At 41.8% G+C, this 144,179-nt stretch overlaps 3 protein-coding genes and 1 long non-coding RNA gene across 4 annotated transcripts in view; 2 read left to right on the forward strand and 2 right to left on the reverse strand.

Moving 5' to 3' along the window:
- Nucleotides 1–523: 523 nt before the first annotated feature.
- On the forward strand, nt 524–82,041 carry LOC117458565 (zinc finger and BTB domain-containing protein 16-A-like). Its single transcript, XM_034099140.2, is given in 7 exon segments — nt 524–554; nt 1,154–1,240; nt 55,237–55,407; nt 68,686–68,771; nt 68,773–68,796; nt 68,798–68,858; nt 76,243–82,041. Coding segments are annotated over 7 exon segments (690 nt in total). The 3' UTR covers nt 76,473–82,041.
- A 27,549-nt stretch (nt 82,042–109,590) lies between these two features.
- LOC117458146 (5-hydroxytryptamine receptor 3A-like) lies at nt 109,591–124,591 on the reverse strand. The gene is made up of 9 exons (XM_034098421.1): nt 124,522–124,591; nt 123,625–123,788; nt 122,092–122,136; nt 121,651–121,760; nt 121,388–121,557; nt 113,107–113,267; nt 111,072–111,282; nt 110,244–110,480; nt 109,591–109,919 (listed from the first exon to the last, which is right to left on the reverse strand). The coding sequence occupies exons 1-9, from the start codon at nt 124,589–124,591 to the stop codon at nt 109,591–109,593; spliced, it is 1,497 nt and encodes a 498-aa protein (XP_033954312.1).
- Nucleotides 124,592–126,058: 1,467 nt separating this feature from the next.
- The window catches only part of LOC117458145 (5-hydroxytryptamine receptor 3B-like), a 19,404-nt gene continuing 1,283 nt past the window's right edge, over nt 126,059–144,179 (reverse strand). Inside the window, exons 2-9 of the mRNA XM_034098420.1 lie at nt 143,974–144,137; nt 139,547–139,591; nt 139,263–139,372; nt 138,712–138,881; nt 137,002–137,159; nt 135,385–135,595; nt 130,493–130,702; nt 126,059–127,505 (exon numbers count right to left, since the gene is read on the reverse strand). Of these exons, the coding sequence (XP_033954311.1) occupies nt 127,240–127,505; nt 130,493–130,702; nt 135,385–135,595; nt 137,002–137,159; nt 138,712–138,881; nt 139,263–139,372; nt 139,547–139,591; nt 143,974–144,137 (1,334 nt within the window). The 3' untranslated portion in view covers nt 126,059–127,239. The remainder of the gene's footprint in view (nt 127,506–130,492; nt 130,703–135,384; nt 135,596–137,001; nt 137,160–138,711; nt 138,882–139,262; nt 139,373–139,546; nt 139,592–143,973; nt 144,138–144,179) is intronic.
- On the forward strand, nt 132,317–133,779 carry LOC117458148 (uncharacterized). The gene is made up of 3 exons (XR_004553407.2): nt 132,317–132,360; nt 132,731–132,838; nt 133,169–133,779. It is a non-coding gene; the product is annotated as an uncharacterized lncRNA (long non-coding RNA).

Consider the following 144,179-nt stretch of genomic DNA (forward strand, 5'->3'; position numbering starts at 1 on the left):
TATAGGTTAGCATGGCATAGCTCAAGGGAGGGACATACAAGTAGCAAAGGACCTTTTACTGAACCATTACTTGGCTATGAATCAGGAGATGCAATGTATACGCCTTGCACATTATCGGGATTCTTATGAAGTCATATGAGGTATTTATCTACGTGCATGCCAGGTTTTTATTGTTCTAAAGTGTAACAGTAAAGTTAACATAGCAATCCAGGTCATAGCTCAAAGGCTACAAGCAAGAAGCTAAACGTGGTGCAAGAGAAGTGTTTAGAAAGTTCAGATGAGAAGCAGAAAAGTGTTTCACGATGAAGGGATTGTTTGAAGGGGAGTTATATGAGGTCAAAAGCCGATTTAACCCGTTAAACCACTTCGATTACACATTCATGCTAAATAACCGATTGCGTTAGGAATGGACGACCGACATCAGTGAGAAACGTCCAATTAGTGTTTTTGTCAATGGAGTCCGGTGGCTTTCATAATGGCTTCAGTTTCACGATTAAAAAACGGTACGGTAACCTAAGTCATAATGGTTTTAGTAGGAGGGCCATTTTTAAGAGGTGTGAAATGTTTTTGCTGCAGAAATATATCTTCCTTTCATATTAAAGGGCTGGTTCAGTGTTTTTAAGGCGGGTGGTCCGTACTTTGGAGAAGCTGATCCGACCCTTCAAAACACTGACATTAGACCATACTGCAATGTTATTGTTGTCAATGGAGTCTGGTGGCTTTAACACGTTTAGATAAAGGCAGCAGCAGCACTATAAACCAATAAAACATTCTCACTATAACACAGACTGAAACTCGTACTGTTTTTACTACTAACTACATACTGTGAGTCCCTAATCTTGATTTCTTGCCTGTACTAAAATAATAAAAAAGATCAAAGCTTAAGCCTTCAGATTACACAGTATCAGACTGCCAATCAAAATCATTTCCAACACCACAGTCCATCTATTTCCTAAACAAAAGTACTCTTTACGCACTTGAGACATGGTACTGTACACATGGGACATTTAGATACGAAGTTGTATTTAAATAATATGTATTTTGTCTCCTCTTTAACTTTAATATGCAATATTTGTCTCTCTTTCGTTTGTCCCAACATGTGTGTGAATATGTACTAAACGTCCATGTTTTTGTCTTCTTTTTCGCTGCACAGCTGGTGAGAAGGCCATCGTCTGTGACCAGTGTGGAGCCCAGTTCCAGACGGAGGAATCTCTGGAGTCTCATCGGAAGATACACACCGGTAGGAACACACACACACACACACACACACACACACACACACACACACACACACACACACACACACACACACACACACGTCCGAACGCTTCCAACTTGTGGGAAAAGGTCGGAAGAATCAGATCACATTCCAAACAGAGGCATATCACGCATCACCAGGTCCCGTTCACACTCCCAATCTGTTTGTGTTCTTCCACAAATCAGTGTGTGTGTGTGTCTGTGTGTGTGTTGTTGGTGGATAGACAGACAGATAGCTCGATCACATCATCTCAGATTAGTCCCCCTTCGCCCTGAATCAAAACAGCCCCCGCCGTAATCAGCAGACTGGGGGATGTTGGCAGGCCGGATTGTTTACCAGTGCTCACGATGAAGATGTTGGAAGATGAGTGCGATGTCGGTGCCAAGATGTAAATAGGAAGAACGTAAATCCCCCCGAAGCAGATGTGCGATGACCCAGAACAGCTTCAAGACGGGTGATGCACTCTTTAATTTGGGGGAAGGATTGACTCAATTCTCTCATCGTTGGGAACTCGATTTGTTTGGGATGGAGGTTTGTGCCGGAGTGTTTGGGAGTCCCTTTGTTTCTCTCGTTGCTTTGACTACGGCGAAACAGAAAAGTAGATTTTAATGTGTTTTGTTTGGCTTTTTAGATGAGGTTAGGTTAACCGCAGTGCTAAGAGATCATCCTAAAATAGCACTTAAGTAAAAGTACTAATGCCACACCGTAAAATGACTCTGGTTTAAGTAGTCCTGCTTTGAAAATGTTCTTTAAGTGAAATTAAGCAGGTATAAAAAAGCTATATTAAAGTATTAAAAGTACGCAATGCAAATACAAGTTTGAAATACATTTGGACAATTATTGACATTTTTACACTACAAAATAATAGTGTCTAATTGATTATTGTATAAACAGTTGGCTGATATCATCAGATGTTATATTTATAAATTACTATTGTGTTCGCAAAAATATACATTTATAAAGTAAAGCTTGAACTAAAGCTAAATAAATGTAATGAACATACAAGTTGAATCTCTTTGAATTGCTTTGCAGTAGAAGTATAAAGTTGCATATAAAGTGTATATCCAAGTAAAGTACAATAACCACATATACTTGGGTTAAAACATGTCAAACCAAATTAGAAATAAAGTGTTAATTGAATGCCAATTAAAGCCAGATCCCCAAATCGCCCCCCATCATCATTATCATCATCGTCTTATTGTTTTGTCCTTGATCTGAAGCCGTGACCCTCACACTCCCATTGCGAGGATCCGCTGTTTCTTTGCATCCATTCTCACCCCCCTCCCTCCCATTCCTCCTTAACATCTAAGAGGGGAAGGTGCAGGATATGGGGGGTTACTCCTGCAGGGCATGCCCTCAACCAATCAGATCCCTGGAGGTAAAGGAGGGTTAAACGAGGCTAATGATCCAAGAGCCATAACAGCGGAAAGCAGCGCTCTAAATATAGAAATTCCAGCCTGGAACGAATGGGGGGGGGGGGGGGGTCTCGGCGTAGAAGCAGCAGCCGGAGCCAGACGAGTTTTCCTGCCAGACATAAGCAGTCATGGTATAGTAATCATGTGTTGAGCCCCTCTCAGGGATCAGGGTCTGCGGAAAAAAATTGGCTCGAGGTGTAAAATATGACAAGACAGATCTATAGAACTAGGGTTATTATAATGACCTTGGTTGACCTTCACCATATGGTTCACAGTTGAACTTTCTCTGTGCACTTGAGCTCTACTATTTTACATTCCCCAGGTCAACAACATATTACTATGTGGTCTTGAAGAAAGTGGCTCGAGGTCAAATATGACAAGGCAGATCTATAGCCCTAGGGTTACTATAATTACCTTCCCGCGCCATATGCTTTTAACTTCCTCTGTGCGCTTTACACTACTTTAAGTGGTTAATGTTTCATCTTTACCACTTCACTTTCCCCAGGTTAACAACATATTACTATTTGGTCTGAACAAATTGGCTTTGGTAAAATATGACGAGGCAGATCTATAGGTCTAGGGTTACTATAATAACCTTAGATCCAGTTTAACTTCCTCTGTGCGCTTTACACTACTTAAAGTGGTTAATTTTTAAGCTTTACCACTTCACTTTCCCCAGGTTAACGGCATACAGTATTACTATTCAGGTTAAGAAATTGGCTCTAGTAAAGAGAGGTGTGTGGCGCAGTGGATTGGGTGTTGGTGTTGGGATCAGGTTCAAACCCCACTGCAGTCAGCATGTCGTTGTGTCCCTGAGACTCTTCACCCCAAAGTGCTCCTGTGGGGATTGCCCACAGTATTGAGTACGTAAGTCGCTGTGGGTAAAAGCGTCTAACAAGTGTATAACAACGTATAATGTAATGTAATAACAAGGCAGATCTATAGAACTAGGGTTACAATCAGTAACCTCCGTTTCTCATCCTAACCATTAACTTTCCTTTGCGAGGCCCTCTTGGACTTTCTTCTATGTAGTCGCATTACACACTGCTTAACTACTAGCCAAACAACTATTACATATACTTTGAATATTCATGTTCTTTGAGGATAAGTCAAATAATGTAACTTACTGAACACATTCATGCTCCCCAGAGGATGAACACTTTTGGTTTGCTACTCATCTGGCGCCACCATAATGCCATTTTCTACCCTAGGAATCCCACATTTCTTTAGTCATACATGTTTATTTCTACAATACACATATCTTTCATCTATCATAAGGTTTAAATAGGCATATATCAACAACAACAACAACAACAACAACAACAACAACACCAGCTCCTCTGGACAGTTCAGTGTTAAATCAGTTTGAGCTGGAAAAGCTTAACAAACATGGATTTATTGATACAGACATGTCTGTGTGTACAGTACCGAGACGCACAGCATCAGGGGGGGGGGGGGGGGTGCGCATACTGTTGGCCATAAAGACAGATTTGATCTCCGCCTCTTGGCAGCGCTTCAGCCGTTGGCCAATGTCCTCTGTTGACAATATTTGGCCTCCGAAACTGAGGCTGTTTCTTGTCGCTCTGAATGGGAACTATTGTGGTGTGTCCTCTGTCAGCTGCAGTGTGATTCAAACCCTCTCTCTCACTTTGTACCACTTTTCTTCTTCTTGAGTTGCCTTTTGGATATGTCACATGCAATGGTGGGAGAATCCACATGTGTTGATACAGCATTCAGTTTCTATTCTACTGGACAGCATTTCATTTGCTTGTTTCTTTGTATAGGTTTTTTTTTTGTCCTTCAACTTGCGAGCATTTTTTCTTTTGCAATATTTTTCATTGGACATTTTTATTTCTTTGCCGTTTAAGTATAAAGAACATTGCATTGTGGGAAGACACTTCAGATTGTCCTTGCCATAATTGCGCTGTAGATATTGTGCATAAATAAAGCATTGGTAGGATGCCAACGGTAACCAACATCATGTGGCTGTTTTCACCTACTGAACACAAACACACTGAAAACCTTCCCCTTCTTTGGCAGCACACACACACACACACACACACACACACACACACACACACACACACACCACACACACACACACACTCTCTCTCTCTCTCTCTCTCTCTCTCTCTCTCTCTCTCTCTCTCTCTCTCTCCGTCTCTCTCTCTCTCTCTCTCTCTCTAGCTCTCTATCTCTCTCTCTCTCTCTCTTCTCTCATCTCTCTCTCTCTCTCTCTCTCTCTCTCTCTCACACACCAATAGATCCAGGAATGCCCGTGGTCAGGAGCCAGAGCCACTTGTGAGTCGCATTACGTCTACAGACGGCTAATTCTTTGTCACACATTTCCCCGAACGGGATGGCATCGCTTCCGTCTTTCCATTCCTGCAGCCTGGGACTCGCAGCGTGTTTGTCTTTCATTCAGCTTTTATCCTTGAATTAAAAACACTGCTGTCCTTTAGATGTGCAGCTCATGTACGTTGTGTCTTTTTTTAATGGTCATGCAGTGTCTGCTTCCAGTCTTAAAGTAGCTTTGCTTATAAAAGGAGGATTTCTTCGTGGACACTTCAGTTTCATCATGTGGTGATTGGCAGGAAGCAGAGCGTGGTGTGGTGTGCATACTGGGATGAGATGCTCCAAACTGCACTTTAGAATAAAGTTGAAATAGCAGCATCCTTTCAAATGGAGAAGAACACACCCTCATAGTTGTGTTTCTGATAAGGGAGATACTTTGATGTATCACTGTTATGTATGTGTCATGGCCCCGGATGGTTATCTTAGCTTATCCAGAATCTAATTGGTTACAGGACGAACGTTTAAAATATATTTCTGAGGTGTGCAGCCTCTTACTTTTGCAAGTGTGCTCAGACCCTTTTTTCTCCGAGTCGCATTATTTCAGAGTCTTTTTATGGAGGTTTTCCAACGTCGATGAGTGCATCACATGAAGCAGTTTTAATTGTAATATTGAGTTTGACTTTGTGTTGTCCAGAAAAATAAGATTGATCTGGAAATCGGGAGGCTGCAAAAGCGAGTTGTAAACCGGGCGATGAGTCGGCATTTAAGCACTTCCTGTTCCCTCTTCTCAGTCAACGAGATCCCGTTGGATTGTGTGAAGGCGATAATAGAGATGCACTCGGTTGAGTTTGCGTTAGTTGCTCAAACAGAAGTCGATGTTCCTGTTAGAAAACACGCTAATACACATTACCGCTCTGCACATTTCCTCCTCGTGACATCTCGTTGTCCCACGCTGTGATCGGGAAAATGCTTTTGTTGAATCAGTCTCTTCCAGCGAGTCCTTTCCACTTCCTGCCGCCTCTCACCGTCTGAGCTGCGGATCTCCTCATCTCCGTAAAGCTATCTTCGTCTCTCTTCTTCATTAGATTGTTTCGCTCCCCCGCCATAATTAATGTACAGCTCTTGTATGGTATTGGTAAAACACACCACGCTCACATTCCTCTTGATTCCACGGCGCAGAAAAGCAAAAGGTCAGCATGTGTTCACAGAAGGGAAAGTGGCTTGCAAACAAACACGAAGGAATGAACTGGAGATAAAGGACTTTCTCTTGGTTTGTTTTCAGTCTGGGAAATGCAGATTTGAAACTTGTGATTTATGCGTTTTAAAGGTCCTGCCAATCTGTTCCGTACATCCAAGTGCGTACTTGTTTTAATTGCTCTCAAATCTGCAGATCCAGATTCTCTCATGTGACCCGAGCAGAGACGAGAGCTCTGAAGAATTTGTTGTCCGACTGTTGGTGTTCCTGTTTATGCATGAATCATCTCAACACACACACACACACACACACACACACACACACACACACACACACACACCACACACACACACACACACACACACACACACACACACGCACACGCACACGCACACACATATATACAAGGCAGTGCCAAAGAAAATCCACATATAATAGAAGGGGGGAAGCTGCTCAGTCTTTCTTTCTCGCTTTATCTCCCTGCGTTCCTTTTTTTAAAGTGTTGTAGTACAGGGGAGATGCACACCATGGAGTGGCGCTGGTGGGTTGAGCCAGTGGGAACACAGCGTGACTCCAGCAGGCCTCTGCCGCAGAGTCAACACTTTCTCTTCTCAAGCCAGAAATAGTTTGGCTGGAGGGAGGGAGGGAGGGAGGGAGGGAGGGGGGAGGAGAGACAGAGCAAGAGGAGAGCATGCAGGCAGATGTGGAAGAAGTGCTCGCATCTATTGCTTAAAGAGGCCAGATTGGGTTTTGTTTGAGTGTTCCTTTGTCCTGTAGTGTGTTAGGTGTTAGTGCATGTCAACGGTCTGCTAAGGCTAAGTATGAGCATTACAGCTGGAGCCACGTCACAGTAGAAGCATAACGTAACATGCAATGGAAATACTCAAGTAAAACATCATATTTTATAAACTCTCAAAAGATAATTTTAAAATAATAATCGGAAATGATAAGTAACTAAAGTTGTACGATAAATGCAGTGCAGGAAAAACTGCAATATTTCCATTTTAATGAAGTGGAGTATAAGTATAAGTATAATCGAGTAAAGTACGTCCCAATAGTAGTGCCGAGTGAGCGGGGAGTGCAGCAAGTTAAAACCTGTTATTTTTTAGTGGCATTATTTATTTTCTTCCTTGCAATTTGTTCGCCGGTGGCCTGGCAATCAGTTAGCTTACATACAAAGACACACACACACACACACACACACACACACACACACACACACACACACACACACACACACACACACACACACACACACACACACACACACACACACACACACACACACACTCACGCTCCAGTCATGTCACTCAAGTAAATTAGGCCAATGGCGGCGCTGCACAGGGGTCACGTCAAAAGTGCCGATTGTCTCAATCACATTAGTCCAGCGCCGGCATCTGTTTAGCATTCAGTTAATTGAGATGTTATTAAGTTGTCAGTGAGCATTAGGGCGGCGATACGCAAAGCACATATTCCTGCAGCCTGGGCCACACACACACACACACACACACACACACACACACACACACACACACACACACACACACACACACACACACACACACACACACACACACACACACACACACACACACACACACACACACACACACACACACACACACAGGAACATACAATACTCTGCATGTGTGGTTCCACTGACCTGCTGCTCACTAAATGGGAATATCCATGTGTACGAGGCACACGGCGCTAAAGAGCAGACGTGCATTGAGACTTTTGATCCCAACATGTCCCCGCGTTGAGCTTCCTGTCCGTCTTAAATCTTTATTAGCACCAGGCTAAGACTCGTGAATTCAGCATCACACTCAAAAGCTGATCAAGCTGTTTGAGATGACTCGAGTGCTGCAGTTAAGAACAGAGATAGGGTACTCAAGTTGAGTATTTCTATTTTAACTACTCTTTGGGGCTTTCCCTGCGGTTTGTGTGCACGCAAAGTGTCACAGTCGAGGCACAGAATACAAATATGACCCTGAGAATTTGCAGAATGCGTCTTCTTTAAGTTAAGGATCAGAGTGCGACGTCACGAGGGCATTATTTTGTCTATTTCTGTAAAAAAAGACACATTTGCAGAAAGAAAAACCCCTGGAACAAGCAGTCTTTTGGGGCTGCTACTAAATTGACCGACTCAATTAACTTATTAAGAAAAGGATAGAATGGAATCAACAGATGTGCTTTCCGTCTAGATGTGCAGAGAAAGTGTTTGTTAAACTCTATAATATCTACTTACTGTTAAATGTTTGAGCAACGATCTGTTAAAACCCACTGCTCCTTCCCCTGTCCCTCTGCAAACAAATAGCTCTTTCTCTCCGCCTCCCTCCATCTCCCCTCCTTAGCACTCACTCTCACTCACCTCCCAAAATAAAAAGTGGTCGGAGACACTATCGGGAGCTAAATTAAATCAAGTGGCACTAGCTAGACTACGGTCACTTCTCCTGCCTCGCTCTCGCAGCAAACAGATTTTCCCCCAGATAAGATCTAAATGAGTTTTTCCAGGCGGAGGCAGATCCTCTGCTCGGCTGATGGATCCCGAGCAGGGCTTCAGGGACCCTGTGGTCATGCAGGGAGAAGAGGGCGGTGCAGGCATGAGTCCTCAGACGCGGGGCTGAGGTAGCATTTAAGCACGTTCTGCTCTCTGGTGAGTTTCTAAATGGATATTTGGTTAGATGTCTTATACAAGGACATAACATATGTCAAGGTGCCGGTGCTCAGCGGCCGGGGGCACGTCACAACAAATATGCGGCCGGCGTATATACCCGGCCGGCGGCATCTCATGACGCATCTCATGACGCATCTCATGACGCATCTCATGACGCGCCGCAGCAACAGACTACAGGAAAGACATCACATAACGTTAGCATTTAGAAAATGTTAGCGTGGCTTAATAATAGTGCGAAAAGACAGCGGTTGTCGCCGGACAAGGATTCCCTCTCTCCTTCCCTGCTGAAAGATGGTGAGTGGGGGGGCGAGGAGTCATGGAACCAGCCGCCAGTAGGAGTCAGGCTTTACTTTCTTTTATATCCATGAAGAAAAAGTCAATCTGCTTAAAGTTCTGTTTCATATGGATGTGGAGAGGTATCCATATCTCTCTTCATGTTGCTCTCAAAGTGCACCAGGATGATGCATCTAACTTCAATATTTAAAACATCGTGCATGCCCCCGGACCATACTCGCCAACGCTCCCGATTTTCGCGGGAGACTCCCGATGTCATTGCCCTCTCCCGGTTTCCTCCCGGGGTCATATTTCTCCCGATTTCTGACCAAATCAGATGTACTCAGGACTGTTTCCACTCGGACTTTAATACAGCTACACCATTGTTTGGTTTCCATGGTAGCACTTCTCTTTAGTAGCGCGCGCAACTGAAAGTCTGAGAGGGTGAGGAAGAGAGTCACAGAAAACTGAACAAGACTCGACAACTCGACCTCTGATCATCAGATCAAGGGGGTGCTGGGGAACTCCAGTTCGAAACCCGCTCCTGCCGCCACTGCGTCAGGCCGTTGTGTCCTTGGGCAAGACACTTCACCCGGATTTGCTCCTGTGGGTATTGTCCACAGTACATGTATGATACCAATGTGTACTTTGAGGCGTGAAGATGGACGGTGTGGCGCAGTGCGCTGTGCAATGATCATCAGATCAAGGGGTGAAACCCGCCGCTGCAGCGTCTGTAAAGCCGGTGTGTCCTTGGGCAAGACGCTTCACCTGAACTTGCTCCTGTGGGTATTGTCCACAGGGACCATTGCATGTATGATATGTGTAATGTGTGTCTGTAAAGCGCTTTGAGCATCTGGAAAAGCGCTTTAATAAATGTAAGGAATTATTATTATTATTATTACTCCTGTCCTCCAGCCCACACTCTGCTCCATCAAGCATGGTGCTACAGGCAGCAAGACAGTGCACTTACACTGCGGTGGTTTTGAAAATGCCCCTCTAATCTCAGATGCACCCTGAGTCATTTTGTTTCCGTACAGTGAGCCTTTCTAAACTATACAGTAAGGAGACAAACCCACCAGCAGGATAGGATATACTATGACTTTGAGCCAAATACTTGTTTTTGGGCTGTATAAATACATTGACTTGAAACAGTTGCTGATTTAGAGTACTGGCACCTTTTGTATTCAAGCACTGGGTGTGATGACATAGTGGTGCAGGAATGAGTGCCTGAACCCGGAAATGAGTCAGCATTTTACTACTTTCTTCTAGAAGTCAATGGTTTCCTGGAATTGTTTTTGGTTGTTAGCCTCAAATAAGGTCTGTGGTTAACACAAGCTGAATAAATTGTATTCTACGACATAAAACAAGTCAGTAAATACCCCACTGGTGAATTTTAAAAAAAATGGCCGTTGCTAACAAGTGTCTAAATGAGACGACTAAATGTCATCAGGCTCAACATTAGCCACCTTTAGCTTAGCGGTGGTGACGTGAAGTCATGTGACCGTGCTGTAGTTCCTTTATAGCCCAACATTAGCCACCTTTAGCTTAGCGGTGGTGACGTGAAGTCATGTGACCGTGCTGTAGTTCCTTTATAGCCCAAAATTAGCCACCTTTAGCTTAGCGGTGTCGACGTGAAGTCATGTGACCGTGATGCAGTTCCTTTATAGCCCAACATTAGCCACCTTTAGCTTAGCGGTGGTGACGTGAAGTCATGTGACCGTGCTGTAGTTCCTTTATAGCCCAACATTAGCCTCCTTTAGCTTAGCGGTGGTGACGTGAAGTCATGTGACCGTGATGCAGTTCCTTTATAGCCCAACATTAGCCACCTTTAGCTTAGCGGTGGTGACGTGAAGTCATGTGACCGTGCTGTAGTTCCTTTATAGCCCAACATTAGCCACCTTTAGCTTAGCGGTGGTGACGTGAAGTCATGTGACCGTGCTGTAGTTCCTTTATAGCCCAACATTAGCCGCCTTTAGCTTAGCGGTGGTGACGTGAAGTCCTGTGACCGTGCTGTAGTTCCTTTATAGCCCAACATTAGCCACCTTTAGCTTAGCGGTGGTGACGTGAAGTCATGTGACCGTGCTGTAGTTCCTTTATAGCCCAACATTAGCCACCTTTAGCTTAGCGGTGGTGACGTGAAGTCCTGTGACCGTGCTGTAGTTCCTTTATAGCCCAACGTTAGCCGCCTTTAGCTTAGCGGTGGTGACGTGAAGTCCTGTGACCGTGCTGTAGTTCCTTTATAGCCCAACATTAGCCGCCTTTAGCTTAGCGGTGGTGACGTGAAGTCCTGTGACCGTGCTGTAGTTCCTTTATAGCCCAACATTAGCCACCTTTAGCTTAGCGGTGGTGACGTGAAGTCATGTGACCGTGCTGTAGTTCCTTTATAGCCCAACATTAGCCACCTTTAGCTTAGCGGTGGTGACGTGAAGTCATGTGACCGTGCTGTAGTTCCTTTATAGCCCAACATTAGCCGCCTTTAGCTTAGCGGTGGTGACGTGAAGTCCTGTGACCGTGCTGTAGTTCCTTTATAGCCCAACATTAGCTGCCTTTAGCTTAGCGGTGGTGACGTGAAGTCATGTGACCGTGCTGTAGTTCCTTTATAGCCCAACATTAGCCGCCTTTAGCTTAGCGGTGGTGACGTGAAGTCCTGTGACCGTGCTGTAGTTCCTTTATAGCCCAACATTAGCCACCTTTAGCTTAGCGGTGGTGACGTGAAGTCATGTGACCGTGCTGTAGTTCCTTTATAGCCCAACATTAGCCACCTTTAGCTTAGCGGTGGTGACGTGAAGTCATGTGACCGTGCTGTAGTTCCTTTATAGCCCAACATTAGCCGCCTTTAGCTTAGCGGTGGTGACGTGAAGTCCTGTGACCGTGCTGTAGTTCCTTTATAGCCCAACATTAGCCTCCTTTAGCTTAGCGGTGGTGACGTGAAGTCATGTGACCGTGCTGTAGTTCCTTTATAGCCCAACATTAGCCACCTTTAGCTTAGCGGTGGTGACGTGAAGTCATGTGACCGTGCTGTAGTTCCTTTTATAGTCCAACGTTCGTTTTTGTATCCTTCTCAACAAAATGTATAAGTATCCCATTGGCTTTTCGTAGAGGAAACCAGGGGAGATGCTAACTTCCAGATCGGCACACAGCAATGCGTCATCCCGCACCGCTCTATAGACGATGTGTGTAAATGAGATAAAATGTGTGAATGAGAGTTGGCACTGCACCCAGCTTCATTCATTGAGAAAAGAAATACCCAACTGGGTCTTTGCACTGCGAGGCTTAGTGTCATTGATGCATCTCAGCAGGAAACTGTGGGACAACAGCATGTCGGGGAGGGAGCTGGTATTACTATTATTAAGGGGGGGGGGGGGGGGGGGGGGAATAGGTGGGTGGGATCCAGTATAGAAACAAATTGGGATGTCCGTACGGTGGAGAATCCCCACATGGCCCTTGGATCTTTTGAAAGAACATCCATAACATCTGTTTGCAACTCTAATATATCATAGTCCAATTACTTGTATATAGACTCTTGATGCACTATTTATATTCTATTCTATTTGAATTTACTTGCACTATTTTATCAGTTTTATTGTGTTGCACTGTTTCAAGATTCAAGGCTTTTATTGTCATGTGTACATATCTACACTGTAGCTATGTACACATGACGATAAAAGCGTCATGTGTACATAGCTACAGTGTAGATATGTACACATGACAATAAAAGCCTTGAATCTTGAAACAAAAATAGAAGTGGATGGATCTTTGTAAAGCAGGGACAGCAGCCTCACATCCAGAGACCAATAAAATGATGTGGAATGGGCAGTGGGAGGTAGGGGTGAAGGAGGGGAGGGAGGGAGGGATGGATTATAGACTCCCACAGGGCTCTGCGATTCACAGGCCATAAAATGGAAGTCAGCAGGACACACTGCAAATCTAGCCAGCCAATAACCACCCTTTTTTTATTTTTTTGACCCTGAGGATGTGTCTCCAGCGAACGTCACAATGCAACCCCGGCGATGCTTTATCGGACAAATCCACGGGTCAATCAGAATCCCTTTTTTCTGCGGGGGACATTTCCATTATTACAGCAAAGAAAGAAAGATACTTTAATCATCCCAAGTTGGGGACACATTGTGTCACAGCAGCAGTGTTGTCAAGCGTTACACGAGTTAAACATATTTAAAAGATACAATAAGATAGAAATATAATACATTCTCAAAAGAAAGGACATATATCTATCATAAATAATAAAAAAAAATGAAGAATAAATTGAATATACAATCTCCCTAGCTAAATAAATATATAGAAATACTTAACAGACATATATTGGCATAGAAAGTATAGATAAAGGCATGCGAATATACAAATGATAGAAGTACACATTCAGGTAGATAAGTAGGCAGCATTATTAATAAAATAAAACAAGTGTAACATTGTAGAATGAAGTGTGGTATATAACAGCAGTACATGTATTATTGCACATAGTGACATAATAATAATACATTTATTTTGGGGGGCGCCTTTCATACCTTACAGGGTATAGGGGAAATATAGGGAACAATTAAAACAGTGGATTTAGTGAAGTATCAGCCGGGGTAAGACAAACAACAGAGAATGGACTACAGAAGGCCACAGAAGGACACAGAAGGACACAGAAGGACACAGAAGGACACAGGGTACAGATTATAAAGAAAATGCCAGTTTGAACAGGTGGCTTTTGAGTTGGGTTTTGAATGTCGTTATGGAATCAGACTGTCAGACGCGTCGTGGCAGGGAGTTCCAGAGTCTGGGAGCCGAGCAGCTGAAAGCTCGAGCACCCGTGGTTTTGAGGCGAGAGCTTGGGACGGTGAGAAGTCCTACGGAGGAAGAGCGGAGGGTGCGGGAGGGGGTGTAGTCCTGAAGGAGGTCAGAGATGTAGATGGGGGCTAGGTTGTGGACAGCTTTGTATATGAGTAGAAGGTTTTTGTAGTCAATACGGTAGCGTCCAGGAAGCCAGCGTGGCTGAGTGAGAATGGGGGAGATGTGGTCGGATGAGTTGGTGCGGGTGAGGATCCGGGCAGCAGAGGGTTATTATTCCATAAAGCATTGTGTTACAGTGATGGATGGACTAACGACGAGCAGCCAGTAGGAATAATAATATTAGCTATAGGAACATATTCCAGTGCTGATGTCACTTTTCCCCATTTGCAAGCCTTTGTTCAGGATCGGCTTGTTTAAAATGAAAAAGAGAGTAAAAAGGTTTTGTCAGGGTTCCCTCACTTTCCGATATCGCCGTTTGACCTTGGCGAGGCGACTTTGAGAATAAAAGGGATTCACCCCGGAGGGAGGGAGAGAGAAAGGGGTGAGGAACACTGGCCTCAACGTCAACAATAGCCCGGGATCTTTTGTGCATTTTGAAGTAAATCTCCCTCTGCAATTAGATTGGATCTGTTTGTGTACATCTCAGAGAGCGCGTCCGTGTTTCATTTACAGTGCAAATACCTTTCGATTAGCGTGGAGGCAGGGCGGGAGGAGGGGGTCTATGGGGGAGTGAAGAGAGAAGGGGGACAATGGGGGAGCTTTTCAATCCCATTTCTTTTTTTGTTGTTGTTGTTTGAGAGCGGGAAGAGGTTCGAGCAGCTCTCCTGTGTTCCTTAATTGTGAAGCAAGGAGATTAGTACGAGTGCTTCCAACCTTTCACCCCCGACAACGGAGCCATCAGATCCCGTTGCCTGGAGACACCGAGTCTCACACCGGCACATTTAGCCACTGCCGATTCCTCGAGGTGCATCTTAGAGGCGTGTTAGTAACGGGATAACGTCATTTAAAAAGGTGTAGCTCAGTATTCATAAAAGAGTCCTCTCCTGCTGATGTTCAGGTGTATATCAGTATGTAGTGTCTCTACTTTAAAGAGTCCTCTCCTGCTGATGTTCAGGTGTATATCAGTATGTAGTGTCTCTACTTTAAAGAGTCCTCTCCTGCTGATGTTCAGGTGTATATCAGTATGTAGTGTCTCTACTTTAAAGAGTCCTCTCCTGCTGGTGTTCAGGTGTATATCAGTATGTAGTGTCTCTACTTTAAAGAGTCCTCTCCTGCTGATGTTCAGGTGTATATCAGTATGTAGTGTCTCTACTTTAAAGAGTCCTCTCCTGCTGATGTTCAGGTGTATATCAGTATGTAGTGTCTCTACTTTAAAGAGTCCTCTCCTGCTGATGTTCAGGTGTATATCAGTATGTAGTGTCTCTACTTTAAAGAGTCCTCTCCTGCTGATGTTCAGGTGTATATCAGTATGTAGTGTCTCTACTTTAAAGAGTCCTCTCCTGCTGATGTTCAGGTGTATATCAGTATGTAGTGTCTCTACTTTAAAGAGTCCTCTCCTGCTGATGTTCAGGTGTATATCAGTATGTAGTGTCTCTACTTTAAAGAGTCTTCTCCTGCTGATGGTCAGGTGTATATCAGTATGTAGTGTCTCTACTTTAAAGAGTCCTCTCCTGCTGATGTTCAGGTGTATATCAGTATGTAGTGTCTCTACTTTAAAGAGTCCTCTCCCCTGCTGATGTTCAGGTGTATATCAGTATGTAGTGTCTCTACTTTAAAGAGTCCTCTCCTGCTGATGTTCAGGTGTATATCAGTATGTAGTGTCTCTACTTTAAAGAGTCCTCTCCTGCTGATGTTCAGGTGTATATCAGTATGTCGTGTCTCTACTTTAAAGAGTCCTCTCCTGCTGATGTTCAGGTGTATATCAGTATGTAGTGGCTCTACTTTAAAGAGTCCTCTCCTGCTGATGTCCAGGTGTATATCAGTATGTAGTGTCTCTACTTTAAAGAGTCCTCTCCTGCTGATGTTCAGGTGTATATCAGTATAGTGTCTCTACTTTAAAGAGTCCTCTCCTGCTGATGTTCAGGTGTATATCAGTATGTAGTGTCTCTACTTTAAAGAGTCCTCTCCTGCTGATGTCCATGTGTATATCAGTATGTAGTGTCTCTACTTTAAAGAGTCCTCTCCTGCTGATGTTCAGGTGTATATCAGCATGTAGTGTCTCTACTTTAAAGAGTCCTCTCCTGCTGATGTTCAGGTGTATATCAGTATGCAGTATCTCTACTTTAAAGAGTCCTCTCCTGCTGATGTTCAGGTGTATATCAGTATGCAGTATCTCTACTTTAAAGAGTCCTCTCCTGCTGATGTTCAGGTGTATATCAGTATGTAGTGTCTCTACTTTAAAGAGTCCTCTCCTGCTGATGTTCAGGTGTATATCAGTATGTAGTGTCTCTACTTTAAAGAGTCCTCTCCTGCTGATGTTCAGGTGTATATCAGTATGTAGTGTCTCTACTTTAAAGAGTCCTCTCCTGCTGATGTTCAGGTGTATATCAGTATGTAGTGTCTCTACTTTAAAGAGTCCTCTCCTGCTGATGTTCAGGTGTATATCAGTATGTAGTATCTCTACTTTAAAGAGTCCTCTCCTGCTGATGTTCAGGTGTATATCAGTATGTAGTATCTCTACTTTAAAGAGTCCTCTCCTGCTGATGTCAGGTGTATATCAGTATGTAGTATCTCTACTTTAAAGAGTCCTCTCCTGCTGATGTTCAGGTGTATATCAGTATGTAGTATCTCTACTTTAAAGAGTCCTCTCCTGCTGATGTTCAGGTGTATATCAGTATGTAGTATCTCTACTTTAAAGAGTCCTCTCCTGCTGATGTTCAGGTGTATATCAGTATGTAGTATCTCTACTTTAAAGAGTCCTCTCCTGCTGATGTTCAGGTGTATATTAGTATGTAGTGTCTCTACTTTAAAGAGTCCTCTCCTGCTGATGTTCAGGTGTATATCAGTATGTAGTGTCTCTACTTTAAAGAGTCCTCTCCTGCTGATGTTCAGGTGTATATCTTATTGACCTACATAAATGTAACGCGGGGCAGGATCAAAAGAGCAGGACTGAAACCTCTCCGCGGCTCCTGTCCGTGTGCCGGCAGCCTTAATGGACGCTAATGAAAACGAAAATGGCCGCTCGTCCTCACTCCGTCTCTCAGACTCGTATAAAAGTTAATGTACCCGTGACAATGACATTCAGAAGACCATTTAGCGCTCGGGCAAATGCTGGTTTCTTGGTGGGGGGGGGCGGCGGGCGCACGGAAAGCCTCTCCTCTGCGAGCAGCTCCATCAAAGGGCACTTAGCGCCGTCATATTGATTATGGGAGCTTAACCCTCGTCAATCTTTGATGGGTGCTTTTTGGCAGCCTTCCCGAAAACATCGCCTCAAAGAAGGGCTTCCCTCGTCTTTTCAATCTACGCGTATGCACATTGTTTGATTTTACGACTGTCTCTCCTTCTGTTAGGATTACATTACATTAGATGTACGTTATTGTACATTTAAAAAGTGTATAGCAAAGGTAGAGCTGTATTTTATGAGGGTAACCTTTAGGCATCGTGTCAAAATCAGAAGGTCAACAGATCTGCGTTTCTGCAACAAATATTATCTCTTTGTTTTTGATTATTTATTTACTTACTTTATATACATTTTTTAAAAACAAAATTGAACAATTACTATTCAAAAACAATGTTCATTTTGTGCACCACTTATACATGCTGTACGTATATATGTAGGCCCTTTGGTCCTTCTCCCTCTGTGTGCTACTCGCTTTCAAGATGCAAGGCTTTCATGTGTCGATAGATACATCTTTAATGTTGTCATGGTACAGGTACAACGACATTACAGTAAACTCAAGGTGCCAACACGCAACAACAAGACACTATACAAACAATAAATGGGACTTCAAATAGACATGATAGGGAATATGTACATAAATAAATAATCAATTAAATTGCATGATTCCCCTCGTATTGCACGGAAGGCTTATATAATTTAAATATTAGCTACATAGCTACATAGCTACATAGCTACAGCTACAGTGTAGTCAATGGAAATCTGAGGTCCCAGGCTCCTCCAATAGCGCAACACAATAAAACAGATAATAGTACAATTAAATACAGAATATAAGTAGTTCCATAAGAGTCTATACACACGTGATAAATAATGCGTAAGTTGAAAATCTATCAATGTAACTCCATAGCCGTGTTTATCATAATGATGCTGTCGTGTAAACCACTTTAGTCCCAGTATTGGTCCTGGCCGTTCCTGATCAGAGCCCAGTGTTGCCCGGACAGCAGATTGTTGGTTAATCACCGTGATGAAGATGAAGATGAAGTGTGTCTCTTGTGTAGTGGTTGTATTCGTTGAGTGGGTTTGTCTCGGAGGTGAGGCGCCGCGAGGACAATACTCCCAAAAAGAAACTCAAGTGGGACCCATTGCAGCAGCGAGGGACTCTTATCAGTCGATGGCAGGTTTCCCGAGAGCAGATTGTTTTATAGATGGCAGCCACGGAAACAACAACCACTGGACGCGAGATAAGCTCTGCCGGGGAGAAAGGAAATAAAGAGTTAATCTGCACCTGAAGGACGGAGGAAATGTATGTCTGGTGTCCAAGGTGTTAGCGGTGACTCGGCGTTTCACCTGATCACACACACATTTGATTTCTCTGTTTAACCTCGATCTTTGCTGCTAACGTTGGATTTGTATCCTCCTATGTAGAACAGAGGCCTAAGAGATGCAATAAGTGTTGGAAGAAGTACTCGGTAACTTGAGTAAAAGTACTTAACCTCTTAAGCCCTGAGCCTGTTGTTCAGGTTTCAGGCTCGAAAATGCCACGAACACAACAAAGACTATATCTTCACTTCTAAAAGGGGTAAATTAATAATCCTTTCTCTCAAAGCAAGGTTACATCTGTGAGTTGGATGTAGAAGTGTCAGGATCAATATAGATGTTTTTATTTTAAAGTAAATTCAGATGGAACACAGTAAAAACATGTACATTCTAATGTCCGCCTAAAACAAACCCATTACTTATAGTGAAAAGCACCCTTGAATGATGGGATGGTAGACTAAAGGCTTTAGGAATCCAAACTATAACATATAATAAGTACCCGGTATCAAGATTGATGCACAACAAGTGACATTTGACCTTTTTAGAGAGGTTTAGAAAAATAAAGTCCAGGCGGACTCACCTCTGGGTAATAATGACTTAAGGAGAAGTGCATATTTAATCAAATGGACTTGAAGAATTCAAAGTTACAGTACGAATTCTGGAGAAAAATGTCCTCCATATGTGATTTATTATTATATGATATTATTAGATGTATAGACTGATTATGTATCTTAACATCTTTGTAATATTTGGGATCTTTGACCTCTCATTGGCTACTGGTTTAATCGTAATTAAAAGTGACTGAAGCCGCCAAAAACATCTACCGGAGCAGATGCTTAAAATACCTTTACATGGAAATACTCAAGTACAGGAAAAGTACCTTAAGTGCTCACAGGTCATATTATGGTCTGTTTGAGCTGGTTCAACATGTTGTTGTTGTTGTTGTTGTTGTTGTTGTTGTTGTTGTTGTTGTGAAATCAGTACACAGTGTGCTCAGATTTGATATCAGTACTTCTTATCTGGATTTAGAGAAACTTGGCAGAAGCACAAGAGGGTTTTTTATTATGGTGCTTTACTAAATGATAAATAATATTAATAGCGTTGTATTTATTAATTGTACACACTGAGAGAGACACAATAACAACATGACAACAATACAAACAAAGACATCGACTGATATGACAAGCTTTTAATGAAAGTAAAGTCATAGTTAGAAAATGAATAAAGAATAATTTAAATAAATCATAAAATAACAAATACAAATAATTCCAAATAAATAAATAGTAAAAACATAATAATTATAATTAAAGAAATACAGTTAATAACATATAATAATCAAAATAATGCACACTGATCAGGGATTGGCTGCTTTTCCCATGTTTTTGATTAGATTGTATTATTAATATTAAAATGCAACAGTAGTGCAAATGATTTGAATATACCTTCCCTCCTGCCCCCCCGCCCGTGACCTGTAAATATTAGTAAGTATGTTTTTATTCACCAGCTTAAATACGGTGAACGTGTCAGCTGACCTTCCTCTCCAACAGAAACAGGATTATTATCTCATGACAAGTCTCGGCGACGTCACGACTCAGCGATATTTGTATTATTGTGTCCAATGAACTCAGCTGCCTTCATTTGTATCAGAAGGTGTCCATTTGAAACTCGCTGCACTTAATTCAACAATGTTTTTGCGTCCAGAAATCCTTAAAAAATACACAAAGTTTGACGGATTTTACTAAAAAAGTTGGTCTTTACAAAGTAAGTAAGCACATACTGCTCCTCGCTCAAAGGTAGGACTTGTTTACAGACCATTTGGAGGTTTCTAATCATTAGATAATCGATAGGAAAACATCCAATAATGTCATCTGGTGTTAATATACTGTAATGTGCGTACATGTCCAAAAACATCTTTACTTTCAGGACGATAAAATCCGATGCTCTGACACTTCAACTTGTCTTGTTTTAATGTATTGTATTCTATGTCAGTAGATCACACTTCACGTATGAGCCTACAGAACGGTAAAGCTTGCAAAGGATCATCCAAACACTAAACGCTCCCTTTACGTTTTAATACCACGTCATCCTGCTGCTAATCCCCAGTTTCAGAAATGCCACTGTAATCTGATAACGTCTTAAATGATGTAATTTTAAGGGAAGTACAGATCTCACTACAACCCTGACATAATAATAATAATACTAATAATACTTTGAGCGCTTTTACAAGTGCTCAAAGCGCTTTACATGACACGCATTAGACGTGGACAAAACCCACAGCAGCAGATTAGCATAAGGAAAATAAGGAGTTTTATTTCTCACTTTTCTCACCAAATCTGCTCATGTCTCCTCCTCCCTTACTAAAGTGTCCTCCCAGGAATGTTAGGGGGAGGGTCGAGGGTCGCCGGGTGTCCCCTTACAGTCCGGGGGGGGTCGGGTGGTGATTGATTGGGTGAGGCGGGGGCCAGAGACGAGCCTTTCTGCAGCTTTAGGGGTTCAAAGGTCGTCTCCTCTGCAAATCTGCTTCCTTTTGTACAGTCGCAACACCAGCAGAAACATGTCACCTCGACCCCCCCCCCTCTCATCTCCCTGGGAACAGAGAGGGGGGGGGGGGGGGGGTCGATTAAACTCTCGCTTCAGTTATTCTCCATCTATCTTCTGAAGTTGCCCCTCTTTAACCAGCTTTCAAGTCCAATTATAACTCTTCCAACTTCATTTGGACCGAATAGAAATCTGTTTTTTATTTCAAAGTTGTTGTTAATGAGGTTTTTTAAAGCTTCTACCTAAATAAAGTTAAACATCACAATGTTATATAAAACAAAAGATCAATAAACAAACAACCGCTTGAACACTTTTCACTGATACAGTTGTCGTGAGGTGCAGTTCTGTGTAATGACTGGACGTTTCTCTCCCTTTTGAACCAGCACTTAAGTTCAATATTAACCCTTAAAACTTAATATTAACCAAATAAGAAGGAGGTTAGACGACTCAGTTATTCCACTCTAATATGAACTCATAAAACCTTATTTTCACTCAATTGAAATCAGTTTTATACAGAATTAGCTGATTTCATACTTATTTAAATCAGAAGCTTGACTTTAAGTCGTTAATGCCAACTACACAAACATCCTATACGGACAAAATAAGGAGAACTCCAACAGTTATGTTTCTCCTGGGAAGAAGGGGGAGGCGGCCTCCTCTCGCTCCACTTCTTCTTCTCTCTCTCTGTATATCTTGTGAAGCGGCTCCTCTTTAAAATGCTTCTTTAGGTTGAAGGCAAAGAGGCGCTCAGGGCCGTTAGAAAGGTTTGTTAAGTTCCCGCAGAATGAAACTAATGATAATGGAGCATGCAAGCTGTTGTAGAAACACTCCTTAATGGATTACTTAAGCGAGCAATTAGCGGTACACTAGCAGCCAGATATCAGCCTCTGAATGGAGTCAAATATGTGTCGCTGTAATGCGTGATAATTACTCTTGTTAATAGATTTATGTAAACCGCTTTGGACCGAGGCGTTCTTGAGAGAAGTCGGCTCGCTGTGACGCCGCGGAAGGTTTAATCCCGTCCTGAAACACGCGGGGAGATTCGTGTTTTATCTTTTCTGCACCTGAAATGTATTGTCCTGCGAAACTGACAAGAACAACACCATGACAATTATATTAAAATAGTTAAATACAAAATATATCAATTTCCCTTAAATAAAAGTAAATGCAGTTAATACAAATTAAAGGATAAAATGGTAAGGGAAATAATGAAAGTTAAAAGTAGGAAGTAATAACAGTACAAATAATTATAGCAAATGAAACCAATAATGGAAATATTGTTGAAAAAAAATAACTATAATACACACATAACTCACTTTTATGTGTGTATTATATTAAAACAAATGCACGGTTGATTATCAATGATAAATGCAGTAAACACACTTAGTATTTAATGATGCATGAATTCAGACGCAAACCCTCCTAAAGGTCTCTAAAGGGATCCAAGGATTAAAGGAAGCGTCCTGCAGATGTGAAGCTTTCCGTTAAGGCCCGCTTGCTGAGGGAGACCTTTGCAATTCAGAAAATGCGGCCGGTGCGTGGCCCTCGAGGGCCAAAAGCCTTTGTGGTCACAGGACCAGGATTACACTTTAGCCCCCCCCCTCCCCCCCCCAGATCCAGGGCCTGGGGTCAGGTGAGAGGCCAGGGATCTCAAACAGGGAGGAAGAGGAGGGGGAGAGTGCATCTAGAAATCACCCAGAAATGCAGGTTCCCCCTCTGAGGATGCTTTGTCCCTCAGACATCAGAGCACGCAGGGTCTCTATGCACACACATCCTTTCAAGTAAGTGTAAAGATCTGGGTTTTCCACCGTTAAGCAGTCTCCAGAGGATATGAAGACGGGCAGAAATGGATTGAAATGCAGACCTTTCATGTGACGTGCGCCCGTTAATCAGTATGAAAGGTGTTCTGAAGCCGCTTTGATAAGCTTTTGATTTGCTTGTAAAACTGTCAAAGGGAATACAGTGAAAGTGAATCCACCGTGTGTCCCTCTGTTGTGCAGGAAGCGCCGACGCCATTAGATTTCAGTCTGACAGGAAGTGGAATAGGTTTTTATCCAATGAACGACTCATCAACAGTCAATGAGTTTATCTTAAGGACTAATATCTTGTCTCTTTCTCTTGATTTTATTCCTCTACAAACAAGCTCTGTGTGTGTGTGTGTGTGTGTGTGTGTGTGTGTGTGTGTGTGTGTGTGTGTGTGTGTGTGTGTGTGTGTGTGTGTGTGTGTGTGTGTGTGTGTGTGTGTGTGTGTGTGTGTGTGTGTGTGTGTGTGTGTGTGTGTGTCACATGCACTCAGTGCTTTTACCTAAGTGAATGGCTCAATCAGAAGTAATATAAGCTCAACCTGCGTAAATATTAACTCTACAAATCGTATTTTAACCAAATAAGGAGTTTTAACTGTTATTACTATTATTGAAATAAATGTTTCATTTCATTGATAATGTAGAAAAACCTAAAAGAACATAACTGAAAGGGTTTGTATCCAGAATGTACCACCTTGAAGTCGTGTCATGCGGTCCTCTGTACGCGAGGCGAGGTTATTTATTCCGCACATTTCAATACCCGGCCATTCAAGGTGCTTTACAGGTAAACAGTGCAACACCGCAGAAAGGACTTCTAACAGCAGCCACTAAAAAGATAAATAAATACAAAAAGCAAGCTAAATAATAGTTGTATAAAAATCCAGCATGAACGAGTGAGGTTTGATGTGCGATGTTCCTGCCGGCTGGCGCGAGGCTCTGCGGAGTCCATCTGAAGGTTCGGGTCTTTCTCTGAGTTCAGCTGCAGAACCCGCTCACCCCGTGACCTGAAACTCTCACCCCGTGACCTGAAACTCTCACCCCGTGACCTGAAACTCTCACCCCGTGGCCTAAAACTCTCACCCCGTGACCTGAAACGCTCACCTGACCCTCCGCAGCTCGTCTAATCTGCGGTTTCAGACGTTAAGTGTCTCGGCGTGGTGGACGTTAAAGCTCACGTTATAAGAGGCTTTCTTTCCTCCTGTGAACTGGGAGGTCATGTGAGGACTTCTTCTCCTCTCCAGTGGGAACCAGTGAGTGTGTGTGGAGACCGAGCAGCGCCCCCTGCTGGCTGACACACACACACACACACACACACACACACACACACACACACACACACACACACACACACACACACACACACACACACACACACACACACACACACACACACACACACACACACAGTCTCTATTATTCCCACTCAGCAGCCTGTTCTTTATTCAGAGGTGACTTTATGGGGTCGTTGTGCGGCGCTCGTGCCATTATATGATTATCTTCCACTGATCTGGGCGATGTAATATTCCTGCAGGACCCATTTCTGCCGCCGGTCGTTTCTTATCTGCATTGTTAGGCGATCCAGGGCCGCGTGCGTCTCACTTCTCCTTTAGTGATGATTTCATTTCTGCCCCAGAATCCCAATGTGATCACAGCGAGGAGAAGATTTCAACATTCAGAGACGTTTGTGACGACTGGAGGAAATACTTGACAGGAGTTAAATTACATCTAACTTTGTTTATATTGCACTTAAGGTAACACTTAAGGTAACACTTAAGGGCTTCATCAAACCGAGATTAAACAGTCTAAACTGAAAAGAGTGATATTAAGTCATTAGTGCCATTGAGTAACACGTTGTGAAGAAAACACCAACACAGGGCTGTAAATAAACAACAATAGAATATAATAAGAATAATCTAAATATATTAAAAAGAAAAGAAAAGTACAAATAAATAAATATAAAATAATAATAAAATAAGATTGAAATTGTAATAAAATAAAAAATACAACTAATATAAAATAGGAATAAATGTGAATAAAACTAATGTAAAAAAAAAATCACAGAATAAAAAATATATAAAAAGGGAATTCAATAATAATATTGAATATATAAGATGAAAATATAAATTAAGAAGGAAATAAGAATGACATAAATAGGAATGAAATGAGAAGTGAACAGATTGAACAAACAGGAAGTGCTCCTCACATAAAGACAGCATTTCCTCTCTGTCCGACGGATAACACAATCTGAACTCAGGCTTTGATTTGATTCACATCTCCATCTTCTACCCCCTCTTGTCTCAGAGTCGCCGGGCAGCAGCACACTTGGTCATTTCTCTTTTTGCTCAGAAACAAGACGGCTGAGGAGCTTCATGGTTTTACATGAGAAAATCAAACGCCGCTGAGAAACGAAAAAAATCCTCTCAGACAGAAAAACGAAACGTGTTCAGAGGTCAGGAGACAAACAGCTGACACCTGCGCGTCTCAAATGACGCGCAGGTGTTAAAAGGAATTAAAACCATCCTGAAATAATCTGTAGGAAATGTAGTTTAAAGCACAATAAGGGAAATATGTATAAATAGGATAAGTGAGATGTAAACTGGAATAAGTCACTTTAATCCGAGTACATGATGATACCCTCTTCTCCTGCACCATCAAAGGGGAGTGGTCAATATGCATTGTATGATAATTGGGGTTTTGTGACTTGCAGAAATAAAGGGATTTAAAAAAGTGAGACATTTGATTTAAAAATAATAATAAATGATGTTTTGCAAATAAAACTAATTCAATATTCCCCTAAATTTAAAACATTAAAAGGAAACACGTTTGATAACATAACGGTGAAAACGTAAAAGAGAATAACATGGACATATTGTGTGATTAAAGCAATATGGTATGTCCAGCAGGAAAGAACAAAGAAAAGAGATTACAAATATATTAAACTGTTACTTTTATATATATCTTTCTGTTTTTTATAAAATAAAATAAGAGATCAATTACAATTAAAACCATTTTTAAACACTCATCAAAAAGCCAATAGGATATACATCAAAACAAGGTTAGGTAGAATTAAATACAAGTTTAAAATACACAAAATAAAATGTTTTAAAAAAGCGTTATTTTAGCCAAAAAGGAAAATGAACACAGAAAGTAGATTAAAAAGATATTAAATATGTTATTTATATATAATTGTTGTTCTTGTTGGGGATGTCCTGGAACAATAGTATTTCTTAAATGGAACAACACATAAAAGTATGTCAAAATGCAAATTGAAACCGTATAATCACAATTCCATAAAATATGCAGTTCACTTTCTTTAATCCAGTATTTAAAACATAATCAAGTCAAGATGGAAAATAGCCTTTATTGTGCTTAAAGATTAAGCATGTAAAGGTTGCTATAGCGACAGCAGGAAACAAAGTCGCTGAGAGGCCGGGCCTGTTCGATGTTGTGTGACACGCTAAAACGGTACTCGCTGATCAGACGTAGACATTGTTATAATAATCAAAGCAATTGTAAATCTTGCGGTCAACAAAAACGCACACACACCTCACGCAGGGGAACAGGATTATAATGAGTATATTATATATTTCATTTTATTTTTATTTGTCCCGCTCACGGTACGCAAAACCTAATGTACAACAAAACATGTCTCTACAAACACGCCTTTGAGCGAAAAGGAGCAGGGGGAAGAATACAATCTTATAATACATAAATACAAATAGATGGTCTGCATAATAAAACATGTTCACAGCCAAACATAACGGTATATTAGGATACTAAGAGAAACACAACAAATAGTTATTTCCCACTTGACGGTTAACGGAAAGAAACAACAACACAAAACAACAACATGACATGGAAAAGGAAAAGGAAAAGGAGAAGGAAAAGGAGAAGGAAAAGTGCAACACCCTCATCTGAGTCCTACTGGAGAAGAAGGTGGAAAGCGACGCATTATAATAATAATAATAATAACAACAATACCAATGGGACCTGCAAATAAAGAACAGACATCACATCAAAGACATCAAACACATGTAGCAATGCAGGACCAGAGTACGTATCCATGTGACCCAAGCCAGCCAATCAATGGTGACCAAACCAATATCTTCTATTAAAACAAAACGGATTACTATTCACGTTGCATGGCTCCTACAATTGTACAACATTCATTTTTCTAACCGTTTAAATCAAAAACAATAAACGGAGATCAGTAGATCAGGTTCATGCAAAGTGCAACATTAGTCGCCCTTAAAAAACAATAGTGATGGCATAAAATAAAAACTCAAATGTACAAGATAGCAAATCCATATCAAACCTGCCACATATTGGATGAAGTGCGTTCTGCAGTCCTTCCTCTCCTGTATGCAGTGTTCATTTGAGCAGGGGCATATATTATATATATATTATATATTAACGCTGATCCTTATTTATATTCTGCTTCAATATGCTCCATATTTATCGCGCGACTTGTTGCTGCAGAGCCCCTTTCCCCCCCTGCAGGGATCATTAAAGCGTCCCCGCTTTTCTTTTTGAATAACTGTATACAGAGGCTTGGGGAGTAACGGGATTACTCAATCAGGATCCAAGAGGGAAGTAACTGTATTCCCTTTCAGCCAAACATGTGGGGTAACAGCAGGATTACCTTTGATTGGTTTTGATGAAAGAACACATATTTATTGCCAGGAATACACAAATGAATGTAATGGAGTTTTGGCGATTAGGCCCCGTTGTGCGGGAGTATCATTCGGGAGGGGAGAACCGATCCGATGAAACCCCCCGGGGTCTTGACCAGAGTTGGGTGTAACGCGTTACTTTGTAACGCGTTACTGTAATAATATTACTTTGTCGGTAACGGAGTAGTGTAACGCGCTACTTTTATAATCCAGTAATCACACTACAGTTACTAACATTGCCCCGACACGCGTTACTTCGTTACTTTCTAAAATCAGTCCTAATCAAACCTCAACAAACACCTGCAAAGAACACATGCTAAGGTGAAGCTAACGCACATAGCTGTTGTTTATTTATATCTCACACACACACACACACACACACACACACACACACACACACACACACACACACACACACACACACACACACACACACACACACACACACACACACACACACACACACACACACACACACACACGTAGTTCTTCTTCTCTGTTTTCCGGTTGTTGCTTGTTTTGAATGACGAATACACACTACCGCTGCCTGCTGGTAAGGAGAGTTATTGCCACTCACGCATGCGCAGTTCGTACGTGCTCGGCTGAAGTCTGGCTCCAGTGCAACACATGGCCAACACGCAGGAGGACACGCTGACGCAACAGCGTGAGCAGAGATAGACTGCGCAAAATATACAGATAGCAGGAGACAGAGGACAGCCACGGTCAGATAGCAGGAGACAGAGGACAGCCACGGTCAGATAGCAGGAGACAGAGGACAGCCACGGTCAGATAGCAGGAGACAGAGGACAGCCACGGTCAAATAGCAGGAGACAGAGGACAGCCACGGTCAGATAGCAGGAGACAGAGGACAGCCACGGTCAAATAGCAGGAGACAGAGGACAGCCACGGTCAGATAGCAGGAGACAGAGGACAGCCATGGTCAGATAGGAAAACATTCAGGATCTGGATCAGTCTTATGCGACAATGGAAACTGAACTAAAGAGAACATTTGAAACTTTAGCAGTCTGCGTGATCTGCCTGCAGGGAGGGGCGGGCCGGCCCTGCGAGTAAAGTAACGAGTAAAGTAACGAATTACTTTATGTAGATAGTAACGAAGTAGTGTAATATATTACTTTTTTTTAAAGTAATATGTAATATATTACTTTTTTTTAGTAACGACCCCATCTCTGGTCTTGACCCTGGTGGTGGGGAATGGATAGTTGGGTCGGTCTGAAGGGGAGGGGCTTAGCTTGACCCTGGTGGTGGGGAATGGATAGTTGGGTCGGTCTGAAGGGGAGGGGCTTAGCTTGACCCTGGTGGTGGTGAATGGATAGTTGGGGTCGGCCTGAAGGGGAGGGGCTTAGCTTGACCCTGGTGGTGGTGGTGGTGAATGGATAGTGGGGTCGGTCTGAAGGGGAGGGGCTTAGCTTGACCCTGGTGGTGGTGAATGGATAGTTGGGGTCGGTCTGAAGGGGAGGGGCTTAGCTTGACCCTGGTGGTGGTGGTGGTGAATGGATAGTGGGGTCGGTCTGAAGGGGAGGGGCTTAGCTTGACCCTGGTGGTGGTGGTGAATGGATGGTTGGGGTCGGTCTGAAGGGGAGGGGCTTAGCTTGACCCTGGTGGTGGTGAATGGGTAGTTGGGGTCGGTCTGAAGGGGAGGGGCTTAGCTTGACCCTGGTGGTGGTGAATGGGTAGTTGGGGTCGGTCTGAAGAGGAGGGGCTTAGCTTGACCCTGGTGGCCGATTATCGGGGCCGATATTCCGCATTTGACCGATTATCGGTATCGGCCTTTTTTTTATCAAATTGCCGATAAAACTTTGGCTCTGATGCGGCCGTTTCTCTGGCTGCAGTCACCACTCTCTGTACACGAGCAATGTCCCGCCCACAGCGCTATCTGATAGGCTATTACTGAAGTGTCAATCAACACTGAAGATTTTCCGGGCGGGAGCCAGCCAGAGAGGCGGGACCTTCTCAGATTACAGGCAGGTGCGAAGAACGCAGACACAGACTGAAGCAAGCAGCAGCGCTGAGCGGCAGAGCCACACATGTGTTTCGAAGGTAAATCAGTTGAAAGCCGAAGTTGCAAAAACACGATCTTATGGTCCAATTCCATCAGTTTCCCAGTTACACAGGGACGCGGGAAGTCAGTCAGAGTTGGGGGTGCGTGCAGCGTCTCGCAGCGGAGGGCAGTTTTTCAGGTCGATATGTGAAGCTCATTAGCTAGCCAACATGTATCCAGCTAATGGTTAGCAACATATTAGAAGTGAGGCTACTAGACTAACGTTAGGTCTACTGTGATAGCCTCACTTTTAATAGTTTGCCAAACATTAGCTAGTGTTTTGCAGTTGCTAGCAGCTTATTGGGATTTCATGCTAGACAGACAGATATAATAAATTAAGCATTATTGTTAGTTAAGCATGTCAGCCTGCAGCCCCACTTCCTGTCTCTCTCTAACTCATAGCAGATGGCTGCACTAAAGAAAAGGGCACAGAGAGGAAACCAGTTGTAAGATGTTTAAAAGTTCATTAAACATAATATAGGCTTAAATGCATTTCAAAGAAGTTGTGTTGGAGTTTGTGTTATTCTACATTTTGACACCAAGATTTTCGGATTTACTGCAAATGTATATCGGTTCCAAATATCGGTTATCGGTCTCCTTGATTACTAATAATCGGTATCGGCCTTGAAAAAGCCATATCGGTCGATCCCTAGAATGGATGGTTGGGTTCGGTCTGAGTGATTGGTTAAGCCGGGGAGTGACGCCCCCGATCACTCATGGAGAGGAGAGAGAGGAGTAACACGGACATAGGAAATGAATGAGGAAAGACGGTCTTCCTGGTTGAACTTGCGCTGAGCTTCATCTGTAACCCTTGGATACCTTCCTCGTTGCTAAGGCTGTGCTGCTGTCTTTCACAAGAAGTAAAAACATCATATTGATATTTATTTTCTCTTGTAGTTATATGCACATTTGAAATTGAGTAATCCGTTTTTTTTTTTATATGTTTCAGATATAGATTAGGTTACTGATTACATTTGTATTTCTGCACATGTAAATAGCAATGGGAATGGTCCCAACATTGCTGCATGAAGCCCCATGGAAGCACAGGAGAAAAGAGAGGCAGAGAGCGCTCCTTCCAGCCTCCAAATCTATTTCTCTTAAACGGAATTAAGTGAGATTGAAGCCCAGCACTGTATTAGATCTTCAAACACACACACACACACACACACACACACACACACACACACACACACACACACACACACACACACACACACACACACAGACGATCTATAAATAACAACCTTTTTCTTCCCGAGCCACAGTGTCACGTCACAGTTTGGCTCCAAGGTCACCTCTCTGCCTCCCCTCACCACAAAAAGCACTTTGAGCAAATGTAAATGTGTGTTCGCTCAGAAACGGACACTAAAAGTGAACAAATGGCTTCATCTGTCCACGTGTCGAGTCACCTGTCATCACCGGACCTGCACACGCATCACGCTGAACGTCCTCTGCCAGATGGTCCTCACTGACATGGCTTTCAAAATGATCTGAATCGGTTTTGTTTTGCTTTCCGACTAAAACACGCCGCGGTGTCGCTTGTAATGAACTCGTCTTAAACCCTATTTATTTAATATAATTAAATCTGCTCGTTTGAATCGCCATCGAGCGACTCAAACGTCCACTTTTCAATTTGACGCCTCGTCCCAAAATGGCTTTTTTCTTGAAATAAAGCAGATGATGAAACACCGTTCGTTCGTTTCAACACTCGCTGCCGCTTCAGTCGATTTAAAACTGACTGCGTTTCAGCCGAGACGCACTAATGGATACTTTTACTGCTTTTATTGGCCGGTAATTTCAGGTTATTGATACAATACGCTGCTGAGAGCGTGATGGGAAACGGACACATACGCGTCCCTCTATTACAGCCTTAGACATGTGTTCCTACCAGCAGCATGGGGTTAAGAAATACATTTTAAAAACAGACATATTTATATTAAAATAGGATATTAAAGATAATAAGTATTGGGTTTCAGGACAGTTAGAATGAAATAGAGAAAGGAGATAGAAAATTACAGAGGTCATTTGTAAACATCCATCAAAAAGCCAATAGAAAAACATAAAATACACAAAATGAAATCAGTTCTTTACATGGCAAACATGTGTGGATGTTAAATCGACATCCCATCCGTCGCCTGTTGGGATCTGTGGGACGAGGCTTATGTCTGAGTGAGTCATTATCTCTTCAGTGTCATCAAACACGAATGCCTGATGTGGTGATGCACCTTTAATCATTGCCCAAGCACCGCACTTGAGTACATCTTCTTTATGTTCACATTTGTTGTTGAAACTGAAACTCCTGCACATGTGGAAGAAGTGTCTGGCGTCGATGTGAAGTCAAGGCCGCTTCCACGCGCTGCTGATCTCGTGTTGCTTTCACAATAAGAGCCTCCTGTATGTGTGTTTTAAAAGCAGCGCTCCGAACAATGGATGCATGGAGTTCAGCGTGACTTCCTGTCAGACCTCCACCTCCACACTCATCCCGCGCTCCGCTACAAAGGCCCTCCGGTAACTACATTAAGCCCATTGTGCCGTTCATCATTCAGGCTTTCGTTACGCTCCTCACGTATGATTCCTCTTTCCTGTACTTACACACACCTCAGCCCCCCCTCTCGTGTACGGTGCGTATCCCCCCCTCTTAGCCGCCTGAGAAAGCAAACACCCCTATCCTGTGTGTGTGTGTGTGTGTGTGTGTGTGTGTGTGTGTGTGTGTGTGTGTGTGTGTGTGTGTGTGTGTGTGTGTGTGTGTGTGTGTGTGTGTGTGTGTGTGTGTGTGTGTGTGTGTGTGTGTGTGTGTGTGTGTGTGTGTGTGTGTGTGTGTGTGTGTGTGTGTGTGTGTGTGTGTGTGTGTGTGTGTGTGTGTGTGTGTGTGTGTGTGTGTGTGTGTGTGTGTGTGTGTGTGTGTGTGTGTGTGTGTGTGTGTGTGTGTGTGTGTGTGTGTGTGTGTGTGTGTGTGTGTGTGTGTGTGTGTGCGCGCGCGCGCGCTATAGTGAAGTGCTAAAAGCCTTTTGTCCAGTAGCAGGAAAGACGATGTCAGCAGCGGCGGTGAGGGGGTCAGTTGGCCTTAGTGTGTGTGTGTGTGTGTGTGTGTGTGGGCCGTAGGACCTAAGAGCCTGTGACTAATGTGGGTGTGTAACCCCGTAACCCCCCTCTCTGTTCCCTTTACATTGTTGCCCCACTGTCCAGATGGTCAGAGAGGAGAATGGATCCTAGGAAGGCGAGGAGAGATTTAAAATTCCTCTGCAGGAAAGGGGGAGAGAGAGAGAGAGGGGGGAGAGAGAGAGGGAGAGAGAGAGAGAGAGGGGGGAGAGAGAGAGGGAGAGAGAGAGAGAATTATTTGATTACATTTTGATTATGTTTAGATGTTAAGGATATTTCAGGCTATACAAATAATACTTTTTAGATATCTGCTAGTTACACGTATTAATAATTATCAGAAGGGAAGCACGAAAAAAGTCTCAAAGCGATGGATTTTTGTAAAGTAAGAAATGAGCTCCAAATGGCCTCGTTAAAACGCTCGTACGTCTGCGCGTATGAGTTGATACTTTAAGTAGAATTGTAGTAATGTATTATTTTTTCCTTTCCATCTCACCGTAAAGAAATCGCATGTCGCTATTCAGGCCGTCTTTGCAGTGGTTCGTCCTTTCCTCCGTTTGACGGTTGCATAAAACCCTCTTTTATGAATGGATGCTTTGCAGAGAGTCGTCGTCTCACAATAAGATCAGAGGAGACGCGTTGTTTCCTTGTTCGACGTCATTACTCTCAGTGACGGGGATTTGCGTCTCCGATATATATTTAGAGAGCAAACGTCTCCATTTCCCGTGAAGGAGAAAAATAGGACTGCACTTAAACGCGGTGCTTCGTCTGTAAACACACAGTCGAGCATGTTGTGTGGAGAAACCGGGGATACAAATGAGCAAGCTGCGCACATCTCTCCGTGGGATTCTCCCGCACGACGCCGTCATTTATTTCCATTGGCTTCCTGCCGTAATGGACTTCGCTTGAACAACATCTTTGTATTTAACCTTGAGAAGCATCTGAGTGCATACGAGCGTGTATGGAGCGCATGCACGGACACACACTTCACTTCCATAATGAGCGTGCACTTACCAGCTTTTCTGACTCAAAGCGCCGGGTTTGTCATTTCTGAAAGGCCACGATGAAGACAAGTAGTTTGAGTTTAGCTGGAAGTCGTCGAGGATCAAATATCCACCATTCTTTAATGCACAGGTGTTACAGACTGTCAGGTGGCGTAATGCCGACACGAGGCACCGTTTGCTTTTTATCGTTTTTGTATTTTTTTTATGATTTACTTATTTATTTATTATTAATATTTAATTTCTATTGTTTTACTTATTTTACTTACCATCAACCTTGTTTATTTTTCTAGCATTTTATATAATTTTTTTATTGTGAGCTGTTTTCTTTGCAGGCATCGTTTTACACGCGAACACTATTATATAATTAGGTTTAAAAAATAGCACAAAAACAGATGATTCTTACTTTTTTCAGTAAACCATAAAAACAGAAAAACTCTCAAAATGCTTTCAAAACTTCATTTAAGTTCAAGTACAAAAGAAAAAGCATCAAAATATAGATGGATAGACTTTATTTATATGGAGGGAAAGTACTCATTATGCAGAATAATATACAGTTGTATCTGTAATTACATATATTATTATTCATCTGGATCTGTGTCTTCACTCAGTTTTCAAATCTAGTGGAGTAGAAGTATAAAAGTACCAGGAGGTGGAAATACCGGCAGTAGAGTACCTTTAAAAATTGGCTGAAATATCCTGACTCTAAAGCTCCAAATTTCTCCTACAATTCCCACAATGCACCTGTGTATCTTTGGTTCTGGTACAAACAGTTATCAGAGTTCAAATCTTTGTTAAATGCAGATTACAAGTGGGATCCTCCTCTCTGCTGCCTCTCATCTCCACTTCCTGTATGCACTGTTCTGTGTTGAGGATGCTTCCTTGGTAGGACAAGTCCTTCAGTCAGGTCCTTCAGAAGCGAGGCAAGAACCCTTCCTAGCCTCGCAGGTGTGCGTCAGATGCGAGGCCCCGCCTTAAATGGAGCGCGATTTCCGCCAAAGATTTGGAAAGTGGTCCGTGCGCAAAGCATTGTGGGGATTCTAAAGACCGCGGAGGATACACATGTGCAGCCTCGAAATGTCCCGCAACGAAGGACGCCGGCCTCGGTAGAATTCTAAGCATCCTGGACATTGGAACATCCTTGAAATAGTGGCTCTGGAGCAGCCTTCCTCGACATTGAGAAACACCCTTCCTCTCTCTTCCTCTTCCTCCTCTCTCCCCCTTCCTCCCCCTCACTGGACCCTCTCTCTCACTGCGCCCACTCAGCTGTGGCAGATCAAGTGTCCTCTCTTTGTTTTTCTTCCTCACACGTCCTCAGAGTGCACATGTCTTGTTTCTTTCCCCTGTAATGATGATACGATGTTAAGGACGCTCAAAGCCAAACATGTTTGGCTTTCTTTCTTAATAAAGAACCACTTTTCTATATATTACTTTGATATGAGTTCAAAGACATCAGATGTGCAGGGCTGCAGTGTTTCGATAATATATCTTATACGTCGTCTTAGATTTAAGTGTCTTCTCATTTTAAAAGCTACATACCTTTCCTCTCATTTGTCTCAACCCACTAAGACTTTAAATCCACATCATCACCGATGGTCCACCCGTGACGTAAGGTATCGGGATAAGACTAGATCTCGTGTTTGGTTATCGAACGTTTTCTCTATTCCTTGAAAGGCTATTCTATTACAAAGCCCATGTTCAGGCTCACGTAATAGTTCCTGTTTTTAAAATGTAAATAAGAAGATATGTACTTTTCTCAATTAATTATAGCGTCCTTTTACCCCTTCAGTCATTAAATCTGCATCCTGATGAGTATTTATCAAAATGGAGTAATATTGTTGAGAAACCATCAGCGGTGAAACATACTAAACATATTTATATAAAATTATATTTCCATATCGCCCGGCCCCGATCAGCTGTATGCTAGACTCATGCTAACTGGAGCTAACGTAAGATAAGAGAAGATAAGATAAGAAGTACTTTATTGATCCCAATTTGGGAAATGTTTGTGTTGCAGCTGCATACAAGACATGAACAGTACAATGAACAATAACAACAACGAAATATGAGGCAAGTTATTATATATATATATAAGTATGTGAGGGATAGAATATTAAATATGAAACTGAGTACATAAGATACAGTAAGAAGGACCTTTGTTAATCCCCGTGGGGAAGTTCAGAAGTTTAACAGCGAGTAAGAATGAAAAACAGGAGATTAATCAAATTAAGGATAAAATCAAAGATAACAATTTAAAATGGTAAATAACTATAAAATCAGAAATTAAAATACACATATATGTATTTGGTCATGTGTATATTATTTACATGTGTAAACAGTGAGTATTTAATCGCGTCACATTGTTGACACCCTATGTCAAAGTCAATCAGTTGGCTCGACAGAGAGATCGAAAAACCGTTTCCCACAATCCAGAATATACAAATATATGTGTGCAAATATGTATATATATATATAATATACATTGTCCATAGAGTGTGCGTGAGTGTCCGTACTGTAGCTATGGTGCTTGGTTATAGAAAACGATGCAGGAAATAAACAAAAGGGAAGCGAATCACTTCCAGGTTTACAGCCCGGTCCAGACAGAGGGCTCTCTCTCCGGTTCCTCCCTCCTCCCTCCTCCCTCCTCCCTCCTCTCCTCGGTATGAATCTGCCGTATCTCATTCCCCAGCACTAATTCCAATTTAATTGCCAGTAGCCCGAAGCCTCCTCAATAGGAGTAACAAATGGTTTGATTCTGTAGACTTCATCAGACTGCATTTTAAATGCGACACAGTAACCCGGCGAATGCCAATGAAGCCTGGCGAGCAGCTCCTCTGTTTACTAATTATCCCTTTTCTTACTCCCAGCCACACTGCACAAGTTGTCTGATTAAATCGGATTTGTGGGGATTGGAGGGGGGGGGGGAGGCATGGTCCGACTTTTGTAAATGATCCGCAAGACCAGCAGATGAAGAGGCCGACTGTAAATCACGGCAAAGGAGCGTCCTGTGATTCTCACGGAGACATTCATTCCCAGGGAGCGTCGTGTTTGAGCTTTACAGTCAGCATGGCGGGGGGGGGGGGGGGGGGAGAAACAAACACATGCTGGTAAATAAATTCCTTACTGACATTTCAGGATTTATATGCACTGCAGCCGGGCGGGGTGTTACATCAAAACTCTAAAACCCTTTCAGGAGACGTGCTGCAGGAATACTGATTCTCCTTTAGTTAGTCTGCAGGCTGTATTATCTTGAAGGTATATTCTACAACACTTTCCCGACTTGCAGACATGTTCAACAGCTGGGGGTCTTGATAGATTTGTTGGGAAAAAATAAGGCTCCCAATTCCTACATTTCCCACAATGCTCTGCAGTTGCATTGGATGGGAGCTGAGGAAGGGTACTCATGTAGTTAAGTAGCATTGGTGTTTGGTATATTCCCATGATTGTAACCTTGCGTTATGCAGGCAGAGATTGTTATCCTTAGCCAACGTCCCAATTCCTCCTACATTACCCACAATGCACCTGAGCAGCACTGATTGTCACTTTAAGAACAATTAGCAGAATTTAAATCTTTGGTAAATGCAAATGTGCTCAGAAATATCAACTGAAAGTATTTTTTAACCTCATTTGAAGACGACACTAAAGTCCTTCCTTCAATACTTTCTGACCTGTTTTTTCATTATCCTACATTTCCCATGATGCACCTCATTAGCATAGATTTATTATGAACACATTCCCATGATGACCTTGCATCATCATGACTTAAATGCCTCGTTAATGCGGATTTGAAGTAAGAAAAAGCACGTTGTTGTTTTTAATGCAACAGATCAGTGTGTTGCTCTTCGTTCTCTTCCTCCCGTCTTTTCGGGCGGTGATAATTCACGTCGGCTCGCAGCGGCGCTGGCGCTGGAAGATGAACGGCTCGCAGCGAGATTAATGCCACCAGATGCCAGGCGAGATGCCATATTAATTACCCAGAGATAATGTCAGCGACTCCATATGGCGGCTCAACCGGCCATTTAGTGACAGGGAGAGGTCTTTATACTGTACTGATATTCTATTCACAGCAATACTTCCATCAGATCTCCACATTTAAAAATATAATAAAATGAAAAAAATGACATTGTTATAGAAATAATTATTTAATTAGATTTCATAAAAATACTGAAATACAAAAAATATGTGAAAATACACTTTACGTGTTTAAATAATTATGTATTTGTTATATTGTCATGTTTTTCGATTTGTATAGACATTTATAAAAAAATATATTATATTCTAAAATATTTTCTGTGTAAGAATAATAATAAAAAAGTAACATTTATATCAATATTTAATAAAAAAAAATACAATATGTAAAATATAATTATTATATATTATATATACCGCCTCAAAACCTCCTTTCCCCCTGAGATGAATATGGTGATTCTGATTTCAATACCTGTGATACCGTACATAAAATACAGCTTCCTAAATATCTACTGTATGAAACGCTGCCCTTCAACACCAGGCTATTTCCATTCAGGAATATTCTCTCCTTTATTAATGATCAAATCAAATCATGACTGAGTCTTTAGCGTCATGTTTGATAACCTCACATGTGGAAAACACAAAGCAGCAGCACGTCTGAAGGTAAACATTCTGCTGCAGAGTGCTTTCTCTGTTTCTGACAGTCATTCCTCCCTCCTACTGTCGGATCAATAAATAGTTCTGTGGAGGTGTTTTTAATCAATTAGAAGTGGCACAAACATCTCATTCCTTTGGCGCAGACATACGGCTGATGATAAATGCGAGAGGACGCTGTGCACAGCTGGAGAACAGGATACTCTGAATGAGACGCTGAACATTAGCACAGAGGTGATGCTGTTCTTCCTCTGGAGGAGAAGGATGTGAACTGAGCATGGTTTGTGTATGAGCTCCAACACGGAGACATAAGGCGCTTTCACACCGCAGTACTTTTCCCAGGATTAGTTCCGATAGTTCCTGGGATTTTGCGTTCACACCAAAAAGATCTGGAACTAGAACTTTTTTTTGCAAACCACGCCCCATAAAACTCTGACAAGTTTTTGTGAAGCCGCCATTTTATTAGCTCGCATTAGCATTATTAGCATTAGCATTAGCCCAGTGCACCAACGCAGAGGGACTAACTTATGGCAACACAAAATAAAACATGGGAGCGGTGGAGATGAGGAGGTGTCGGCGTTCTGGCGATTTACTCTGAAGGCTTCAATAGAAGCTGCTGGGAGTCCCAGCAGCTTCTCCTGAAGCCTTCCCCAACTCCGGGGACTTCCGGCCGGGGACTTTGGGCGGCAGTATACGCCGTGAAGTGGTTTGCGGCCTACCAGTAAACCCAAAGCAGAAGAAGAAGAAGTGACGTCAGCGGCTTCATTTGCCTAATCCTCCCCCAGGGGACTTTTTCCAGTGTGAACGCGATTTACAAGATAGTTCCAGGAAATAAAAGTTCCGGGGGAAATATCCGGGAACTTTTCCTGGGAAAGGTATCTGGTGTGAAAGCGCCTACAGGTAAACAAGAATAAATCGTCAGTAGCAGCAGGTTAACGCTGACAAAAAGACAACTCTTTGTATGGAAATGTCAGCATGCCAGTTCAGATTGTTTACTTGCTTAGATTAAACCATTTCATTTCATTTCAAACCTTTATTTATCCAGGTGTATCCCATTGAGATCATTGATCTCTTCTTCAAGGGAGACCTGCTCAAGTACTGTAGGTTCCACATGAAACATAAAAACATAAACAGAACAATAGAAAACAACATTAGCTTCAGTTTGAGGCGAACCGGAGGTTGTTTGCTCAGGTTGAGGAGTGATGCAATTTGGATGCAATGCATGTTATGTAAACTAGTTTAACTGTGTGTGTGTGTGTGTGTGTGTGTGTGTGTGTGTGTGTGTGTGTGTGTGTGTGTGTGTGTGTGTGTGTGTGTGTGTGTGTGTGTGTGTGTGTGTGTGTGTGTTGTGTGTGTGTGTGTGTGTGTGTGTGTGTGTGTGTGTGTGTGTGTGTGTGTGTGTGTGTGTGTGTGTGTGTGTGTGTGTGTGTGTGTGTGTGTGTGTGTGTGTGTGAAGTAATCAGATGTTATACTTAAGCAGAAGTAGCAATACTAGCAAGTTAAAGCCCTGCATTCAAAGTCATACTATCTTATAAAATATACTTCTTATTTGTATATAAAGTACTGGCTTTGAGCAGGGACCCGTCACAGCTGCTAAAGGTGGAGCTCATTTTAATTAGTGTATTACTTTAATTACTTTCTCAACACTAATCCCACCATTTAATCTCCTGAACTTTGATTATCCTCTTTAGTTTCCACTAATCTTGCCCTACAGTTGAAAAAAACACTGTAGGCAACGTCCCTGAGTCCACGTTTGATTTGTGGGAGCGGCTCACAAGATGTGCGTTAAGCCAAACCAAGACATTTAGGATAAAAAATGATTGTATTGATGGGAAAAGCTGCCTTTCATTAAGCAGATGCTAACACTGATAGGCTAACACTGAAACACATGAGCACATACTACAGTTTAAAAAAGCAAATACAAATCTGAAAGAAAAAAAATCGTGCGGGGCCCGTTTTTGGTTGCGTTTCCACTTGGCCTAGTTTTGGCCCGGGGCGACTTTTTCACCTTTTTTCTGGCCCGACTAAATCGTGGTTCTAGGGCCAGGAACAACCGGGCTGAGTCGGGCTGAGCATGCTAAACTAGAGAGAGAATCGCTGGCAAGGCGGCTACAACTACAACAAGATGACCATATGACCGTGATTTAATTGTAACACACGTTTCTAAATGATGCCGAAGTAACAACATACTGATACCGGTTAGTAAGAACCATGAATTAATGCTTTGACGAGTCTGCAGACAGACGGCAGAGAAACACCCTTTAAAATGCGTGTTTTCTGAATGGAGATCGGCTAAGCTAACGTTATATATGCTCCGACCGTCCACACTCACAACAACGGCCTACAGACATAAATAAACCAGCGACTGTATTCTCCATGACACAGACAGTCTGTGGTTTGTACTTGTTTAACTTCTGTCTAGTTTCTGAACAGATATGAGGAGCTGTGAGCTCTGAGTGCTAACAGCTAACGGCTGTGTTGTTTTTTGGGGCTCTAATTGAAGATGACGTCACGGCTCCGCCTACACTGCGTTACTATAGTAACTGCCCCAGTTCCTAAACTGTAATGGAAACGCGCCATTAAAGTATTATCCAGAACAGCTTACGGAGAAGAGATAACATCTGATCCATTTACAACAGGGGTCTCCAACACGTCGATCCTACCGAGCTACCGGTAGCTCGCGGGCAGCTTTTCAGTAGCTCGCCGCTCGATTATAGCGTAGTAAGGTTGCTTCTTGATTTTTCGGCCGCGGCTGGACAATAACGTTTTTTTATTTTAGAATTTTTTCTGTCACACGAATATAAAATTGGTCCGTGACGCACTGACCAATGAACAGACGTGACAGCGGCACAGCGACACCACACACAGACCAGTCTGCTTTCTCCAGCAGCACCAGTCAGAACCAACGGCAGAATGACCCGCTCTGAATCAGGCCGCGTCGCTGCGGCACACACACAGGGAGGGATTTGTGTTTTTTGAAAAACACTCGTTATCGTCATGTCAGGTTTTTGGTGGATTTAATCAAGTCTCGGATTGCAGAGTATGAATGTCCTCTTGCTATTTTCAGTTGATAAATACTTGTGTAAAGTTTGTGAAGGCAGGAGGAAAGCTTCCGCGATCACCGTCTCCTCCCCGTTCCTCCAAACCCCGCCCCCTCCCTGGAAATAATGAGTGACAGGCTGACAGTGACCCGATAGAAACTTTATTATTCACTTAATCACTGATTGAGATGATGAAGCTAACTTAGTCTCATGCATTCATGGGATTTATGTAACAGTAAGACAGAGAATACGTGTGCACCCACATGCAGTATTTTTGCTTTGATATGCTGTTGTAAATACTCCTGTTGTCTGCTGTGTTCAGACTCAAGTCCTGTGTGTGATGCCACATTCAGGACATTCAGTGTCCTTTCTTAACAGAAGACTGTAGCTAGACTGCAGAAGTATTAGCTTTTTGTTTTTGAGGATGGAACAACTTCACACACAGATATAGGGAGGCTAGACCTATACAGATTTATTATGGTTTATAATTTAATGTCAAGACAAGGAAGAAGAAGAAGATGAAAAAGAAGGCTGAACTGGTCAGTGTCAATCCTGTGGAGATGGAGGTGGAGGTTATAAATCTCCAAAATCATGTTCAGCTGAAGTCTCAGCAAAACTCACAACATTTCTGGAGCCTTGTAGACCCAGAAAACTATAAGAACATTCACCAAGCAGCACTGAACACGTCTGCTTTATTTGGTTCTGTTCTGCAGACCTTTGTGAAGCAGCTTTTTCTGACATGAATGAAATCTAAATACAGAACAAGACCGACTGATGGACATGTACATGACTCTATTAGAGGGAACCTAAGTGGGTCCAGCAGACACCTCTATGGTGGACTCCATGCAGCGCCATTCATCTCACCAACTGTAACAAAGAGTGAATGCACTTATTTGACCATAAGTGCATAAGATGCTTGTAAGGTGGTGATTAAGGACATGTATGTGAATCTTCAGTGAAGTACTCACTATGTGGGCCATAATAATATGTGAGAAATGTTCGTGTTCTTGGACCTTGATGTGAAGTTAAGATGTTTGATAAGCTTTAGGTATTGCAATTTCACACGTGTACAAAAGTATAGCTTAATTCAACTGATGAGTGCTATGTGAATAAATGTAAGCGATGCGATGCAAGTAGCTCTTGGCCACTTTCATTTTTTCAAAGTAGCTCTCAGATGAAGAAAGGTTGGAGACCCCTGATTTACAACAAACACTGTATGGTCTTTTTAGGTTTTACTGGCATTGTAACCCTGCTCGTAATCCCACATTTTGTTCAATTCCACCCCCCGAGTGTCGGAGGAGTTAAAATGATCTTGTTAATTAGGCCGGTGTGAGGAAGAACTTGTTTATTTTCTGATGGAGTTTGAGTTTCGACTGGACTCAACAGCTGCACAGCGGGGGTCCTGCTAACAGCCACTGCGGTGTGAAGTCCTTCCTGTCCTAACGTTTCAGCGGGGACCTTTTCTCCTCGCACCGGAGAAAATTACAGACGGCATGTATTTGTTCTTTCAAGACAACACCCTTTCCTCCGCTGACATCGGGCGACCTTTACGGAGACGCCGTGCCCTGATGTGTGATGAAGGAACAACAGACACTCTGAGAGGAGACGAGCTAAAGAGCAGCAGACAGAGAGGATGTTGTGACGGGAGAAACATTCAGTCTGTAGAGGAAACATAGCAGTCTCTGTTCAGCTGTATATCAGTACATAGTGTCTCTACTTTAAAGAGTCCTCTCCTGCTGATGTTCAGGTGTACATCAGTACATAGTGTCTCTACTTTAAAGAGTCCTCTCCTGCTGATGTTCAGGTGTATATCAGTATGTAGTGTCTCTACTTTAAAGAGTCCTCTCCTGCTGATGTTCAGGTGTATATCAGTATGTAGTGTCTCTACTTTAAAGAGTCCTCTCCTGCTGATGTTCAGGTGTATATCAGTATGTAGTGCCTCTACTTTAAAGAGTCATCTCCTGCTAAGGTTCAGGTGTATATCAGTTTGTAGTGCCTCTACTTTAAAGAGTCATCTCCTGCTAAGGTTCAGGTGTATATCAGTTTGTAGTGTCTCTACTTTAAAGAGTCCTCTCCTGCTGATGTTCAGGTGTATATCAGTATGTAGTGTCTCTACTTTAAAGAGTCCTCTCCTGCTGATGTTCAGGTGTATATCAGTATGTAGTGTCTCTACTTTAAAGAGTCCTCCCCTGCTGATGTTCAGGTGTATATCAGTATGTAGTGTCTCTACTTTAAAGAGTCCTCTCCTGCTGATGTTCAGGTGTATATCAGTATGTAGTGTCTCTACTTTAAAGAGTCCTCTCCTGCTGATGTTCAGGTGTATATCAGTATGTAGTGTCTCTACTTTAAAGAGTCCTCTCCTGCTGATGTTCAGGTGTATATCAGTATGTAGTGTATCTACTTTAAAGAGTCCTCTCCTGCTGATGTTCAGGTGTATATCAGTATGTAGTGTCTCTGCTTTAAAGAGTCCTCTCCTGCTGATGTTCAGGTGTATATCAGTGTGTAGTGTATCTACTTTAAAGAGTCCTCTCCTGCTGATGTTCAGGTGTATATCAGTATGTAGTGTCTCTACTTTAAAGAGTCCTCTCCTGCTGATGTTCAGGTGTATATCAGTATGTAGTGTCTCTACTTTAAAGAGTCCTCTCCTGCTGATGTTCAGGTGTATATCAGTATGTAGTGTCTCTACTTTAAAGAGTCCTCTCCTGCTGATGTTTAGGTGTATATCAGTATGTAGTGTATCTACTTTAAAGAGTCCTCTCCTGCTGATGTTCAAGTGTATATCAGTATGTAGTGTCTCTGCGTTAAAGAGTCCTCTCCTGCTGATGTTCAGGTGTATATCAGTATGTAGTGTCTCTACTTTAAAGAGTCCTCTCCTGCTGATGTTCAGGTGTATATCAGTATGTAGTGTCTCTACTTTAAAGAGTCCTCTCCTGCTGATGTTCAGGTGTATATCAGTATGTAGTGTCTCTACTTTAAAGAGTCCTCTCCTGCTGATGTTCAGGTGTATATCAGTATGTAGTGTCTCTACTTTAAAGAGTCCTCTCCTGCTGATGTTCAGGTGTATATCAGTATGTAGTGTCTCTACTTTAAAGAGTCCTCTCCTGCTGATGTTCAGGTGTATATCAGTATGTAGTGTATCTACTTTAAAGAGTCCTCTCCTGCTGATGTTCAGGTGTATATCAGTATGTAGTGTCTCTGCTTTAAAGAGTCCTCTCCTGCTGATGTTCAGGTGTATAGCAGTATGTAGTGTCTCTACTTTAAAGAGTCCTCTCCTGCTGATGTTCAGGTGTATATCAGTATGTAGTGTCTCTACTTTAAAGAGTCCTGTCCAGGTGTGTACCATCTACATGCACTAAACCCTGTATAACAGACTACGGGAAGAGACCCTGAAAAAGCGTACAGCCTCTCGAGTGGAAAACGAACACAGGTGTTGTACCCGGGTATTTCTACACTTCTCTAACGGAAGAGAAACCCCTGCCCATCTTCCCCTTGGTAACGATGAGTGTGTCCCTCTCTGTAGATAAACGATATCTCACTATGGACTGATATGGACAGTAGTGACAGTCGCAGCAGTGATGGGGCTGGGGGGGGGGGGGGGGTGATGGCTACTGTCTCAAAGAACACATGCATAAAAACAATTAATTCTATAAAACAGTCATCATTGAAAATACATGTTCATTTAAACGTAAATAGATGTAATTATACAATGGCTGCATTAGTGTAATAATAACAGTGTAGTGTGTAATCTTGAACTCCCTCCAGGTGTGTGTTTACCTGCTGCTCGTCCCCACCAGTACAACTCTCCCTCTCTCCCCATCCGACCACTGTCACCTCCCATTGGGAGAGTATTCCTCTCCATTACCGGCCCCGTGCCCCTCCACTTAAATAACAGCAGCCCTGCCACTCCTGGCCCATTAACACACACACACACACACACACACACACACACACACACACACACACACACACACACACACACACACACACACACACACACACACACACACACACACACACACACACACACACACACACACACACACACACACACACACACACACACACACACACACACCGTTATAAATAGCAGGTGGGCAAAGAAGTAGAGGCTGGTTAGAGGAGGTGAATTATTCCAAAACAGGCCTGAGACTAAAGCCACACACACACACACACACACACACACACACACACACACACACACACACACACACACACACACACACACACACACACACACACACAACACACACACACACACACCTCTCTCCGGCCCCAGGTGTCACTTTGGGCCGACTCAATTTTGCCCTGTAATGGACCTCCCGGGTCAACTCCTTTTTCTCCACCTGTTTTATCTGCACACCGCTCTCTTCATCCATCAGCCGCCGACAACACATTTACTTTTTCCTGCGACACACACACACACACACACACACACACACACACACACACACGTGCACACACACACACACACACACATTATCCCCGCACTGACTGTATACTTTGCACCACTTCATTTTGTCCGAGACTCATCAGCACTACTGGAACTGTGGACAACTGTTGCAAGAGGAGGAGGAGGAGGAGGAGGAGGAGGAGGAGGAGGAGGAGGAGGAGGAGGAGGAGGAGGAGGAGGAGGAGGAGGAGGAGGAGGAGGAGGAGGAGGAGGAGGAGGAGGAGGAGGAGTTTTCCACTCAGAGATCAGGAGAACTACTACGAGGCGAAGTCAGCTTTAATACTGTAATGTGAATCTATTTCAAATATATACCCAGGTGTGTGTGTGAAGAAAATAAACGTAATGTGTGTGACGGTGTATTTATACACAGCACCTTTGAACACGAGCGCTTTTCAATCATGAGAAACATTACGAGCATTAAGCGGAAACACATTATGAAATGGCATTTGATAAAAGTCATTAAAAAGCAAAGGCCACAGCAGGTCTCTGAACTTAAGTGTGTGTGTGTGTGTGTGTGTGTGTGTGTGTGTGTGTGTGTGTGTGTGTGTGTGTGTGTGTGTGTGTGTGTGTGTGTGTGTGTGTGTGTGTGTGTGTGTGTGTGTGTGTGTGTGTGTGTGTGTGGTGTGTGTGTGTGTGTGTGTGTGTGTGTGTGTGTGTGTGTGTGTGTGTGTGTGTGTGTGTGTGTGTGTGTGTGTGTGTGTGTGTGTGTGTGTGTGTGTGTGTCATGAGAAAATAGCTTTTTAACATCCCAAGTCCAGGTCGCTCCAATGTTTGTGTTTATTGGCGCTGCCGCAGGAAGTAGGAGTCGCATCACTTAGTCTGCAGCCTTGGTAGGACGCTAACCGTCTTAAAGGCAACTATATGAGTAGACGTACATATGGTGTGGAGACGAGCCTTTAATTAACCAGCATCACCTTTTATGTTCACCTTGGTTCTCAGAAATCTAAAATGTCTCCCCCAACACGAGTCCATATCCACGATGCGGTCGCTGGTCTCGTCTCAAAGTCTGGATCCCGTAGGCATGTTTGCAACAAGCACGCTCAGCTTCATGTCTAGTTATTGTACTCGTCATCATTTGAAGTATTGAGAGTTCAAACGAGCGGCAAGTCATAACGTCGACTCTTGTTCTTCTCCCGTTCTGTCGGACGTCTTTTTAAATACTTTCTCACACAATTACGCATGGCTTTCATCTACACTTCAAAGTGACATTGTCTTTGTCCAGCACCTCTTTGTTTGCGTGTGTAGGTTTCATATTCCCTCCGTGTCCACGCCTCAGCCACGACCTCAGGTCAGAGGTCAGGTGACCTTTTACATTCCCACCGTTGTTCCTCCTCTAATTCTTCATCTTGGACCAAAGTCTCTCACCCTCTGAAGATTACCTCTCCAACAGCGACGTGTGTCGACGTGAAGCCTTTGGTCCGAAGTCGTCTGCAGACAAATCCCATACGATACAAGTCATTCAAATGTGTTTGCTTTAAAGCGTAGTCTCTTTTAAACCTTCTTCATACGCGTTGAGTGATTGCATGTAATCGCTTTCACACATGAATGCTGATTACACGGGATTTGAAAGATTACATTTGAAATGATCACTTTTTAAAGCAAAGACTGATAAAAAAGACGATTTCTTGAGTGTGTAGTCGTCCACTGACGGAGCCTAGTGTGTTACTTTAATGTGATTTAATGTATGGATATAGAAGAAGCATTTCCCCGCCTGGTCGCTGATGTTTTCCACGAACATGCAGACAGAAACGCGAGACACAAAAAACACGGTAATCCTTCAAATTGAAAACAGAAGATTTTCCTTTTTTCACAATCGAGAACAAGTGTCCTCGCAGCGTTGACGTTACCGGAAGCCCACTGAAATACAAGCGATAACAAACCGACTCTCAGCGGCCGGCAGACGGAAGCTTTAAGAAGCACTGAGAGAGAGGCCGGGAGAGAGTGGAAGTGAGCGGGAGGCATGTCTGTCAATCAAAGCTCGTTAAGGACCAGCAGACCTGGAGGGGGTCCAGCAGACCTGGAGGGTTCTGCAGACCTGGAGGGGTCCAGCAGACCTGGAGGGGGTCCAGCAGACCTGGAGGGGGTCCGGCAGACCTGGAGGGGGTCCAGCAGACCTGGAGGGGTCCAGCAGACCTGGAGGGTTCTGCAGACCTGGAGGGGGTCCGGCAGACCTGGAGGGGGTCCAGCAGACCTGGAGGGTTCTGCAGACCTGGAGGGGGTCCGACCCGATCGATAGCCTCTTCATTGAGAGAATGAAAGAGCAGGAGCAGACGGGCCGAGGAAGACGCGGCACAGGAGGAGAGCAGCTTCATGCATGCATGGGTTTGGATCTGAGGTGTTACCGGCATGGCGAAGGTCGCAAGCTTTGGATAAGGCTTTACTAAAGTGTGCCTCAAGCAGGGTGCCGCTAAGGACTCATGGGGTTTGAATCTGCTGCTAACAGGTTTCATTCCTAGGTTGGCATGTTCACATTTAGTGTCGTGGGGTTAGGGTGAGTCTGTATGTCAACGGGTAAGCAGCATGCGCACGGGAGGAAGCTAGCTTAGCATCCGGAGCACGCTTTGGTTTGCACTCCAGATGTTACCTGCAGGGTCCAGTGGTTTAGAACAAGGGTTAGGGATAAAGCAAAGGATGAAGTACAGACATTACTTCGTGTTACGTTCCCTATTGGGCTAGGGGAACCACAGGGAAGCGACACGACCAGAGTGGTATTGGTATAATTATAAGTGGTTTTATTATAAAGCAAGGTAAACAAAATGGCAGGCAGGCTGAAACAAACAAGAGGGCCAAAAGGGCACAGGTTGACAGATAACCAAACTAAGGGAGGACTCAAAAGGAGTCTCAAGGCATACAGGGAGAATACATACGAATATACTAAATAGAGAACAAAACCTCACTTCAAGAGTGGTACAACTAACAAAGGGAGTCTACACAAAACACACAGCTAACCTAAAGGCAACAGTCACACATCCTAACGATACTCTAAACCCTAACTAAGCTACTCTACACTCGACTAACACCCCATATCACACGCAGATAAACCCACCAGGTTAACCACAGAATGAAGAGCAAGTAGCGAGAGGCGTCTGTCCCTCAGCAGAGCCTCCAGAGTGGTGATAGTCCGCAGCCTTTGTACTCCTCCCCAGCAGGTGTGCGCCGGCTGTGCGCTGCGATTGGACAACGTCCATCCAATCACCATCTTCCGAGGCGGACCAGGAGATGGGCAGCCAATGATGTTGGAGCAACCACACAGCTCATTTGCATAAACACACACACAGCTGAAAACACTCACAGGCAGATTAAGGAGCAGACAAACAGCATCCGTAACACTTCCCAACAATCATCCAAAGTAAATCTAAAAGAAGTGTGGGGGAAACTTCTGAAGCAACTGGAGTCAGGACTCAGATGCGGCTTTCACACCAGCGCTTTTCAGTTTCTCGCTCCGAGCGGGAGCTTTTCTGGTTCGGCTCCGGTTTCTCTTTTCAGCTCCCGCTCTGTGCACACCGCCCACTGGCGCCCCAGAGCTGCCCCTGCTGCGTCATGACGTCACCGTTTACATCGCTGATCGCTCACAACAACAACAACAACAACAGCGTCGGGTCGATGATCGTGTTGCTTTTAATCACACGAAGCCAGAATAAATTGAATAACGACTTCTCCAACCTTATGCTTTTCTCCAGAGTGCCGTGGTTCATTGTTTATGAATGTGTTTCTGCAGCATTTACCGACCGCTGCAGTGCTTCTCTTCCACGGGGTGTATTCTCCCGTTAGCTCCCGGTTAGCTCCCGTTAGCTCCCGGTTAGCTCACACTGCAGCGGCCGCTCTAAAGTATTCACTGTCCGACTCACACAAGCAGCTGATGCATATCCCCAGTTCCCCTTAGCCTAAGTGAATGTGTGTCAGTCTGAATTGACACTGTTTGGTATCACAACGCTGTTATGAAAGTTTCTCTGGTATCAAACGGGTGATGTTGGCATAGCAACCGAAGCTAAACTGACTACTTGCATCCGATAGCGGCAATAATACAAAACAACACGTCTGCCTCTCTCCACAATGATCGATAACAGCGAACGGATGGTCAAAGTAAGGCACAAATAAACAGAATCACACGAAGCCTGGTTAGTGTTGCCTGACTTTATAAAGTGTGTGTATAGGCACTACTGCTTGTAGGCAGGCATAACAGTCGACCCATGGGAGGTGGGTTTAGTTTCCTGCACGCCTCGACGTGAGAGAGACGTAAGCGACGTCGCCTCTTAGCTCCAAAGCTCTTGCCTCTGGACCGACAATTTTTTGGAGCTGGAAATGAAGCGGATTCCGGAGCTAAGAGCCGGCGCCGCTGCGGTGTGAACTGGAAAACCCGGCGCTTTTCAGGCTCTAGCTCCGAGCCGGAGCTGAAAAGGCGCTGGTGTGAAAGGGGCAACAGAGACACGAGGAGAGCTGGAGCTCTGATGGAAACAGGTGGTGCGTCACGAGTTGACACGGCGGTTGCCAAACCAATTCTGAAGAAGTCGTTCTGCAGCTCGAGGTTTTAACTAGTTGGGAGTGTAATAATCAACATTCTTCATCAGCGAGACTAAAGCGACATGGACCCTGAATCTAACAGCTCTCGTCCAGAGGAAAGAACGTGTCAGGGAACCTTCGTCCCTGAACCGTAAACTACCTCATGGCGGCTTGTGCTCTGCGCCCAAGCTGCTCCTCCTTCAGAGAGATAGCAGCAACACCCAGGTCCGTAGACCTAGGCCACGAGAAAGGAGACGGTGAGAGGAGAACATGATGAACTGGGTCGACGGTTGAATACCTGAGCAAATGATTCCCAACACAAAGGGTGACGTGAAAGACTCACGGCGGTTAAACCTGTTGTTTAAACCTGTCGGCATGTTCACATTTAGTGTCTTCATACCAGCGCGTCAGGAATATACAGCACCGCAGGAAGCTAGCTTAGCATTAGCCACGAGCATGGACTAGTTAGCATTACTAATTCATCTTAAACACTGCATTGCTTCATATACTTCTACTCCACAACACCAAAGTGACGGGATGGGAAAGCACGACACGCAGATGATGCAGAACTGTTCTTTTATCTACCGACTATTTTAAAAAACACAATGAAACCTCACGTGGACTATAAAGACACAATATTCATACTTCTTAACAGCCATGCTGCATACCGTTGATACTTGTTCCGGAGTACTTTAAGACCACGGTATTACTTTACTTCAGGACCTGATCCCTCTCACGGACGACACACATTGAAACACACAGACGGATCTCGAGTTGCGAAGCTTTGTCAATATGTATTCCTCTCCCCTCTTGGTCTTGGAGCTCGTCTCCTCCATCCTTCCTCCAGCGCTGCAGCTCGTCTCCTCCCTCCTTCCTCCAGCGCTGCAGCTCGTCTCCTCCCTCCTTTCTCCAGCAGAGGAGAGAGAGAGACAGTGATTGATCTGGTGTCGAGGCTGTCGCGAGCCTCCTGCTCCTGCCGTGGTTATGAACACGAGGCGGGCTGCTCTTCATAGATTTTTAAATTAGTGTCAGCTTTGCCCCAAAGATGTGTTATTGACTGACGAAACAGAAACTGAGCCGCACACACTCAGTCCGTCCCCAGAGCTTCCCCTCGGCCTGGTAATTGAAAAAGTGTGAAGTGTGTGTGTGTGTGTGTGTGTGTGTGTGTGTGTGTGTGTGTGTGTGTGTGTGTGTGTGTGTGTGTGTGTGTGTGTGTGTGTGTGTGTGTGTGTGTGTGTGTGTGTGTGTGTGTGTGTGTGTGTGTGTGTGTGTGTGTGTGTGTGTGTGTGTGTGTGTGTGTGTGTGTGTGTGTGTGTGTGTGTGTGTGTGTGTGTGTGTGTGTGTGTGTGTGTGTGTGTGTGTGTGTGTGTGTGTGTTTTCCCGTAGAGTTACATTCAAAATAAATCTAAATTATTAGCAGGGTTACAATACATTTCAAATACAGATCGATATATTCTAAGTAGAGTAACTGCCTGACATGTCTTTGGCTTTCATGAATGCATGTACTTTTACTTTTGGTACCTGATACTCTGATAATAATTAATAAAAAGTTCGTACTTTCACTTAAGTGGCTTTTACTCACTTTTACTCCAAGTACTACCCAGGTCACAAAAATACTGCAATACATGTTCAGAATGTGCAATACGTCCGTCTCCTGTCACTCATACTTGACTGCACTTAACTCTATTTTAAATAAGACCTTGCAGTGAACTTGCGTCACGCTTTCATTCTCCAAAGAGTGCACTAGGAGGGATACCAAACTACAATAGAGCAGACCGGATTCATATTGACGTGTTGAAAACAGAAAGAAAATGCGTGTTAAGTCAAAGGGATCATTTTAAATATTTTCTTCCATGTTTTAATCTGAGGAAAGACTTTGGCCTCGCAGTGAACTTGCATTTCTGCTTGTGTCTCAGTGTGACTTTGAATGCAGGACTTAGTGTCTCAACTTTAAAGAGTCCCCTCCTGCTGATGTTCAGGTGTATATCAGTATGTAGTGTCTCTACTTTAAAGAGTCCTCTCCTGCTGATGTTCAGGTGTATATCAGTATGTAGTGTCTCTACTTTAAAGAGTCCTCTCCTGTTGATGTTCAGGTGTATATCAGTGTGTAGTGTCTCTACTTTAAAGAGTCCTCTCCTGTTGATGTTCAGGTGTATATCAGTGTGTAGTGTCTCTACTTTAAAGAGTCCTCTCCAGCTGATGTTCAGGTGTATATCAGTATGTAGTGTCTCTACTTTAAAGAGTCCTCTCCTGCTGATGTTCAGGTGTATATCAGTATGTAGTGTCTCTACTTTAAAGAGTCCTCTCCTGTTGATGTTCAGGTGTATATCAGTGTGTAGTGTCTCTACTTTAAAGAGTCCTCTCCTGTTGATGTTCAGGTGTATATCAGTGTGTAGTGTCTCTACTTTAAAGAGTCCTCTCCAGCTGATGTTCAGGTGTATATCAGTATGTAGTGTCTCTACTTTAAAGAGTCCTCTCCTGCTGATGTTCAGGTGTATATCAGTATGTAGTGTCTCTACTTTAAAGAGTCCTCTCCTGTTGATGTTCAGGTGTATATCAGTGTGTAGTGTCTCTACTTTAAAGAGTCCTCTCCAGCTGATGTTCAGGTGTATATCAGTATGTAGTGTCTCTACTTTAAAGAGTCCTCTCCTGCTGATGTTCAGGTGTATATCAGTATGTAGTGTCTCTACTTTAAAGAGTTCTCTCCTGCTGATGTTCAGGTGTATATCAGTGTGTAGTGTCTCTACTTTAAAGAGTCCTCTCCTGCTGATGTTCAGGTGTATATCAGTATGTAGTGTCTCTACTTTAAAGAGTCCTCTCCTGCTGATGTTCAGGTGTATATCAGTATGTAGTGTCTCTACTTTAAAGAGTTCTCTCCTGCTGATGTTCAGGTGTATATCAGTATGTAGTGTCTCTACTTTAAAGAGTCCTCTCCTGCTGATGTTCAGGTGTATATCAGTATGTAGTGTCTCTACTTTAAAGAGTCCCCTCCTGCTGATGTTCAGGTGTATATCAGTATGTAGTGTCTCTACTTTAAAGAGTCCTCTCCTGCTGATGTTCAGGTGTATATCAGTATGTAGTGCCTCTACTTTAAAGAGTCCTCTCCTGCTGATGTTCAGGTGTATATCAGTATGTAGTGTCTCTACTTTAAAGAGTCCTCTCCTGCTGATGTTCAGGTGTATATCAGTATGTAGTGTCTCTACTTTAAAGAGTTCTCTCCTGCTGATGTTCAGGTGTATATCAGTATGTAGTGTCTCTACTTTAAAGAGTCCTCTCCTGCTGATGTTCAGGTGTATATCAGTATGTAGTGTCTCTACTTTAAAGAGTCCCCTCCTGCTGATGTTCAGGTGTATATCAGTATGTAGTGTCTCTACTTTAAAGAGTCCTCTCCTGCTGATGTTCAGGTGTATATCAGTATGTAGTGCCTCTACTTTAAAGAGTCCTCTCCTGCTGATGTTCAGGTGTATATCAGTATGTAGTGTCTCTACTTTAAAGAGTCCTCTCCTGCTGATGTTCAGGTGTATATCAGTATGTAGTGCCTCTACTTTAAAGAGTCCTCTCCTGCTGATGTTCAGGTGTATATCAGTATGTAGTGTCTCTACTTTAAAGAGTCCTCTCCTGTTGATGTTCAGGTGTATATCAGTGTGTAGTGTCTCTACTTTAAAGAGTCCTCTCCAGCTGATGTTCAGGTGTATATCAGTATGTAGTGTCTCTACTTTAAAGAGTCCTCTCCTGCTGATGTTCAGGTGTATATCAGTATGTAGTGTCTCTACTTTAAAGAGTTCTCTCCTGCTGATGTTCAGGTGTATATCAGTATGTAGTGTCTCTACTTTAAAGAGTCCTCTCCTGCTGATGTTCAGGTGTATATCAGTATGTAGTGTCTCTACTTTAAAGAGTCCTCTCCTGCTGATGTTCAGGTGTATATCAGTATGTAGTGTCTCTACTTTAAAGAGTTCTCTCCTGCTGATGTTCAGGTGTATATCAGTATGTAGTGTCTCTACTTTAAAGAGTCCTCTCCTGCTGATGTTCAGGTGTATATCAGTATGTAGTGTCTCTACTTTAAAGAGTCCCCTCCTGCTGATGTTCAGGTGTATATCAGTATGTAGTGTCTCTACTTTAAAGAGTCCTCTCCTGCTGATGTTCAGGTGTATATCAGTATGTAGTGCCTCTACTTTAAAGAGTCCTCTCCTGCTGATGTTCAGGTGTATATCAGTATGTAGTGTCTCTACTTTAAAGAGTCCTCTCCTGCTGATGTTCAGGTGTATATCAGTATGTAGTGTCTCTACTTTAAAGAGTTCTCTCCTGCTGATGTTCAGGTGTATATCAGTATGTAGTGTCTCTACTTTAAAGAGTCCTCTCCTGCTGATGTTCAGGTGTATATCAGTATGTAGTGTCTCTACTTTAAAGAGTCCCCTCCTGCTGATGTTCAGGTGTATATCAGTATGTAGTGTCTCTACTTTAAAGAGTCCTCTCCTGCTGATGTTCAGGTGTATATCAGTATGTAGTGCCTCTACTTTAAAGAGTCCTCTCCTGCTGATGTTCAGGTGTATATCAGTATGTAGTGTCTCTACTTTAAAGAGTCCTCTCCTGCTGATGTTCAGGTGTATATCAGTATGTAGTGTCTCTACTTTAAAGAGTCCTCTCCTGCTGATGTTCAGGTGTATATCAGTATGTAGTGTCTCTACTTTAAAGAGTCCTCTCCTGCTGATGTTCAGCTGTATATCAGCATGTAGTGTATCTACTTTAAAGAGTCCTCTCCTGCTGATGTCCATCTCCTTTATTGTTAATAAAGCATATAGAGTACTCATGGCTGAAACCCATGATTATATCAAACAGATTCTACACCATCATCCCCGGCGCCATCTCTCACTAACCTCCTGATTTCTCCTCAGGCTCGGACATGGCCCTCTTCTGCCTGCTGTGTGGGAAACGCTTCCAGGCGCAGCCGGCGCTCCAGCAGCACATGGAGGTCCACGCGGGGGTCCGCAGCTACATCTGCAGCGAGTGCAACCGCACCTTCCCCAGCCACACGGCACTCAAACGCCACATACGCTCTCACACAGGTCAGTGAACGCACCTCAGGCCCAATCATACCTGTCGAAAGTCAAACTGCTGCCGAGGCAACAGGTATCTGATGTTACAGTAAAGTAACTAAAATGTTCTTAACTTTGACAAACCATCACATTAATCATATTTTAAGTATACGTTTTATTTCGGTATTGAATCGTAGGTCAGTGAACGCACCCTTGAGCAAGGCACCGGACATCATGCATAATAAATGCTGATGATATAAAAGATAAATAATTTTGAAATTTATTTAAATATGATGCTTCAACAATGCAAAATACAAAATAAGACATGAAAGGAATTAAATAAATGAAAAATAGTTAAAGGTTAGGTAAACTCTGGCCCTCATCCAGGATTGTCTTTGACGAATATTCCTCACAAATGAATGTTGTTATTTAAGGACATGCGAGGCAATGCTGCTCCTCTCCTCTGCTGCTGGAGCGCAGAATACACCGCAGTAAATCAGGTCAATGCAACGCAGTTTATTTACAGAGGACTTTTATTTATTCATACGCCCCCCCCCCCCAGTCCACTCGTAACTCTCTCGGTGATGCTACTCAGAAATCAGAGTCAGTGCAGTCAAAAGCATATCTTTGAGATGTAGTGTACTCCACTCCACTTCAGAGGTACATGGTGTACTTTCCCTCCACTACACGTATTAATATCTTTAGTTACTTCACAGATGTGGATAAATGATGTGAAATATAATCAAGTGTTAAATCAGACTTTAGTTCCACCTGGAGTAAGTCCACCAGCTACCCTGCAGTCTACAAAGTACTTCAGACTAGCTGCACCTTCACCAGCTACCCTGCAGTCTTCATTTCATTTCATTTCAAACCTTTATTTAACCAGATTGGTCCCATTGAGATCATAGATCTCTTTTTCAAGGGAGACCTGCAAAAGTCTACAAAGTACTTCAGACTAGCTGCACCTTCACCAGCTACCCTGCAGTCTACAAAGTACTTCAGACTAGCTGCACCTTCACCAGCTACCCTGCAGTCTACAAAGTACTTCAGACTAGCTGCACCTTCACCAGCTTTGAGAACACTTTCATGATCAATCATTATAAAACATATATATATATTATTCTGAAATGGACCAATCTGCACAACGACTACTTTCACCGTCTTTCACTATATTTAGATGAGAATACTTTTCTACTGTCACTTGAGGAACATTTTGAATGAGGACTTTTATTGAAACAGAGTATTCCTACACTCTGATACTTCTACTTTTACTCAAGTACAAGATCTGAGTACTTCTACTTTTACTCAAGTACAGGATCTGAGTCCTTGTTCCACCTCTGCTGACACAGCACTTGAGTAAGTAGCGTGGCTTCTTCCCCCGCGCGTCTCCAGGTGAACTTATCATGGAGTTTGGAACTATGGTTACCAGCAGAGTTTACTGTCAATGCGATTAGGAACATCAAAGTGTCTGAGGAGCATCATGCCTCCTCCTCCTCTATATGTGTTATATGGAGGATGGAGGGGGGTACATTAGGACCTATTTCTGGCTCCGTGCTGGCAGGGCGAGTGTCTGACTTTATAATCCCCCGACAAAAGACCACACATCATTTTTAAACGATTTGCCTCTGCGCCGCTGCCTCTTTGTGGTTCAACACGAGGCTCAGAGACTCAGACCAGGTGACATGTACACCGGGGGGGGGGGGGGGGCTTTAAATCCCTTCAAATGACTAGTTACCTGTGAACAAGGTAATCTGAGAATCACAATATAGAAGTAACCTGATGTCCTCAATATCAAATGCAATGAAAGAAAACAACAATTAGATGTGTTTTACCAAAGTGAAGTCGGGTTTCATGACAGTTGCTACATTTTTAGAAGTAAAAAAATATATAAATATCTATATAAAAAGTCTACTTAAATAGTTATGTAAAAATGTGAAAAAATAAATAAATAAAATGTGTATAATTAAAATAATTAAATAATATTATAAATATTTTTTTTAGACATTTGTAATCATTAAAAATAATTAATTAATAATTAATTAATAAAATACTAAAATACAATTGCACAATTAAATAAATAAATGAATATAGATATTTAAATACGAAATGATGATATGACCTTCACATATTTATATTATTGTAAACGTTGTATTTGTATATATGTTGTATTACGTACAGAGATATCCAAAACATAACATCATGTGATATGATAAAGAGCTTAACATGGCCTGCTTTATGACCTGGTACTGAGACACTAGAGTAACGTCAAATAAAGATATTAAAATAAGACGTGATGATACTGTCTGACCTTCACATACGTTTTTTAAGAAATATTAAAATATTAATCTTTTTATATTTAAATGTATTGGAGAATAAGTATGAAGTAGAGAAAATAAAAATGGTGGCTAATACTTGAGTAAATGTACTTTTCACTGTGCACCAGCCGCTCTGCCCTCCCCTCACACGCACGCACACACACGCATGCACGCGCGCACACACACACACACACACACACACACAGAGTGAGAGTAATGGTGTTTCCTCCTGACGTGTAAATCGGCCGCCTGCTCTCATCTCTCTGCTTTCGTTTCAAATATTTATCCGTGAGCCGGTGAGCTAAATCTGCTCTGACAGAGAGAGAGGCTGTTATTTAAGGTCGCAGACGGGGGGAGGGGGGGAGAGAGAGCATCATCCCTCCCTCGCTGCTGAAATGGGATTCATTTCCATGTGTTCATATTCTGACAGGGTTTTTTTCTTCTCGCTGTGAACACAAATACAAATACAGGCGGTGAAAATGCTGCAGTACTACAGTATTTCTCGAGTACTGATACGTGTACTTTACTAGTAGAGTACTTCAATTAACTGCTACTGTTCTTCATGTCTGCATTTCAAAGACACGTATTGCACCTTTTACCCTGCTGCATTTAAGATAAGATAAGATGAACCTTTATTAATCCCCGAGGGGAAATTCAGTTGTACAAAGCAGCAACAAGGTAAGCGTGAAAAAACAGGACATCAAAACAATTTTTTAAATGATAATAATAATAAAAGACTATAACATTTATCAAATAAAAAGTACAAGACATTTTTTTTTTGATGATCACTATGAGAATCGAGATTCTGAAAAACCATATGATGTATAACTGACAAAAAAAAGGTTGAAATAAAACTGAATTCGTCGTTAAAAAAAATTAGAAATATATAATAATAAGATAAATTAAAAAATGACCCTCTGGGATTAGATACGGTTTTTTGATAGATTGATGGACATTAACAAGCTACAGCAGGGGGGTCAAACTCAATTTCATCGCGGGCCACATCAGCATTATGGTTGCACTCAAAGGGCCGGTTGTAACTTTAAGACTATATAAAAATACATGTTTAAATATTTAATATATATAACATAATGTATTATATTTAGGGCTGTCAAACGATTAAACATTTTAATCAGATTAATCACAGCTTAAAAATTAATTAATCATGATTAATCACCATTCGAACTATGTCCAAAATATGTCATTTATTTATGTATATTGTTGGGAATGGAAAGATAAATGAAAGCAGGCGGATATATCCATTTCACATACAGTATCTATGTTTATTATAACATTTTTCTACGTGTCAAAATGAAAGACAACCCACACACCTGTCAATCATCAATCCGTGGGGTCTTAATTCATTACGTGTTGATTTCTATCAACGGGGGAGTACTTCAGGAAAGTCGACAGAGGGGGGCTAGTGGAGTACTTCGTGACCACGGAGTGTGAACGTTGTGATCAGCTGTTTTAGCGCAGTTCTCCAGTGAAGGGGGAGTCTCCCTCCGCAGCCGGTTGGCGTAGTTTTGGCACAGTTCCGTTGTACAGACCGACGTTAACAGCAGCCCTGTCTGTGCACACGGAGACCGACTCTGTCGTCCGGTGATCTAACCGCCTTCTGGAAAAGCTTCACAAGTACGTCGGTACGCAAATGCGCTTTGTGACACAAGTGACGGTGCGCATTTCAGATTACGCACATAACCTGCGTACCAGTTATGTGCACCCCTGTACCAGAGCCATATTATTACTATTATATGGCTCTGCCCTGTACTACAGCAAGAGTATTCTCCGTCGGGACTTCCTGCAACAACACCACGCCGTTATCAAAGATGTTCTATTGAGAAGACGATCACTACGTGACAAAAGTTTTCAAAACCGTGGCTCCTGAAATCAATCTTACTAACTGCTGTCTGTGCAATTTACTCCGCGAGTTGGCAGACTTTATTTTGCTTACTTTAACATCATTTTTCATGGTGGGGCTAAGCCATTTCTTGGTATGGGTGTAGCCTACCCCAGCCATACCCTGGCGCTGCCACTAATGGCATGTATGGGGCGGGCCATTCTGCACATGCGTTAAATATTTTAACGCAATTAATTCAATTAATTAATTACCGCCGTTAACGCGATAATTTTGACAGCACTAATTATATTACATGATTGCCTCCGCATTGGATTATTTTCAGATATGGTAATAACGTCATTATTAACTACGTCTGAAAGCAGAAGTCTAGGGCAAATAATTGCAAGTCTCTTCGGTGAGAATGTCACAAAATGATTTAAAAATAAAAGCCAAATTCTGGGAAAACAAAAAAAAGTAACATTTTGAGAAAAAGGCAAATTTGAAGAAAAAAAGGCAAATTTGAGATGCATTGTGGGACATGTAGTTTATGGGAAACGTGCTTCTGTAAAGTAGCATGTAACCATAAAATAAACATATTATATTCTTTGCAAGCTCTTGTGGGGCTGCATAAAATGAAGTTGCGGGCCGGATTTGGCCCCCGGGCCTTGAGTTTGACACCCTTGAGCTACAGGAAAAGCAGTTCCTTTAGCAGCTGCAATGTTAGGATAGGATAAGATGTACTTTGCAGCATAATACTTAAGTAGAAATTAAAAGAGTAGAAATGAACAATTCTAAAACGTAAACATCTCAAAATAGAAATAAAACAGAAATTATTCCAGTCAACCAAAGAGAAGCTTTGGAGCAGCCGTAGGGGCTTGTTTTAAAGAGACATTGCACATTATTGCATCTACATATTTCTCTCCGAAATGGACCGTGCACATTTGATACTTTTGTCGTTAATACTTTTCTTAGGTTAGATTTTGAATCCAACGTATTTCCTCCACATATGCTCGCCGCACTGTTTATCACACAAACACATGTTGATCTTCCTGCAGGTGAGTCAATGTAAGTGAGAGAATAACAACATCTCCGTCTTCACCCCTGACTTAATGCACAGGCGGCGTTTTATTTATACACATCTCAGTTATTGGATGGATCCCCAGTCTCTTGTATCAACTGACAAACACATCGCAGCAAAAAGCACTTTTATGGGCGTTCATTACGTGCGCCTCATTTTACCTGTCGGCTGCCTTATCTCCTGGAAGCAGCCTCGCCGACACTGCATCAACATTTAGGAGGGAAAAAACACATTTAATGGTGTTTATTTCCGCGTTTAATCACACCATCGCTGCTTCACTGCACCGCTGTTAGCCCTCCACCGGCAGATCACTCTCTTTATGTCCTCGTTGCGTGATATGTGCAAGAGCTGGGTGATGTCAAAGCTTGAAATAGAGGTGGGTGGAGGGCTCAGACATGAAGGTATTTCATTTAAAAACATCCCTAAGCTTAAAAAAAAGTCAATATTTGCATTTAAAGTAGATATTTCGTCAAGTCTAACAAGCAGAAATAAGTGTTTGCAATTCAGGCAACATCTCTCTTGTAGCTTCCGACCAAGACTTCGATTTTTGAAAGGATTGTCAGAAAATAAATACGGTGTATTCAGACCAGGCTCCGGGAGTAACAGATTACATGTAACTGGATTATTATTATTATATGTAGAAACCTGAATATGCTTTATTTCTATTGTGATACTCAGACTAGATTACATTTGTTGACAGGAAACTAGTAATTGTAACGGGAAACACACAATGTGGGTTTAACAGCTGTCACCACAAAAAAACAAACAAACAACACACACACACACACAAACACACACAACACACAACAAAACACAAAACACACAACAACACTCTCGACAGACAGATTCATTAATATTGTTGTTTTTGTGGTGGTGTGTGGTGTGTGTGTGTGTGTGGTGTGTGTGTGTGTGTGTGTGTGGTGTGTGTGTGTGGTGTGTGTGTGTGGTGTGTGTGTGGTGTGTGTGTGTTGTGTGTGTGTGTGGTGTGTGTGGGTGTGTGTGTGTGTGTGTGTGTGGTGTGTGTGTGTGTGTGAAACCCGGAGCCAATTTGCTGTCTGCGGCCGTGTTTTGTGTTCGCAGCTGTATTTGATGGCGCTGCAGCCAGAGAGAGAGAGAGAGTGATGGAGCTGGTGATTTACAGCCTCTTACCGTATATAATGCACACACACACATGAACACACACTCCACAGGCCTAAGGGGAGTCAGGCGAGGTGTTGGGGGGGGGGGGGTCAGGAGACGCAGGTGGTGATGCTCGGGGGCACCCAGGGGTCCGATCACCAGGCTGTGGTCCTCATCTGCCATGTGGGCACAAGAGGGAAAAGTCAATTTACTCGTACTTGAATTTACTTGAGTATTCCTGTATATTTATCTGAGAGAGGAAGAGGAAGATGTTGCATTACAAACATGTGATAAACCTTTAAAGAGTGCTCTCCTGCTGATGTTCAGGTGTATATCAGTATGTAGTGCCTCTACTTTAAAGAGTGCTCTCCTGCTGATGTTCAGGTGTATATCAGTATGTAGTGTCTCGACTTTAAAGAGTCCTCTCCTGCTGATGTTGAGGTGTATATCAGTATGTAGTGTCTCTACGTTAAAGAGTCCTCTCCTGCTTGATGTTCAGGTGTATATCAGTATGTAGTGCCTCTACTTTAAAGAGTGCTCTCCTGCTGATGTTCAGGTGTATATCAGTATGTAGTGTTCCTCTACTTTAAAGAGTCCTCTCCTGCTGATGTTTAGGTGTATATCAGTATGTAGTGTCTCTACTTTAAAGAGTCCTCTCCTGCTGATGTTCAGGTGTATCAGTATGTAATATCTCTACTTTAAAGAGTCCTCTCCTGCTGATGTTCAGGTGTATATCAGTATGTAGTGTCTCTACTTTAAAGAGTCCTCTCCTGCTGGTTTAGGTGTATATCAGTATGTAGTGTCTCTACTTTAAAGAGTCCTCTCCTGCTGATGTTCAGGTGTATATCAGTATGTAGTGTCTCTACTTTAAAGAGTCCTCTCCTGCTGATGTTCAAGTGTATATCAGTATATAGTGTCTCTACTTTAAAGAGTCCTCTCCTGCTGATGTTCAGGTGTATATCAGTATGTAGTGTCTCTACTTTAAAGAGTCCTCTCCTGCTGATGTTTAGGTGTATATCAGTATGTAGTGTCTCTGCTTTAAAGAGTCCTCTCCTGCTGATGTTCAGGTGTATATCAGTATGTAGTGTCTCTACTTTAAAGAGTCCTCTCCTGCTGATGTTTAGGTGTATATCAGTATGTAGTGTCTCTACTTTAAAGAGTCCTCTCCTGCTGATGTTCAGGTGTATATCAGTATGTAGTGGCTCTACTTTAAAGAGTCCCTCCTGCTGATGTTCAGGTGTATATCAGTATGTAGTGTCTCTACTTTAAAGAGTCCTCTCCTGCTGATGTTCAGGTGTATATCAGTATATAGTGTCTCTACTTTAAAGAGTCCTCTCCTGCTGATGTCCAGGTGTATATCAAGTATGTAGTGTCTCTACTTTAAAGAGTCCTCTCCTGCTGATGTTCAGGTGTATATCAGTATGTAGTGTGTCTACTTTAAAGAGTCCTCTCCTGCTGATGTTCAGGTGTATATCAGTATGTAGTGTCTCTACTTTAAAGAGTCCTCTCCTGCTGATGTTCAGGGGTATATCAGTATGTAGTGTCTCTACTTTAAAGAGTCCTCTCCTGCTGATGTTCAGGTGTATATCAGTATGTAGTGTCTCTACTTTAAAGAGTCCTCTCCTGCTGATGTCCAGGTGTATATCAGTATGTAATGTGTCGACTGTGACATGTCTCTAGAGATGTCCCGATCGGATCACGTGATTTAAAAAAAATCGGGGATCGGGAATTTTGTTTTTTTAATTTTTAAAAAAAATATATTTTTATTATTTTATTTAATGTTACAAAACAAAAATGACCATGTTCACGTCTTAAAGTCATCCTGAGGACTTAGTTTTGGTTTAAAATGACACAACATCATGTATGTGTTGCTTCTCTTGGGCTTGTTTTCAGACCTGGTTTATTTCTCTGAAATCTGGCAACAGAGTGGGCGCAGTGTCTGATAGTAGCAGTAAGCTAACGAGAGGCTACGTTCAGCTGGTGACTCGGGAGTCGGGACAGAGAAAATGTCAGGAGTTTGGAAGTATTATAAAATTGAAAGCGAAGGCAGTGTAACAGCCAGATGCAATGTTTGCAAGAAGGAGGTTCCGCGTGGTGCAAAGAACAGAGCTACGTTCATCACGACCAATCTAATACGCCACCTGAGAAACAAACACCAACAACAACACGACGAGTACACAGCGGCCACTCGGGTGACAGCACTGAAACAACCGACACTTTCAGAGACTTTCAAAAGGAAAGAGAAACTGCCCCAGAACAGAGAAAAGGCCAAAAGAATAACAGCCAGATAGCTGACTTCATCGCGTTCGATGACCAGCCGTTATCTGTTACCTTTTTTTCCTCTTAATGCATTGCATAAAGATCGGATCGGGAAGATCGGTATCGGCAGATTGTCAAAATCAAATAATCGGAATCGGATCGTGAGCAAGAAAAGATGATCGGGACATCCCTCTTTTCACCCTCCGTCTGAAACCTGAGCCCAGTCTGCTCTGATTGGTTAGCTAGCCGGCTCTGTTAGAGATGTCCCGCCCCTTAGCCTATCACGTACAATGTGTTGGAGCGCTAGCCAACACAAGCGTGAGGGTTACATAGTGATGTCACTAGGTTCGGGAGGTAAACAAAGGAAGTCCAATGGAGAATATTGTATCCGCTGCAGACCATTTACATATCACACATATACCACATAAAGCACAACAAGGGCCTCCTTTGTATTAGAATAACAAAGAAAGGAGCTCCTGCAGAGCGTGCTGCAGCAGCAGGACATTAGGCGTAAATAACTGAGAGTATTAGCGTCCCTGCCTGCCTCTGATCGGCTCTCTAATTAAAGTCAGGTGAGTCTGATTATTATTCTGAGAGCGTGTGCAGCCACTCGGTGATGGATTGTGATCTCTCTGCGGCTGAAACGCTAGAAAGAGCACAATGTCTTACAGCGGGAGCCACTGATAACTTCACGCAGACAAATAAAGACTGTCACTTTTATTGATTTTCACCCCCACACCCCCCCTCCAGCATATACACCCACACCCGCTGCTCCATCCCTGTCTGTGTTTTAACCCCCCTCCCTCCTGCACACCTCCATCCCATCAAAGCCCCCCTTTAATGGGGAGGCGTCCAACAGCAGGCACGGAAAACGTTCCTACTCTCAAAGTGCAGCGCATAGGAAGATGTTTAGGGTGGCCGAGGGGCAAACAATGGGGATGTCTTTGCTTTAACGACAGGTTTGATTTTAACCAGGCAATTCAAACATTAAAAAATAGAGACAAGGATATTAAGAAAATACAAAAATAATAGGTTGACTCCTTGTCTGTCTCTCTTGCTAAATAAACCTGCATACTGTATATACAGGCATAACATGTCATGGATGGAAAATCACTTTCAAGATACTTATCATATTCATCCGTAGTTAATCCCCCAAGTCTGATTCATAAATGTGCGTTCTGTACATACAGATATAAAATGATAAATAATGAAAAGCAATCAGGGTTTTTTTGTAGCTAGGCAAGTCAAACGCTTTTAAATAACACACGAGGCATTGAGAAAAGATAATATGAAATGAAAGGTGTCGGTCGGAAATGTCATCAACTTTTAGGAAGTGGAATACAAATTGTGATTTATTGGCAAGTTTAATTTTAACCAGACAATTCAAACATGTTTAAATAAAGGCGAAACAAAAAGGCATTAAAAAAGATAAAGGAAAGAAATAGTCCAACATGTGAGTGTCCTTTTATCCCTCTGTCTGTTTCTCCCTCCAGATAAACGTGTGTACTGTACTATCAAATGTTAAATAAAGTCAGCAGGATGGAGGTGAAATTGTCTCCTAACAGCGTGGCGGCGGCACATAACGAGAAATGCAATTTATTCGTGCGCACGTTGCTGCTCGGACAGCCACATAATGAAAGGCATAGGTCATCGACGGAGACTTAAACCTGCAGCGGCGGAGAGAAATACATTAATAAATATCCACAACATTACTCCTAACCCACGGAGGGAGAGGGGGGGGGGCTCCTTATCAAACACCAGAACACAATTAGTGTTGGAGCCTCCTGCAAATCATAATATCCCCGATCATTGACATGTGAATATCCATTACAGCCGCCCTGTGGGAGGAAGGTGAAGCGTGCCGTCACTTTCACTCTGCGGGCCACATGGGAGACTTTATCGTCTGTTGCATACATGTGAGAGCCGGAGAACACTTCTTGTAAATTAAATGATGTGTGGTTTGCAGAGATCCACGGGTATGGAAGGAAATTCATAACAAATCTATACAAATATCTGTGTCTGCTTTTAAAGAGGCTCTCTTTGGCTTGTTGGGGTTTTCTCTTCCCTGTAGTGTTGCATGTAAATCAGGGGGGGTCAAACTCAATTTCATCGCGGGGGCCACATCAGCGTTATGGTTACACTCAAAGAGCCGGTTGTAACTTTAAGACTATATAAAAATACATGTTTAAATATTTAATACATATAACATAATGTCTTATATTACATGATTGCCTCCGCATTGGATTATTATCAGATATGGTAATAACTTCATAATTAACTACGTCTGAAAGCAGAAGTCTAGCGCAAATAATTGCAAGTCTCTTCAGTGAGAATGTCACAAAATGATTTAAAAAGAAAAGCCAAATTCTGGAAAACAAAAAAAAAGTTACATTTTGAGAAAAAAGCACATTTGAGATGCATTGTGGGACATGTAGTTTATGGGCAACGTGCTTCTGTAAAGTAGCATGTAACCATACATTAAACATATTATATTCTTTGCAAGCTCTTGTGGGGCCGCATAAAATGAAGTTGCGGGCCGGATTTGGCCCCCGGGCCTTGAGTTTGACACCCCTGATGTAAATGGTCTGCAAAGCCAAACATCCCTGTGTTTCTCTCCCACACACTTGCCTGATACGCCTTCATTGGACTCCTTTGTTTACTTCCTGAACATAATGACATCACTTTGAAACATTCGCGTTTCCATTGGCTAGCGCTCCAACAAAATGTACGTGATATAAGGGCGGGGCATCTCTAAGCGGTTTGACCAATCACAACAGAGCTGTCCAGCTAACCAATCAGAGCAGATCTGGGCTCTGGTCAAAACATCTTAAAAATATAAATATTTGTTTTTATTTTAATAGAACTTAAACATTTTAACTTACTTAAATGTCAACAAATATTTTTCTCTCAAAATCCTGTTCTTATAAAAACTGTTGGCTACTTTAATTTACACCAAAACATCATATTTTATAAATTATTTTGTATTCAAATTAATCCATTTGTAACGTTACTTTATGTAATAATGAAAACATAATGAAAAACTCACTACAGTTTACTCAATGCTAGATTAAATTAGGTCTGTTCTCAACCTGTTGTCATTTACACTCACAATACTTCTGATTGTCTGTTGGAGCCATTTGCTAAATCACCCTGGTTACGTGTTACCTTAGCAGAGAGGCAGGTGTAAAATATATATTGATGTATAAACATACGTTGCCGAGGTTATCCATTAATGCCTCTGAGAGACGAGGCTGGTCAATAACACATCTCACGGCCGGTGAACAGGCATGAAAGGCGGCAATTATTCTGCACAAAGAAAAAATAACAGTGCGGGTGATTCTCAGAGAAGTAGAAAACACTTGGGGAGCATTTCTCCATAAAGAGGGACTCGACTCGAACACAGACGCCTACTCAGACAATCGGTGGCCATGTTTAGTGGCGGTTCAATTGTATTAGATATTCTACTTAACCCTCCTGGTGGTCTTCGGGTCAACTCTGTCCGATTTACTACTTTCATCAATCTTAACTTTTTAGTTTTACATTCGATTGCATTCCAGGGCTTTATGATATCCTTCACGGTAGACTTTGAACATTTCACATGGCTGATCACACTTCCATTGAGTTTTGGATGGTTTAGTGAACTTTGTAACACCATGGTGTTCCCGGTCAAAGATAAAGAAAAGGAATTAGTAACCATCCGGATCAGATAACACACACACACACACACACACACACACACACACACACACACACACACACACCACACACACCACATACACATACTCTAGATGTAACCCCCCCGTTATGTGCCCCAATCCCCCAAGTGAATCACACCTGGCACACACAACACTCACACAAACACACACACACACACACACACAACACAACACCACACACACACACACACACACACACACACACACACACACACACACACACCAGAACAATTAGAATACATTTCCCGCTCTTATGGCCCCTCCCCCACATGGATCACCCCTGGGCACTCACAATACATGTTCAGTGTCTGTTCTTTGTATATTTAACTGCAGTTGTGTCATGTGTACCAGTACTCTGATCCAATATGTACAGTTTGAAAGGGTGTCTTTAAAGGACATTTGGTGGTGATTAATGGTTTTTTTGTGTATGTATAGCAGTTTAAAAACAGGACCGGTCACATGTGACCGCGAACACCAAAGTAAGGGGAACGAAGACAACAGGAGGGGCAATACTGACTTCTTAAAATCGTTTTTTTATTTGATTTGATTACGTACAATATCGGCTTCCTAAATGTAGTGGATTAAGAGTATAAGTAGCATCAAATGGCGATACTCACTTAAAGTACGTAGAAATTGTACTTCCGATTTGTATTATTCTGGTGGTGCGAACATAAACAATCTAAGAAAATAAGTTGCAAAGTAAGTAGAAAAATAAATATATTAGGATAATAATAAATAAGTTTGTTAAGAATCAATTTAGCATTCAAAAAGGATGATAAAGACAAGTATTATTACACCAAATTAAAATGCAAACTATACAAATAACCTAAAAACTAAAAACAAAACACCTTAGGACAATGAGTATACGGCAAACTACAGTGTATTATATTTTATACAGACATGTGTGCACAAAGCAAGTGGTATACTTTGTCCTTTTTCACATGAAGTAACGTTTCCCCCCGTTTTTCCCCATCCTTGCAGCCGGGGGACCATCATACGAGTGCGAGTTCTGCGGGAGCTGCTTCCGGACGAAAGCACGCTGAAGGGGCCACAAACGCATCCACACCGGGGGAGAAGCCCTACGAATGTAACGGGCTGCGGGAAGAAGTTCAGCCTCAAGCACCAGCTGGAAACTACTACCCGCGTGCACACAGGTACGGAGAGCCAAACGCAAAGACAACTATCTGAAGAGTTCACTGATGTGTATCAACTGATGAGGATGGTCAAAGGTTTGGGAAGTGTTTGAGCGAGTTATGTGCAGGAAACATTGATTTAGGAACAGTGTATCCTTCTGCAGAACCTGGAGTTATAGTATAGGTTGCCAGATATGAGCAGAGGTTTTAGTTTTTGTGTGTTCATGGTACCAAACCTTGCAACCTTACGGCCCGTCCACACGGCGGCGCGCGTTGAAGCTTCCACGCTTCTGCCCGTTCACTTTGAATGGGGTGACGTCACAATTTGCCGAACTGCATTGTGGGAGTGTCGCTTCGCGTTGCTCGCTTCAAAAGTTGAGAAAAGTTAAACTTTTGAAGCTTCGACGGAAGCCAATCAAATCATATGCCAGTACAAGCTCTAGCCAATCAAACCACGTGCTTGTGTGTCCGGGGCGGGAGATTCATGTGATTGGTTGTTGGTCGAGCTTCAGACACGCCCACCGGCGAGCTTCAACGCACGCCGCCGTGTGGACGCTGCGTCACTGTGAATAAAGGCGAGGCGTTTACTTACAATATACATTTTCTTTTCAAGTGTTTTACAAAAAAACATTAACGTACCAGCGGCGACAGCAACCGTAGTTAAAAGATGGCAGCACTGATCGAGGTTTTCTGTAACCATCCAAAGTCTTTTGAATGTGTAATTGAACGGCTTCTGTTAAGGTAAACTGATCACACTACACTTGTAGAATATTGGAATTAGCTAGCTTGATAGGAGTTAGATGTTAGCATTTAGTTAGCACGGCTAGCTGTTTCCCACTGCTACATGCTAAGCTAGGCTTAACATTCCTGCTCCGGAGTTAGCAAACAGACAGGAAGCTGATATTAATCTCTTTGCCATCTAGAAAGAAAGTCGGTTAAAACACTTATCAAAAATCTCATTGTGTAGTTATTTTATGAATGCAGCAAAAGTCAAGTATTCTGTCAATAATGTCGATATAAATAATTTTTCTTCATATCGCCTAGTCCTGTGTTAGGGTTTTTATCTCTGAAATATCACTATTGTCACCCTCCTAAGAGATACAGTATATACAGCGGTACCAATAACACTTGATATCAGTCAGAAATCAGCCCATTCTTCCACTTCTCCTAATTTGATTTGAGTGCAACCTTCTATCTCATAGCAACCACGTCCAAACACATTAATGCACCTTCGTAGGAAATCCTCGTTGCAAAGCCCAGATGAATATCTTTGTTGCTGCGATACAGTAGACGAATGTCTCCGAAGACTCTGTATTGATCTCAGTATATTTAGAGCCCCATAAAGATGTTGACACAGTGATAAGCCGGCTGCCCTGGAGAACGAGTGCAGACTGAGCGAGGATATCAAGCGATTCTCCCCAGAATGGCACCCAGCCAAGGCTTTATGCTTCCTCGCCGTCTCTTTTCTCTCACACACACACACACACACACATCTCCCATTCAATAAGCCAGCTGTTAAGCCACACTATCAAGGCAGCCTGTCCAATAATTGGCTCCCCCCCCGTCCACCCTTTTCCCCTTTTGTGTGGGGAGGGGGGCTTTGCGTTAAGCCGCAGAAGCAACAGCAGATAACAAGAGCAAGTGACAAGCTCACAGTCAAAGGCCACCTCGCACAAAAGGGAGCTGCTTGATGAATCATCGACATTGGCAACATAACCGCCCCTTCCTTCGTCTCTCCACACATCCCAAATGCCAATGTCGGATCAATACCCGGCCTCATTTGCAATTCATTATTAGCTGCTTATTTGCGGCGACCCTATTTACAGTCCGGTTATCAATAGCAACAGAAAGAAGGTGGTCCGCGCTGTTTCAATGCAACACGACGACTTTCAAGACGTGTTTACGCCTATTGGCTGAATGGAAGCGACACGAATGCATCTTTAAGTCGTTGTTGCCTGCGATACAGTTGATGAATATCTCCCGAAGACTCTGTATTGATCTCAGTATTCTTAGAGCGAGGCAATGCAGGTGTCCACGCTGTTTCAATGCAACACATGACGACCCACAACGCGGGTGTTTACGCCTATGGGCTGAATGGAGACTGGATTATTGCAGCTTTCTGTCGTAGGGAATCCTTGTTGCAAAGCCGAGATGAGTATCTGTGTTGCTGCGATACGGTCGTTAATACTTTAATGGTCAGATCCATGTGTAACATCAACAGACAAATATCAAGACACGATACATGCGAAACAAACAACAAACATTTAACATAACGGCACAATCGCTGAGAGAAACCTGCTCAAAGTGCATCTGATCCGGGATCAGCTCTGAGAGGACCGACTGGAGCACAAAGGATGCTTCAGTCTGACTTTATTGAATCTCCATTAGATGGTAGCAGTCCATATTCTCTGTTCAACATGCTTTGGGTCCCAGATGATGTTGTTGGACAGCATTATGGTATGCCAAGTCATTAAGTCTCTGACAGGGTTGACCTGAGCAGATACAGCAGACTTAGAGCGAGGTAATGCAGGTGTCCACGCCGTTTCAATGCAAACACGTGACGACCCACAACCGGGTGTTTACTCTATTGGCTGAATGGAGACGTAGCCGAGGCCAAGGTTAACCCTGTTGATCCAAAAAGGACAGGCACGAGTTTGCCAGTGTTCTAGTCGGCACACAAACCCGAGCCTCCAGCCGAAAGGTGACAGCGAGCGAGGCTAGATCACATCCGACAGCTCATTTCAAATGCCATTGGGGAAAAGGTCAGCATTTACATGTCTAATTTGCCGTCTGCCCGGCTTGAGCGCTGGTGGGTTATTCCCCGCCATCACTCAAATCATTAGCACATTTAGGACGGCTGCTGCTGTTGCTGAATTGAAATGTCCTTTTTGTTCCTAATATGGCAGCCCCCCCACAGCAAGAAGGCAGTGCCACGCTTTGATTTATGACACCTCCAGGAGATCTCATGAAGGGAGCGGGCGTTTTGTGTAATGTGCCAGATTGATTAAATGTGGCTTTAAAAAGGAATGGCAGATATTTAAACATCACATATTCGAGGGGGTTTAGCACATTTAGATGTTGTGTTTATTCCTCATCTCAGTCACTGCAGGTTGTGTGAGTATTAACATATTTATTGCACTAGGGATGTGCTTGTGCCACTGAATTTGAATATTTGTCGTGAGTCTATACAAGCGTTAACGGTAGCAACTCTACAGTTTACGCACGGCGAAAACTGCCGTGAAAATGCGATGTCCGTAATATAGTCGGAACCCAATTGAACGCTTTGGAAACAAGTCATAGTTCAGATTGGCCAACACGAATAGTTGTTTTGTTCGCTCTGGGCACCTGTACCGTAGCTGTCGAGATGATTGTGTGCCATGTTTAACACACACATCCTTATTATGTTCTACGGTAATGGCCATGGACAGCGCGCTGAAAGGAAACATCCCAAAGTGGCTGTTACGAATGTTGACACACTGTTGATTTGTATTGGTATTAGTACTTTTACGGCTCAGCGAAGGCACTTTCTGTTATCCACAGCTTTCTACAGACACGCTGATCAGAATAGCCTCACAAGCGGCAGCACAGCAAAACACACGCCAAGCATGAAGAAGAGTTGGTGAAACGCCCTTGGGTTTATGAAAGGCACTGTTGAAATGTATGTTATTTGTATTATTATTATGGGTTGGCGAGATAATTGAAACTTAGGCGTAAGGCGTAACCGTTGTCTCCGACCCCCTCTTTATCATGGACAGAGGTTGGAAGTAGTGGAGTACAATTACTTTATTACTGTACTTAAGTGCATTGTTCTGGTACCACTGCTTTACTCCACTACCTATTTGAACACAAATACCTGTACTTTCTACTTCTTACATGTTGAACACAAATACCTGTACTTTCTACTTCTTACATGTTGAACTCAAATACCTGTACTTTCTACTTCTCACATGTTGAACTCAAATACCTGTACTTTCTACTTCTTACATGTTGAACACAAATACCTGTACTTTCTACTTCTTACATGTTGAACACAAATACCTGTACTTTCTACTTCTTACATGTTGAACTCAAATACCTGTACTTTCTACTTCTACATGTTGAACACAAATACCTGTACTTTCTACTTCTTACATGTTGAACCAAATACCTGTACTTTCTACTTCTTACATGTTGAACTCAAATACCTGTACTTTCTACTTCTTACATGTTGAACTCAAATACCTGTACTTTCTACTACTCTACATGTTGAACCAAATACCTGTACTTCTCTACTTCTTACATGTTGAACTCAAATACCTGTACTTTCTACTTCTTACATGTTGAACTCAAATACCTGTACTTTCTACTTCTTACATGTTGAACACAAATACCTGTACTTTCTACTTCTTACATGTTGAACTCAAATACCTGTACTTTCTACTTCTTACATGTTGAACACAAATACCTGTACTTTCTACTTCTTACATGTTGAACTCAAATACCTGTACTTTCTACTTCTTACATGTTGAACTCAAATACCTGTACTTTCTACTTCTCATGTTGAACTCAAATACCTGTACTTTCTACTTCTTACATGTTGAACCCAAATACCTGTACTTTCTACTTCTCACATGTTGAACTCAAATACCTGTACTTTCTACTTCTTACATGTTGAACTCAAATACCTGTACTTTCTACTTCTCACATGTTGAACCAAATACCTGTACTTTCTACTTCTTACATGTTGAACCAAATACCTGTACTTTCTACTTCTCATGTTGAACTCAAATACCTGTACTTTCTACTTCTTACATGTTGAACTCAAATACCTGTACTTTCTACTTCTCATGTTGAACCAAATACCTGTACTTTCTACTTCTCACATGTTGAACTCAAATACCTGTACTTTCTACTTCTTACATGTTGAACCAAATACCTGTACTTTCTACTTCTTACATGTTGAACTCAAATACCTGTACTTTCTACTTCTTACATGTTGAACTCAAATACCTGTACTTTCTACTTCTTACATGTTGAACACAAATACCTGTACTTTCTACTTCTTACATGTTGAACATATACCTGTACTTTCTACTTCTTACATGTTGAACACAAATACCTGTACTTTCTACTTCTCACATGTTGACCTCAAATACCTGTACTTTCTACTTCTTACATGTTGAACACAAATACCTGTACTTTCTACTTCTCACATGTTGAACTCAAATACCTGTACTTTCTACTTCTTACATGTTGAACTCAAATACCTGTACTTTCTACTTCTCACATGTTGAACTCAAATACCTGTACTTTCTACTTCTTACATGTTGAACCCAAATACCTGTACTTTCTTCTTCTTACATGTTGAACCCAAAATACCTGTACTTTCTACTTCTTACATGTTGAACTCAAATACCTGTACTTTCTACTTCTTACATGTTGAACCCAAATACCTGTACTTTCTACTTCTTACATGTTGAACTCAAATACCTGTACTTTCTACTTCTTACATGTTGAACTCAAATACCTGTACTTTCTACTTCTTACATGTTGAACACAAATACCTGGACTTTCTACTTCTTACATGTTGAACTCAAATACCTGTACTTTCTACTTCTCACATGTTGAACTCAAATACCTGTACTTTCTACTTCTTACATGTTGAACTCAATACCTGTACTTTCTACTTCTTACATGTTGAACTCAAATACCTGTACTTTCTACTTCTCACATGTTGAACTCAAATACCTGTACTTTCTACTTATTACATGTTGAACCCAAATACCTGTACTTTCTACTTCTCACATGTTGAACTCAAATACCTGTACTTTCTACTTCTCACATGTTGAACTCAAATACCTGTACTTTCTACTTCTTACATGTTGAACACAAATACCTGTACTTTCTACTTCTTACATGTTGAACCCAAATACCTGTACTTTCTACTTCTCACATGTTGAACTCAAATACCTGTACTTTCTACTTCTCACATGTTGAACTCAAATACCTGTACTTTCTACTTCTTAAATGTTGAACTCAAATACATGTACTTTCTACTTCTTAAATGTTGAACTTAAATACATGTACTTTCTACTTCTTACATGTTGAACTCAAATACCTGTACTTTCTACTTCTACATGTTGAACTCAAATACCTGTACTTTCTACTTCTTACATGTTGAACTCAAATACCTGTACTTTCTACTTCTTACATGTTGAACTCAAATACCTGTACTTTCTACTTCTTACATGTTGAACTCAAATACCTGAACTTTCTACTTCTTACATGTTGAACCCAAATACCTGTACTTTCTACTTCTTACATGTTGAACCCAAATACCTGTACTTTCTACTTCTCACATGTTGAACTCAAATACCTGAACTTTCTACTTCTTACACTTTGAACACAAATACCTGTACTTTCTACTTCTCACATGTTGAACTCAAATACCTGTACTTTCTACTTCTTACATGTTGAACTCAAATACCTGTACTTTCTACTTCTTACATGTTGAACTCAAATACCTGTACTTTCTACTTCTTACATGTTGAACTCAAATACCTGTACTTTCTACTTCTTACATGTTGAACTCAAATACCTGTACTTTCTACTTCTTACATGTTGAACTCAAATACCTGTACTTTCTACTTCTTACATGTTGAACACAAATACCTGTACTTTCTACTTCTTACATGTTGAACTCAAATACCTGTACTTTCTACTTCTCTCATGTTGAACTCAAATACCTGTACTTTCTACTTCTTACATGTTGAACTCAAATACCTGTACTTTCTACTTCTCACATGTTGAACCCAAATACCTGTACTTTCTACTTCTTACATGTTGAACTCAAATACCTGTACTTTCTACTTCTTACATGTTGAACTCAAATACCTGTACTTTCTACTTCTCTCATGTTGAACTCAAATACCTGTACTTTCTACTTCTCTCATTTCCCAAACAGCTGGTTCCTTTAGTCTGAATGTGTGTTGGTGCGTGGTCATTATTCTTTAGAGTCACTGCGTGCCTATTGGTTGGAACACGATCCGTGTATCCATCACTTCCTGGTCTTCTCTAAAGAAGAGGGACCAATGGAACGTTGTCATGTTGCCGTTGTTCAGCATGGAAACATTCATTAGCTAACAATGACATTATTGTTCTATTAATATAAAGGGAGGTCAGGTACTCTTTAAAGCAGCTGCTAGCTATGGGTACTTTTACTGAAGTACACTTCAAAGCCTTTACTTTCACTTGAGTAAAGAAGTTTAGTCAGTACTTCTACTTTCACCAGAGTATTTTTAAACACGAGTATCTGTACGTCTACCTGAGTAAAGGATGTGTGTACTTTTGCCCTCTCTGGTGAGAAGCCACATCCTGTAACTGAGCAGCACTTTGTCTAACCTACCCCACTCTTTATCCTCCGTAGGTGAGAAGCCATTCGAGTGCAAGCTGTGCCACCAGAGATCCAGGGATTACTCGGCCATGATCAAGCACCTGCGCACCCACAACGGAGCGTCGCCCTACCAATGCACCATCTGCCTGGAGTACTGCCCCTCTCTGTCCTCCATGCAGAAGCACATGAAAGGCCACAAGCCGGAAGACGTGCCCCCAGACTGGCGCATCGAGAAGACCTACCTGTACCTGTGCTACGTCTGAGGAAGAGAGGAGGAAGAGGGGGTGGGGGGTGAGAGGTAAGGGGAATGTAATCGGGAGGATAGGAGGCTCGGGGTCAACCATTTTTTTAATAATTTTTTTTAGAGAGACTCCCCGAAAAGCTAGAAGGTTTGTTTTTCTCTTTTTTACTTTACATGCAAAAAGGCGGCGGCGACGACCAGCTGTAAGGGTGGTGACGGAGTAACTAAGTGCTAAAGAAGAGCAGAGGAAGACTTGGACACGGAGAGAGAGGATCTCCATCATAGTTCGGATTCACCGGGTCATTCACTACATCTGCAAACTGTGGTTTTGTTTTAGGTCATCGGACGCAGCACGCACAGACGTGACTTTTTTTGTAATGCTGCTGCGAGAGAGAAAGCAGATTCTCAAGGGCTGTCTGAACCTGAACCGGCTCCCATCACGAGTGGTTTTTTGTTATACTTGATATTGGTTTGTTTACATTTACCCTGCAGTCATTAGAGTTTAGAACAAGAGCATCGGTTTCGACCCCTAAGTTCATCATGTCGTGGTTTGTTTCCATGCCAACACCCTTCCAACAAACCTTCTTTTAACCGCATACAAAGGTATCTTACATTTTCCAACCCGCCAAACTAAATCACGACACGCTCCAGAGTGTGAATTATCCGCTTGGGGTGGAAATGCCCCAAATCGTTTCCATTCCTAATTATTCTGTTTAGCAGCTTCCTGTCATTTCTGCTTTTGCAGTCGATGATCCCAGTTTTTTTTGTACAGAAATCCAGTAGAGAAACTTGTCAAGACTGTTGGCAGCGGATGCAAGTTAAAAATACATGGAAATGTTCGTCATTGACAACAGAGTCGGTGTGATTGACTCCTATTCCTCGGAGTGAGATAGCCCCTGAGAATCTGAGACAATATGCAGTCGATGAAGCAGTTGAACTGGATGAATGGGAGCACTAACATACTGGTTAGTGCTTTGTAGTTTGAAGTTTTCTCAGCAGTCTTCCTGGTTCAACGTCGATGAGGGCTGGAGAGCGTCGAGTCACCACGGGCCCACTTGTGTCACTTTTTCATCGTATATATGTTCTTCGCTCCGCATGGTAGTTTATCAAGGCTTGATTGCACAGGTAACAAATCACGACAACAGTCTTTGTTTGATGTCTTCAGAAATATATCTTTCATTAAATCATAACTCAATATTACAGTGTACCACATTAAACCCAGCATATCCGCCTACTCAATAGCAATAGATAACTGGACTGCTTTGTATCCATTTACATTTAACCCGATGACTATCATTATCTCACACTAATGATGAACTATACACAAACTGACACGTTAAGAAAAACACTTTGCAGCCGACCTGTCCACGGGGATGGAAAACAAAATGGGAAAAGGCTTCTCGTTGTGAATGTTTGAAGAAGTTGCTGGGAACACCTGCGCGGTTCCCAAAGATGGAGTGGCAAGTTGAAGACCGTTATGTGTCATCAAAACATGAATGTGAGCGACTGTGAGCCGGGTTCGAACGTGGCTGTCGTCAAAATACAAACCAGGGTTAATGCTGCCCTTCATTAGGAGTCAGGGGGTTATTACTCTCCATGCCTTCATGTGTCAGAAGAGTACCTCCAAACAACGGCCTTTTCCTGTAGTTATAGAGAGATGCGTGAATGAGTCCTAAAACCCTGAAATGAGTCATTATTCAAGCACTTCTTCGCGCCTCGCCTCAAAGTCAACGAGTTCTTTGAATGTGTTTTTAGTTAGATGCCCTAAATTAGGTCTGGGGTTTAGATGTGTATGTTTTGTTCTATGAGATCAAATGAGTCAGTAAATACCCCACTGATGAATGTCTAAGGCGTGTATGTGTCTTTAAAAACATCATTGTTATACGTTTCAAGTCTCAACGTCATCCCGCCAAACATTAGCTCGGAGGTAGTTACGTGAAGTCATGATGTAGCTCCTGTATAGCCTCAAGTTCGCTTCGTACGTCTATTGATTGCATAACAAGTGTCATTTCTGCCACAGAGCTTATTTAATGCACTATTCCAAAATCCAGCAGTAAAATCTCATTGGCTTTTTGTGGAGGGAACCAGGGAGATGCTAACGTCAGGGTTAGCCTGTAAGATACGCCATCAGGGCACCACTTTCGCCAATAGTTGAAATGGTGCATATGCCAGTATGCATCGGTATTTGCCAAATGTCCAACTTTCTGACGCCACTGAGGGCAGCATTGGTCCCGGATGAGTGACGCAGCCACAGGTATTAAAGATGAACCTTTTAGCGCGCATGTCACTGCAGCACGGCGGCGATCACACAAACGGCCGGTGGAAAAAGGGGGAAATCACTGATCGGACGAGACACTGCCCGGCGGCCGAGCGGCTGTAAGACGACAGAATAAATCGACTCTTTCTCTTCGGTTTTCGTCCCCGCGCTTCGTCCCTCTCGTCTCCTGTTGATGTTGTTGTTGTTAATGTTGTTATTATCGACCTTGAGTTTGATCTCAACGCATCGTACTTGAATTACCTCGTTATGTGACCTCATGTTGCTCGTGTATTTTTTTTCCCTTTTTTGTTCCATTTGTACTCTTTTTATTTGTGGAAAAAGATGCATTGCACAACATGATGCAGCGATGTGTACGCAGAAAAAAATAAGTGCCACGGTGAAGAGATTTCTAATGTTGTATTTGTTTGTGCATTACATGTTACCAAACTTGGTATTATTAACCCCGCTTGTTAAAGAGTCGGTCGGTTTGGTCATTTGTTATAAAAGCTACCTCTAAGTTGTTTTCTTTTTTTGGCAAAAGCACATTTTATTTGTGTTTGCATTATGTTATCATTGCTACTTCATCTCATGCTTCTTTTGGTTGATTTATGATTGTCTGTGTTTTTTCTAAGCAAAATGTACATAAAAGTGTAAGCGAGTACAAGAGGTTGATGGGATTTTGGAAAGTCATTCAGAGAGGCGTTTATTCTTCTCTTATAGTCTCCCCCTGCCCCTCCGACCACAGAAGAGCAGAGGAACGTAAACAAAAAAAGCAATTTTGAAGCCTTAAGTGATGAGATGGGAAGCGGCAGATAGGAGGAAGTACTATTGCTTTTTGAGAGGGGTTCAAAACAAGAATTAAAACTTGAAAGTGTGTGAATACAAGTGTAGTTTTGTAATGTGAAAAAAAAAACGAAGGTTCATGACAAACGCTGAACCGACCAAGACAGGTTTTATTTGCAGCGATGCAGAGTGCGTTGGACAATTGGAACTGCAAGTGGTAATCAAAAAAGAAAAAACCAAGAAGGTTAAAAATAGAGATTTCTCTCATGAACGTATTCCTGAACAAGAGCCAACAGAGGCAATTTGATATATAAAAATGGTGATATTTTTGTATTCAGTGTCAGTCCTTTTTCCATTTGTGGAGGGTTACAGCAGGGCACAAATATTTGTATTTCTTTTATTTTTTACCTGTTTTAGTTTTCTCTCGATGGGTGTGAATCATGTTTGCCTTGCTCCCCTTTGATATTGTTGGACAAAAAAACATGTGTGAACATATTGTAATAATAAGTGTTGCTTTCTTGGATGTCAATTGCATTGTAGGGTGAAGGACTAAAATCTATCCGCCACAAATTCTACGAGTGTCTGTGACAAAATGTTAAAAAAAAAAAAAAGATAAAATACGGCACGGCAGGGGGGCGCTGCCAAACCGACCAATTAGTACTTCACAACTTTTCAATCAAACTTGACTGTCAACATGTCTGTTGTTTTGTTTTTGTATTTGAAAAAAAAAGAAGGGATGGCATGTCCCGTGGTGATTTTATTCTCAAACACTGTGAGCCGAGGGGATTTTCCCCCCCTCGTGTAATATCCACCCACTATGATATACCGCGTCAGTCTGAACACCCACAATGCAAGACCTGAGCAAGTATTCCTCTCATCGTCCTCTGAATGTTTTCTACTTTTTCGTGCGGGTGAAAGAGTGCGTTAAAGAGTGCGTAACTACGTTGTGTGCGTGTGTGTATTAGTGGAAAAATGCACTAATCAGATCAGATACAAAATAAATATTCTATGCCACTTTTTTTCTCTATGTTGGAAAAAATATATATATACATTGGCATCGATATAGTTCTTCCCTCAGTGTTCCTCCGATGTTTTCTGTACTATCTTTGTGCCTAAAAATGGAATTTGTTCAACAAAAATGTCCATCTATATCTGCTTAGTTTCCGTATTTTTCAGAAGAAAATAAAAATGGTGTATCCAGCACACTAGGGATGTCATGACGCTCTTAGTTTTTTTTATTCGTTTTTAAATCCTGAAGAGAGCAGGTCTGCAATAAAACCCTTAATGCAGATGTAACTACAAATCTGCATTCACTTATTTTCTCAGGCCGTGATTTGACAAAAGCATTTATTTAGCGCCATTTTCTGGAGACTGTCGGGACAAACTCGGCTCCAGTTAATAGTTTTTCTGCAAGAAAACGAATCCCAAGTCTAGTTTTTGACTTATTTGTTGCTCTTTTAGTCAGCAACAGGTTTGCTGATGAGCTTAAGATACAAAAGACCTCCATTTGGGCAGGTTGGCACTAGGGAGTCCCCCTTCTGCTTTCTTCAGTTTTTACTCAAGTACTTTTTCCTTTTCTACACAATGCATTTAAAAAATAGGGCGGGGGAGGGTGGGGGGTTAAATTGTTCAGAGAGGAATCATGGCATCCCTGGAGCGGGCCCTCTGTGTTTTGGTGTGGTGTTTCTAGAACAAAGTAGCCATTTCATGCAGTGTTGCAAAAGCATGTGCCATCGAGGTCTAGACTAAAAACTGTTTTGAGTAACAAAGCACCAAGACATTGTATTTTTTTATATTAGCACTGAGGACCAATCGCCCTGTCGGACCAAGCTTAACGAAGCGTTTTATGTAACGAAGCTTTTCTCTTGTCTTTCCCCGGCTTTGTCTGTTTCTCTCCTCCATTGTTGTGACAGCACAAGTGCCAGTCAATTTGCTCTGTATTAAGAAAATAGTGTTTTTATTATGATTTGAATTATAGTTTTTGTCTACCTCAGCACCTAACCTTAGCCTAATCTTAGAAGGTGCCCAATTATTATTTTATTTTCTTTATTTCTTATCGTTGTATGATTATTGTTTTTTGTGTGAAAATGTTGCATTAGAGCTTTGCAAAAGGTCCTTTGTCTTTTCCAGCGACATCGTGCTATTTTTTTCCGTGGCAGTACGTATTTTCCTGTTGTGCCACCAATCTATAGCCACCGTCTGTTGATAAAGAGGTTGTTCTTTTGATTTTGTTTTTATTTCCATGTAGAATCAAGACACCTCTCTTTGTAACATTTCAGTGTTCTCTGATGGAGTGTGAAAAAAAAATAAAAAGGAAAAATAAAAGATTTAATGCTGCAGGTTCTCCATGTTGTCACTAAAGTCAATGTTGTGCCTTTGATAGTGAAAAATAGAAGGAAAAAAAGAATATTTCTTTTTCTACATCATACTAACGGTAGATTGTTTTTTGTAGTGGAATTTTTTTGTATTTTTATTTATGAGTCTCATAATAAAAATCAAATCATGATGTTCAGTTGTATACTTTCAATCTGCGGTTAGAAAATAATAAAAAATGGACTTCATGTTGTTTTGTCTTAGCCCTTTTTCTGGCTCCATATTACACAATAGCTGTGTGTGTTTATTGTACTCCTACAGTACTTATACTACATACATATACTATCAATATATAGTATTTAAGTCAAATAAAATGGCTTCATTTGCAACAATTTAATTTGTTTGTATAAAAACATTGTCATTTGTAATCCCTTATACGTATAAGCTCTTTTGCATAAAAGATAAAACCAAGAATGCAAAAATACATTTACTTCTTAGTGGAATACTAAGAAGTAAATGTATTTTTCATCCAAAAATGTTAAGCTTTTTAAAATGACACAATAAGGAATTACAGTATTTAACAACAGAGTGGTGCAGGAAAGGAGTCAGCATGTTATCACTTCCTGTTGCCTGGTCTGTAAGTCAATGGATTTATGAATATGTTTTGGATAAATTAGTCTGTGGTTAACACTAGTTAAATATATTTATATTCAACCACATAAAATCATCAGTAAATACTCCACTAGTGAGTGAAAAAACAAGTGTCTAAATGAGAAGACTAAACGTCATCACGCCCAACATTAGCCGCCGTTAGCTTAGTGGTGGTGACGTGAAGTCATGTGACCGTGCTGTAGTTCCTTTATAGCCCAACATTAGCCGCCTTTAGCTTAGCGGTGGTGACGTGAAGTCATGTGACCGTGCTGTAGTTCCTTTATAGCCCAACATTAGCCGCTTTTAGCTTAGCGGTGGTGACGTGAAGTCATGTGACCGTGCTGTAGTTCCTTTATAGCCCAACATTAGCCGCCTTTAGTTTAGCGGTGGTGACGTGAAGTCATGTGACCGTGCTGTAGTTCCTTTATAGCCCAACATTAGCCACCTTTAGCTTAGCGGTGGTGACGTGAAGTCATGTGACCGTGCTGTAGTTCCTTTATAGCCCAACATTAGCCGCCTTTAGCTTAGCGGTGGTGACGTGAAGTCATGTGACCGTGCTGTAGTTCCTTTATAGCCCAACATTAGCCACCTTTAGCTTAGCGGTGGTGACGTGAAGTCATGTGACCGTGCTGTAGTTCCTTTATAGCCCAACATTAGCCACCTTTAGCTTAGCGGTGGTGACGTGAAGTCATGTGACCGTGCTGTAGTTCCTTTATAGCCCAACATTAGCCGCCTTTAGCTTAGCGGTGGGGACGTGAATCATGTGACCGTGCTGTAGTTCCTTTATAGCCCAACATTAGCCGCCTTTAGCTTAGCGGTGGGGACGTGAAATCATGTGACCGTGCTGTAGTTCCTTTATAGCTACGTAAGCTATTTACTTCAAAAATCCTAAAGTGGTGTTAATATGTAGAGATTATCCTGCTGAACAAAACATGTAGGCCTAAGTATCATAAACGCTTGAGATCATCTTTGCAATAATCCAAAATCCAACAGAAAAATCCCATTGAGTTTTTCTCTATTGAGCCCTTGCAATGCTAACTTCAGATTGGGTCTACAAACATACATTATTACTGCACCCGCTCTATAATTATATTTTAATACAGTCCATCTGCTATTAAACCCAGTAGAAAACCTTTGAAATAACCTAAGAAACCACATTATCTATATGTACTAAAACATGTAATTTCCAGTTGTCGTAATGTGTGAGACTGCATGTCTGCAGAGAGAAAACCTTATGGAAACATAATCTGATGCTAGAAAGCAAACTGTTGCATACATTCAATTTAGATTAACCTTCATTAACAGTTTAAACTTCTCTCCCTCCACAGGCTGTTGTCTGTTCCCACATTAAAAGCTCAATTTCCTGTGTGCTAACAGTTTCTGCTGCACTTCAGGCCTCGCTGCCTTCTGTCTGCTCTCCACAGAGGTCACACATGCTGTCATTAGAGATACTGTGTGTGGGTGTGGTGTGTGTGTGTGTTTGTGTGTGTGTGTGGTGTGTGTGTGTGTGTGTGTGTGTGTGTGTGTGTTGTGTGTGTGTGGTTGTGTGTGTGTGTGTGTGTTGTGTGTGTGTGGTGTTTGTGTGTGTGTGTGTGTTGTGTGTTTGGGTGTGTGTGTGTGTGTGGTGTGTTGTGTGTGGTGTGTGTGTGTGTAGGCCACAAGCCGGAAACGTGCCCCCAGACTGGCGCATCGAGAAGACCTACCTGTACCTGTGCTACGTCTGAGGAAGAGAGGAGGAAGAGGGGGTGGGGGGTGAGAGGTAAGGGGAATGTAATCGGGAGGATAGGAGGCTCGGGGTCAACCATTTTTTTAATAATTTTTTTTAGAGAGACTCCCGAAAAGCTAGAAGGTTTGTTTTTCTCTTTTTTACTTTACATGCAAAAAGGCGGCGGCGACGACCAGCTGTAAGGGTGGTGACGGAGTAACTAAGTGCTAAAGAAGAGCAGAGGAAGACTTGGACACGGAGAGAGAGGACTTCCATCATAGTTCGGTTCACCGGGTCATTCACTACATCTGCAAACTGTGGTTTTGTTTTAGGTCATCGGACGCAGCACGCACAGACGTGACTTTTTTTGTAATGCTGCTGCGAGAGAGAAAGCAGATTCTCAAGGGCTGTCTGAACCTGAACCGGCTCCCATCACGAGTGGTTTTTGTTATACTTGATATTGGTTTGTTTACATTTACCCTGCAGTCATTAGAGTTAGAACAAGAGCATCGGTTTCGACCCCTAAGTTCATCATGTCGTGGTTTGTTTCCATGCCAACACCCTTCCAAACAAACCTTCTTTTAACCGCATACAAAGGTATCTTACATTTTCCAACCCGCCAAACTAAATCACGACACGCTCCAGAGTGTGAATTATCCGCTTGGGGTGGAAATGCCCCAAATCGTTTCCATTCCTAATTATTCTGTTTAGCAGCTTCCTGTCATTTCTGCTTTTGCAGTCGATGATCCCAGTTTTTTTTGTACAGAAATCCAGTAGAGAAACTTGTCAAGACTGTTGGCAGCGGATGCAAGTTAAAAATACATGGAAATGTTCGTCATTGACAACAGAGTCGGTGTGATTGACTCCTATTCCTCGGAGTGAGATAGCCCCTGAGAATCTGAGACAATATGCAGTCGATGAAGCAGTTGAACTTGGATGAATGGGAGCACTAACATACTGGTTAGTGCTTTGTAGTTTGAAGTTTTCTCAGCAGTCCTTCCTGGTTCAACGTCGATGAGGGCTGGAGAGCGTCGAGTCACCACGGGCCCACTTGTGTCACTTTTTTCATCGTATATATGTTCTTTCGCTCCGCATGGTAGTTTATCAAGGCTTGATTGCACAGGTAACAAATCACGACAACAGTCTTTGTTTGATGTCTTCAGAAATATATCTTTCATTAAATCATAACTCAATATTACAGTGTACCACATTAAACCCAGCATATCCGCCTACTCAATAGCACATAGATAACTGGACTGCTTTGTATCCATTTACATTTAACCCGATGAACTATCATTATCTCACACTAATGATGAACTATACACAAACTGACACGTTAAGAAAAAACACTTTGCAGCCGACCTGTCCACGGGGATGGAAAACAAAATGGGAAAAGGCTTCTCGTTGTGAATGTTTGAAGAAGTTGCTGGGAACACCTGCGCGGTTCCCAAAGATGGAGTGGCAAGTTGAAGACCGTTATGTGTCATCAAAACATGAATGTGAGCGACTGTGAGCCGGGTTCGAACGTGGCTGTCGTCAAAATACAAACCAGGGTTAATGCTGCCCTTCATTAGGAGTCAGGGGGTTATTACTCTCCATGCCTTCATGTGTCAGAAGAGTACCTCCAAACAACGGCCTTTTCCTGTAGTTATAGAGAGATGCGTGAATGAGTCCTAAAACCCTGAAATGAGTCATTATTCAAGCACTTCTTCGCGCCTCGCCTCAAAGTCAACGAGTTCTTTGAATGTGTTTTTAGTTAGATGCCCTAAATTAGGTCTGGGGTTTAGATGTGTATGTTTTGTTCTATGAGATCAAATGAGTCAGTAAATACCCCACTGATGAATGTCTAAGGCGTGTATGTGTCTTTAAAAACATCATTGTTATACGTTTCAAGTCTCAACGTCATCCCGCCAAACATTAGCTCGGAGGTAGTTACGTGAAGTCATGATGTAGCTCCTGTATAGCCTCAAGTTCGCTTCGTACGTCTATTGATTGCATAACAAGTGTCATTTCTGCCACAGAGCTTATTTAATGCACTATTCCAAAATCCAGCAGTAAAATCTCATTGGCTTTTTGTGGAGGGAACCAGGGAGATGCTAACGTCAGGGTTAGCCTGTAAGATACGCCATCAGGGCACCACTTTCGCCAATAGTTGAAATGGTGCATATGCCAGTATGCATCGGTATTTGCCAAATGTCCAACTTTCTGACGCCACTGAGGGCAGCATTGGTCCCGGATGAGTGACGCAGCCACAGGTATTAAAGATGAACCTTTTAGCGCGCATGTCACTGCAGCACGGCGGCGATCACACAAACGGCCGGTGGAAAAAGGGGGAAATCACTGATCGGACGAGACACTGCCCGGCGGCCGAGCGGCTGTAAGACGACAGAATAAATCGACTCTTTCTCTTCGGTTTTCGTCCCCGCGCTTCGTCCCTCTCGTCTCCTGTTGATGTTGTTGTTGTTAATGTTGTTATTATCGACCTTGAGTTTGATCTCAACGCATCGTACTTGAATTACCTCGTTATGTGACCTCATGTTGCTCGTGTATTTTTTTTCCCTTTTTTGTTCCATTTGTACTCTTTTTATTTGTGGGAAAAAGATGCATTGCACAACATGATGCAGCGATGTGTACGCAGAAAAAAATAAGTGCCACGGTGAAGAGATTTCTAATGTTGTATTTGTTTGTGCATTACATGTTACCAAACTTGGTATTATTAACCCCGCTTGTTAAAGAGTCGGTCGGTTTGGTCATTTGTTATAAAAGCTACCTCTAAGTTGTTTTCTTTTTTGGCAAAAGCACATTTATTTGTGTTTGCATTATGTTATCATTGCTACTTCATCTCATGCTTCTTTTGGTTGATTTATGATTGTCTGTGTTTTTTCTAAGCAAAATGTACATAAAAGTGTAAGCGAGTACAAGAGGTTGATGGGATTTTGGAAAGTCATTCAGAGAGGCGTTTATATTCTTCTCTTATAGTCTCCTCCCCCTGCCCCTCCGACCACAGAAGAGCAGAGGAACGTAAACAAAAAAAGCAATTTTGAAGCCTTAAGTGATGAGATGGGAAGCGGCAGATAGGAGGAAGTACTATTGCTTTTTGAGAGGGGTTCAAAACAAGAATTAAAACTTGAAAGTGTGTGAATACAAGTGTAGTTTTGTAATGTGAAAAAAAAAAACGAAGGTTCATGACAAACGCTGAACCGACCAAGACAGGTTTTATTTGCAAGCGATGCAGAGTGCGTTGGACAATTGGAACTGCAAGTGGTAATCAAAAAAGAAAAACCAAGAAGGTTAAAAATAGAGATTTCTCTCATGAACGTATTCCTGAACAAGAGCCAACAGAGGCAATTTGATATATAAAAATGGTGATATTTTTGTATTCAGTGTCAGTCCTTTTTCCATTTGTGGAGGGTTACAGCAGGGCACAAATATTTGTATTTCTTTTATTTTTTACCTGTTTTAGTTTTCTCTCGATGGGTGTGAATCATGTTTGCCTTGCTCCCCTTTGATATTGTTGGACAAAAAAACATGTGTGAACATATTGTAATAATAAGTGTTGCTTTCTTGGATGTCAATTGCATTGTAGGGTGAAGGACTAAAATCTATCCGCCACAAATTCTACGAGTGTCTGTGACAAAATGTTAAAAAAAAAAAAAAGATAAAATACGGCACGGCAGGGGGGCGCTGCCAAACCGACCAATTAGTACTTCACAACTTTTCAATCAAACTTGACTGTCAACATGTCTGTTGTTTTGTTTTTGTATTTGAAAAAAAAGAAGGGATGGCATGTCCCGTGGTGATTTTATTCTCAAACACTGTGAGCCGAGGGGATTTTCCCCCCCTCGTGTAATATCCACCCACTATGATATACCGCGTCAGTCTGAACACCACAATGCAAGACCTGAGCAGTTATTCCTCTCATCGTCCTCTGAATGTTTTCTACTTTTTCGTGCGGGTGAAAGAGTGCGTTAAAGAGTGCGTAACTACGTGTGTGTGCGTGTGTGTATTAGTGGAAAAATGCACTAATCAGATCAGATACAAAATAAATATTCTATGCCACTTTTTTTCTCTATGTTGGAAAAAATATATATATACATTGGCATCGATATAGTTCTTCCCTCAGTGTTCCTCCGATGTTTTCTGTACTATCTTTGTGCCTAAAAATGGAATTTGTTCAACAAAAATGTCCATCTATATCTGCTTAGTTTCCGTATTTTTCAGAAGAAAATAAAAATGGTGTATCCAGCACACTAGGGATGTCATGACGCTCTTAGTTTTTTATTTTATTCGTTTTTAAATCCTGAAGAGAGCAGGTCTGCAATAAAACCCTTAATGCAGATGTAACTACAAATCTGCATTCACTTATTTTCTCAGGCCGTGATTTGACAAAAGCATTTATTTAGCGCCATTTTCTGGAGACTGTCGGGACAAACTCGGCTCCAGTTAATAGTTTTTCTGCAAGAAAACGAATCCCAAGTCTAGTTTTTGACTTATTTGTTGCTCTTTTAGTCAGCAACAGGTTTGCTGATGAGCTTAAGATACAAAAGACCTCCATTTGGGCAGGTTGGCACTAGGGAGTCCCCCTTCTGCTTTCTTCAGTTTTTACTCAAGTACTTTTTCCTTTTCTACACAATGCATTTAAAAAAAAGGGGGGGGGGGAGGGTGGGGGGTTAAATTGTTCAGAGAGGAATCATGGCATCCCTGGAGCGGGCCCTCTGTGTTTTGGTGTGGTGTTTCTAGAACAAAGTAGCCATTTCATGCAGTGTTGCAAAAGCATGTGCCATCGAGGTCTAGACTAAAAACTGTTTTGAGTAACAAAGCACCAAGACATTGTATTTTTTTATATTAGCACTGAGGACCAATCGCCCTGTCGGACCAAGCTTAACGAAGCGTTTTATGTAACGAAGCTTTTCTCTTGTCTTTCCCCGGCTTTGTCTGTTTCTCTCCTCCATTGTTGTGACAGCACAAGTGCCAGTCAATTTGCTCTGTATTAAGAAAATAGTGTTTTTATTATGATTTGAATTATAGTTTTTGTCTACCTCAGCACCTAACCTTAGCCTAATCTTAGAAGGTGCCCAATTATTATTTTATTTTTCTTTATTTCTTATCGTTGTATGATTATTGTTTTTTGTGTGAAAATGTTGCATTAGAGCTTTGCAAAAGGTCCTTTGTCTTTTCCAGCGACATCGTGCTATTTTTTTTCCGTGGCAGTACGTATTTTCCTGTTGTGCCACCAATCTATAGCCACCGTCTGTTGATAAAGAGGTTGTTCTTTTGATTTTGTTTTTATTTCCATGTAGAATCAAGACACCTCTCTTTGTAACATTTCAGTGTTCTCTGATGGAGTGTGAAAAAAAAATAAAAAGGAAAAATAAAAGATTTAATGCTGCAGGTTCTCCATGTTGTCACTAAAGTCAATGTTGTGCCTTTGATAGTGAAAAATAGAAGGAAAAAAAGAATATTTCTTTTTCTACATCATACTAACGGTAGATTGTTTTTTGTAGTGGAATTTTTTTGTATTTTTATTTATGAGTCTCATAATAAAAATCAAATCATGATGTTCAGTTGTATACTTTCAATCTGCGGTTAGAAAATAATAAAAAATGGACTTCATGTTGTTTTGTCTTAGCCCTTTTTCTGGCTCCATATTACACAATAGCTGTGTGTGTTTATTGTACTCCTACAGTACTTATACTACATACATATACTATCAATATATAGTATTTAAGTCAAATAAAATGGCTTCATTTGCAACAATTTAATTTGTTTGTATAAAAACATTGTCATTTGTAATCCCTTATACGTATAAGCTCTTTTGCATAAAAGATAAAACCAAGAATGCAAAAATACATTTACTTCTTAGTGGAATACTAAGAAGTAAATGTATTTTTCATCCAAAAATGTTAAGCTTTTTAAAATGACACAATAAGGAATTACAGTATTTAACAACAGAGTGGTGCAGGAAAGGAGTCAGCATGTTATCACTTCCTGTTGCCTGGTCTGTAAGTCAATGGATTTATGAATATGTTTTTGGATAAATTAGTCTGTGGTTAACACTAGTTAAATATATTTATATTCAACCACATAAAATCATCAGTAAATACTCCACTAGTGAGTGAAAAAACAAGTGTCTAAATGAGAAGACTAAACGTCATCACGCCCAACATTAGCCGCCGTTAGCTTAGTGGTGGTGACGTGAAGTCATGTGACCGTGCTGTAGTTCCTTTATAGCCCAACATTAGCCGCCTTTAGTTTAGCGGTGGTGACGTGAAGTCATGTGACCGTGCTGTAGTTCCTTTATAGCCCAACATTAGCCGCTTTTAGCTTAGCGGTGGTGACGTGAAGTCATGTGACCGTGCTGTAGTTCCTTTATAGCCCAACATTAGCCGCCTTTAGTTTAGCGGTGGTGACGTGAAGTCATGTGACCGTGCTGTAGTTCCTTTATAGCCCAACATTAGCCACCTTTAGCTTAGCGGTGGTGACGTGAAGTCATGTGACCGTGCTGTAGTTCCTTTATAGCCCAACATTAGCCGCCTTTAGCTTAGCGGTGGTGACGTGAAGTCATGTGACCGTGCTGTAGTTCCTTTATAGCCCAACATTAGCCACCTTTAGCTTAGCGGTGGTGACGTGAAGTCATGTGACCGTGCTGTAGTTCCTTTATAGCCCAACATTAGCCACCTTTAGCTTAGCGGTGGTGACGTGAAGTCATGTGACCGTGCTGTAGTTCCTTTATAGCCCAACATTAGCCGCCTTTAGCTTAGCGGTGGGGACGTGAAATCATGTGACCGTGCTGTAGTTCCTTTATAGCCCAACATTAGCCGCCTTTAGCTTAGCGGTGGGGACGTGAAATCATGTGACCGTGCTGTAGTTCCTTTATAGCTACGTAAGCTATTTACTTCAAAAATCCTAAAGTGGTGTTAATATGTAGAGATTATCCTGCTGAACAAAACATGTAGGCCTAAGTATCATAAACGCTTGAGATCATCTTTGCAATAATCCAAAATCCAACAGAAAAATCCCATTGAGTTTTTCTCTATTGAGCCCTTGCAATGCTAACTTCAGATTGGGTCTACAAACATACATTATTACTGCACCGCTCTATAATTATATTTTAATACAGTCCATCTGCTATTAAACCCAGTAGAAAACCTTTGAAATAACCTAAGAAACCACATTATCTATATGTACTAAAACATGTAATTTCCAGTTGTCGTAATGTGTGAGACTGCATGTCTGCAGAGAGAAAACCTTATGGAAACATAATCTGATGCTAGAAAGCAAACTGTTGCATACATTCAATTTAGATTAACCTTCATTAACAGTTTAACTTCTCTCCCTCCACAGGCTGTTGTCTGTTCCCACATTAAAAGCTCAATTTCCTGTGTGCTAACAGTTTCTGCTGCACTTCAGGCCTCGCTGCCTTCTGTCTGCTCTCCACAGAGGTCACACATGCTGTCATTAGAGATACTGTGTGTGTGTGTGTGTGTGTGTGTGTGTGTGTGTGTGTGTGTGTGTGTGTGTGTGTGTGTGTGTGTGTGTGTGTGTGTGTGTGTGTGTGTGTGTGTGTGTGTGTGGTGTGTGTGTGTGTGTGTGTGTGTGTGTGTGTGTGTGTGTGTGTGTGTGTGTGTGTGTGTGTGTGTGTGTGTGTGTGTGTGTGTGTGCGTGCGTGCATTACGTGTGCATTACGTGTGCAGCGCTATCGTGGCACATGATTGTCATTACAGAGGAGGTGAGCCGAGACACAGAGCTTCAGACAGATTCACCTGAGGCAGGTTTTAGTGGCGCGTTGTTGCTCATATTTGACCTCCAAGTAACAGAAACAGATATAAGGAAAACAAATAATCAGATATCAGTAAATTACATTCAAAATAAATATTTTCAAGTCTTATTTTATAAGTCATTACGAGATTGACATTTAATATTATGATTTCCAGAGGATGTTTAAAAGGTATTATTGTGAGCATTCCTCTAGTGCCACCATCAGGCCAAATACCTCCACATGCTCTCCAGAGGATGAACCACTTCCAACCACAAAAGTGTACTTTATTTATTCAGCTATTTGCAAGGCTTTGAAAATGATTCGTTTTCAGAGAAACACCTCTTTCGATTTGGTGATTTTACTGGATTATTATGTCGAACAATCCATAGAATAAACTTTACACATGGACTCTATTCTGCTTTTCATGTAGTGTTATAGGTTTGTGTGCATGTAAACGGTCTGCAAAGGCTAAAATCCCAAAGTCTGGAACCCTTGCGCTCCTATTGGCTAGCGCTAGACTAAGGGGCGGGACATCTCTAAGCATTTGACCAATCACAACAGAGCCAGCAGAGATAACCAATCAGAGCAGACTGGGCTCTGGTTTCAGACAGAGGGTGGAAAATAGGTGCACATTTATAAGTTACCTGCTGTCTGTGATTTCATCCCCAAAAAGCTAAAAAAAGGAGAAGCTCGTGTCCAACAAATAAGTTTTACATGAAAAGTGTCGCTATACTTTCTCATGTCCTCTGTGTTCTCATATGGAGGATCAGATCATGACTTATGCACCAAACACTTTACCACACTCTCTCTGCTTATGTATCTATTTATTTATGTTAGATTGTGGCATGAAGGGAAATGAGGGAAGAAGGAAAGTCTCATTGTGAAGGGTTTGGTTGGACTTTGATCTTATTTTGGGGCGAAGGAAAGGGCTGGTGAACAGTGAAGAGCCTTTGTGTTGCAGAATGACGCTCCATCACTGATCTGTAAAACACTAAGTGCATTTTACTACGCTACTTTAATATGAAAGCCTAAATTACTTTACGGATTAATATTTTGCATGTAATAAACGTTTACCATAATGCTTCTCTAAAGATTAAACCAGTGGGATTACTGCTTGAGGTACAAATTATCCAATATATTACCAAAGATGTATAAATATATAGTACCCTTTGTCTACCACAGTAAAATGCTCCCTGATTAACAATAATAACATCAAATATAATATATCACATATGGACACGTACTGTACTGTAAGTAAGTAAGAAATTGAGGTACTTGCACATTGGAGTATTTTAACTTTATGCTACTTCATACTTTTAATCCACTACATTTGTTTTACAGATTTAGTTACAAGCTACTTTGCAGATTGAGATTATAAATACGAAATATAAATCATATATTATTATAGGTTAAGCTACCCAGTAGAAGATAATAAGTTAATAAGTAATTAAATCAACCCCCATTTCAACAGGTGCAATATTGAAGTCATGAACACATACATATTAACGCAATATTTGAAATGTCGTGGTGCTTAAATGGGCCATTCTGTCACAAACGAGCTGAGAACCAAAATGCAACACACGGGAAACCAGGGATAGTCGGTAACCAGCTGTATTAAAGGCAATAGGCTGGTAGGAGATAGTAGGCAGAGGGCCGGTCGGGGACAGGCGAGGGTTCCAGGAGAAAGCAAGACGGGAGTCGCAGGAAGGCTACAGACCGGGTCAGGGAGCAGGCGAGGCAGAATAGTCCGGGTACAGACCGGGTCAGGGAACAGGCGAGGCAGAATAGTCCGGGTACAGACCGGGTCAGGGAGCAGGCGAGGCAGAATAGTCCGGGTACAGACCGGGTCAGGGAGCAGGCGAGGCAGAATAGTCCGGGTACAGACCGGGTCAGGGAGCAGGCGAGGCAGAATAGTCCGGGTACAGACCGGGTCAGGGAACAGGCGAGGCAGAATAGTCCGGGTACAGACCGGGTCAGGGAACAGGCGAGGCAGGCTGGTCAGGGACAGGCTGGATCGAAACCGGGAGAGCAATCTGGAGGATAATGCGGGAAAGACTGGCATGCTGCAAAATACGATCTGGCACTGAGGTGAAAGTGAAGTGGGCCTAAATACTAATGGAGCTGATGGGTGTAACAGAGTGGGAGAGACAGGGTGTGACTACCAGGTGACTAAGGAATGCTAATGCAGTAAATAGTTGAGTGAGAAAGCAGACTGTGACACATTCTGCACAAAGAGTACCTTTTACTTTGGTACCTAAAGTATATTTAATGCTAAAACTTTTGTTCTCTTTCTCAAGTACATCTTGACTGCAGGAATTGTACTTGTAGGGGAGTCATTTGACATTCATTGTATGCTACTTCTCCTTAAAGGTAGGGTAGGTAAGAATGGAGAAACCAGCTCGAGTGCGCTATAATTTGAAAGTATGCAGCCGAAAAAAATCTGCCCCTTCCTTCCTTGAGACTTCTTCACAGAGTCCCTCCTTCAACACACACACGAACGCGCACATGACCAATGAGTGCACGAGATACATTTGTGCACGAGATGGAAGGCTGACAGGCAGGTAGGCCATCCAGTTATTTTACCCGGGCCGGCTCAGATGATTGGTTGTGCTTTTTACAGCGCCACGGCTTCCACAGATGAAATATTTGTATATATTTATTGTCAAAGCATTTAATGTATTCATTGCTATCGGGATGTTAAGAGCATTCCATGGAATATAACAAGTGTTCCTGAAGTGAATTACCTACCCCACCTTCAATTAATACTTCTTCTTAGTGGCACTACCCCAGAGTCAGGAGGAGGTGCAGCTCCTCTCTGATGTTTTTGCGCATGGTGCCATCTGCTGGCTGCATGGTGAACTACAGGAGGGAACTCTTAATCTGCAGTTTTAAAAAGTAATATATCATAACGTTTTTAAAGTGGCTTCCAAGAGAACTACTTTCTTCCTTGCAGTAAATTTCTCTGAGTAAAATTGACTCAAATTGAAGAAAAATATAACATTTGGTCCCAACCTATGTAGAGTAAAATGTACTCTTTGTTCAGAGTTGTATTTTTCGAGTTCATTTTACTCTATTATGTGCTTAGATTTTACTCGGCTTAATGGTTATTTACTCTATGTAGTGTATATTAAAAACAACTCTACTGCCATTTTACTCATAATAGAAGGTCATTTTACTCCCAATAGAAGTTAATTTCACTCCAAATAGAAGTTAATTTTACTCCAAATAGAAGTTGATTTCACTCCAAATAGAAGTTAATTTTACTCCAAATAGAAGTTGATTTCACTCCAAATAGAAGTTAATTTCACTCCAAATAGAAGTTAATTTTACTCCAAATAGAAGTTAATTTTACTCCAAATAGAAGTTAATTTCACTCCAAATAGAAGTTAATTTCACTCAATTTTCAAAGCCCAATTTATTATCATGTGCAAGACATAACACAATGTAAATCCCTTTATAAATGTACAGATTTAAAGATATAAAAAAAGAGGGAGGCCTGAGTAAAAATGGAAATTAAAATGTTGGCCCGTGTTCACCTTGAAGACATGTACATGTTTTAAATCACAGCTGACTATTTCCAACTTAAAACAAAATTGCATCATCAGCATTCTGTATATCATATTTAGAAAAAAATAAAATGTTGGCCTCTTTACCTTCAATAGATGAAAATAAAAACATCAATATTGTTGTGAGTGATGCAGCGATGTATGACCCTGAAGTAAGCTGCAAGGGTTCACTCAACAAAAGAATCACTGCACCACTATACATCTGGATTATAGAGGGCTTCCTATGCATCTTTGTTTCATCACAGGAAACAGGATGGGACAATAAACAAACTTGCATCATCACAACTGTATGACATCTGTATTTCAAATGCTTTGGGTTACGACCCCCTCCACTCCACTAGGGGTCTCTGTCTTTGTGTTCTGCTTGCTGGCTCTTGTTTGTGTTTCAGGTGATCAACCTGATGAGCCACACCTGGGCCGTCTACATAAAAGGCCAACACCAACCCATACTGCGCTCTCACTCTTCTGTTGGACACGGCCGCGTCTTTGTTTCTGCACATTTTCACACACGCAACCATTACTGATAACTAGTGATGGCGAGATGAAGCCTTATGAAGCTTTGAAGCTTTCCAGCCAATTGGTTCGCAAAAGGGTTCATCTCATGAGGCTTCATCATGGGCTTCATCTGAACACAAACCCCCCTGTTGGTCAAAGTGTGTAAAACAGGCAGATTGGACATCTCAACAGTGTGCTCAATCTCATACCGAGTTCCCGTTGAGTAAAGCCTTAGAATAACTCTAAACAACGAACATTAAATCATATTTTCATGTTAACAATATTGTATTTATTCCAGTTTAATGATTGTGATTGAAAATCCTAAGGAGGCTGGTAAACATTGCAAAGAGGGATTTATATTCCTTAATAATATTCATAAACTTAACCATGTTGTAGCCTGAGAAAGGCTAAAACATATCAAAGAATACATTTATTAAGTACATTATCTCATTTAGCTGTAGCTTTTATAAACAACAAAAAAGACGTATTGACGAGTCGTTGAACCAGGGACCCTGTGGTCATGAGTCAACTGCTTTCCAGCTGAGCCACAGCACACACACTAAAGCTCCCTGAAAACACTGCAACATATGTATTCCTGTATTTATTGATATTTTTATTCCTACATTTATTTATGCTTGTATCTATTTATAGCCTACTTATGACATGTTCCGACCTCTATATGAGTGAGGGTCTGAGCTCTCTTGATTCCATCGTGTCACCAGTGGGCCCGCCGGATACAGGAGGGGTAATATGGTTCTTAGTATACATCCATGGGTATTATGAGCGTTGTGGTTCAACGGTTCAACCGATCTGAATCGCTTCCTGAAGCAGTCACGTGGTATCGACAGGCAGCGAGGCTTCGTTTGTCATCGGTGACGTCACTGGCCCAAAATGATACAAGCCTCGGTACATGCTTCACAAAAAGCTTCGGGGGTTACTCGACACACGCTCCGAAGCCTCGGCGCAATACATAACATCACTACTGATAACTGACTTCCACATTTATTAGGTTTCTTTGAAGACCTTGCTTTTTGTTACACTTAACTTGTCTAGTCTCCCATCTTTGTTGCAAGCCTATGAGCCAGGCTGTAACAAATGGGGGCTCGTCCGGGATTGTTTGACATTGTTTCTAGTTCTGTAGTGCAGCCATCTTTGTCTGCTAGTAAGTAGATTGAAGGGTTGAGACTGATTACAGGAATCAGATCAGCTGTAACTTGGTAGACAGGTGCACCTCGTTGTGTGCATGCTGGTTGGTTGGGAGACATGGACAAGTGCGGTGAGTAGATGTTTTTGTTGGATAATGTAAGCAGTTGTAATGAAATGCATGTGGTTGGTGTTTTTGTTTTTCGTCGCTGAGCTCGTTATAGTGGTGATTTTTGTAGCCGATTTGTGGTGGTCCTGTGAGTGTCTCTCACTTCTGTCCGTGTAGGCTTCAGAACGGATTCCCTTTGGAATTCGTTGGGGGGTTTTAGTGTGGTGTGGACGTGGTTAGAGCTATTAGCTCGGGAGCACGTCCAAAGCTGCGGGTGGAGTTGCCAATTGCTGGTTGCTTTACCGGGCTTGTGGGTTTCAGTGCATAAATACCCACCATAAGTAGCACCTGAAGACTAGGGGGGAGTTTAGGTAGTTTCTGTTTTGTTTGGTAGATAGAGGGGCATGAGTCATGACTGCTGTTATCTGTGTATGTACTATTTGAGATTGGCTGCAAATGTGTTAAGTGAGTTTACAATGTGTACATGAGTGTTTGTTATCTGTCTCACCGTGGTTAAATAATGTTGGTGTTCTGTTAGTCGTTTGATCCTGGTAAACCGTTTGGCTTTATTAGTTCTAAAACGAGTCTGGGTGTTGGTGATATCTTAGTGCAGGATGATACAGTGGCTTATGTGGAAGTAAGTAGATGCAGGAGGGAAGTGCAAAATGGTAATTTGTTGGAAGTGTCTGCAAGTGGTTAGTTAGACCTGTAAGCTTCGGGAACATAAGCGCTGCAGTTCATGCCTTGGTTGGGTGAGCTTTGCGTAGTTTGGCTGCCTCTTTGTGCTGTGCTTCTGATGAAGGCTTGGTTGGCTAGTGAGCCGTTTATTTCAGAGGAACCTTTGGTTTGACGCTAATGTTGATTCTAGTTTGTGATAGCTGGAATCTTGTTGAAGGCAAAGCTTTAGCAAGCTTTGTCTAGCTGCAGGTAATTTGTCGGGCACTGGTGAATATGTATCTGTTTTTGGACCTCCTGTTAAGGCCCATCATCCATCACTCTTCTCTTCAGTGTGTGTTCTCTCTGATCTCCATCTTTTCTGTAAACTCTTAAAAATCTTCCTTATGCACTGATGTGGCGGGGTTGCATCTCTTAAAAGTCTTCTTCGGGCACTAGAGTTGCTGGGTTGGAAAATGGAGACTGGGTGAACAACGGTATGAAATTCAAACCGGTCAGTATGGAACATGTACGTCATTTTGAACTTTGCATTTAAATATTATTCTGTGTTGGTTGCTACGTTTGGACGGTGTTCCTAGGGGGAACCCCTTTTTTAAGGGGGGGGGGGGGGGGGGGTGTTACGACCCCCTCCACTCCACTAGAGGTCTCTGTGTTCTGCTTGCTGGCTCTTTGTGTTTCAGGTGATCAACCTGATGAGCCACACCTGGGCCGTCTACATAGAAGGCCAACACCAACCCATACTGCCTCTCACTCTTCTGTTGGACACGGTCTTTGTTTCTGCACATTTTCACACACCCATACACGCAACCATTACTGATAACTGACTTCCACATGTATTAGGTTTCTTTGAAGACCTTTGGTTTTTGTGGTATTGTAAATAAATATGCTTTTTGTTACACTTAACTTGTCTAGTCTCCCATCTTTGTTGCAAGCCTATGAGCCAGGCTGTAACCAATCTCTACACACAATACACATAACGACCAGGGTCGTAACACCCCCCCCCAACTAAAAATCAAACATTTCCCCCTAAAGAAAATGTTTGACCTCTCAAGGACTAACGGACTCTGAAGGACTCTTAAGGACTCAAAATGTGCCTGGCTGCTCTTTGCGTTTCAGCAACAAACAGTTGGCGATGAAATGCCCAGGGTCGCGACAGTAAAACACTCTACACCACAATACGGCAAACATTTCTTAAATTCTTCTAACAGAAGCAGTTCTCGCAGAGAAGCAAAATCATTCGCTTTACATGTTGTGACCCATTTATCGGACATGCTTCCCTTTTCCCTGCCGAACTCCACATATGTTTGTCAGTCTCACGGAATACCGGAACCAAAGAAATATTTCTGCTAACATCAAAGCCAACAGAATTCAAGTTGGTGGAACTGGGTGTCATACCTGCGGGTGGGGCTGGTGCGTGTGTCTGCGCATCCAGCTCAGCTTCCTTATTTCCAGCTGAAACTGTAGCCATGCCTGCCCGGCCCGCTCCTTAGCCTCTATCTCAAGACGTGCTATGCAGACTTTAATCCTCACCACATCTTGAGAGCCATCACTTGCCGTGGATAGTGCATTGAATCGAGGAAGTGTACCCGGCGTCTCCCGCTGTGTACCTTCCTCATCCTGCCCTCCCGACGCGCCAGCAGCCATCAAGCTCCTGTGTGAACTCTATATGGGCCATGGTACCGTCAGACACAGCCAGCTTTGATTCGCCGGACAACTTAAGGTCCCCTCATTAAATACGAGGGCGTCACCCCTCAGCAGCCAATAGCTGCACATGCTAAACTCCTTAAATGCCTGCTCTCCCTCCCTGTCAGTTGTCATTTACAGATGACCGCAACCCGCCTCCACCCCTCTCGCCTCCCGTCTCCTCCAGGACAAAGCTAAACGTCCTTCTTCAGACCGGTCCCACCTACTCAGCACCACCACCAGTGTCTAGACCCCGGGGATTTCATCGGAGCGGTGCTTTCCCTCCTGAATGATTATCCTGCAAACCGGGGCCTAATCGCCAAACACCATTCCATTCTCCTGTTGTATTACCATGGCAATCATTTCATTCATATGACGTGTAAACAATAAATATGTAATTCTTACATCACGTCTCTCCGGTTTGAAATACTGAAGTACTGCAAGGACTTTAGAGAGCAAGAACGTTTAACACCCATCACATATGGAAGAGTTGGATTTGTCTCCAATTGTCGGCAATGTTCTTCATGAAGTGTTTCAGTTCGCATAACTATCTTCGGTGAATCTTCTTTAAAGACTGTCTGAAAGTCTTCTTTCTCAGCGAGACAAAAGCGGCAACAATATCTGGCATTGAATGATTCAACAAAACCAGACAAACAGTGGAGACCAAGGTTGTCACCCGTTACTTGGACAATAGTTCCATACACTGGCTGATCAAACAAGTGAACCATAATTCCATCCCTCTCGAGTATTTGAATGTCTTGCACAAGTGGATCAAGGATTTTAGAAAAGCCATACGTTTTTATGTCTTGGGCATGAAACAAAGCGACCAAATGAATATTAAGGAGAATTTAGTTGTATTTTGGCGAAATATTTCGCAGCGTAAAATAGATTGCTCCCAATTTATGTATTCCCCGTTTTGATCCTCGAGGATTTGCGGTTTCAAAATCGTCATAGAAAAGCTGAATCTGAAATGCATGTTTCTGTTTTGAAAAAAGAGCATGACTGTTAAAAAAATCTCCATCACAGAAATCATGAAGGACATCTTTTGAAGTGGTTTCAGTCTGCAGCATCTCCTTTATATTAGGGTGTTTGTAAATTAACTGTAATGTTTTCAAAATTGGGATCTAAACATGTATCAGTAACAACAACCCGTTCATGACCTCCAGTAGTCCGATTGCGCAGGGTATCAAATCTTGTCCCAAGAACATATTCCACTGGGTCTACCCTTCCCCACTTCTCTGTAAAACATTGCCTTCTCTTACTTTCTGAATTTAATACACCAAAAGGATTTTCCATTTCTTCAAAACACTGATCGATTTTACACGACTACCATCTTCCGCATTGTAATAATACTCCTAAAGTAAAAGGGTGTAATTCAGTTTTATGAGCAGGTTAAATATAGTTGTTATCTCCTTAAAGCTACGCACTGAACTGGGCATTAATACCATTTAAGGAAAGCTTTAGGAGAGATGACAGATATGGTGGGCATACAGAAATGTTAATAGCTCTTTTATGGAGGTTATTCCCTATCTTTATTCAAGAGTGTGGTCTTTCAATTTGAGAGTATAATTTATAGATTTCAGTAGTGTTTGAGCAGGAGCAGAGCAAATCTAGGTGCAAGCAGGCGCTATGTGGAGTGCGGAGGACAGGGTTCGAGGGAAAGAAATACAACATCTGAACGTGAAATCAAGAAATGATGCTCTCAAATTGAAAGAGCACGCTCTTGAATAAAGATAACCTCCATACTTTTTAGCTGAACTGGAACATCACCCAACAGTGTAATAATTTCCACATTTACATTTTGAGGACGGAAAGCAAATGTCCCAGAGAATTGTGTGACACCTAGTTTCAATCAATCAATCAATGTTTATTTATATAGCCCAATATCACAAATGTTACATTTACGTTTCTAATGTACTTACAAAGCCAAACTTGCTCCTAGGATCGGCCAGGTTTAGGGACAAGGAAGCGATGCCCTTTGCGTATTCCCCTTTAACACGCCTTGAAGGACTTGTCCTACAGACACAGACACACAGCGTGAGACACAAACACACAACTTCTGTAAAAGAAGGGTGTTGTACTTCACCATATCAAGTCAATACAAGTGTCCTTGGTGTGTAGGTCAGAGTCCTGCATCGGGTTGGGTACGGTGACCCGCAAAAAAGGTGATTCCCGGGTGGTATTTTTTCAAACGCTTTTTTCCGGGTTCGGTTCTGGGTAAAACAAAGATGGGTCGGGTCGCGGGTGTTTCATAATAAATATATTAAAATAATAATAATTTAGTTTAATGTTTAAATCCTCAGACCTCTCCCCCGCGGGACCGTGCATAATCATAACCTCTGCAACGCATCAATCTGCTGCTGAGCGCCACATTCGAAATGGCTGAGCTGAAGCTCTCTAGCAGAGAATACAGCATTTTCAATAACACTTCCTCAAGAGCGAAACCCAGCGTCTGGGAGGCTTTCGGTTCCTAGATGGAGAAAATAACCGACATCCCACGCTTTTTGAGACAAATATGCAACTGCGTGTGTTAATAATTGCACGTTTTCACTGCTCATATATCTGGTTGCGGAACTAATTGGCAATATCTGCGGGTAGCGGGGCGGGTTCGGTATTGCACGTCGCGGGGCGGGTCTTGAAAATCAGACGCGTGCAGGACTCTGGTGTAGGTATGTTATGATTTTATGAAAACATACCCATGATCACTTGTCATTTGTGCAACCAATATCTTGACCATATCGCGTCTCCTGGCATCTGTTAGACTTTTAGTCCGAGCATACTCATTCATGATCCTCTCTCCACCAGGTTTGTTCTTCAGAATGTCTTCAATCATCTTAGTGGAAGTGATAATAAAAAGAACACACTGAAACGTTTAAAACAGTCTTAAAATATCAAGTGTAAAAAAACACTAATAATCATTATTTCACAACTTTCTGTCATTTATCACTACATTTTCAAGTTTGTTTGAACTTTCAGACAAAGGCTGTAATGAAATCTGCAGAGCTTACTTTGGCTAAAGGACTACCCTCTTCTCTCTTTGTAGAAGCAGTACTACGCTGCAGTACGATGTGTCAGCAGAGTCCACATCGCTGTAGCTTGTGACGGAGGCGCTTGCAGACGAGCTTAACCAATCTGGAAATCATGTTAACAGAAATCTGGTGTGATTGACAATAACCACAACACAATTTATATTAAGTGGAAATGTCTATTATTACTCAAAGAGTTGTTATACATGGAATGCAAAATATTCACATAAGATAAGCCCCACTACTGATTTGAGTTAAGGAAAAATAAATATGATTGTAATAATGAGAAACAACAAATCAGCAGATACCTTTGAGTGTTATGGATAAATATGGGGCTCCAAGATGGAAAGAAACTCACCATGTGGATCTTGAGGCAAATAAATCTCCAGGACACCAAGGTCTTGATTCTGTATTAGAAACTCAAACACCATCAACTTCAGTCTTTGTTACATCAAAGACTTTAAGTCTCACAAAAACTCACCTCTTCAATCTGGCTTTTAATGTGTGATTGTTTTTGTATTATTTGACTTTAACTTTAACTATATATTTATTTGTTGTTCCTTCCTTTTCTTTTCCCTTCACTATATCTGTAAAGCGTCTTTGAGCACCTGTAAAAGCGCTAACAAATTAAATCTATTATTATTATTATTATTATTATTAAGTCCAAGGTGGGAATGTCACATTTCTTGGCAACTGTGAAGACAAAATAAGAGTTGTGATGAAATACAGTATTTTGTATATTTGTAAAGAAAAACCAGAAAACTGAAATCAAGTCCATCTTTACTTCAAAATGTTTACCCCAAAACTGACTGCACAGCAGCCTGAGTAATACAGCAATATCCTTATTATTATTTATGCAATGAATAATGATGCATAGGAAGGCTGAGTTCCCTAAAAATAGAGAACCAATTACTTTCTTTGAACCCTCCTGTTGTATTAGTTTTTCTGTAACAGCAATAATATTTTTGGGTTAAACCGCTAACAGTGTATACTGTAATGTTCACAGCTAAAAGCTAAAGCTAGCATCTGACAAAGCAATTTTAAAGTGAGCTTACTTTAAAATGGTAGCATTAATTATTCAACAATTTTGTTCAGAAACCCCAAAATACAGATTTTTTGTTTGTACATAGTTTGTACCTTTTATTACTATCAATGAAATCAATATTTAGTGCAATTGTGTTATTCCCCTCTCACAGACCATGGTTCCATTAGAATAAGTCACTTGTTTTTCACAAAACATTTACATTCAAACACAATTTTAAAATGTATTTTTTCTTTGGAGAAACTTGATATAAAATATTTTAGTTTTGCATCACATAACATTATTTAAATGTTTTTCTTACATTCCCGAACCGTTCACTTAGAATCAAGCCAAATGAGCCATAAGGATTTGCATTGGAAGTGTTTTATTGTAACAGAGCGTGTGTGTGTGTGTGTGTGTGTGTGTGTGTGTGTGTGTGTGTGTGTGTGTGTGTGTGTGTGTGTGTGTGTGTGTGTGTGTGTGTGTGTGTGCGCGCGTGCGTGTAGTAGAGATGTTAAGATTCACCGATTCGCATCGGTGCACCGGCATAAACGTTCAAGATGCGAGTGCACCGGTTGAAAGAGTGCACATCGGCTACAGTTTGGGTTGAACCGGGTTGAACTCGCGATGCATCGATTGCGTAGCGTCTTTGCATCGTTAAAAAACTATTCATTCATATAAAATCCCCTCATCTTGTCAACGCTCAGCAGAGACGATCTTTGATATTTGCTTCGCCACTACGGAGGCCGTGAGTCTCTTATCAACACACACGGAAGTTGAGGAGAAAGAGAAACACAGCGCACCGAAAAATACCTACTATCAAACGTTTGGCAACACTTCGGATTGTTCAAGAAAGACGGTGTTACGGCCCGTCCACACTACAGCGTCGGAAGCGTCGACAACTCCAATCTGCCCATTCACTTTGAATGGGGTGACGTCACGTAGCCTCGCTTTTTCGCCGAACTGAATTGTGGGTAGCATAGCGGTCCGTCTCCGCCGTCTCCGGCGTCAGAAGTTGAACAATGTTCAACTTCTGACGCCGGAGACGCCGGAGTAGCCAGCGCCAGCCAGCGCCAGCCAATCAAATCCCGTTTCCCAAAATCTGACAGCTGAAGCCGTAGCCAATCAAACCGCGTCTAAGCTGGGAGAGATATCCCGCCGTTCATTTCTATATTTCAAAAAAAGTCGGAGGAGAAACTAACTATCGCCGTAGCGAATCACCCGGTTTTGTATGACCAGACCCTCTTCACCTACCGGGATACAAACCGGAGGAACCAGCATGGAGGGAGGTGGCAGAGACAGTGGGGGAAACTGGTAGGTTTTCGCCTGTTTGGGGAGTTTATATATATATATATTGCTCCCATAAAATCCCCGGGGTTTTTTGCTTTGTATGTCGGGGGCGGGAGATTCATGTGATTGGTTGTTGGCCGTGTTGCTTGAATAAAATCCCCAAGCTCCAAACACGCCCAGCTCCAAGCTATTTTTGAAGCTGTAGTGTAGACGCTCCGTAATAGTCCTTTATGCTATATAGCTGACCGCAGGTCATGGAGAGTAATCAGGTATTTATTATTACTTAACAGTTGAACATGATACATAGATCCGTCCTAGATGCGGGCTTGCATACACACAGTATCACTCCGCAGCCGCACCCCATCAGTAACGTCCTGATGGTATATGTGCGCGGCACTATATACTACAGACGGTCAACTTGAAAAATCGCTCGCAAATTGTTAACGATGCCGAGCCGCTTTAAAGTACACAAGTAGTACGAGGAACTTAGCGACGCACATAAAGAGGCGACATGGGGTCTGCGGCTGAAAAGAGAAACCTGAAAGTTAGACATATGAGTTAAATCACTCAGTGAGGTGTTCTGTCAGAGAGAGTGGTGTTTAGTTTACAGCAGCCTGTGACGGCCAATAACAGATTAAATGACTTCCTTACTGTCAGCAGTTTTAATAACTTTAATAATTCAGGGCTCGGTGCCCATCCCTATTGTGTGTGTATGTGCCATTAATTCTACCTTTTACGGCCTGTGACCACAAATCAAGTGTGCCACGCATAAACTGACATCCCGAGGTTCAATAGGTTAGTGTGAAATATGTTTAATTTTCACTCACCACAATCCAAAAAGGATGTGAAGGTCAGTTGACCCTCATAGCAAATGTACTTCTGATGATCCTTGTACTTCACCCTTACAGCTTGCTTCCTTGATGACAAGAACAAATTGTTAATTTGAATAGCATTATTACAATCATTGCACAGCAAGTTAAAAGTTTAAACAATTACAACCTATACAGTAAAACACAATACAATCCACATTTCCACTGTAACCACCAACATTAATAGTTGAATATGCAAACAAATTGAATCAAGGATCCAATTCAATAGGTCAAAACTACTTCAAAGAAACTAGATTTCTAAAAGGTGTCTGCCTACACACAGTGCTATGACCTAGCCTAGCTAAAAAAATACCGCGAAACAATTTCAGCTAAAGCTTTTTAGTGCACCTGCTCTCTGTAAAATCTGATGGAAAGTGATGGTAGCCAACACTGCTCAGTTAATGATTAAATACAGTTATTTCACTGATCCACTATGCAACAGTGCTGTATGCTGTAATGTTCACAGCTAAAAGCTAAAGCTAGCATCTGATAAAGCAATTTTAAAGTGAGCTTACTTTAAAATGGTAGCAAGCCGTATTGTTTCTCAATTGTTTTGCCTTGCACACATTTAGCTAAACAGTAATGATATGCAATTATTATCTACCATTACACGTGGGATTAATATTGTCCATAAACCGCTGAAAGTACTGTGCTAATGTTAATCAGCTAAAGCTAACATCTGACTAAACGAATTGTGCAGTAAGCCTCTTTTTTTATTTTAGCTAGCTGTGTTGTTTCTCAATATCTTTACCTTTTCTAACATTAATTTAACCAGTAAAATAAGCTTACCTGGCATGAATTTCTTCTGCTCTTCTTCCGTCTGCTTTCAACAGTGCGTCTGTGCGAGAGACTTGTAATGGCGGCAGAAGTGAAACTTAAGAAACATGAGTGGGCGTGGTCATGGTTTAACTCCAATAGAATTGTCTCTGTATTTTTATGTTGAACACAAATACCTGTACTTTCTACTTCTCACATGTTGAACACAAATACCTGTACTTTCTACTTCTTACATGTTGAACACAAATACCTGTACTTTCTACTTCTCACATGTTGAACACAAATACCTGTACTTTCTACTTCTTACATGTTGAACCCAAATACCTGTACTTTCTACTTCTTACATGATTGAACACAAATACCTGTACTTTCTACTTCTTACATGTTGAACTCAAATACCTGTACTTTCTACTTCTTACATGTTGAACTCAAATACCTGTACTTTCTACTTCTTACATGTTGAACACAAATACCTGTACTTTCTACTCTAGAAGATATGAGTAATAAATACACTCCAAAATGATTAAATATCACTATTTCAGAGCAAAATAGTAATTATTACTCTGGAAAAAATACTCACCAATATTTCCTGTGGAAAACACCAGAAGAAATGAAGAAGAACATATTCCTATCCTAGTTATTAGAGTAGCAATGACTCAATAAGTGACAACAAATTGGTAAACCTATAACTGAAATTACACTAAACATTGGAAATAAAATAAAATGGTGTGCCGGATTTTGATAATGTTGAGACTTTATTTGATTTATTGAAATATGATTAAATAGACAATTCCTTCTTTTTCATTGTATACTCTTTCAACTCGTCTCTTGTTGCAACACAGCTGTGTTATAAAAATGACAACAGTTATTATACAGATGTTATTACATATAGGGACACAATACCGTTAAAATGATGTTGATTATCATTCTCCTTACAGGCTTATGATTCACAATATAGTGAAAAGTTATGAAAAGCATGAATAATTTATGTTAATATATTTGAAATGTCACATGCAATTAATACATGTAGTGCAAAGAACATATGCATGTGTTGCCTTAATAATATAAAATCCATCTACATACTTGTTTTCTATATTCATATAGGTGTTTTACATTGTTTTATTACAACTTTAAGCATTTACAAACATCCTGCAGCTGTTTCTTTGTCTATATTTTGTATGTAAACTGTCTCATGAATGTTGGATATCTCCTGGTTTGACAGCTTTTAAAGGCACATATTTTAGAGGCGCTATTTTATATTTGTTTTGATTTGGGTAAATATATCCCAAAACGTTTTCCTCCAAGACACGACCAGAGCAAACATGTTTACAGATTGCAATAGCCTTGTATTTTCTTTTCTCAGTTAAATGACATGTGTAAGTATGTTGGTGCATTTCATGCTTGGGCAACTTGTTAATATACCTCTATAGTCCCAACTCCAGGAGCCTCTTCCTGTCCCATCACCTTGAGGCTGCCTCTCTGAGTCCACAGCGCTGTGCCGGCCATGGAGTGTGAGTGTGTGTGTGTGCCTCAGGCAGAGGTGGGAAGTAGTGAGGTACAAATACTTTGTTACTGTATTTAAGTACATGTTTCTGGTATCAGTACTTTACTCCACTAATTATTTTTCTGACAACTTTTTACTTTTACAGTTCTTACATGTTGAACACAAATACCTGAACTTTCTACTTCTTACATGTTGAACACAAATACCTGTACTTTCTACTTCTTACATGTTGAACACAAATACCTGTACTTTCTACTTCTTACATGTTGAACACAAATACCTGTACTTTCTACTTCTTACATGTTGAACACAAATACCTGTACTTTCTACTTCTTACATTTTGAACACAAATACCTGTACTTTCTACTTCTTACATGTTGAACACAAATACCTGTACTTTCTACTTCTCACATGTTGAACACAAATACCTGTACTTTCTACTTCTCACATGTTGAACTCAAATACCTGTACTTTCTACTTCTCACATGTTGAACTCAAATACCTGTACTTTCTACTTCTTACATGTTGAACACAAATACCTGTACTTTCTACTTCTTACATGTTGAACACAAATACCTGTACTTTCTACTTCTTACATGTTGAACACAAATACCTGTACTTTCTACTTCTTACATTTTGAACCCAAATACCTGTACTTTCTACTTCTTACATGTTGAACACAAATACCTGTACTTTCTACTTCTCACATGTTGAACACAAATACCTGTACTTTCTACTTCTTACATGTTGAACACAAATACCTGTACTTTCTACTTCTTACATGTTGAACTCAAATACCTGTACTTTCTACTTCTTACAGGTTGAACTCAAATACCTGTACTTTCTACTTCTTACATGTTGAACTGAAATACCTGTACTTTCTATTTCTTACATGTTGAACTGAAATACCTGTACTTTCTATTTCTTACATGTTGAACTCAAATACCTGTACTTTCTACTTCTTACATGTTGAACTCAAATACCTGTACTTTCTACTTCTCACATGTTGAACTCAAATACCTGTACTTTCTACTTCTTACATGTTGAACCCAAATACCTGTACTTTCTACTTCTTACATGTTGAACTCAAATACCTGTACTTTCTACTTCTCTCATTTCCCAAACAGCTGGTTCCTTTAGTCTGAATGTGTGTTGGTGCGTGATCCTTATTATTTAGAGTCATTGCGTGCCTATTGGTTGGAACACGATCCGTGTATCCATCATTTCCTGGTTTTCTCTAAAGAAGAGGGACCAATGGAAACGTTGTCATGTTGCCGTTGTTCAGCATGGAAACATTCATTAGCTAACAATGACATCATTGTTCTATTAATATAAAGGGAGGTCAGGTACTCTTTAAAACAGCTGCTAGTTATGGGTACTTTCTACTGAAGTACATTTCAAAGCCTTTTTACTTTTACTTGAGTAAAGAAGTTTAGTCAGTACTTCTACTTTCACCAGAGTACTTTTAAACACGAGTATCTGTACTTCTACTTGAGTAAAGGATGTGTGTACTCTCAGGCCACCTGCCACACGGACCACAGGGTTCCCAGAGTGATGCTGTAGGCCACCACGGCCACCAGGTAGACCCTGAAGAGCAGCACGTCCAGCACGTAGCCCACCTGCAGCCACTCTTTGGCCACCTCCCTGCACCGGTCCCTCTTCTCCAGGAAGTGGCGTATGGCCGTCACCTCTTGTAGGATGTTGTCCATGACGGGCGGGGTGGGGTCTCTGGGGAGGGGGCGGCCGAGGCCCAGCAGCACCCCCTCCAGAGACCCCCCCCCCTCTCTGTCCAGGTGGCTGCGTCTGCGGCCCAGCTCACAGGTGTGGTGCAGAGGGCACTGAGCTGCAGGAGAGGGGCAGGGAGAGGGTGTGTTTCACTTTCACTTATTCATTAAAGTCAACTTTAAAACTGAATATGTTAAGAATACTGAGTGAATAAGTTGTTTTTATATATTATTTTATTTTATAATGTTTACCTTTTACATTTTTGGCATTCCTTACATTTTTTTAATTTTAATTTTTTTTGACTTTTTGATTTATTAATTTGACTTTTTAAATGTTTTTAATTTACATATACATTTTTGTATCTACAGTCAGAATATTTTTGAATTTCTTTCTAAAATGTATTCTTCTTTTGCATAAACATTCAGAGAGTGCTTTTCCTTACCGGTGCCGTAGCTGCTCTCCTTGTAGAGCTCCAGGTCGGGGGGCTGTGAGGTCAGATTGGAGCAGAGGCGGGGCTTCCTGTGGATGCAGAACAGCACGGGGGCCCGCTCCAGGATCAGGTACTTCAGCCAGGGCGGGACGGGGGGCTGCAGGTCCTGTTTGTGGACCAGACGCACGATCAATACGGTCTCTGTCAGGCTGATCACCAGCAGGGCCATGCACACCACGAAGTACACACCTGGGGAGAGGAGAGGGGAGGAGGATGCTCTTACAGATATTATTATTAAAGCAGGTAGTTTCATATTATTTAAAAAATCTCAATATATACCTTTAATTTGGCTTCTTTAGAATAAAATAAATTATAATAATATGAATAATTAGAAGGAAAACAATTATTAAGAAAAATACATTAAGATAAAATACAAATAAATAAACAAACACAAAAAAGTAAATACAAAATTAATTAAATATAAAATCAAATGAAAAATCAACATTTTAAATCAAAATGTAAAAGTTTAAAATTAAATGTATAACGATTATACAACATTTACAAAAATACAATAAAAGGTGTACATTGTATTGCAAACAATGTGCAATATGTGAAAATGGTATAAGACTCTTAATATATATATAACTCATTCTTATTTATTTATTTTAAATCACAAAATGCATCTTCAGTTGGACTATTGGTTTTGATTGGCCATGATTTGTGGCCAGCAGTAAAATAAAGCAAAGTATTTTTGAAATCACAAGTTATGATTGTTATGAACGATAACTGTTGATAAGCTGAAATCCTGTTCTGAATAGTGTTCATGGATCCCATCATCACCTATGAGCGGGGTTCCTATGGCGGTGGCAGGTAGGGTGTCGGACACGATGATGAGGAACACAGAGTACCCCAGCAGCAGAGTGATCTTAAAGGAAACCCTCTCCCCGCTGTCTGGAGGCAGGTAGAAACCCACGATGTCCATGACCATCAGGAACATACTGGGCAGCAGCAGGTTCACCGTGTAGAACAATGGCCGCCGGCGGATCACCACCTGGGGAAGAAGGGTTACAGTTATTTCAAAATGTCTGCTGGGGAAAAAAAAGGCCGGACATGGTTAACTCAGCTTAGCATAAAGACTGGAAACATGGCTCAGCATGTCTTAACACTGTAAATCATTTTAATGTTGTGTTGATTGATGTAATTAATGCACAAAACACTACTATATGTATGTACTCCTGCTACATGCTAAACACAATCAATATTCTCATCCCCCTCTCACAAAAAAAGTAATGTTTCCCCAAAAATATACAACTGTTTTGTTCCCAATACTTCCTTTTTTATTGTTTGCAGGCATTTCATGTATTTGACAGAGGCAGTGACAGATGCAAAACTGGGATCTTGCACTTGATGGTCACCGCTTTACACCTTTCAGGGAACAGGTATTCTCAATTTAAGACGTTTTCTCAATATATTTGTAACCCTGGATCAAAAGTGGAGATTCAAGTAGTTACATTTTGAAGTAAGTAATAAGTAATTTATTTGAAATATATATGTATTTTTTTTAAATATAGTTAGATGTAAATAGTTCAACAAAGACAAGTAAACATTATTCATAGGAGAATATTTGAGGTTAAAAAACACGGAATACACCTTTAGTTACAATCTCGTTTTTTATTGGTCAAAAATAAATAGGGGTTAGAGACACCTGTTGTGGTTGGCTGAAGGTGAGGAAGTAAAACATGTAGGGCGAGTATAGTGTAAACTGGCGAAGGTAAACAAATTGATAATGGAGTAAATAGAGGAAAAATAGGGGCAGTAGAATAATAAACCAACACGCACTTTAATCCACATAATCTCTTTCAACTAGCCTGAACATTAGTGTTTGTGTGTTTCCGAATATTTGAATTATGTGACCAACTGAAATCGCGTAGCAGTTAACGGCTAAGCTAGTTAGAGCAACGATGCTAACGGTTAGCTGTTTTTAGCATCTATTAGCATAAAGATTCCTGTTGGATGGAGCCGTTGGTGACCCGAAAGATTTCTACTTCCCGCTACCTTTAACACACGACTGTAAATCTTTAACTGTATTTACCTTTAGTAGTAGCCTAGGTTACTTGTATGTTACTTGTGTATTTCCATTTAATGCTATTTCATACTTCTAATCTTCTTAAATTCAGTAGCCAATATTGTACTTTTTTGTTATTCAACTACATTAAACTGGACAGCTTTAGTTACTTTAAAAACTGATCTTTTTGGCTTATACTGAATATTAATAACAAATAAATAAATAGATAGTGATAGCTTAAGATGTACATACATCAGCATATCAGTATAACGTTTTCCAGATGTGTTGAACATTCATTAATTATCATAATCCAGTAATTTCACTGTATATGACCTGAAATGGGCTATTATGGACAATGAGTACTTTTAGTATTTAAATGTCAACACTTCTTGAGTTTTCCTTTAGTGAGTATGAAAGACTTTTACCTAAAACAGTACTTTTACGATTTAGTATTGCCAATGTTATACTCAATTAAATGTATTTGATAATTTTAAGATTCTGCAAAGACTCAGATTCATATAAATTCTACATTATTCAATAAAAAAATAAATGACTACATAGGCCTGATCATATAGGTTATGATAACACTTTATTGATGCCTTGGTGACCTTCCAATATTATTATGAAATTGGTTATGCATAATGAGTAGATTTTTATTTTAATACTTTTATATTTTTTGTGGAGGACTTTTACTTGTTACGTGTACCTAAGTAAAATATCTGAGTAGTTCATTCATGCCTTTCGTTTGATCGATTGCAGTAAAGATGACAAGTATTTCCTTACACATTTATAAATCTTTTGAATACTCACGTGGAACTTCATCTCAGCGTAGTAGTCGTCGTTGTCCACACTGAAGATCTTGTAGTTGGACAGAATGTGCAGCAGCTCCCACTCTCCCTGGTTCATGAACACACTCTTGTCCTCCCTGAGCTCCTCGGGGCTTCGCATCAGCGTGATGTTGATGTCGTCGACTGCAGATCAAAGTCAAAATCAACTTTATTGTCAATCTTTCATTTTGTGTGTACAGACAGAGAGATCGAAATACCGTTTCCCACAATACAAAAACAAATATATATAAAAAAGATGTATGTATACTAGGGCTGCACGATATATCGTGTCGTGACGATAATCACGTTATGCGTATGCATAACATTGACATTGCAGGACGATAAAAAAATGTTTTAGGACGTGCGATATTAAGTAGGCAAATGAACTCAAACACGTCATGTTACAATTATTTTGCTGCTTGCTACAAAATGAAAACTTGCGCGGCTCTCATGAGTGAGTGACATGCTGGCTCTGCATGCACAGCAAACCACCAATCACAATCATTCTTGATCAGATCACAGCAGGATAACCGAGCTAGCTCAGCTTGTTGCTCTGATAACTTAAGATCCAGAAGTCTGTAACTAAAATCCTTCATCCGGTTAAATATTGTTAAAAAAATACCAATTGTCTAGCATTAAAGTTCAACAAAGGATGGCTTACAGACAAAAAAAACTGTCTTCTCTCCAATTCCTGTATTCTTTTCATATCACAATAGGCGCTTTCACACCGGAGTACTTTTACCCGTACTTTTCCCGTTGAGTTCCGTTAGTGCCTGGAATTTTGCGTTCACATTGTTTGTTTGTAGCCTTTATTTAACCAGGTGAAAGCCCCTTGAGATCAAAAGATCTCTTTTTCAAGGGTGACCTGCACATCAAAAATAGAACTTACTTCAGAGAACTTTTACCCCCATTTTTAGTGCCTGCTAGAGAGGTGGTACTTTCCTGGGGAGAAAAAATTGGCTGGGTGAATTGCAAACCACGCCCCGTAAAACTCTGAAAAGTTTTTTTAAGCCGCCATTGTATTTGGTGGCATTAGCATTATTAGCATTAGCAGTAGCCCCGCGCACCAACGGAGAGAGAATAACTTATGGGAGCGGTAGAGTGATGAGGAGGTGTCGGAAGGCTTCAGTAGACGCCGTGAAGTTGTTTGCGGCCTGCCAGTAAACCCGAAGAAGAAGAAGAAGAAGAAGAAGAAGAAGAAGAGAAGAAGAAGAAGAAGAAGAAGAAGAAGAAGAAGAAGATTTTTAAAACAAATTTTATTTGCATTTGTTTTAAACATACACCCACCCTGCAACAGAGTCGGAACAAAACTAAAACATTACACAATCAAATAAATAAACAGATTTTCATGACTACCAAATAAATATCATTTGAAAAGCGTTTTACCCATTTAAAAACATCCTCTTTTACACACTTTAAAAACAAAAACTACACCTATCCTTTAAAACTTCAATATGAGAGTCCTTCTCCCCAGCGAGCACAGAACCCGCCCCACAGCCCACACATCCAGAACCCCCTGCAGGTGATTGATCAGCGTATAGTACGCATGCTCCACCCTCAGACGCGCTGCCACCAGCCCCCTCAGACGGAGCACTGCATCCGTCCATCCCACTCCAGCAAGTTGGTTCTTCCTACTTTTCCAGATTGCTAATTTTGCATTAGCAAACAAGAAATTCATCAACAGTAGGGTTTCCTTCTTTTTCAGGATGTATTTGGGGCCATGGACAAAAAGTGGTATGGAGAAAACCTCCCCGAACCCTTCCACCCACCCCTGTAACATTTTTTTAAGACCAGCCAATCTGGGACAGGACACGACTAAATGCTCCAATGTTTCCGCCATAAAACAGAACGGACAGCCTCCCCTTGTGCCTGGGTCAAAATGAGCTCTGTATTTGTTAGTGGCTATTGCACCGTGTATAATTCTCCATTGGATGTCAGCCATCCGTTTTTCAACCGGAGATTTATACAGGATCCGCCAGCTGCCCTGAGGGGAAGAGCCCAAGCCAAACACATCCGTCCACCTCGACTCTCTGACGCCTGCAAGCGAGCTGAGGTTTAACACCTTTACGCAGCTAAGGTATAGCTTCTTCCCATTGCAGGCGCTGAACTTTGCCAGGTGTTAGAGTCCCCAGTGATAGCAGGAGACCCTCCTCCTCTCTCCATTCCCCCACCGCAGGACCCACACTCAAGGCAGGAAAAACATACTCATGTCCCTTTCTCCACTGGTCAGCCAGATCTGCATCCAGAGCAAAAGTCAGGTGGGATGGCGACAGCGACTGCCACACCTCATCTACCAGGTTCTCCAGAACTCGGGTTGATCGAATGCCCGTCACCTCAGCCAGTGTTTCCATGGAGACCCCCGTCAAATGGCCAAGTTTTACCACTCCCGCTTCAATGAACGCGTTCTTTAGGGTGGCTGAAGAGAAAAGGGTTCCAGAAAGAAAACCAGTGTCAAACAGTGGCTCCTCAAACAGCCACATCCCAGGCCGGGGGTCGGGTGGTCTGGTAAAACTCAGAATCTTCCAGGCATTGATGACTGAGCAGTAAAAAGGTGTAAGTCCAGTTATCTTGTACGAAGGGGCCTTCAGCAGAAACAGGTGTTTATCAAAACCAAAGCCCCCCGCCCTCCAGAGCAACAGCCGGGCCATAGCCAGCAGGCAGGGAGAGGCACCACACAGCAGCCGGGCCATAGCCAGCCAGCAGGGAGAGGCACCACACAGCAGCCGGGCCATAGCCAGCCAGCAGGGAGAGGCACCACACAGCAGCCGGGCCATAGCCAGCCAGCAGGGAGAGGCACCATACAGCAGCCGGGCCATAGCCAGCCAGCAGGGAGAGGCACCACACAGCAGCCGGGCCATAGCCAGCCAGCAGGGAGAGGCACCATACAGCAGCCGGGCCATAGCCAGCCAGCAGGGAGAGGCACCATACAGCAGCCGGGCCATAGCCAGCCAGCAGGGAGAGGCACCACACAGCAGCCGGGCCATAGCCAGCCAGCAGGGAGAGGCACCATACAGCAGCCGCTGAGCCGCCTGCAGTCTAAAAGCAGCAGTCCTTGCAGTAATGTCCACGAGGCTCTGCCCCCCCTCCGCCACAGGCAGGTACAGGACCGATGCTGGCACCCAGTGATGACCCGACCAGAAGAAATCCACGAGGAGCCGCTGCAGTTGTTTCATGAGGCCCGGCGGTGGGGTTAACACCTGCAGTCTGTGCCACAGAGACGAGGCAACCAGATTGTTGGCGACAAGAACTCTTCCCCTGTAGGACAGCTGGGGGAGCAGCCATTTCCATTTGGCTAATTTTGCTTGCACCTTTTCCAGCAATCCCTCCCAGTTCTGTGCCACCATGTCCTCGGACCCCAACCAAACTCCCAGGACCTTTAAACCCTTGTTTCCCCAGCTAAGGTTACCAGGAAGACTGGGCCTATTTTCAAGACTCCACTCACCTACCAAAACTGCCTCACTCTTCTCCCAATTAACTTTGGCTGAAGCAGCCTTCCTGTACAAAGCTAGACTGTCCTGTAGCTCCTGGATATCTCGCTGACCCTGGACAAAAACACTGACATCATCAGCATAAGCTGATACAACCACCGGGGGGGCCTGAGCTGACTCTGGCAGACACAGGCCCCTCAGCCGGTTTCTAAGTCTGCACAAAAGCGGCTCGATGGCAATACTATACAATAGGCCTGAGATAGGGCAGCCCTGCCTGATCCCCCTTTTAACTGGTACAGGTCTGCTCAGCCCTCCCCACCTTCACAACACAACATGCATCACTGTACAAACACTTCACCCAGGACACAAAATGCTCCCCACACCAAAAGCCTGCAATGTGGCCGCCAGAAACGTGTGATCCACACGATCAAACGCCTTCTCCTGGTCAATAGAAATAATACCAACATTTATATTATACAGTTTACAAACATCAAAAGTGTCTCTCATCAAAAACAAATTGTCCACAATTGATCTGCCAGGGATGCAATATGTCTGATCAGTACCGATAAGAAGTTCGATAAAAACCTTCAGTCTGTTAGCTAAGACCTTTGACAGTATCTTATAGTCCGTACACAGGAGAGCCACAGGTCTCCAGTTCCTCAGCAGGGTTAGGTCTCCTTTCTTAGGCAACAGTGAAATCACTGCACGCCTACAGGAAGCTGGAAGAGTCCCTTTCCCAAAGGACTCCATCAACACTTCTAGCAAGTCATGTCCCAGAATACTCCAGAAATGTTTAAAAAAGTCTGCAGGTAAACCGTCTATGCCGGGAGCCTTGCCGGAGGCCATCTGTGTCACCGCAGAGGTCAGTTCCTCCAGCGTAATGTCAGAGCCCAGGGTGTCACTTTCGTCTGGACTCAGCTGTGGAAGACCCTGAAGAAGTTCATCAGCAGCTTCCACGTCACAACCTTCAGCTTTGAACAGGTCCGTGTAGAAGGACACTGCATGCCTCCTCATCTCAGCAGGCTCAGAGGTTACCTGTCCATCAGGGAGACGCAGACATACCATCTGCTTCCTTTGGCCCACAGACCTCTCCAGGTTGAAGAAGAAGGTGGTTGGTGCATCAATGTCTCTCATGGAAGTGAAACGGGCTCTGATCAGGGCTCCCTTGGCCTTCTCCTGAAGAAAACAGTTAAGCTGTTGTTGTTTTAGGAGGGACTGTTCTATATTTCGAGCAGACACACTCTCTAACTCTCTGATCTCCCTCTCTAACTGCTCTATAGCTCTCCTAATGTTTGCAGTGGAGTAGGCTGTATACTGTTGGCAGAACACTCTAATCTGAGCCTTTCCTACCTCCCACCACTGACTCAGGGAGGGAAAAGACTCTTTCTTTGATTTCCAGTTGATCCAAAAGAATTTAAAATTCTCACAAAAAGTCAAATCTTGTAAAATTTTAACATTAAACTGCCAGAACGATCTCGGCTTCTCTGTGTTGGATAAAACTAAATCTAAAGAAACTAGCTGATGGTCTGTGAAACCAACCGGTTGGATGTGACAGTTCACTGCACGAGTAATACAAGAAGCAGACATGTAAAATCTGTCTAGCCTGGCTGCACTGACGCCCCCATCTAGCATTCTCATCCAGGTGTATTGTTTGACAGAGGGGTGTTTCGTCCTCCACACATCCACTAAGTCAGCCTCTCTCATCACCTGTGACAGTAAAAGGGACGACTGAGGATGCGGCTCCCGTCCTATTCTGTCTAAAGTGACATTAGTGCAAGCGTTCCAGTCCCCCCCCAGTATCACACACTCCCCCTGTACACTAGTGTCCAACTCATCTTTTAATAACTGAAACACAGATACACGTGCAGGGCCCTGATTGGGTGCATAAACATTAATAAAAGTGAAAACAAACTCTAACAGTTCCACCTTCACCATCAAGGCTCGACCTGCCACTATCTCTGTGCTGGATACGATCTTAACATTTAGAGAGGGGGAGAAAAAAACAGCTACTCCAGCACTGAGGTTTGAGCCATGACTGAGTACATACTGACCCCCCCACCACATCCCCCAGTCCGTCTCATCCAGGCTATCACTGTGCGTTTCCTGCAGAAATATCACATCTAATTTTTTCTGATTAAAGACCTCCAGCACTAAAGCTCTTTTCTGTGCACTTCTACCCCCGTTAATGTTTAAAGAAGCAACCCTTAAAGCCTGCATCAGAGGAAGGAGATAGAGAAAGATAACAGACAGGTACACACAGCAGAGAGGAGACACCCAGTGTTGCATGATCATGTTGACATCATTTAGACCTTTTCAGTTTCCCCCCTTTTTTGCTTCCTTTCGGAACTTTTCTCATATTAGTGACATGCTTCCTGAGACGATAGCGTTTCTTTTCATCCAGCAGGTCTAACCCTACAACTTTCTGAAGAGTGCTCACCGTGTGAAGAAACTTGTTAGTGTCAGGGAAAAACTCTCTCACTTCCACTGCCTTGCCAAAGGACTCATCTAAAAAGACATTAATTTCTTCCAAAGAATATATCTCTGCGTTATGAGAGAGACTATCTGCAATTGAAACACAGTCAGAATCCCCCTCACCGTCTGTGTCCATCTCTGTCACCTCATTAATGTCTGCAGCCTGTTGAAGCTCTGTTTGCCTCCCAGAACCAGACGGCAGCTCCTGCTGCGTGCCAACAGCCTCCACCTGTCCCACAGCCCCGGTCCTCACCTGTCCCGCTACATCATCTCCCACCCGTTTACCTGTTTCCACATGTTCTCCTCTCACACTCACCACCTTCTCTACAATCCCCGTTTCATCTCTCCCGATATTCATCTCTACTTCATCCGCAGCCCCTGGGGCCCCGGCGGGTGCAACAGCAGCCCCCGCGACACCGGGCTCCGCGGCCGCCGACCCAACGGCCCCGGCCGCCCCCGCGACTGGCTCGGTGGCCCCGGGCTCGGCGGCCACGGGCTCGGCGGCCACGGGCTCCGCCGCCACGGGCTCGGCGGCCCCGGGCTCGGCCGCACCCGGCGGAGCGGCGTGCCGTCTCTGTGGACATGCAACACGTTTGTGACCCGACTCCCCGCACTCAAAACACTTTACGTTCCCTGAGCTCGCATAAACCATATAAAACCCCTCTTCATGCCTCACCCGGAAAGACACATCCAGTGTCTGAGTGGGACAAGTCAGAAACATGAACACCTGTCTCCGTAGAGATTGGACATGTTTTAACTTTTCATCTTTACACCCCAGAGCAACAGTGCGGAGATTACTGGCAAACTTACCGAACCGCTTCAGCTCCCGTTCCAGCGCCTCATTCGGGATGAATGGAGGAACGCCAGACACAGTGATCCGCGTGGACGGTGTCGCCAACGGCGAAACTTGGATATATTCCTCGTTTACCATTAATCCGCTCTCAATAAGTTCGGTTACATATTTCTGGTCTTTCAAAAAGACCACGACCGCTTTGTTCATGCGGGAAGCATAGGAGATGTTTACATGGCCTACCTGCTCCCCCACAGCCAGCAGCACCTGCTCCACTGTGCTTGCGGCCTGAGCCACCAAACGCACTCCGTGTCTCAGAGACACCGGCGGCGCCCCGAAGGACGCCATCCCAGCCACGAGGCACGGAAAAACAAATTAACCGTACTTGGAAAGAGTACAAATATCCCCACGTAAGATCATACAGTGAAAGAAAACGATTGAAACGGAAACAAACGAACTAAAAGTGAAAATCCCTCTTCCCTCTTCAAAAACACACCTCCACCACAGAAGAAGAAGAAGAAGAAGAAGAAGAAGAAGAAGAAGAAGAAGAAGCTTCATCATCATCATCATTTGCGTAATCTTCCCTCGGGGACTTATTCCGGTTTGACCACGATTGGCTCTTAGTTCGATGGGGGAACTAAGTGCTGGGAACTAAGTACGGCAAAGTACTTGGTGTGAACTGTGAATGCGGCTATTATATATCGCAGGGGGAAAAAATATATCGTGCAGCTCTAGTATATATATATATATATACACAATCAAAAGACACATTTATAGATATGCTCACATTAAGAGCTAAATAAAAGCACAAAAATAAAATAACAGTCACTTCAATATCTTTGAGAATGTACATTAGTGCAAGACTGTCCATAGCAGTGTAAACAAGGCAAAAAAGTGTCTCGAAAAATAATATGGTGAGCAGCGTGAAGCGGCCGTCAACAAGTTCCCCTTCACCCTCCACTCTGATATGAGAGTGGTATCACAGCAGGGTATCACAACAGAGCAGTTGTCTCACTCAAGGCTTAATGAGAACATTTGAAGAGAGAGTTTGATGTTGTTTTTCTGATTTTAGGTTCATATGTTTCACCGCTAATGGCAAGGCAAGGCAAGTTTATTTATATAGCACCTTTCAACACAAGGTAATATGGTCTACTTTCCTGCTGTCTACCTGAGTCTGGTGCTGCCATCAAATCGAAATCTGTGCAACAGATAGTTGACTAATGGTTCAGTTGACCGTATTGAGGAGCATTAATTCTGAATCTGAAATATACTATGGATGTTTTGGAGTCACACACGGATTTAATCTGTATTTATTTTATTGCCACCTAATCTGCCTAAATGAGCTGTGTTCATTTTTGAGTTAACTCCATATTTTGCACTGTACTGCGACAATATTAATGTGCGTTTCTCTTCATTTAGAGATGTTATTCTCCCACACTCGAGCCTGTTAGGAAACAACACACATCCAAACCCTTTATAACAAATGACTAATGCTGGACATTTCCTACAAGCTTGTACTAGTGATGTTTTTAAACCAAACAACATATGTGTTAGTTGAGTGAATAAATCCGTACTGGTGTGCAGCCAGCTCTGGAAGGTGAGGCTGCATTTCTGCACATCGAACGGGAAGTTGTAGATGTTGAGCGTGCAGGCCGTCACCACCTGGATGGGCTTGTAGTTTCGCACCAGTCCATCGTGGGTCACATAGACGTACGGTATGTCCGGAGACTTCCCCACATCCACACTGTCGGTTAGAGGCAACATATTGACATTATTTGATGTAGCACCAAAGACAGACTAATTATTCAAGCGACAGGAAATAGGCTGTTTCTCTTACAACTCATTGATGAGGATGTCCGGCACCCACACGTTAGCCGTAGGTAAAGAAACCTGTTTCACTTCATCAAAATCCTCCGGGTTCCACACCAGGAATTCATCCGTCCATGACTAAGACATGGAAGACATAAAGAGGCTAAATGACTATATATTAAATATAGATTAGGGCTTTTTGCACAGGGTTTAAATATACTATACATGTTAAAGTAACAGAAGATACATGTTATACGTATACTGTAAAGACATAAGGAGTAGGGGAACATTGGTATTGATGAGGTATAATATAACTCAAACAGGTTGTCAGTACTAATAACAGTAATCATAACAAATTGGTTTCCAGTATTTGATAGTGAAAAGTTGCAGTAGCTTCGCCCCAGATCTTTAGGACAAATCACAGTTCATGTTGTGATTTGTCCTTTTTAGAAACTAGATGTCGTCTTACCTGCCTGTACCACACATACGTTGTCAAAACCTGGTTCTTCTCGTCCTGTAATTGAATCGAAATCTTCAGTTAGAGACACATTTGTAATATTTATTTTATTCTTATGTATACTCTATATACTCTACTCTATTTATTGTTGTATTAGTACATTTATTAACATGTTAGAAACAAATAATAATAATTATAACAAAGAGACGCAAAATAAAACAAACGTTCAAGGTATAAGCAAATAAACTCTCAAATAGTTTCCGTCATGTTCAAAAGTGGCAAGAAGAAGCTTGAAATCGTTTGTGGTCCGACCCCCTCTTGCGTGCATCGTTCATGAAAAATACATAAGTAGTAATGGTGCACGATAATTATCTGCCCGATATTAGGAATTATGACGTCATCCCGATAAACCCGATAAAAGTATTAATAGCCCCGATAATATACAATATATCTTTTGGGTAAAAAAAAAGAAAGAAATCCTGCGGTGTGGGTGGATTGGGATGAGGGGCGCTTGTTTTTCACTTGGCTCCTCCCGTTTTGCCAGCACTGTGGTGTTAGTGGTTTAGGAAAAGGGGAGTTCTTCACAAATCCAGCGCTCCCTAACTCGTGCCTGGCTGTGACGTAAATGGTGTGCGGCCGTGAAGCCAGGACAGCAAACAAACATGTCGTCGGTAGTATGGGACTATTTCAAAGTTTCAGAGTTAGATAGTTCGCTTGCTATTTGTATTAACGAATGCAATGCCGAAGAGGGAAGAAGGCAACGAGCTATAATACTTCCAACCTGATCAGTCGCCTGAAACATCGCCATGGCTACGATGGTGTGTTAAAAGCGTACGAAGACGCCTGCGCTGCTAAACTAGCGGCGAATCCAAAGCCAGCTGCAAAGGCACCGGGGCTTTCACCTATCCACGAGGCTTTTGAAAAAGGCAAGAACTTTATTTCGGGAAATAAATCTGGTCACTTTGAAGAGTCAAAACTGTTCTTGGCTTTGTTTTGTTCATAGTAGTAATGCTCATGTCCTTTGCTCACTACTAGTCTTCTTTTACCACCAGGTGTGCAAAAACTACAGGTACATTTAATATATATGTATATATATTATATTATTATCGGTTATCGGTATCGGTCTTTAGAAGCAGGAAGTTATCGGTATCGGTTTCAAAAAACCAATACCGTGCATCCCTAATAAGTATAATAATGTAACGTTCTGGATGTGTGTAATTAGGGCTGCTCGATTATGGGAAACATCATAATCTCGATTATTTGGGTCAATAATTGATATCACGATTATTAAAAACGATTATCCATTTACTTTGAAAACATCAATTTATTTGAACAGTATGTTTTTAACAGTTGATTACCCTGAACTTTAAGTATAATTCAACTGAAAAACCAATAAATAAAAAAAAATAATAAAATAAATAAATAATCGTTTTATTTCGATTACGTTGTTTTCATAATCGTTGCAAGCCAAACTCGTAATTGTGATTAAAATACGATGAATTGAGCACCCTATGTGTAATAGTTTATTTGTTGACTATGACTCACCACATTGAGGATGGAGTACACCATGAGGTCGATGGCCACGATGGTGGACGTCCTCCAGTCCTTCACCGGTCTCACTCCCTTCTTATAGCCGGCACTCAGAAACTCCGAGAGACGCACCAAGGTGGCGTTAGCAAACCTCCCCGTGCTGCTGCCCGACTTCTTCACTGAAATGTATCAAGTTTTCATCTTTTATATGAGCTGACGCCGCGACTGTTAATATTACATTTTTCTGCAGACAACAAAAAATCTGAAGTTAATTTAAAAGTTATAGAATGACATTGTTTCTAAACGCTAATCTACTTTTTTTAGAATAAGATCTGCCTGATTTCAATGTAAATAGTGTTTAGATAAATTGCAAATAAACCATTTTGTTTGAAATTAGAAATCTGTAGAATATATTGAATAATTCAGATACAAATTCAAACCAAATACAGTTTAAAATTAAATATATTTAGTAGCAGATTCCGGCTATTATAAGCAATATGACTTATAAATAATGTATTAAGATATGGTAAATGGTATTTATTTAGTGCAATAATAATAAATAGGCAAGCATTTTGGGTTAATAAAATCAAATATGTACCCAAGTATGGTAAACAAAACAATTAAATAAGTAGCAGCATTATAAAACAAACAAACTAGCTGCCAAATCATAATAATAATAATAATAATAACTTAGATTTATATAGCGCCTTTCAGGGGACCCAAGCTCGCTTTACCTAAAAATAATGATAATAAATAGTTAAAACTATATATTGCACTTAAGCATATTTAGAGCACATTTTATTTTGGTACTTCCGTGGTACCGCCATTGTCTATATATTCCTGCTAATAACCAATATACTACAGTTAAATATTTAAAGCCACTAAATGTAGTTTAATGAGAATCTGCTGTACCTGTGCAGGCTCTGGTCGCTCCTTGAATAAAGAGTAAAATGAGTGCGGTCCACGCTGATGAGGCTCTCATGGTGCCGCTTCACCTGTTTTCCTTCTGTGGAAGTCTTCCTGCCGCTCTGATGAAAGGCCTCGGGACGCCTCACTCACATATCCTCCGTATCCCTCCACCAAATCCATCACTACACCCTCCTGCACTATGAAAACCTTGTTAGTGTCATCGCAGTCTGACGCCACTCCTCCTCCCGTTCAATAAAGATCTGCCAGATAAGTGGAGCTAAGAGAGTGCAGAAATTAAAACTAGTAAAGTGGGTACTATGTCATGTCTGAGTAATCGTTTAATTAAGTAGTGCGTCAACATCAGACCACAGGAGTAATTAAGAGACCGTTAGACAAGACTGTTAACTCACGTACTGGCGCCTAAGATTCACAGTTTAACATAGGGCTGCACAATTAATTAATACCTTATTAAAATATGGACTTGTGCAATATCCAAATCATTGTAAGGCGATTTCTTTGTCTATTTATTATTCAAATATTCTTTTTTTTGCTCCTTTTTTCACGACATATTCCTCTTAATGTGTTTATGTATGCATCATGCACAACGACAAAGGAAGTTCCTCATATGTGTAAACCTGCTTGGCGATAAGCCCGATTGTGAATCTGATTTTAAAGCTAAATATGCGGTAAAATACCGTTCAAAAGAAGTATTGTGGCTCGGCCTACACACGGTTTATGCCTGGCGGAATTATCATTTATGAACTGAAACATCACGTAAAATAACCGGCAATCTTTCCTCGTTTATTGTCCAGTTCCGTCCCAAATCACATTTCAGATTCAGATTCAACTTTATTGTCATTACATGTACTAGTGACGAAATGTAAGTTAGGCATCTGACCAGAAGTGCAAAATAGCAGTGCAGGAGTCTACATAATAAGAATAATTATAAATAGGCTATAAACAGATGAGTATGTACAGTGTAAAGGGTCACATATATAAACAGGTGGGTGGTGGGTATGGGTTTATCAGGGAGCCGAGTTCAGCAGGGTAACAAGCTGACCCTGAACCTGCTGGTCTTGGATCGGAGGCTCCGGAGGACAAACAAATCGTTTGCCGGATGAGAGGTGTCTTAAAATCAAACCCCATTTCTGTTTGACGCTGTATCACAGCCTGGTATGGGAACTGTTCAATGCTCAACAGGAAGGCATTGCAGAGGGTGACGAAAATCACCCAACGAATCATCGGTGTCCCACTCCCTGCCATCGAGGACATCCAGGGGATACGGTGTTTGCAGAGGGCGGTTTTCGTCACCCTCTGCAATGCCTTCCTGTTGAGCATGGAGCAGTTCCCATTCCAGGCTGTGATACAGCGTCAAACAGAAATGTGGTTTGATTTTCCACACAGATAATTAGGTGGTTTACTTTGAGCTCTTAAACGGCTTTCCACTATCCACTGATTGCTCATGTTTCGGTGTAATTCAGAATAAATAATAGGCTTCATGAGACTTTTATTTTCACTTTTCTCATTTATTATATTCACATAACATTCATTTGAAAGGCTTATCTTTTCAAGCATTGATCGAGTGTCCACAAAGTGGAAGCACAAAGAGATTAGAAACTTCATACCGACTGTAACTAAGCACTTTATCGCCAGCTCTGGTTGCATAACATCATGAAACCAGATCCACTGGAAGAAGTGGTCCTCAGATATGTGTAAATTGTGTTAATATGGATCTTTCCAGTATAGCAAGTTCTCCATGACGCACATTTGATATTCTAGTCAGGATATCAGGAAACCACCAGGGAAGAGAGGCAACGCAGCAGAGCTCTGAATGCTTTATTGATCTGTTTTCTGCCGACTGGATTGGAGATGAAAGTATGAATACAATAGCATAACATCGCACTGAGGATTATCTGCAGGGCGGCTTTATCACACATTATCTTTGAGTAAATCTTCACTGTCGGGAATACACAACAGACATGTCTTTCTCAGACTGATGTTGCTTTACAGTGGCAGTGCAATGTCTGGATGTTAGGCAAACTGAATATTTAAACAATAGTACTAGTTTCAGACAAATTCTATTTCATTCTACTGGTTTGTTTTAAATTATGTGTATAGTTTAGCGATAGATGGGGGAAGAAAGATTATCAGATTAAAACTTTAAAGCCATTTAACCAAAAACAAAGGGTTACATTTTTTCCCAAATTGTTCGTTTCTCGGTTCGGTTACTTTCAATACGAAGTTGAAAAACATGGCATAACGTAAAAATAAAGGTATGTAATATATTGGTTAACAACAATGCAACAGCATACTATTCCTATTCTATTGAATACGGCCTTATTACTTTTGTGGAAGGGAAATTAAATAGCAACAGTCTTTGTATACATGTGAAATGGAACACCCCAATTAGCTGTGTGAAGCTTTACAATAAAAGCCCAGACACTAAAGACAACATATTTAAAATATATCTGACTAACACTTCTAGAGTTGGAGAGAGTTTGTATTATAAAGAAACCTAATAAGCTTAAAAAACACTAATCAAATAGCCTAAAACGAACCTAACCCTTACTACGAAATGCTCCCAAAACATTGTCAATCAGTCAAATCAATGGTGTAAAATAGGTAAGATATGATGAACACGTATACTGTATGACAAAGGGAAAAGCCAACGAGTTTCAGAGGAAAGGAACATCACAAGCAAGGGGCTTCACAAACAAAACGTCAGGCGAAGCTCCAGCTGGCCCAGAGCATCAGCAGCGTCCCGGCGTACGAGATCAGGACTACGAGGTAGAAGCGAAACAGGAAGCCGTCGAGTTTTGAACACAGAGCCAGCCAATCAGCATGAGCCGAAGACTCGCTGTCCTCCTGAGATAACGCCAGGCGAAGAGTCACCAACTCCTGCAGGAGCCAGTCCAGACCAGAGGGAGACTCCTGGATCTCATTCAGTGAGAGCAGGTCCTCCTCCAGAGAGGCATCCATGTCGTACTCTAAAGAGAAGACCAAGGAGTCTGAGTTATAATGTGACAGTTAATCAGAGAGGGCAAAAGTACACACATCCTTTACTCGAGTAGAAGTACAGAGACTTGTGTTTAAAAATACTCTGGTAAAAGTAGAAGTACTGACTAAACTTCTTTACTCAAGTCAAAGTAAAGAGGCTTTGAAGTGTACTTCAGTAAAAAGTACCCATAGCTAGCAGCTGCTTTAAAGAGTACCTGACCTCCCTTTATATTAATAGAACAATAATGTCATTGTTAGCTAATGAATGTTTCGATGCTGAACAACGGCAACATGACAACGTTTCCATTGGTCCCTCTTCTTTAGAGAAAACCAGGAAGTGATGGATACACGGATCGTGTTCCAACCAATAGGCACGCAGTGACTCTGAAGAATAATGACCACGCACCAAACACACATTCAGACTAAAGGAACCAGCTGTTTGGAGAATGAGAGAAGTAGAAAGTACAGGTATTTGAGTTCAACATGTGAGAAGTAGAAAGTACAGGTATTTGAGTTCAACATGTAAGAAGTAGAAAGTACAGGTATTTGAGTTCAACATGTAAGAAGTAGAAAGTACAGGTATTTGAGTTCAACATGTAAGAAGTAGAAAGTACAGGTATTTGAGTTCAACATGTAAGAAGTAGAAAGTACAGGCATTTGTGTTCAACCTGTAAGAAGTAGAAAGTACAGGTATTTGAGTTCAACATGAGAGAAGTAGAAAGTACAGGTATTTGGGTTCAACATGAGAGAAATAGAAAGTACAGGTATTTGTGTTCAACATGTAAGAAGTAGAAAGTACAGGTATTTGTGTTCAACATGAGAGAAATAGAAAGTACAGGTATTTGTGTTCAACATGTAAGAAGTAGAAAGTACAGGTATTTGGGTTCAACATGTAAGAAGTAGAAAGTACAGGTATTTGAGTTCAACATGTAAGAAGTAGAAAGTACAGGTATTTGTGTTCAACGTGTAAGAAGTAGAAGGTACAGGTATTTGAGTTCAACAAGAGAGAAGTAGAAAGTACAGGTATTTGTGTTCAACATGTAAGAAGTAGAAAGTACAGGTATTTGTGTTCAACATGTAAGAAGTCGAAAGTACAGGTATTTGAGTTCAACCTGTAAGAAGTAGAAAGTACAGGTATTTGTGTTCAACGTGTAAGAAGTAGAAGGTACAGGTATTTGAGTTCAACAAGAGAGAAGTAGAAAGTACAGGTATTTGTGTTCAACATGTAAGAAGTAGAAAGTACAGGTATTTGTGTTCAACATGTAAGAAGTAGAAAGTACAGGTATTTGAGTTCAACCTGTAAGAAGTAGAAAGTACAGGTATTTGAGTTCAACATGTAAGAAGTAGAAAGTACAGGTATTTGTGTTCAACATGTAAGAAGTAGAAAGTACAGGTATTTGAGTTCAACCTGTAAGAAGTAGAAAGTACAGGTATTTGAGTTCAACATGTAAGAAGTAGAAAGTACAGGTATTTGAGTTCAACATGTAAGAAGTAGAAAGTACAGGTATTTGAGTTCAACAATGTAGAGAAGTAGAAAGTACAGGTATTTGGTTCAACATGAGAGAAGTAGAAAGTACAGGTATTTGTGTTCAACATGAGAGAAGTAGAAAGTACAGGTATTTGTGTTCAACATGTAGAGAAGTAGAAAGTACAGGTATTTGTGTTCAACATGAGAGAAGTAGAAAGTACAGGTATTTGTGTTCAACATGTAAGAAGTAGAAAGTACAGGTATTTGTGTTCAACATGTAAGAAGTAGAAAGTACAGGTATTTGTGTTCAACATGTAAGAAGTAGAAAGTACAGGTATTTGTATTCAACATGTAAGAAGTAGAAAGTACAGGTATTTGGGTTCAACATGTAAGAAGTAGAAAGTACAGGTATTTGTGTTCAACATGTAAGAAGTAGATAGTACAGGTATTTGGGTTCAACATGTAAGAAGTAGAAAGTACAGGTATTTGAGTTCAACATGTAAGAAGTAGAAAGTACAGGTATTTGAGTTCAACATGTAAAAAGTATAAAGTACAGGTATTTGAGTTCAACATGTAAGAAGTAGAAAGTACAGGTATTTGTGTTCAACATGTAAGAAGTAGAAAGTACAGGTATTTGGGTTCAACATGTAAGAAGTATAAAGTACAGGTATTTGAGTTCAACATGTAAGAAGTAGAAAGTACAGGTATTTGAGTTCAACATGTAAGAAGTAGAAAATACAGGTATTTGGGTTAAAAATGTAAGAAGTAGAAAGTACAGGTATTTGGGTTAAAAATGTAAGAAATAGAAAGTACAGGTATTTGGGTTAAAAATGTGAGAAGTAGAAAGTACAGGTATTTGAGTTCAACATGTAAGAAGTAGAAAGTACAGGTATTTGTGTTCAATATGTAAGAAGTAGAAAGTACAGGTATTTGGGTTCAACATGTAAGAAGTAGAAAGTACAGGTATTTGTGTTCAACATGTAAGAAATAGAAAGTACAGGTATTTGTGTTCAACATGTAAGAAGTAGAAAGTACAGGTATTTGAGTTCAAAATGTAAGAAGTAGAAAGTACAGGTATTTGTGTTCAACATGTAAGAAGTAGAAAGTACAGGTATTTGTGTTCAACATGTAAGAAGTAGAAAGTACAGGTATTTGTGTTCAAAATGTAGAAGTAGAAAGTACAGGTATTTGTGTTCAACATGTAAGAAGTATAAAGTACAGGTATTTGAGTTCAAAATGTAAGAAGTAGAAAGTACAGGTATTTGTGTTCAACATGTAAGAAGTAGAAAGTACAGGTATTTGTGTTCAAAATGTAAGAACTCAAAGTAAAAAGTCGTCAGAAAAATAAGTAGTGGAGTAAAGTACTGATACCAGAACAATGTACTTAAGTACAGGAACAAAGTATTTGTACTCCACTACTTCCCAGAGTATTTTTAAACATGAGTATCTGTACTGGAGTAAAGGATGTGTGTACTTTTGCCATCTCTGGTCCTCCAGCTTGAAGCTCACCTGCGGACAGGTTGATGTGGTCGAGGGTCCTGGTGGAGGTCAAAGCGCTCTCCGTGAACCCGTGCCCCACAGATCCGTATTTGTCGAGCAGGCAGGCGGACACGGACATCTGCCGGACCTCCGTCTCGCTGTGGTGCAGCAGCTTCACCACCAGGATGGACTTAGTGAGGCTCAGCATCAACATGGCCATAGACACCGCGAAGAACACGCCTGAGGAGAAAACACACGAGACAATAACCAGAGCGGTGCATCATATATGTGCTTTACTGATCTGAGGTTTGGAAATCTATTCACAATGACAACAAAACTGAAGCAAATGCTAAATAATTTGGCCTAAAACAAAGCAAAGTTTAAAGAATTTAAAAAGTTTATATATACGTATTAATAATTCACCATATTTAGAAACTCATAGGATACTTTTCTTTAGTTTTATTACTGAAACCACTAGTTTTCTGCATTTCAATATAAAAGTTGAAGTTGTTGTCATGATAACTTTTCACTGACAGTAACTGACTGACAAATTAACAATTAACTGAATGTTTTCAGTTTCATTTGACCCGTTTCCCAATTATTTGATGTCGAGATAAAGGGTTATTTTTATTCAAATGTATAGCATAGCAATTGTTGTAGAATTATTCAAAATGTTTGCCTTTTTTTAAACTCAGAAATTAGGTTTGAATTTGTGTAAATGAAGTCTATTGACCGTACATTTTGAAAAGAAGAGTCATTCTTAAATCTGAATAAAGTGTGCTCAAAAGGTGCTACACAGATTTGGGTAATTATGTATACTATATGTACGGTGGCCGGCAGGTGCAAACGTGGAACAACGGCCCAAAATGCATACATAAGCAGGAAACAGCTGCAAATAATGAAATGAAAAACAAACAAACCCTGAAAACAAATACAACAGAAAAACGCTGCAAATACCAAAACGATATGCAAAGTCCAAAGCACATACAAATCCCAAAACACATACAAAAAAAAAACATTCCGGAAATGCTCCAGGCCTCTAGGGGGCGCGCTACGTGGAACAGATTGATGTCTGACCAGACATAGAGAGAACGAACAAGAGTGCTGGAAATCGGGAGGAAAGAAAGTTTTAAGTGGAGAAAGATATAAGAAGGTAAGATTTGTTTTTATACATAGAGCGTCATATTTATATAGCTAGCGTTAGCGTGCCTAACTACTACACCAGCTGAGGAGAGCTTCACGTGAAGAGAAGATAAAGTGAGGGAAGAACATTGTTAAAAGTACGGAGCCCCCTAGGGGACATGGAGAAGAAAAAAAATTATTTGAATTTTTTTTTTTTAATTGCGAGATCTCGCAAAACCCCGTTGCAGTTTGTAGACGGTCCCTAAGCATTCCTCCTCTCCCTCCTCCAGCTGCAGATTGTGACCAATTCTTGATGTTTAGCTCGGATTACGACTCTATAGCTCGTTGTCTACCTTGCTATGATTGTAAAGTCATGTTGTTTTTACAACGTTATGTTCATGAGTTATTGATCCGCGAAATTCGAATCTGTCAATAACTCAGCTCAGAGGAACGTGCATGTCCCCTCGCTCTGAGTGTTCTCTTGAGGTGTCTTCACTTATGTGAAACCCTTTATATATACAGTCTGTGTGAAACCCGTGCCTATTGCCAAGCACTGATGTTATATCTTTATATTTAAGGCCAAGCTCAAAGTAAAATCGATGAACTGCTCCATTGTTGTGGTTTCTGTGTTGCCGTAGCAGCCTAACTGACCAGGAAGTACGAAATGAAAAGTATTGCGAGATCTCGCAAAACATTTATTTTCTTCTCCATGTCCCTTAGGGGGCTCCGTACAAAAGAGATGACAGATCAAGTGCAGGAAAATAACACGGGCCATAGTGAGTACCGCGGAAAAAGTACATTTGAATTCTTAGCAGTTTGCTTGTATGTATGTATTTGTGTATAGATGTTGCAACTATACAGAGCTTTAGCAATTGCCTGTAACTATGGTCATGCTAATAAAGCTATTGAATTGAAAGAGAGAGAAGTGACAACATGTGAAGAGGGCCAAAGTAATGACAGGAGAGTATTGTGCATTAGACATGCTCAAGAACAAATATAGAGAATACATTCAAGGACAGAGACAGAACACAGATTCAACGGCAACATGATGTATCTTTCTATTTATTTAGCTAACCAATATTTAGACTATGTGTTTTTGATTGACTTGATTAAATGGATTCACTACATCAATGTATGTCTTTTCAGGCCGCCATGTTGTGTCCTTTCTGTGGCCAGCATCTGGGGACAGTTCAAGTGCTCTGTGGCTCCTGCTGTGGCAACATGTACAGGTTGTGGCAGAAGTTGAACACAACAGTAAGTTCACTTTTTCTATTGTATCTGTTTCAAATGCAAGAAATAAGCATTCAACACACTGCTCTGTTTAGAATACTAATGCATACACTAGTTATCAGCATGAAGGACACATGGTTTCATTGTCTGTGTATGTGAAATATGTAGAAGCCATCATTAAATTGTAGACATGATTAAATACACAAAACAGCTTATATTATACATTCATAATTAGTTCTATCTTTATAGAGAACATTTAGAATCAGATTGAGACAGCGAGCGGCTGGAAAGTCACACCGCCATGGAGCACAAGCAGTTGCTGACGTGATGTTTCCTTCATTCTCATTCCATAAGGAGGGTCAGGAACTCACGGACCACCAGTGTCCCCTCCATCCTCAGTGTGTCCCTCATCATCAGTGAACTTAACTGACGTCTCATGAGAGGGGTCGAATGAGACACCTTTGAAGCCGCGGTTGCTCCATCCCACACATTGGCTCTATTCATATTGAACCTGCTGCAAGATGGATTTGTTATTTTTGCAGAGAGTTCTGCAACAATGTCCTCCGCAGTCAGATGTTCTGTGCTGGGAAAAACAAAGTGATGGATTGTAATATTAAATGATGAAGCTAGTAATAAGATTTACAGTATAGAATAGAAAAAGTAAGTGGTAATAGTAACAATTAATACCTTTGCTCCATTTTGTCTTCTGGCTCAGACTGGCTATCAATAATGATAAGTGCATACACATGTGTGTAGTTGCTGCAGTGAGAAGACAGTTGAATCATTATTTTCAAATACATAATATTAGGGTTGCCAGAAACTGACCATGATCAAAATCGATTATTCGGCAGCCCTGGCGAATAATAATCGATTATTCGACTCGGTGTGTGGCGTGCTGCAGCAGCAGTCTGCTCTGCACGCAGGCTTCCTCCAAGTTTACAGTAAAACAAACTGGTGGTGTGACCAATGGCCATTTACAATTATTAATACTATTACTATTATTAGCATATATATATTTATATAAATTTTGGTTGAAACTAAGCCAGAAAAAAAAAAAATACATAAATAATAATTAAAAAAATATATAAATAAAATCGATTTTTAAAAATAATATTCGATTATGGAGACTGTAACGAATATTCGAATAATCGAATAATCGCTGGCATCCCTACATAATATATGCATGACAGTCATATTTACAAAAGGATGTCGATCCTCTTCCTGTTTTTTTGTTAATACATCGGGTTCTAAACTGACAACAGCACTTTGTCATACTCCTGCACAGTCCTTGTAAACATCTTTGAAAAATATTTGTGGGTGTTTTTTGTATCGTCTTCACTAAGATGTCAGATGTTGTGGGTGTCATTTGGAAATGTATGAAAGTATCATTTTTCTGCTTCCTGGCAATGTCCCCACTGTGATTGGAGGCTATACAAACAAACAAACAAATGTACAAATAAAGATACACACCACACAACTGTGTCACGATGCAACTGTCGTTCACCGATAGAAGTGGTTCTGACCCGGGGCAGACTGGACCTCTTCCTGGAATGGGGTTGGTGCTGCATCCTATTTTTACCCAGGAAACAAGTGCACACAAAGGTATTTATTGATTTCATGTTCACAAATTCAAACCTACATGGTATAATTACATGTTTAATTCTTACCCGATCAGACGCTGGTTGTGGGTGCCTGAGAGGTCTGATAAAGGTAAACAACACATATATTCAAACTACTGTACTGTTAAAACATTCTGCTTCTTGTGGCACAAAATAATATGTTGACAATGTTTTATTTTACCCTGGCTAGCTGTTGTCCATTCGTGGAGTGCTCACTTTTGGAACATTTGGAATGTCCCACACCGGCACACACAAATGACTGACTGAAATAAAAATAAATTCACTTTAATTAAGAATAAATGCCACGATAAATCCAAACTGACCAAGGTACAGTATATTGTTGACCGTCCTTTAACTCTCACATTAGGACTTACATTGGGGCAACCAACTCCTCTCTGCACCTATAATATATCTATATGATGTCAAGAGTTACATTTAGGTGCACAATGCTGTCTCCTGACTTGCAAGCTCTTTTACCAAACAAGCTAACGCTAGCTGGGTAAATATGACGCTCTTTGTATCAAAACAAAACGTACCTTCTTATATATCGACTTTGTCCACTTCGATCATCTTTGTTTCCTTTAATTTGCAGCACTCTTGTTCGTTCTCTCTATGTCTGGTCAGACATCAATCTGTTCCAAGTAGCGCGCCCCCTAGAGGCCTGGAGCACTTCCGGAATGTTTTTTTTTTTGTATGTGTTTTGGGATTTGTATGTGCTTTGGACTTTGCATATCGTTTTGGTATTTGCAGCGTTTTTTTGTTGCGTTTATTTTCGGGGTTTGTGTGTTTTTCATTTCAGGATTTGCAGCTGTTTCCTGCTAATGTATGCGTTTTTGGCCGTTGTCCCGCGTTTGCATCTGCCGGCCACCGTATGTATGCTTTAAAAACAACCCTGAGGACAAAAGTTGCACAGTTGATAGGAAGACAACCCAAGGGTTAATAAATACGGACCAATGAGCGGCGTCCTGAGCGCGGTGTGGGGCAGCTCGTCCGTCAGGTTGACTCTGAACACGGTGTATCCCAACAGGATGCTGATCTTAAACACGATGCGAGTCCCGCTGTCCAGAGGCAGAGAGAAGCTCGTCACGTCCACCAACATCAGGAAGATACTGGGGATCAGCAGGCCCACCACGTACAGCAGGGGGCGCCGCCGGATCAGGACCTGAGGGGAGGGGGGGAATAAGAAAGACAGAAAGAAAGAATTAAGAAAACAAAAAAGAGGAAATAATTAGAAAGATTTAATCAAGCAAACAAAATGGAAGAATTAATTAAAAGAAAAATAAATAATTTAAATAATAGTAGAAATGTAAATGAAAATGATAAAAAAAAAAAGAAACACTTAAGAAATATATATAATTTATGTGAAAGCAATTAAGAAAACTTTTCAAGAAGACATAAGAAATAATTAATACATATACAATAAAAAAGAAATAATTTAAATGCTTGATGAAAATAAAATGATAAAGTTAAAAAATATATATTCAACAAAGAAATAAATGAATAAAATATCAACAAAGGGGAAATCAAGAAAGTGAGATTTGGAATATCAGACTTTTACCAGCAATGGAGTATTTTGACATCTATGTATCGGTACATATACTGAAGTACACACTCTGAATCTTCTTCCATTAGCAGAAAGCCTTTCGCTCTGAGCTGCATGAATAGCCCCCTGCTCTCCACCTGCACTAACAAGCAGTCCATTGATCAGGAGCCACTGAGACAGTCTCATTATACCCCCCCCCCTCCCCCCCACGTCTATCAGCCTCTATCTGTCTCTTTACTTGCCAGAAACAGCCCCCCCCCCATCATCTGGCGTTAGCTCACTATCCTGATCCATGAAGGCCAATTGCTTTACACTTTACAGCTAACCCTCAGAGGGCAACAGTTAAAAGCTCGCCATCGATAAGCAATCACTGGTGTCTCACACAGAGAGCTGCGGGAATGAGTCCTAACACCTAGGAATGAGTTAGCAGCACTTCCTGTTCCTTCGTCTGGAAGTTAAAGGTCCCCTGTTTTACTGTGGTGTAAAATAAATGTCATGTCAACATCAGTGGAGAAACCATCCTACAGTATGAAGGCTTTTCACTTTTTGAAAGGAAGGAGAAAGCTAAGAGTGATTCAGTTTTGAGTCCTAAAGCACTTCCTGTTCCCTCGTCTAAGTCAATGGTTTTTTTTATTTGATTTTTGTTGTTAACCTGAAAAAGGTCTGTTGGAAAATTGCGCCGATGATGATCTCTTTGGCTCGTCTCCAACTCTGCCTTTTTTCGTATTATTTCAGTGTTTGTTTCTATTTTATTTGTATTTACTTGCACTATTTTATCTGTTTTATTGTGTTGCTGTTGGAGGAGCCTGGTACCAAAGAATGTCATTGACATATCTATACTGTAGCTCTGTACGACTGACAATAAAAGCCTTGAATCTTGAAACGTGGTTAACACGAGATTTTCTGTTTAAAAAAAGTCAGTAAAGACCACACTGGAGAATTCAAAAAGGCGGCTGCCAACAAGTGTCTAAATGAGACGACTAAACGCCATCACGCCCAACGTTACATATAAGGACAACGCGCACGTTGAACTGGAGTTGGGCGTAGTCGGCGTCGTCCTGGTGGATCAGCCAATAGCTGGAGGGGATGGACAACAGTTCCCATTCTCCGTCATTCATGAACTTCCTCTTGTCGTTAGCGATGGCCTCGGCGCTCCTCCACAGAGCCAGGTCTATTTCCTTCACTGTCACAGGGAGAGAGAGAGAGAGAGGGGGGAGAGGGAGAGAGGGAGAGAGGGGGAGAGGGGGAGGGGGAGAGAGAGAGAGAGAGGGAGAGAGGGAGAGGGGGAGAGAGAGAGAGAGGGAGAGGGGGAGAGAGAGAGGAAAAGTATGACGTGGCTTACATTTGGAGATGCATTTCTAAACTGACCTAACTTTATTCTATGATGTAGCTTGTTGAATGCTCTCGAAGGAACCTTTAGTTAAGTTTGGTCATGCTCCCCATTAGCTTTTTTTTTTTTTTTTAAAGCAGTTGAACCAAAATCCTGTTCCTCATAGGTATGGTAATGTTGTATTGTTTTGTAAGCGTGTTCAAAAGTATATTATACTTATACTGTTATTTGTGATTGCACCATCGGCAGTGGCGGCGCCAGGGTATGGCTGGGGTAGGCTACAGCCATACCAAGAAATGGCTTAGCCCTACCTTAGCCCGACCATGAAAAAGTATGTTAAAGTAAGCATGTTGAGAACACGGATTGCGAAAATCTACCGGTCGTGTCCATAACACACAAACTGATCCTGCTGCTGTAACAAGTGCACGTTTCTGACGCAATATGGTTGAGACCACTCGGGCTTATGCTAGAGGGGTGTAAGGAATAGTCTAAGTAGTGGGGGAGTTTTATACACTAAAGGTGTGAAAATTCTCTGGCGTTATAATATCAGCGCGGCCGCGGTCAGATCAAAATGCCTCCGAATGCAATTTGAATAGACCTACAGCCAATCAGAGCAACGAAACGTTGGATCTGCTGCGTCGTGCATTACTGATACGTCGATACGTCACGTTCACAGTGAAAAGTCCCCAAACTCGTGCAGAGTAAATTGCAGACAGACAGCAGAATTTCAAGGATTAATTGTATATTTCGGATGGATAGATTTGTTCTTAAACGCCCTCCCATTGAGATACAAGTCGAACAGGTGCCAGAGTCACACGACCCACCTGAAGAGTGAATAGTGAGTTTTGAATATATTTTGTAATAGTCATTTGAAAAAGTGTTTTGTATGACAATAGAGACACAGGCCACCTGTTGTGTGCTGTGTCTGTCTCCCTCTGTCTACCTGTGTCTCTCTCCCTCTGTCTCCCTCTCCCTCTCTCTGTCTCTCTCCCTCACTCTCTCTCTCCGTGTCAATTCTATATGGCAACTTTTCTTGTTTCTGCCGCTGCGTAGCATGTTGTAACAACGTGGAATTAGCAGAATAGGCTATTGTATTGTTTAACTCACACCTGTTGCTCTCGATGTAATTTAGCTGATACAAGGAGACTAATAAAAGCCTCACGCGTGCGTTTCACTGTCAAGGGGTGCGATATAGCGTGTATGTAATTACATTACAAATACTGATTTGAGCCCCACCACTGTATGGGTTAGCCCTACCATAGATTACCCAACAAAAATACTCTGGCGCCGCCACTGACCATCGGGAATGCTTGGAATTTCGCTGTACTCTGTGTAGTGACACTAAAGGAATCTAATGCCTACTCTCCTCTGCAAAGATGTGTATTCATGTATCTCAGAGACGGACCTGAGTGCAGCCAGCTGCGGAAAGTCAGGCTGCAGTTCTGCTTGTCGAAGGGGAAGGCGTACATCTCCAAACTGCAGGCCAGAACCACCTGCATGGGCCGGTAGTTCTTCACCATCCCTGACGAGTTCACGTACACGTAGGGGATCGTGACGGGCTTCCCCCCGTCCACACTGAGGACACAGGAAGGAGAGGCGAGGAGAATAAGACACGGGTTGGGAAAACACTGAATGTCCTCTTCCAACATGAGAGCAACATGATAACAAAGGTATCGACTGCAGCTGTGAACATGACAGGATGTGTGATGACCTAGATTTTGTTGCAGCCGCATAAAAAGAAATGGCACTGTACAATACAAATGTAAAGACTAGAAATAAACAAGAAAGTAGAACATGTACAGTTACAAATATAAAGCAAGTTATTATATATACATAAGTATGTGAGGCATGGAATATTAAATGTTAAACTGAATACATAAATGTAAAATGTACGTAATGAGTAGAAGTTGTATACTGAAGGAAAGTGTAAAATGAGAACGAATTGTAATTTCTTACAATTCACTAATGATGACGTCAGGTGTCCAGATGGCGTCAGAGGACAGAGAGATTTCATTAATACCATCAAACTCCTCCGGGTCCCAAACCAGGAACTCATCCGTCCAGATCTGAACAATGATAGCATTTATGGATTAGCAAACATTTAAAAACACCATCAAGCCCTAAACAATAAACTGGATGATTGATCAAGTGTAATCCAATCTTTAAATCAATACAATTGAACTGTTTCATTTCTATAATATGGATTTTATGAAGTGTTTGTTACACGAGAAACAATGTACCTGTCTGTACCAAATACTGGTGGTTATGCTCTGCGTCTTTCCATCCTGCGGGGAAACGAGAAAGTTCAAGTTGCATACATTCATGTATTTTAAAGGGGACCTATCATGCAAAATGCACTTTTTAATGTCTTTTATACATCAACATGTGTCCCCGGTGTGTCGGGGAACTCACGCAGCGTCAGAAAATAAACCCTCTCTCTTTTCCTCCGTACCCACATCTCTAAAAACGGGGAACAACGGAGCTGATCCAAATTTGCGTCCGATATGACGTAATATCTGAAATGTGGACCCACGGGCCAATCAGAAACGTTGCTATCAGAAACAATGCCCGACTATTTTGGACGTAATCTGGTCGGTGTTTACATTAGCATCGCTAACACTCAGAGCTAACCTGTACTGGAGAGCATGTGTGTGAAGAAGCAGGAAGTAGAAAGGAACTCACCTTGTGGTGTAACCGGCAAGAGAGAAAGCCTTTGAGCTCCAGACTGTTTCAGAGAGGATCCTTGATAATCCATGATATGGAGTTTCATCACGGCAGCATTTAGTTTAGACCAGGGGTCGGCAACCTCTGGCACGCGGCACCGTAACCAGTGGCACGCTAGGAATAGGTGGAATAAGTTTATAGGTGGAATACATTTCGGATCCTGAACGAGACCAGAGGCCAGAGCGCGTCTCCCCGTTACCTGCAGAAGGAAGCCATGCACGCAGCGCAGCCCCTCTCTCTTTAACTCCAGGCGACTTTCTGCCGCTTTCCTCCGTGGTGCTGATCGTTTCTCCACGGAGGAAAGCACTTCACTAATTGCAGTACCCACAAGGAGCAAAGGCCGCAGTTTTCACATGGCTGTGTCTTTAGTTGAAAGCCAGTGGCGATCTGCTCATCTCTCATCGAAATAATATGCTACACGGGGGCGGACTGGCCGTCTGTGTGCTCTGGAGAATCACAGAACGGACGATCGTCCTTTTTATTATGCCGTTCAAATCAATTATTTAAATGTGTTTGTTAAATTCGGCATCATGTAAGTTGCGCTGACAGGTCCACACACTGCTCCCCCGCAGCGAGGTTCCCCCGTGGATAATTCACGATCGTCGGCACGCTGATACATTTTTTTTGTATTAATGGCACTTCAAGCGGGAGAAGATGGATGGCACTTCATATCAAAAAGGTTGCAGACCCCTGGTTTAGACAGTAGCTGCCGGGTCCCGCATGAGCTCAGCCCCCTCCTTTTTATTTATTTGTTAAAGCTTTATTCCTAAATCAGCACTTTTGAAACAGGAAGTGAAACAGAGGGATATGAGGCGTGGCTAGAATGGGTGATCTGTTTGGTATTTGGAGCAAAACACTTCATAGAAATGTTTTTTATATATTTTTATATATCTGAGACCTGTGCTATTGCCTAAAAATAGCATGATAGCTGACCTTTGAGATAAGATTATAGAAGATACATGTGTTGCCCATAGGGTGCAGCAAGTACAGTGGAACAGAGGGATATAAGAACAACCCAAATAAAAATAACAAAAGGTCTAATTTTTCTCAAATTTGCATTTTTCGAAAACTAATATAATAATTTGACCTAATCCCTAATGACCTTCATTAGTTTAAAAGGAAACCAGAACATTTCCCTCGTTCACAGCATGCAGCCAAAGAGTTGGTATTTACGCTGCTATTTATGCTGTTCTTTGTGTAAAATGTGTGTTTATGAATATTCAAGTTTTTTTAATAACATAAAACCTACAGTAATCTGTATGTGTTTGCTTATTTAAAGCTATAGGTGCTTATTGTTTCTTTTATATAATAGTGTTAACCACTTTATTCATCCGACTGAGTTATACAGTATATGCACCATGTTCTTCATGTGTTTTCGTGTTTCGCTCAAAATACCGAACAGATCATGCATTTTAGACATCCCTCATACCCCTCTGTTTCAGCCCTGTTTTCGAAAGGGCTGATTCTATGTCTGTAGATTTAAAGGTCCCTGTGACGAAGGTAACTTCGTCACTATGGACTGACGGCTTCAGGCCGGGTAATAGGGCACTTTATTGGCATGATTGCACAGTGTATGTTGTCTGTGGCTGATGATTGTGTGCACCTGGTGTCCTGTGGTGTCTCCTCCCCCCTCACCTGTGTCTTGTTGTGATGATTGGAGTGTGGGTATTTAGGCTCTGTTGCCCTGTCTGTTGAGAGGGCTGGGTGTGTGTGAGATCCTTGTGGCTGCAGGATGTGGACAAGGAGAACCGCAGGATTGAGGCGGTGAACTTTGTGCCCATGTTTTTAATAAATGCCCACGTCGGGTTATATTTTTTGGACGTTCTGCCTCTGCCTCCTTGCTTGGTCTGGGCCGCTCAACGGTCAGCTTCACAGTCCCCTATCATACTGTTTCTCATCAATATATCACAGCTCTCAGATATATACAGAACCTGTCTCTGATTGGCTGAAACACCAAACAGGTCATTGCAGCATTACCCATAATCCCCTCTGTTTCAGCCCTGTTTCCAAAGCGCTGATTCTCTGTCTGTCACTTCAGATGAAAATAAGGAGCACCTCCCCACGCCCCTCTGAGAGACATCTGGTTACAAAGAACTCAATGGTGCTCTAGAGGAGATTCAGGTGATAAGGGGGGGGGGGGTTACCTTGTTGCTGATTGGCTAATGGGTACACAAGACAACACATCGTTATGACATCATAAAGTGGCCAAAATCTGATCAGCTCATTTTCAGACAGGTTTTTATAGAAATGGATCAAAAAGAGAGAAAATCTTTGTTCCTGAAACTTTCAGAGTCTCTTTCCACAGAGGGGACACATGTTGATGTAGAAGAGACATGAAGAAGAGGGGACACATGTTGATGTAGAAGAGACATGAAGAAGAGGGGACACATGTTGATGTAGAAGAGACATGAAGAAGAGGGGACACATGTTGATGTAGAAGAGACATGAAGAAGAGGGGACACATGTTGATGTAGAAGAGACATGAAGAAGAGGGGACACATGTTGATGTAGAAGAGACATGAGGAAGAGGGGACACATGTTGATGTAGAAGAGACATGAAGAAGAGGGGACACATGTTGATGTAGAAGAGACATGAGGAAGAGGGGACACATGTTGATGTAGAAGAGACATGAAGAAGAGGGGACACATGTTGATGTAGAAGAGACATGAGGAAGAGGGGACACATGTTGATGTAGAAGAGACATGAAGAAGAGGGGACACATGTTGATGTAGAAGAGACATGAAGAAGAGGGGACACATGTTGATGTAGAAGAGACGTGAAGAAGAGGGGACACATGTTGATGTAGAAGAGACGTGAAGAAGAGGGGACACATGTTGATGTAGAAGAGACATGAAGAAGAGGGGACACATGTTGATGTAGAAGAGACATGAAGAAGAGGGGACACATGTTGATGTAGAAGAGACATGAGGAAGAGGGGACACATGTTGATGTAGAAGAGACATGAAGAAGAGGGGACACATGTTGATGTAGAAGAGACGTGAAGAAGAGGGGACACATGTTGATGTAGAAGAGACGTGAAGAAGAGGGGACACATGTTGATGTAGAAGAGACGTGAAGAAGAGGGGACACATGTTGATGTAGAGGAGACGTGAAGAAGAGGGGACACATGTTGATGTAGAAGAGACGTGAAGAAGAGGGGACACATGTTGATGTAGAAGAGACACGAAGAAGAGGGGACACATGTTGATGTAGAAGAGACATGAAGAAGAGGGGACACATGTTGATGTAGAAGAGACATGAAGAAGAGGGGACACATGTTGATGTAGAAGAGACATGAAGAAGAGGGGACACATGGTGATGTAGAAGAGACATGAAGAAGAGGGGACACATGTTGATGTAGAAGAGACGTGAAGAAGAGGGGACACATGTTGATGTAGAAGAGACGTGAAGAAGAGGGGACACATGTCGATGTAGAAGAGACGTGAAGAAGAGGGGACACATGTCGATGTAGAAGAGACGTGAAGAAGAGGGGACACATGTCGATGTAGAAGAGACGTGAAGAAGAGGGGACACATGTCGATGTAGAAGAGACGTGAAGAAGAGGGGACACATGTCGATGTAGAAGAGACATGAAGAAGAGGGGACACATGTTGATGTAGAAGAGACATGAAGAAGAGAGGACACATGTTGATGTAGAAGAGACATGAAGAAGAGGGGACACATGTTGATGTAGAAGAGACATGAAGAAGAGGGGACACATGTTGATGTAGAAGAGACATGAAGAAGAGGGGACACATGTTGATGTAGAAGAGACATGGAGAAGAGGGGACACATGTTGATGTAGAAGAGACATGAAGAGGGGACACATGTTGATGTAGAAGAGACATGAAGAAGAGGGGACACATATTGATGTAGAAGAGACATGAAGAGGGGACACATGTTGATGTAGAAGAGACATGAAGATGTGTTGTGTTTCCTCACCACTTCCAGCACGGACTGCAGCAGCAGGTCGATGTACACGGTGGTGATGCTCGTCCAGTTGTTCACGGGTCGGACCCCACAGTCATATTTCCTGAGGAGGGTCCGGGTCAGCTGGTTCAGAGCCGACCTCCTGGGCTTCTCTGGGATCCCCTCAGCCAGAGGAGCTGGGGGACACAAAACAAAGACACAGTAAAAGCTTAGCAGCG

The sequence above is a fragment of the Pseudochaenichthys georgianus genome, chromosome 14, assembly GCF_902827115.2.
Source record: "Pseudochaenichthys georgianus chromosome 14, fPseGeo1.2, whole genome shotgun sequence".
NCBI lineage: Eukaryota > Metazoa > Chordata > Actinopteri > Perciformes > Channichthyidae > Pseudochaenichthys > Pseudochaenichthys georgianus.

Excerpts from the sequence above, each read along its gene's own strand:
- LOC117458146 (XM_034098421.1), bottom strand. The coding sequence starts at position 124,591 with ATGAGAGCCTCATCAGCGTGGACCGCACTCATTTTACTCTTTATTCAA. Across the intron at positions 123,789-124,521 it reads AGCGACCAGAGCCTGCACAG|TGAAGAAGTCGGGCAGCAGC; the intron begins GTACAGCAGATT and ends GATACATTTCAG. Across the intron at positions 121,761-122,091 it reads CGTATGTGTGGTACAGGCAG|TCATGGACGGATGAATTCCT; the intron begins GTAAGACGACAT and ends TCCATGTCTTAG.